The sequence below is a fragment of the Muntiacus reevesi genome, chromosome 2 (assembly GCF_963930625.1).
Source record: "Muntiacus reevesi chromosome 2, mMunRee1.1, whole genome shotgun sequence".
NCBI lineage: Eukaryota > Metazoa > Chordata > Mammalia > Artiodactyla > Cervidae > Muntiacus > Muntiacus reevesi.
Window position 1 is genome coordinate 122,328,489 of NC_089250.1, and position 144,179 is coordinate 122,472,667.

Below are 144,179 nucleotides of genomic sequence, written 5' to 3' on the forward strand. Positions count from 1 at the left end.
GATTTACAAAAAGAAAAATCTGCCTAAGCTTAGCCTTGTCATGAAAGAAAAAGATATTTAAATGCTCCCTTCAGCAGATTACTTTCAGTTACAGAAGAATTCACCACCATTAGTTATGGTGGTGATAATTATACAATGCATAAAATATACTATGTAGTTAAAGTATATAATTAAATAATTATCATTTTTCATGATCTCTAATGGATCATTCCAGGATAATGAGCAGAGTTAATAATGTCAAATTAAACTTACCTTGTTTCCATGCCCATTGCCCAGGCGTTTACCTTCCTGGACCCCGGTATCCTCATCTGTAAGATGAGAGGTTTGAGCGAGAGGCTCAAGCATCTGACAGCTGAAGGGTGTCTGTTCTGAGCCCTGGGAGAGAGCAAGTCATTTTCTTTGGGCCATGGGATTTGACTTAGAAAACTGGGGAAGATCCTTACTACAATGCATAGCACTTTTTGCTTCCAATATTCAATGTGGTTTAAATGTCACATCTCACCCTTTTCTAGATTACGGCACACATGTGTTACATGGAAGTAAAGAAAAGAGGCTGCTTGTGGTTGGAGGTGATCAGTTGCCTCTCCCCCATGCCTGCCTGCTGCCCCCAGGGCCAAGCAAACAAGATGCTGTCACTTTTGTAACCCACTCCTGGCACACCAGAAGTGCTGAATCCAAGGACTGGAAAATCAAGAAACGTAAACATTTTTAGTATATTTAGTTATCAAATTTACTCTTTGCTCTGGTTTTGCCTACAATGCAAGCACAGAGGCTGAGACCTTGTAACAGTCTCTCCAAAAGCAGCTCAAGGCAAGCTGCCTGAAACTCTCCGCCTTTGTATCCATGTGTTCTGTCCTCTTTGCTTGTACCCCAGAACCAAGTAGCACCTTGGGCTAGCCAAAGTTGTCAAGCCATAGAGTGGACGGCAGGGTCCAGCTTTCATTCTGGGAGTCCTCAAACTCAAGGCCAGGTTAATTTGATCTGCTGGAAAAGCCTCTGTCCTTCCTCTTGAGACCCAGTGACAAGATTCCCTAGTGACAATCTTCCACTCAAAGGCAGGGCTAGGAAAAGGCTTGAAAGAGAGTAAACCTAGTTATCTTCTTTGGACGTTGAAAGATGAAGCTGATTTTGTTTTTACAAAATCAGGGGCCAGATGCTCATCACCCAATGACCTCATTTGTGGACTTCATTGTTCATGAGTAGAGATAAGAGAGAATGACCAGGGCTGGTATTCCGGAGTCAGAGGGACCTTTGTTCTAACTCTAGTTCCTCCATTTACTTCACTTGCCAAGTCTTGGTTTTTTCTGTGTGAAAGGGAAATATTCCATCTACATTAATAAATATTTATTAAAAACCTATGATGTGTATATCCTGAGAAAGCCATAATTGAAAAAGATGCATGTACCCCAATGTTCATTGCAGCACTATTTACAATAGCCAGGACATAGAAGCAACCTAAATGTCCATTGACAAATGAATGGGTAAGAAAGTTGTGGTACATATACCATGGGATATTACTTGCCCATAAAAAAGAACACATTTGGGTTAGTCCTAAAGAGGTGGATGAACCTAGAACCTGTTATTCAGAGTGAAATAAGTCAGAAAGAGAAAGACAAATATCACATACTAATGCATATATATGGAATCTAGAAAGGTGGTACTGATGGACCTGTTTGCAGGGGAGCAATGGAGACACAGACATAGAGGACAGATTGTGTACACGGTGGGGGAAGAAGAGAGTGGGATGAATTGAGAGAGTAGCATGGAAACATATGCATTCAGTTCAGTTCAGTTCAGTCGCTCAGTCGTGTCCGACTCTTTGTGACCCCATGAACTGCAGCACGCCAGGCCTCCTTGTCCATCACCAACTCCTGGAGTTTACTCAAACCCATGTCCATTGAGTCAGTGATGCCATCCAACCATCTCATCCTCTGTCGTCCCCTTCTCCTCCTGCCCTCAATCTTTCCCGGCATCAGAGTCTTTTCAAATGAGTCAGTTCTTCGCATCAGGTGGCCAAAGTACTGGAGTTTCAGCTTCAACATCAGTCCTTCCAATGAACACCCAGGGCTGATTTCCTTTAGGATGGACTGGTTGAATCTCCTTGCAGTCCAAGGGACTCTGAAGAGTATTCTCCGACACCACAGTTGAAAAGCATCAATTCTTCTGTGCTCAGCTTTCTTTATAGTCCAACTCTCACATCCATACATGACCACTGGAAAAACCATAGCCTCGACTAGACGGATCTTTGTTGACAAAGTAATGTCTCTGCTTTTTAATATGCTGTCTAGGTTGGTCATAACTTTCCTTCCAAGAAGCAAGCGTCTTTCAATTTCATGGCTGCAATCACCATCTGCAGTGATTTTAGAGCCCAGAAAAATAAAGTCAGCCACTGTTTCCACTTTTTCCCCATCTATTTGCCATGAAGTGATGGAACCGGATGCCATGACCTTAGTTTTAAGAATGTTGAACTTTAAGCCAACTTTTTCACTCTCCTCTTTCACTTTCATCAAGAGGCTGTTTAGTTCTTCTTCACTTTCTGCAATAAGGGTGGTGTCATCTGCGTATCTGAGGTTATTGATATTTCTCTCGGCAATCTTGATTCCAGCTTGTGCTTCTTCAAGCCCAGCATTTCTCATGACGTACTCTGCATGAAACTTAAATAAGCAGGGTGACAATAGACAGCCTTGACGTACTCCTTTTCCTATTTGGAACCAGTCTGTTGACATATGCATTACCATATGTAAAATAGATAGCCAGTGGGAATTTGCTGTATGAGGCAGGGAGCTCAGCGCTGTGCCTCTGACAACCTAGAGGAGTGAGATAGGGAGGGAGATGGGACAGAAGGTCAAGGTGGGGGACATCTGTACACCTAAGACTTATTCATGCTGACGTATGGCAGAAACCAACACAATATTGTAAAACAATTATTCTCCAATTAAAAATAAAAAAATGTTTTTTTAAATCCTATGATATGCCAGGTATGCCAGGTACTATTCTGGAGTCAAAAGAAATTATGATAAACAAAATAGCAGAGGATGTTGCTGCACACTGCCAAGAAGCCCCAGGGAGGAAGGACTTGCTGCCCCAGCTGCTGGGCGTGCTGTGAGCAGGGGTCCCTTCACAACTCATGTCAGCACAGAGCTACCAGGCACTAGGTCCCACCTTTCCCAGGGTGGCCACCATGCAATGACTGATCAAAGCCAAAGGATGAAGACCTGGCCATCTCTACGCAAATCAGGACAGCTCTAGAGGGCCACTCCAGCCCCAAACCTCCCAGAAGTGTCAGACAAGATCAAAGTTTGATTCTCCCTCCACCCATACCTTCTGCTAACCCCTCTGTTCTACAGGGTTGGTCCCAAGAGCCCTCCTTAACAGACATCCTGCCAGCTAAACCCCATCTCAGAGTCTGGTGCCTGACAAACCCAACCTGCGACAGAAATAACCTCCCCTCTCTCAGGAAACCAACTTGGAGAAAGAAATGATAAAGTGATTCTACGAGGACTATTGAGAAAAGCAAGTGAGAGGTGTGTGAAAGCACTTTAGTAGTCCAAAACCAGCATTGAAGACATGGGTTTCTTTCTTTTTTTTTTTTAAATGGGTTGAAGTGAGTTGAGTTGCAATGTGAAAACCTGTCTCATTTCTTAGAAAGAAAGCCTCCCAATTCCCCTCCACTTTGCCATCTTCAAAGGCTCGCTTCTCTATCCTCAAAGGCTCATTCTCAGTAGCCTGCAAGGGATGACCCGCCCCCCTCCCACTCCCCCACCCCGCCCCCCTTGCCGCCCCAGACAGGTGTGACATCACCCAGAGTGGCACTTCCGGTACTCCAGGGAAATTTCTTGGCTCATGTCTGCCAAGTGCCTATCATTAGTGAAGCCCAATTTCAGAAGCTACAAAAAGGAGAGGACCGCTTGACCCTGCGCCCAGCTGACAACTTTCCAAGTTCCCCAGTGCTACAACCAACTCTGCAGAAGCAGAATCTTTGGCTCCAAACCACTAATGAACTCCTTCTAGCTCCAGGTTTAATTAGTTTTCATTGCAATATTAATGATCCTAACAAACCATTTCAACTTTCCTGTTGCACAGCTGGAATTCTTTTATTTGGCATTTGGTCTCTTTATAAGAATATCCCTCACGCATCCTCCTCCCGGCCGGCCCCATCAAAAGGGAATAAGATCACATTCTTACTTTCCTTATCACTTTGGCCAACCCAGGGACAGTAGCTTTAATAATTTTGAAACTGGGAGCATTAAACACATCACAAACTGCCATACAAATAACATATAATATAACTCCAGGATTTTAATTACAGTGACTAATATATGTACCAATCTTAAAATCTCTATAGTACCATTAGGCCACATGCATGGACATTATTGGGAGGTTTAAAATTTGCACAAGGTATGTCATTAGTTGATCCAAGACCTTCCAGATCTAGAGTTCTCGCCTGGGACTCAGAATTCATTTGTTGGGCACTTTGAACTACTCAGCCAGAAGCAGCACTGTTTTCATTAGTGACTATGAAAAATGATTAAACATTGCTACCAGTTCATATTGGCTTGTGTTGAAAGTAGCCTTGCTGCATGGCTGAACAACTAGGCATTTGCTACTGGATTCCAATGGTTCTTTATTTTCTCTGCCTTTCCAAAGAAGAGAGAAGCAACAGTAAATCAACACGTGATAGAACTGTTTTCTGCCTGCTCCCAGAAATTCTCCAGGCCAGCCTTAATGGAATTTGATCTGGATTTATATGAGAATGCACTGGATTTTTGCTATAGTGTTCTTCTAGCCAGAGATTTGGATTTGGGTGGACCTGCTGGGTGATGACTGATAGAAACTGAATGAAGACTCCTAGTGGGCCTCTCCATAGAAAGGCTAGCAGCCTGTGCTTTAAGTTCAAGGACACATGATGAACTCAAGTTCAGCTCAGCCAGCATCAACCACCCAGTGGCTTTGCTACATGGGGCAGCAGTGCTGATCTTGTGGTGAGGGTCCAAGTTCATAAATGTAGTCAGTGTGACTTGGTCCCAGTGGGCTCCAGGGAGGGAATAAAGAACAGGCAGGTAAACTGACCAGAAATATGGAGCATAAGTAAGTGGAATTTATTCCAAGTATACAAAAGTTTATTTAACATTCAAAAATTAATCAATATAATTCACCATATCAATAGGCTAAAGAAGAAAAATCATATGATCATACTAATTGACACAGGAAAAAATTTGACAAGATGTAACACCTATGTATGACAATTAGAAAAGGGAAAATCTCCCAGTAAGCTAGGAATAGGGGGTTTCCCAGGTGGCTCAGTGGTAAAGAATTTGCCTGCCAGTGCGGGAAACACAAGAGACGTGTGTTTGATCCCTGGGTCAGAAAGATCCCCTAAGGAAATGGCAATCCACTCCAGTACTCTTGCCTGGGGAATCCCATGGACCAAGGAGCCTGGCAGCTTACAGTCCATGGAATCGCAGTCAGACAGACTGAGCTATTGAACATGCGTACACACAAGCTAGGACTAGAAAGGGGCCACTTCACACAATAAAGAGCATTTACAAAAGCCTACGACTGCATACTTAATAGTGAAAAATCAAGCAAAGAAAGGCTATCTGCTCTGACCACTCCTCTTCAACATAGTTGAAGTTCTAGCCACTACAATAAGGTAAGAAAAAGAAACAGCTTACAGATTGAAAATGAAGAAATAGAACTGTTCTTATTTGCAGATGGCTTGGTTGTTTGCATAGAAAATCCCAAGAAATTCACATACACAAAAAAATTAGAAAGAATAAATGGGTTCAGCAAGATTGCAAAATATAAGATCAACATTTGCATTTCTACATATACAAATGAACACCTTGAAACCAAAATTTAAAACACAATACCATTGGTTATTACTCCAAAGAAAATGAAACATTTAGGTATAAATTTTACAGAACATGTATAGGATCGGTATGCCAAAATTATAAAATGCTGAGGAAAGAAATCAAAGATCTAAATAAGAGTAACATATTATGTTTAGGGGTTGGAAGCCTCAACACAGCAACCTGGATTCTAGCCTCAGCTAGATCCATCTTGGTTGGACCCAGTGCCTGATCTCTCTCTCCCTGCATGCATGCGTGCTAAGTTGCTCAGTCGTGTCCGACTCTTTGCAACCCAAAGGACTGTAGCCCGCCAGGTTCCTCTGTCCATGGGATTCTCCAGGCAAGAATACTGGAGTGGGTTGTCATGCCCTTCTCCAATCTCCATGCCTGATCCTTATTTCTTTACTTTGGTACCAATGTCGTAAAGGGGACTCATCTACTAAGAAGCTTTGGAGGATATGGCAGGCTTCCCTGCCCAAGGCATTCAGTCAGCCCAAGGGAAACCTTTGCTAGGGGTTTTAGGTTAAGTGGTCCCAGTAGAGACCAAGTTAAAGAAAGGGCTGATGTAGGTAGTTGTATTGGGGAGGGATCCCAGGGATGTGAAGTGTAGGATCAGAGAAGATGGCAGAGAAAACATGAGAGGTAACTCAAGGATGCATTATGGGTTACCCCCTGCTAAGGAGGACTGGTTCTCCACCTAACCAGAAACTTCTGAAGAACATTTTGAAATGCCTTTCAGAATTGTCCTCCTGGGACTCAGGTGGAGAATAGCTCGTCTCCCTCCACAGGTCAAGGATGGTCCTGGGTTCACAGACTCCTACACTTTGGGACCACACCTGTGTGAGTGTTCGGTGGATCCCCACGGGTGTCGCCACATGTGCTGGTCTCAGGAAGTCTGAAACAAGAAGTGAGAGGCATGTGTGTGGAGTCCAGGAGAAGGGATAGGGGTGGTTCTTATAGAGCGTGTTTGTCACCTGTGGAGGTGGCAGTAACTAGAATGGGAATTGTGGACAAACAGATTGGTGTGGGGCTCAAAAGGTGTCCAGCAGTGTGGAAGGTGGAGGCATATGGCCTGGAAGTTGTCGACAGCCAAGCGCTCGTCCTTGCACAGCCCAAGGCCTCTGGAGGGCAGCCAGTGGCAGACCTGTGTCTCTGGCTAGTGAAGCACCCTTCTGTCCTCTTGAGGCACCCACACTTCCCTTATCTCATGGCAGCATGATTGCTCATCTTATCTGACATCCCCCAGGCTGTTAACTCTGTGACAGAAAGAGCTCCCACTTAGACTAGAACACATAGCCATCCTCTGTGCTCTGCATGGAGTCACTCACAAAAGCTTCACAGCTGAGAAAGCAAGGCCCAGAGAAGTGCAGTGATCTACCCAAGGTCACACAGGCAGTTCAATCCCAAACACTGGCTCCAGAGCTTGGGCTCTGGACCATGACCTTTCTCTTCCCATGGGAGTGCAGTCTGAGGATGCGATGTCCACTGCAAGATTCCAGAAGAGGCTCAGTGCAGTATGGTGTGGCTGTGGGAAGTTCAAGCTGCCAGAGGAACACAGAGAAGGACAATGGGGGTCATGGGGAGGTTAAGGGAAGAGAGGGGGGGGAGGGAAGAGATAAAGAGAAGAGGGAGAGTAAAAAGTGATGCAGAGAAAGGAGAGATTCTGAGGGACAGGAGGCGGGGAGGGGCCTGCAGCTTGAGCAGGGCTCATGGGCGCTAGAACAGGGCGTGAAAGAGGAGCGGTGATCCCTGAGGCTGTCATGTGGGCAGGGCTGATGCGGAGGGGCTCCGATCCAGGCTCCAGCGTGGGTGAGAAATCATCAACACGTTGCGGCTGGGAATGTGACAAAATCAGAGCTTCCCTGGCGTCAGCAGCTGTGTGAAGTAGGCCTGGAGCAGGCAGCCTGGGGCAGCGAGGGCGCTCAGGAAACTGCTGCAGGGACCCAGGGGAGCAAAGGTATGGCCCAAGCCTGGGCACACAAGGTCAAGACAGCATAGGACTAGGAGCCAGGGAGAGAGGAGGCAGGGGGTAGTGGAAGGGCCCAGCCTCTGCACACAGTGGGTGGTGCGCTTCCCAACCCCAAATCCGAAGAAACATTTAATGGATGCCTACTGTGTGCCAGGCCCCTGAGATAGAATCTAGGTTTGTAATTACAACCGTGTTTCCAGATGGGTTTGTCCCTCCTCATTTTACCCAGGAGAAAGCCTTGAGAGGTTCCCGAGGGTGGTAAGCAATGGCCGGGCCAGACCCAAGGGGTCTGTGGGACTCCAGAGTCCGTGTTCTTTCCATGCACCTTGAAATTACACTCAGGTCATTTCACTCAGCAAAGAGCATGAAACCGTGACAGCTGACCAGGCTCTGTGAATGTCATAGTGGCCGAGAGCCAAGCTACAAATCACGCCACGTCACCACAAAAGCCAAAATAACCAGCGCCTATGTGTGGTCTGCTTACTCCAGCTGTCTTAGCTCGACCGGATCTATTGACGATTCACTAATCCAGCCAATAGCTGGGTGCTGACCCACACACTCAGCCGAGCCGGAGACAACACGAATCTGTTCCTGAGCCCTCAGCTTTGCCGGGGAGAGTCCATCATTAAAGTCTCCTTCAGAAGCAGCAGGATTTACCTGGCCTGGCCACGGGGGAGCCCTGGACAGCAGAGCCAAAGACACCCCAAAAGTCTGCATCTCTCTGTAACAAGTCCCTTTTCTCAGGCTTCCTCGTTTGACCCACCTGTCAATAGCCATCTCAGTAAATTTCATTCGTGACAATGAGCTGTAGTGGCTGAATGCTGGCCCCTAAAAGATACGTCTGTGTCTTAATCCTGAAATCTATGAATGTGGCCTTACTTAGAAAACTGGTTCCTACAGGTGGAATTAAGAATTTTGTGCTAAGTAGAAATTTCGATAGCCCCTAAATCCAATGACAAATGTCCTTTATAAGAGAAATAGACATTTGAGACAGAGAGAAGAGGGCAATGCAACCACACGGGTTGAAGAGACGTGTCCACAAACCAAGGAATGAATGGGGCACTAGAAGCTAGAAGAGACAGGGAAGAACCCTCCCCTAGAGCCTTCAGATAGAGCTACCCTGCCGACCCCTTGATTTCAGACTTCTGGCCTCCAGAACTGTGAGACAATGAATGTCTGTTGTTTAAGCCACCCTGTATGTGGTCATTTGTTTGGGCAGCCACAGGAAAGTAGCCTCTGACTGTCCGCTGTGTGTTGCTATTTGCAGGAAAATCTGTGATCTCATCCTTCAGGCCCATGAGCCCGCCGGGTCCTGCTCTGCCCTTGGCTGGAAAGGGAATCCCGAGGTTGCATCTGCCTCTTGGGTGTGGAGCTCTGGGCTGGAGCAGGATGAGAAATGGGCCTATTTATAAACGAACAGAGCCAGAGGGCGGGAGCCGGGTCAGCCGAGGGCTTCACCAAGGTCACAGACCCAGTCCCTTGGGATGGGGGCATTGCAGAGAAAGGCCAGGCTCCAGAGGAAGCAGGGGGCGGGAGCGCTCGGGCCTCTCTGAGCGGTGGGGCCGTGGTCCATTTCTGAACAGCCTAACAGGAATGTCCAGCTGGCTTCCAAGTCAGATCTGGTGTCTCGGGCGAAGGGCAGGCCCAGCTGGGTGGGAGTGGATTCTTTCCCACTGCCTCATTGCCGCTCCGAGAAAGGAAGTGTGAGTGCCCGGGGCAGGCGCCCTGCACGCAGCCCATGACTGTCTGTGGGCGGTTGTGTCCTCCACGCTCCTGCCGCTCAAGGAGGATGCTGCCATGGTGAGTAAGCCTCCGTGTTCCCCTTGCTTCTCGCTGTAAAGAGCACTCTTTCAGCAGGGCCAGGTTGGAGGGACTTAACCGGGTGATATTTCAGCCCTAGGCTGTCTCATGGAGGGCAGGAAGTTGGGCAGTAGTGCCAAGGATGTGGGTGGATAGGGACTCTGCTGATTAGTGGCTGAGTGGGACCAGGGTCTATTCCCAGCGTGATTGGTGCTGGGCAGAGTTGTCCAGAGGAAGTCATAGCACACAGGCTGCCTTACCCGGCCCCTCCCACAGGCCTGGGCCTGAGAGATGCTCAGCTCCATAGCACCAGGAGTTTTAAAAGCTAGCAGAAGGCTTTCCTCTACAGCAGGAACAGCTTCTGATCTAGCCAGGATGCCTAGCTCAGTCACATCTGTGACCCTATCATGTCTCTTGAGTCTTGCATATCTTTAAGCACTTCTCCCTGTAAGAGTAAATTTCTGAGTAGCTATCGCAGGAAGACGAATGGGGCCAGATTTTTCACCTGCTTATGTTCTGAGCCACAAGCTTCAGGAAGTATTGAATCTCAGCTGCATCTTCTTCTTGCTGTGTTATCCTGGACAAGTCACTTAACCTCTCTGAGCCTCACCTCCTAGTCTGTAATGTGGAGATAGCCCAGCCTACTTTGCTGAACTGCTGGGGAGGTTAGATGAGACAGTATGTGTGACACTCCCATCTCCATCCACAGAGCCTGGGCTCACTTCCCAGGACTCTGGATATCTTTTCTGTTTAACATTTCCCCTTGAGAAGGTCTGTTAGAGCTTCAGAGTCCCCATCCACTCCAGCTGGGCACCCGGTCACATGGAGTGAGCAGTACAGACCCATGCTGTCATGGGGACATTCATGCAACCCACCAGCGACTTACAGGGCTCAGGTACCTGCAGCCCACAGCCTCCTCCTCTACCCTCCTCCTCTGACTCTGGGCTCTGGCCCCACTGCTCATGGTCAGAACATTCAGATTCCAAGCCTGAAACCAAACCTGTATCCTTGTCATTCACTTGTCAAGCCCTGTCTTTCCTGCAGAAGCCTGCCTATGACCTTCTCAGGGTTAAGCTTATACTAAAGTAGAAACAGAACAAGCATGTGGTAGGGATTGTCTGTGGAAAAGGTCTCACTGCCTCCACTGTGGAGGCAAGGGGTGCTGGTCCCTGCTGCTGATGTGACCTTGGACAAGTCATTTTTTCCTTTCAGTTTCCTCTTCTTTAAAATGGGTCTGTGCTGTGCTTAGTCACTCAGTTGTGTCCAAGTGTTTGCCAACCCGTGGACTGTAGCCCACCAGGCTCCTCTATCCATGGGGATTCTCCAGGCAAGAATACTGGAGTGGGTTACCATGCCCTCCTCCAGGGGATCTTCCCAACCCAGGGATCGAACCCAGGTCTCCCGCACTGCAGGTGAATTCTTTACTGTCTGAGCCACCAGGGAAGCCCTAAAATGGGTGTAATTTTATCTAAGTCTCAGAATGACTGTAGGTTGATCGTCAACCACCTGGCCTTGGCTCCTGTCACGTATGAGGTGCTCCCCCTCCTCTTACCCTGAGCCTCAGTTTGCATGGGTGCAGCAGCTGTCTCAGTCCCCAGATACAGAAGCAGGCTGGCTCAGGGGGGGCCCAAGACTCAGGAGACCCAAGGAATAAGGGGCATGACCTCCCCTTCCTGGGTGCTGAGAGTCCTCGCAGAGGCTCACCAGAGGGATCTTGCCCCCAAGAGGGGGATTACTAGGGCGAATACTCAGGCCCACAGCAGGAAATGGGGATGAGACAACTCAGGACCCCTGAGAGGAGCCTTCTCTGACTTCATATCCATTCCCAGGAAACCCACAAACCGTTCTTTTGTGTTAATCAGATTTGCAAAGCCGAGGACAAGGCAACATCACCCTTAGGAAACTCACTTGAGCCTCTTAGCTGCTCTGGCCACAAGGGGAGGTCAAGGGTGCTGTGGGAGGTTGTGTCCCCCAGACTCCAGTGAGGGGGCAGGGCAGACCTGCTTGAGGGTCTTCTCAGGAAAGGCGAGAAGCTGAGGGTTGTTGCCTGGATCCACCAGTGCTGTTGAAACCTGTAGCATCTGATGGAGTGGACGCTGGGTTCAGACAGCAGGAGACCCTGAGGGCAGAGGGCCGACACCTGCCATGATGCGGTGTCGGCTCCCTTCTCTCCCACCCGACTGGTAGGGACGGGTCGGAGGATGGGGTCTTCGGGGCCTGTCTTCAACAGTGACTGGGCCTGGAAAATACAGACAGGATAAAGCCATTGTCATCAGATAAAGAGGTCATTAAAACCAAAAGTTTAAAATATGACTCATATGTATATAAAAAGATGTTCAGATGAATTAAATGTATTTAGGCCAAATGCCTGGGACAGAATCCCAGCTCCACTACCTGGGGGTCCTGTGACCCTGGGCCAAGAGCTGGACTTCTTTAAGCCCTGGTTCCCTGGCTGCTGTGGACTGAATGGTGGCCCCCAAAAGATATGTCAACATCCTAACCCCAGAACTTGTGAATGTTACTTTAGTTGGGAAGAATCTCTGCAGATATAATGAAGTTAAGAATCTAGAGATGAAGAGATCATCTTAATTATCCAGGGGAGCCCTAAATCCAGTGACAAAGTCTCTGACAAGTCTCCTTTGAGAAACACTCAGAGGAGACAGACAGACATACAGAAAAGAGAAGGCCATGTGAAGACAGAAGCAGAGATTGGAGGGATGCGGCCACAAGCCCAGAAACATATGGAGCCGCCAGAGGCTGGACAGGCACTTGAAGGCAGCTCAGCCCTGCCAGCACCTTGAGCTCAGATTTCTGTCCTCCAGAACTGTGAGAGAATAAATATCTATTAACCCTCTGTCACTGCTAGCTTGTTACAGTGACCACAGGAAGTATTCTTCAAAGAAAGAATGTAAAGATCTAACAGAGGATCAATATAGATCATGTGCAGTTTTACATACAATAAGAATTGTGAAATAAGCCAGAAAGATAAAGAACATTACAGCATACTAACACATATGTATATGGAATTTAGAAAGATGGTAATGATAACCCTATATGCAAAACAGAAAAAGAGACACAGATGTACAGAACAGACTTTTGGACTCTGTGGGAGAAGGCGAGGGTAGGATGTTTCAAGAGAACAGCATCGAAACATGTATATTTTCTATGGTAAAACAGATCACCAGCCCAGGTTGAATGCATGAGACAAGTGCTCGGGCCTGGTGCACTGGGAAGACCCAGAGGGATCAGGTAGAGAGGGAGGTGGGAGGGGGGATCGGGATGGGGAATACATGTAAATCCATGGCTGATTCATGTTGTTGTATGACAAAACCCACTACAATATTGTAAAGTAATTAGCCTCCAACTAATAAAAATAAATGAAAAAAAAAAAAAAAAAGAATTGTATGCAGTCATGCAAAAAAGTTGTGGACAGTCGTTAAGGGTGAAGCTGGTGTTGGGAATGTCAAGCCAGAGAAACAGAATACCTGAATATTAATTTGTAAATGTTTAGGAATCGAATTTTGTTTTTAAAAGTATGCCAAAAAAGGGAAAATAGCGTTGATCATCTCCAGGCCATATTATACCATTTCCTTTCTTTTCTTCTTTGCTATTTTCTGTATTTTCCAAATTTCCTCTCAATGAGTACATGCAGGGTGCTGTGCTGAGTCACTTCAGTCGTATCTGACTCTTTGCCACACTGTGAACTGTAGCCCGCCATGATCCTCTGTCCATGGGCTTCTCCAGGCAAGAATACTGGAGTGGGTTGCCATTTCCTTCTCCAGGGGATCTTCCCAGCCCAGGGTTGGAACCCACATCCCTTAAGTCTCCTGCCTTGAAAAGCAGTTTCTTTACCATTAGTGCCACCTGGAAAGCCCCTCAATGAGGATAGCTTTTACTGTCAGAAAATAAAGAGCCATTCTAAAATTTTCTTCTGCAAATGTTACTTAGTTGTGCAAGAGCCCCCAAAGGCTCACTTTCTTTCCACCAATAATCTCATGAAAACCTTACAACAGCCCCACCATAAACTCACCTGTGATTCTGTTTTGTAGGTGAGAAAACTATCCTTCAAGAGGTAAATAGTGACTGCAGAGCCAGCCTATGGCCAGAGTTGGGAAAGGAACACAGTCTACCTGTCTTCTGAGCCTTGTGTGAGAAGCCACACTTCCCTAACCCATAGACACAGCCACTGCTCTGCCCTCATCTCCCTCTGGTGACCACAACCAGGATCTGGCCTGTCCTTCAAGTCAGAATGACTGATCAAAGTCTCAAGTGCCCTCCAGGCAGAGATAAATAACAGAGAGCTAGATCCTGGGATTCCGGTTTTGTATTTTTAAATGGAAGGAGAGATAAATCATTTCTGCTAACTGTTTTTACCTGGCTGCAGGAAATGATGCATCACCATCTTTTAAAAGAAAATTAAGCCTTTAATTCCATGGCACATGTAATAAAATGATACTTCAGCTCTCTGCCTTGAATATATGGCCCGTCGTGTCCTAATTTACTATTTCAATGCTGCCTGAAATGTTCTGAAGTTATTAATGTGGCAATATATTCAAGCACCAAACCTGGCCTTCAAATGCTGTTCAAGCTCTCAATTAACACAATGGATGGCCAGGCGGGAGCCAAAGGGTTCATATCAAGAGGTAGGCCATGCGGGTGGGGTGCACAGCTGACCCTGCCATAGAGGGCTACTGTGAGCCAGAGCCCCATTTTCTTCCTCTGGAAGGTGGAGATTATGGTACATCATTCACAGGTGCAAGATGCCAGGTACAGATCCGTACCAGGGTCTGCAGCTGCACCCAATGCCCCCAATGCCTCTCTCTTTATTCTGATTCTCTCGTGGTCCACAGGAGAGCTGTGATGCTTCCACAAGCATACCAATGCTTAGCATGTGTGCACAAGTTCACACGTGGGGCAATTCATCCCAAGACTGAGCAGGCACCTCCCATTGTACTTAGAAGAGCAGGACTTTATGACCAGGGAATTGCCCAATGATCCATGCAAAGATATACTGGGGTGAAGTTTCAATGTAAGATAAAGGACAGGGGCCTGGGGGCCTCGAGGCCCATGCTCTTCACCTTGTACACCTCTCTCCTCTCCTGTGAGCATGTGATGCTGACAGGGAGACCATGGGCTAATGTCAGCTGCCCTCACGAGCCCTCCCCACTGGCACATGGAACAGCCACTGCACACAAACATCTAGATGGGACCACTTGAATGAGAGCTCTCTTGTCCTGCAGAAACTCCCAGATGGGCTCAAAGACGCTGCTGGGGTCTCTGGGGTCAGGGACTTCAGGTCTTTCAGTGGGCCTCTCAGCAGGAGCACCGGGTCCCCTGGGAAGTTCAATGCAGCCCCACATCCTCTCCAGGGTAAATCTCATCTGTTTCAAAGACAGAGAGTTAGGACAGTTTATTCAGCTTTTAGCAAACTCCTAAGGGGAATAATTGCAACCCTATGTCTAGAGGGGAAAATATACATGAAATTCTCCAGTGTGGACCAGATCCCTCAGCAGTGGGCAAAAACCAAGCTCCCTCTGATACCCAGAGCTGAAGGCCTGAGGGAGAGATGACAGCTATAGCTGAGACTAATTTTCTGGAGGAATCAGGATGCTGAAGCACTCAGACAAGTGAGTTGAGCAAATTATTTAGACAACAGTAGCACCTCTCTTGGGCTTCCCTGGTGGCTCAGACAGTAAAGAATCCACCTGCAATGCGGGAGACCTGGGTTCAATCCCTGGGTTGGGAAGATCCCCTGGAGGAGGCCATGGCAACCCATTCCAGTATTCTTGCCTGGAGAATCCCCATGGACAGAGGAGCCTGACAGGCTACAGTCCATGGAGTCGCAGAGTCGGACACAACTGAATGACTAAGAACACCACAGCACAGTACCTCTGTCTTGTAAGACTGCTGTGATTGTTAAAATGATCCAATAATGCGATCAGTCACACAACGCGCCCGCTACCTGTTAGCTGCGGAAACCAGCCCACCACATACTGGCTGCCTAAAACTTAAGCTGCTCCATTTGTGGCAGACAGCGTGAATGAGCATTTGATTCCGGGAGTCCTGCCGGGGTCTCCTCTTCCTCATCACTCATATCCAAGTGCCCAGAGCCAAATTCTACCCCAAATAACCTCCCCACTCTCCTCTCTTCTCTGACCGTCTAGGCCACCTACTCCCCTCTGAACACCTACAATGTCCTACCACGGGCCCTGCCCCCATCACATCCTACAACATTCCATTTTCCACGCTGCAGTCAGAGAAATCTTTTTTAAATGTATTTATTTTTTCATTGAAGTATAGCTGATGTATAATATTACATAAGTTAAATGTGTACAATAAAATAATTCACAATTTTTAAAGGTTATACTCTATTTGTAGTTACTATAAAATACTGGCTGCATTCCCCATGCCATACTATACATTCTTACAGCTTATTTTACACCTCCGTTTGTACCTCTTAATCCCCTACCCCTACGTTGCCCCGCCTCCCTTCCCTCTCACCACTGTAACCACTAGTCTATTCTCTATGCCTGTGAGTCTCCTTTTTTTGTTATATTCACCAGTTTATTGTATTTTTTAGACCCTACATATAAGTGGTACCATACAGTGTTTGTCTTTTTCTGTCTGACTTACCTCACTTAGCATAGTACCCTCCAAGTCCATTCATGTTGCTGCAAATGGCAAGATTTCACTTTTTATTGCTGAGTAGTATTCCATTGTATGTATGTATGTGTGTGTGTATACATATACATATGCCACTTCTTCTTTATCCATTCATCTGTTGATGGACACTTACCTTGCTTCCATATCTTAGCAATTGTAAATACTGATGTTATGAAAGCTTCATCAAATGTTTATCAGATCCTGTTGGCCCTGTGACTAAACCCACCATTAGCTTTCTAGAACACTGAATAAAATGCAAACTCCATGTCCCCGGCCATCAAGGCTCCACATGGCCTGGTCCTGTCTGTTCTCTACTCTCATCTAGAAATCCCCACCCACAAGCCCCAAGTGTAAGTTCCATGAAAGCAGAGATCCTATCTGTTCACAGCTGTATCCCATTGCCTGGCCCATGGTATCTACAAAACAAATGCTTCTAGAAAAAATGAAGGATTAAAAGTCAGACAAACTAACTATAGTGCATTGTACCAGTGGACAGGGGGAAATAGACACTAATAAAAATAAACCCCTTCAGTTAAGCAGACTTCAATCCCTCCTCCTAAACTGGGAGACTGTGGAGCTCAGAAGGCTGGAGAAAAAGTTTGAACACACCCAGCCTGTATCTTCAACGGGCCAAGACAGCCTTGGAAGAAAGTGACCCTACAGGGACCACTGTATTCAGCTGCACAGGCTAAGGATGGCACAGATCCAGGGATGACACTGACATAGAATGATGCTCCTAGGGTTTTCAGATGGATCAGTGCAGCAGTCCTGGACCCCCTAACCTGCTCCATCAGGACTGAGCGCCCTTTGAGCTCCCTCCCTCAGCCCTGCCCCTCTGTCCTCAGTTGGCTTCCTCCTTAAGAATTCGCAGACCTATAAACCAGAGAACAATACAAATGATGTCCCTGGGTGAAAAGGGAGGATGGAATATCAGATGTGTATCTTCCTGTCTCTGCTGCATCCTGTCTGTGTGTCCTTGAACTCATCATTTTTTGGAGCTTCAAGCTCCCGGCACACAGAGATGCTCAGAACAATTTGTCTGGGCCGAACCAGATACCTGCATGGCAGGGCTGATGGAGAGATGGCAAAGCCCGTATCGTGTGGCAGAGTCTAGTTCCACCAGTGTGAGGAGCTTCAACAGAGAGCACTTTCTTGTTTTCCTTTATTTGCTATAACAGCGAGCATAAGGTTACCGTGATTCATTTCTTACGCATGAGACCACTGTGGCTCAGAGGTTCAGTGGTTGCCCAAGTGCCCCCACTGCTGGTGATGAGACAGTGACTTACCCTGGCCCTAAGGACGGGCCCGAGAACTCCTGTGAGGCAGCCGTGTTCCCAAGGCTACTGGGCATAAGAGCCCAAGACTCTGATCTTGAGGACTCAGCTTGCTGTCATGCTCAGGTCTGCAGGTCCAGGCTCTCTCTACCCCCATCCTACTTCCCTTGCCTTCTGGTCGGCCCTATGTGGTCTGTCCCTGGGTCTACAATTCAAGGGGAGGAGGATAAGACTGCTGAAAACAAAATCCCTGCCCCCTATAACTAAGTTTAACTGAGAAGTTCCAGTCTGAAAACTTTGGACACACTGCTGACAGTCCCGATGACAGCCCAGCTGGGAGGGCAGCTATATTTAGCCACATGCTTGACCTACCGTGTTATCGGGAGCAGAACCAAAAGGTTGGGGAGGGAGGTAGCAGAGAGAGCCTCCACCTCGTACCACCCCAGCCATGCAGTCTTAATGACCTGCTCAGCAAAGTTTTCTCTTTCTGAACACATGTTCTCCCCAATGTTGGGGAGATTTGTGACTTGCCCAGTGCTTTGGGCCTAGAGGTAGAGGCCGAAAGCAATCAGCTCTGTTGGTAGCAGGAGTAATTTCTGCACAAGGTAGTTAAGAAGCATGTTGGTTGTGGGTTACAAAGCCAACCTTTCCTCCTGAATCCCTGGCTGCCTGCAACGATAGGAGGAAGTCCATGCAAACAGTGCATGGGCACTGGGAAGGGGAACTGAACCGTCAGCAGGTGAATCTTCATTCCAGATAATGATGCTCCCCACCTCATAGAGCTTTTGAAAAGAGCAAATGAAGCAAAACATGAAAAGTATACAGCACAATAAGCACTATGCCTCTCTCCCCTCTTCCCTTGATCCTCACAACCCAACAAGGTAAGATTTAGCCGATGTAACCCCATTCTACAGATGAAGAAACTGAATGCAACACTCAGAGAAGGTGATTTGCCTAAATGCTCAACGGGGGATTCGTCAGTAGTTGTGTTGCAGACACATTGCTATTTTCCATCTCTGACTTTGACCTGTGTGTTCAATGGTCCAGGGAAATCAAGGTTGGGGGCAGGTGTGATGGTGCTAATTTCCCAGAAGCAGTCTTACCTCTGCTCTTTGAAGTGTCAAAAAATTGGCTGGACGCTGCTCCCGTCAGCAGTGCTGCACGAGGCTGCTGAAAGCACTTTTAGCACCTGATTAAAATGGAGCCTTACTTTCCTGAGCCATTACCAGGCTCGACTCTCGTGATCTCATCCCAAAGACGAGGAAGGAAAATGATGGAAGGCTGGCTTCAAGACACGCACCCCACAGAACACTAAATGGCCTGGCCTCGCCCATGTGTGGGGTATGCCAGGCCCAGCCTGGGCAGCAACGGCCAGAGCTGCAGGGCGGCAAGCAGGGCTCGCCACAGTGGTGGGCGCTGTCCTTTCCAGCTCCCGTGGAGACACTGCACTGGCCTGCATCCGGCTGTGACCTGACTCCTGGGAGATCTGGGAATGAAGAAGAAAGAAGAAAGGAACCAGCCTTTCTTCAAGGTTATCCCTTTTATATCTCCAAACAGCTGTTCCTGGGAGCCTTCTAGTCTCCAGATATATATTAAAGAAAGCAGAGACGTGGGAGGTAACTTCATGCCCAAAAGCACACAGCCACTAGTTTAGAGAAAAAATGGATTCAAACCCATGCAGAGCTCTAAACAGCCCCCTGCATTTTACCGTCCGTCTCGTAGCATCACTGGGCTGCCTTAAAGAGTAGCTTAGGCCCTGCGCCACCTGGGCTTTCTCCCTCTGGTCCCAGTGCGGGTAATGGGAAGGTTGTGCCTCACCCTATGCGTGGCTGAAAACTCTTGCCCCATTTGTCCTGTAATTGTGTCATCCCAAGGGCACTGTACACTTGGTCTAAGGTATAACCAAGGTCGTCTCTTACAGCCCATAGTAGGAAGGAGCCATAAAAAGGAAATACCCAGTGCTGCCAAAGATGTGGTCAAACAGGCAGGCTTACTCATCACTGGTAAAAGTGGAAAGCAATTTGGCAAGATGTATGCGTCCAGGGCTTGATAATGTGAATCTCTTCAATCTAATAATCACACATCTGCAAATACATCTTGAGACAATAAATCCAAATAAAAAATCTTACCTATAAACATCTTCATTGTAGCATTTCCTAAGGAGCCAAATACATTGAAATTCCATAATTTGGAATATTAAACCATTTAAAATAATATTTCATCTTGGATTGCAAGGACTGCATTGTCAAAATGGCCATACAACCCAAAGCAATCTATAGGTTTTATGTAGTTTCTATCAAACTACCCATGACATCTTTCACAGAACTGGAATAAATAACTCTAAAAACTATATGGAGTCACAAAAGATCCCGAATTGCCAAAGCAATCGGGAGGAAAATGAACAAAGCCGGAGACATAATCTTCCCAGATTTCAGAAAATACTGCAAATCTATAGTAATCAAAACAATGTGCTATTGACACAAAAACAGGCATATGGATCAATGGAACAGAATAGAAAGCCCAAAAATAAACCCACATACCTATGGTCAATTAATCTTCAACAGAGGAGGCAAAAATAAAAAATGGAGAAAAGACAATATTTTCGCCAAGTGGCTTGGGAAGGCTGGATATCTACATGTACATCAATGAAGTCAGAACACCATACACAGCACACACAAAAATAAACTCAAAATGGCTTAAAGACTCAAATATAAGACAGGACCTTATAAAACTCCAGAAGAGAACTTAGGTCAACATTCTCTGACATAAATAATAGCAATGCTTTCTTAAGTAGGTCACCCAAAGCAATAGAAATAAAAAGCAAAAAGAAATAAGTGGGGCCTAATCAAACATAAACGTTTGTACAGTAAAGGAAACCATTAATAAGATGAAAAAACAATCTATGGACTGAGAGAAGATATTCACAAATGATGTGACTGAACAAATATACAAACAGCTCATACAACTCAAATACAAATAAACCAACAAATAAAAAATCAAATTGAAAAAAAGGGCAGAAGACTTAAATAGACTTTTTTCCAAAGAAGACATACAGATGGCAAACATGCACATGAAAAGATGCTCAACATCACTAATTATTAGAGAAATGCAAATTAAAACTACAGTGAGGTATCACCTTACACACCAGTCAGAATGGCCCTCATTAAAAAGTCCACAAGCAATAAATGCTGGAGAGGATGTGGTGAAAAGGGAGCCCTCCGACACTGATGGTGGGAATGTGAATTGGTGCAGCCACTATGGAAAACAGTATGGATGTTCCTTAAAAAATTAGAGTTGCCATATGATCCAGCAATCCCCCTTCTGGGCACACATCTGGGGAAAAACTCTAATTTGAAAAGATACATGCACCCCAACTGTATGGGCAGCACTCTTTACAGTAGCCAAGAAACGGAAGCAACCTAAATGTCCATCAACAGATAAATGCATAAAGAAGATTGTGGTACATATATTCAATGGAATCCTACTCAGCCATAAAAAAAAGAATGAAATAATGCCATTTCAGCAACATGGACAGACCTAGAGATTATCATGTGAAGGGAAGTAAGTCAAACAAAGACAAGTATCAAATGATACCACTTGTAGTTGGAATCTAAAATATGATACAAATGGTCTTATTTTCAAAACAGAAACAGACTCACAGACATAGAAAAAAAAACTGTGGTTACCAAAGGGAGAAGGGGAGGAAGGAAAAATTAAGAGTTTGGGATTAGCTGATACAAACTACTATTTATAAAATATAATATACAAGCAACAATGTCCTACCATATAACACAGGTAACTATATTCAGTATCTTGCAATAACATAAATCAAATATAATCTGAGAAAGGACTCATATGTATAACATAATCACTTTGCTGTACACCAGAATCTAACACAATATTGTGAATCAACTATGCTTCAGTAAAAAATGTTTCAGAAAAATTCATAATATGGAAATAAATGTTTTCGTTACAAAGTTTAATCGCAAAAGAAAGTTAAGACATTGTCCAGATGGTGTGATCACAACTATGTAAAAAGAAAAAAGTGAATGAATAAATAGTACATGGGACTTATGGGTAGAAGGTGGTTTTGGCTTTTGTTGTTAACAGACTTTATTTTTAAGAACAGTTTTCTTTCAGTTCATACCAAGATTGAGTAAAAGGTCTAGGAATCTCCCATATACCCCTACCCAACAGAGGCACAGCTCCCCCAAGTCAACCTCCCTGGGTGGGTTTCTTTTCCTACTTTCTTTCCCCGACTCCTAAATTGTCAGATTGTCTCTAATGAGAAAAATAAATTCTATTAGGAATGAAGAAAATACTAGAGGAAGTGAAGGCAGGAGGAAAGGCAAGAAGGAGGAGCCCTCATCCCAAAGGGAGAAGGCTGACGACTTCTTGGCCCTTTCAATTTCCAATACACCTTTTAATTGCACCGGCTGTTGGAATTCCTCACCATTTTAAGTTTGTGACATCATTTCCCCTTTCCACATACTGCTCACAGACCATTTTAATGCTTTCTCATCCCCGAAACCATCCCTCAAACACATCCCTCAAACAAATTCAAGCCAGCCTCTGATGGATGCCTCCTCAGCTCATTCTCTGCCTCCTTGCACCTTAGGCAACTTTTCCTGTAGAAGCTGAGCACCCCATGACCAGCAGCCTGGGAGCCTGGGCAAAGATTCTCTGGCTTTACCACATACACACACACTCCTTCCTGGTAATGGGGAAAATAAACTTGCAATTCCCATTTCCTGCCAGCAAGGGGCAAAATGCTGAGCCTGGGTGGGGGTCAGGCCCAAGTGTGCATCTCAGCGTCTCCAGTACCCAGAACTATAGAGGCACAGGCATTGAAGAGTGAGCGGATGCCTCTGTAAGCCCATTTTCTGGCACTCTTTGAACTTTAAATTGAGACTAGATTTTTCCAGGCAGTGATGGTGGAGTTTGTTAGTCACTCAGTTGTGTTCAACTCTTTGCAACCCCTTGAACTGTAACCCACCAAGCTTCTCTGTCCATGGAATTTTCCAGGCAAGAACAATGGTGTGGGCATCCATTCCCTTCTCCAGAGGATCTTCCTGACCCAGGGATCAAACCCAGGTCTCCTGTATTGCAGGCAGATTCTTCACCATCTGAGCCACCAGGGAAGCCCTTGGTCATAGAAGTTCATGTATCAATGCCAGGCATACATTTACAGTGGTGTTTCATTCATTGACCCCTTAGTGCTTTTATTCATTTATTTACTCTTTCACTCTGCAAATAATGCTCAGGCACAGAGTCCAGGTAGAAGCCAGAGAGCCCAGCCTACAAGCTCTATCTTGGCCAGCTCACAACCTAGCAGGTCCTTTTAGGGAGAAGTGGCCCAGTGTGGGGAAAGACAGAAGAAGATGGAAAGGGGGAGCCAGGGAGACGAGAAGCCCGGACTTTTCATAGGCTGTTCTGGAGCAGTGGGACTGCACAGATGGAGAAAGCTCCCTGTGGGACCTTGTCCGGGGACTGACTTCCAGGAGGCCTGAGGCTGTGTTTGCTTCCCTTGGCGGCCCCCGTGCTGGCACAGAGACCCAGCCTCAGGTGGCTTGTGACCTGTCAGTGCGTGTGTGTGAGCGCTCAGTCGCTTCAGTTGTGTCCAGCCCTTTGTGTCTCCATGGACTATAGCCTGCCAGGCTCCTCTGTCCATGAAATGCTCCAGTCAAGAATACTGGAGTGGGTTGCCGTGCTCTCATCCAGGGGATCTTCCTGACCCAGGGATTGAACCAGCGTCCCCTGCATTGCAGTCAGATTCTTTACCCTGTGAGCCACCTGGGAAGCCCAGACCTAACCAGGGGCTAATTTTTACAGGAAGTACAGAGGAACAAGAGTCTGGGCCTGGGGGTGAGTTACAAATGCAGAGGAAGTTGCCCACACCTATTGCCCCAGGGGCACCTCCTCTAGGCCACAGCCCTGCTTACTGCTGGGTTCTGAGATGCCTCGTTTGGGGTGGACAGCTCCTCTGCACGCACACCCATCTCTTTTCTAAGCCAGCGATGGATTGTTTTCATTTCATTCCAATTGAACTGCGGGACTATACTGGGCCCAATTTCTGATCAGCATCATTTCTCTCAGGCTTGCTCAGGGAAGACAAAATCCATTAAACTCCCGCCTGCTCCCCTATGAGAAGCGCTGAGCTCCCCATGGCAGCAAGATGGCAGCTCTGGAGGAGAGAGACTCATTTTATGTGGATCAGTGACTGGCTTATTGTAGGTGCTTAATAAATATTCAATCATAACAATCTTAATTACTGGATTACATCATGTCTGTCTTAGGGTAGGATATAAATAAATAATGCCACAATAATAATGAGGCTCTAAAGGAGGGCTGCTCGGTTTGAGTTCCCACTTAGACGCAGGCGGTTTTAATAAATTTGGGTGGATTTCATATTTCAGGAAGACATATCTGCTCACAGCAGGTAAATGTTTCTGAAGATAAGCCTTATTTAGTATTAATGCTGGCAGAACACTTCCGAGTTTACGTGTTCTTCAAGGTTTAATTCAGCTCAATGTGACACTCAGTTCTCTGAGTGTTTGAGGGTGTCCAGTGGCAAGGAGGTGGATGGGCAGGGTGTTCAGGGTCCGGCCCCCCAGCTGGCTTTTGGGGAAACATTGAGATGTGTTAGCCATCCTTCTCCAGCACACCCTAAGCCATCCCCTGCTCAGAAGGGAATTACAAACAGTCCTGGCAGGTATGACAATGATGAAGTTAGCTAGCGGCCAGCAAAAAGGCACATGCCTCGTCTGAAGGGGCAGCTCTGCAAATCCTGCCGTCCAGTGGTGCCTGACCTTCCATTTTAAAAAGAGTCAGAAATGCCACCATCACACCTGGCATCCCAAATCTCCCAGTCTTTAAAGGCTGCTAACCAATCCAAATTACTTTAGAACAAAAGCTTCCTGCAGCCTTTTGGGTCCCCTCTGGCCATAGATTGCACTAGGTGACCCTGAGGTCTGGAGCTGAGAGTAATGGGTGTGCAAGGAAGGGTGTGTGCTGGTTCCTCCAAGGCCAGGAGAGAACCAGAAAGCCCCTAGCAGACTTTTTGGGTGCCCTAGATCTGACCCCAGCTCTGTTATCTGCTGGACTCACCATATGCCTTCCACAAGTCCCCAAGACCCTGCTCCCTCTGCAGGAAAGTGGGAGATGATGAGGCTGCACCCGGAGCCCTGCTCTAAGGGCTGCACGGAGAGCCAACACCCCGTAAAACAGTGGGATAGCCCTCTGCATGCCATTCGTGCCAACAGAAGTCCAACTAGTAGATTTCCGGGTGTGTGTGTGTGCACGCTTAGTCGCTCAGTCATGTCCAACTCTTTGCAACCTCATGGGCTGCCAGGCACCTCTGTCCATGGAGATTCTCCAAGCAAGAATACCCATGAAGTTGTGCAAAATCCTCACAGCTCTCTGAATTTGGGCTGCTGGAAGCTTCTGGAAGCAGTAATAGTCTTGGAGGGTTGAGACCCAAATGTCAGATAGTGAACCTGGAGCGGACATGGTGACTTGCAGAACTGCTCATCTCAGAGTGTACAGTCTGGCTCAGTCCCAGCCTCCCAAGGCACCTGAGCCAGCTCTGGTCCCACCATGGGTATCTGCTTCCCTGACTCCTCTCTAAAACTGGACAGGAGGATGTGAGAGAACCACCTGTGGAGGAGCCAAGGGCGGGGCGGGGTCTTGACACCTTGCGTTCCCCAAAATGAAGCCAGAGCTCTAATGGGATTACAGGTACAAGAGCTGGGCAGCCCCCATGGTTGTGAGCATGCCCTCCTCAGTCTGAGGGCCCGAGGTAACCCTCTGCAGCAAAAGCAACGCCTAGACGGGGTTCTTAACACGTGCAAGGGCCCAGAAGCAGATTTTACCCCAGACATGATTATCACATCATAGCACTGGCCATCGGAGAGTGACCTCCCCAGCCCTTGGGAGAAAGTAGACAGTTCTGGACTTTCTAGAGAAACTGCCCCTGCACTGGGATATTTTTAGCTCCACCATCCCATACATCCACTCCAGGGGTGTTAACATCACCAGTGAAATTAACCACCCACCTTGGCCAATCGAAGGTGGCTCCAGCCGGGGGTGTGGGGCAGGGGAACGGAAAGTGTCTCACTAAAACTCTGGGCTCGGATTTCCCTGCAAGTTGGTCCAACCATAATCTCTTGTCAAAAGTAGTAACAGGTTTTCTTCACCCTGTGGCAAATCATCTCAATGAAAATTACACCATCATTTAAAAGAAAATAAAAGGAAAAATCAACACATGCACATATTCTGCTGACAAAGCAATATTTGTTGGTTTTAGGTATCATTTTACCTATCGTTTGGCTGTATATTATTTGAGAACTTTTTCCCCTGTAACTACATTTTTACAGTTTTAAAGTTTTTTCCCATGAACATATACACATTTTTACATTAATTATATAAACTCCATCTTTACTTGATTACTTAATGGAAACATGGAATCAAGTGAAGTTGCTCAGTTGTGTCCAACTCTTTGCTACTCCATGGACTGTAACCTACCAGGATCCTCTGTCCATGAGATTTTACAGGCAAGAGTACTGGAGTGGGTTACCATTTCCTTCTCTAGGGGATCTTGCTAACCAGGGATCGAACCTACGTCTCCGGAATTGCAGGCAGACGCTTTACCATCTGAGCCACCAGGGAAGCCACTGATTACTTAATACTCTTCCATAAATATTTTCTTCTATTTTAATGTGTTAATTTTAAAGTCTAGCCTTAGTCAATCAAACTCTAAAATTGGGCGTTTAGCTGTTTCTGATGCTTTGTGTACCTGCCAATATTTGTAGAGCTGTTGGCCTCGCTAAAGCCACTTTATATCAGATAACCCTAAGTGAGGTTACCAGACAGACTGGAGTCTGAGGGACGGGCCAGGCAGGCCCAGGTGCCACCTCCTCGGCCACGTGGTTCTAGGGACAGTCTCAGGTCTCGCCCTGCTCCCGCAGAGCCTGCCAGTGTCCTCCGGCTCCCTGCTGCGTCTCTCCTCTTCCCAGGAGCTCCCACCTCCCCCTCGGCTCACTGTGACCCTCTCATTCGCTCCTTCCTGCCCCAGGGAATTCTCTATTTTCTTAAAATTATGGAATATTTCAAATGTATACACAAGTTCAGAAGACAGTGTAACAAATGCCCAACTTCAAAAATCTTGTTTCATATACTCCAACTCATTTCTCCATACACTGCATTACTCAGAAATAAGTCCCAGATGTCATATCATTTCATTCTTAAATATTAGCATGCATGCATGCTAAGTCACTTCAGTCATATCCAACTCTTTGCAGCCCTTTGGACTGTAGCCTGCCAGGCTCCTCGGTCCATGGGATTCTCTAGGCAAGAATACTGGAATGGGTTGCCACACCCTCCTCCAGGGGATCTTCATGATCCAGGGATCAAACCGGCATCTCTTATGTCTTCTGCATTGGCAGGCAAGTACTTTACCACTAGTGCTACCTGGGAAGTATTAATGTAGATCTTACTAAATAATAAAGCTGCTTTTATCAAATACCATTTTCGTGTCTAAAATATTAGCAGTAATTCCTGAATAACATCAAATACCCAGGAAGCATTCAGATTACCCAAGGGTCTTATAAATGTTTGTTATGGAGGGTTTATTAGAACCAAGATCCAAAGAGCGTCTGAGTATGGTACTTAATCCCTGTGTCTCTCAGGTGTCTTATAATCAATGACTTCCACCTACTTTGATTTCAATGGCTTATTTGTTAAAGAAATTGGTTGCATGTCCTATAGAGTTTTCCATACCCTGGATTTTGCTGATTACTTCTTCACGGTGTCATTTAACAGTTTCCTCTGTCCCTGTTATTCCTATAATCAGGTAGTTAAATCCAGAGGTAGAGACTTGTTCTGATTTAGGTTTGTTTTTGTTTGGCAAGAGCATATCCTGGGTGTTGTGTGTTTATATAGGAATCCCTCAGGGACCATTGTCTTGATCATTATTTGTCAGGGGTTTGAAAAATGACAATCTTCTAGTTCTACCCTTCCTTCTTTATTGGGGCTTCCCAGGTGGCACTAGTGGTAAAGAATCTGCCTGCCAGTGCAGGAGATGCAAGAGGCAAGGGTTCAATCCCTGGGTCGGGAGGATCCCCTGGAGTAGGAAATGGCAACCCACTCTTCTTTGCTCATCACTTGGCTTTTTGGATTATTGGGTATAGTTCACACAGGAAAGTCGGGTGAGGCACCTGACCCTGTTCAACTTTTCAGAAGGATGAACCTGCTCCCTCCATCCTCCAAGAGGACCGTGGAGGGTTGTTTGAGTTATTCGGGTTTTGATTTGGGATTTTTTTAAGTATCATTATGAGTTCATGAGTTCAACCATACTCAGCGTTTCAATCTACCCAGGCTTTTATTTGTACTAGTGTAACCTGTTCTATCTGTTGCTGTGGGAACCTCTTCAGTTGACTCCTTGATTATTTTGATATCATCCCAGTCATCTTTCTCAGCCTGCCTGCCTTTGGTGTGACCAGAGGTTTCAGACTCTTCTTACACATTTTCTGTTAAGAGAATGTGTGTCCTTTTTAATGAGCTATCTTCAGAGACAGAAATGTTGGTAAAGATGAGAGTCATTGGTATGATGTTGGTTATTACTTTTAGGCCTTTTAAGAAATGTTTTTCTTTTTTTAAGGGAAACTGTATCTTGATTTCACACTTTTGCATATTTGATTTTATATAATTTATATTGATATCAAATAAATGTTACCAACTAACATACTTCCTAATTTGCTTTATCTATATCTATTTATATTTCTGAGAATGATTTAAGATTTTACTTTACAGTTAATTTTATGTTCAGGTACACCTGAATGTTCAGGTCCTTACGAATGTTAAAACAAACTAATGTATAAAACCATTTGAAATAATTCCCCTTAGTGAAATTATGCCCCCTACACATTAGATTCATTTGTTTCATTTTGCTCTTAATTTTTCAAGACAGCCTTTTTTAACTTTTTGGTTTAGTTTTGTTTGGTCATTAGGTAAGGTGTGCACATGGCTGCACATTGAATCTACCAAACAAGGCAGACTCTGAGACATCTAGCTCCTCCTCTCATTTGCACACCTGTGCCCTCCTGTCCCCAGAGGTAACCATTTCAGTTTAGGGTTTATTCTTAAGTTGTTTTCCTTTAATATAAGAAAATACGTATGAATGCACACACATATTCTCTCCTGTTTGGATAAATGGTAGCGACTTTCTTTTAAATTATTTAATTGGAGGCTAATTACAATATTGTAGTGATTTTTGCCATATATTGACATGAATCAGCCATGGGTGTACATGTGTTTCCCATCCTGAACCCCCCTCCCTCCCACCTCCCTCCCCATCCTATCCCTCAGGGTCATCCCAGTGCACCAGCCCCGAGCACCCTGTCTCATGCATTGAACCTGGACTGGCAATTTGTTTCACATATGATAATATGCATGTTTCAATGCTATTTTCTCTAATCATCTCACCCTCGTCTTCTCCCACAGAGTCCAAAAGACTGTTCTATACATCTGTGTCTCTTTTTCTGTTTTGCATATAGGGTTATCATTACCATCTTTCTAAATTCCATATATATGTATTAGTATACTGTATTGGTGTTTTACTTTCTGACTTACTTCACTCTGTGTAATAGGCACCAATTTCATCCACCTCATTAGAACTGATTCAAATACATTCTTCTTAATGGCTGAGTAATATTCCATTGTGTATATGTACCAGAGCTTTCTTATCCATTCGTCTGCCAATGGACATCTAGGTTGCTTCCATGTCCTAGCTATTGTAAACAGTGCTGGTAGCAGACATTTGAATGGGGAGAAAGAAGGAACCATGTAAAGTCAGAGATGAAGTGCTTCAAACAGAGTCAGCAGTTGCAAAGGTCCTGGGGCAGGATAGAATGGGAAATATAAAGCCGAGCAAGGAAGCAGGTGTGGCTGCAGCCAGAGTAAGTAGTGATCCTTACCTCACTCCTGCTCTGAGGTCAACAATTGTACTCCCCCTGTGCCAGAAGCAGATATAGGAGAAGAGCCTTCTTCTCCAGCTGCTGCTCAGAGAGAGGGGAGCAGGCAATGCCTGGGGGTGTAGGACAACAAGAGGGCTCCCTGGAGCTTTGCACTCCAACCCTGCCTTCAGATCCTCCTCCCCCACAGTCAGGCTGCTCTGTGAAACCCAGCCATCACCTCTCTGTATTATAGGGAGCAGCAGTTCTTCCAGGAAGGCCCTGCTTCCACAGCATCTTAATAATTAAGGCACCAGGGGAAAACAATGCAGTCTGGGAAGACAGGGACACCTGATTCTGAGACCGACTCTACAACCAATTACATAACTTGGGGCAAGGGATCTCTCCTCTTTGACCTTGTTCTTCATCTGGAAATAGAGATAGGCATGGCTTCCTCCCAGGGTGGTTGTGAGGATCAAAATACACACAGTATACAACACAGCTAACAAGCTTAACAGTATATTCTATTAAAACCAAAATATACAAAGTATCACCATTTCAGCACTGGTTCAATACAACAGTCAATACAGAATACTACTAAGAAGTTATTTTGTGGGGTTTTTTGGTACCGAGTCATTGAAATCCAGTGTATATTTTACACTTACAGCATTTCTCAGTTCAGACCAGCTAGGTTTCAAGCGCTCATTAGCCACATGTGGTTGGTGGCGACTAAAGCAGATGGAGTGGCTCAGGTTTGGCACACCAAGGCCAAATCCATCGGCCCCTGTTTTTGCACTGCCCTGTGAGCTAAGAATGGGCTTCCCAGGTGGTGCTAGTGGTAAAGAACCCACCATGGACAAAGGAGCCTGGTGGGCTGCAGTTCATAGGGTCTAGTAGTGGTAGTGAACTAAGAGTGGATTTTATATATCTAAAGAGGAGAGAGAATCAAAAACAGAATATTTTGTGATATGTGAAAATGACATGAAATTCAAATCTCCATGTCCATAAATAATGTTTGATTGGAATGCAACCCCACCTCCTCATCTACAAAGCATCTCTAACTGCTTTTCATGGCTGAGTAGAGCAGCCCTGACAAAGGCAGTCTGATCCACAAAACTAAAAACATACACTCTCTAGCCTTTTACAGAAAAAGTTTGCCAGCATGTGCACCAGAAGCACAGCTCCTGACCCCTCACACTCCTCCTAACTCATTTCCAGTTCTCTCCTAGCGGCTAACTTCTCAGCTGGTCACCATGATTTTATTTTAAAATCATGGTAGTATTTTAATAAAGTGGATTTACTTCATTTCACAGGAAAGGTTCTGTTTTTTTCATTTAAATCTTTCATTGCAAAGTCCTAAGCCAAGAGTCCTGAAGGAAAGGCCTCAAAGAAAGCTCCCAGACCACATAGCCCTCAACTGATTTTGATAGCCACTAATCTGGCACCCAGTTTGTCAGACAGGGGGAGCATCTCTAAGGAAGGGTCCTCAGTGACCTGGGCCAGTGGCCTGTTTCCCAGCCACGAGTTGAAAACAGGCCCTCCCAAATAAATCCAGCCCTTCTGAGCTGGGCACCATTATCACGCACCATCCCTTCACAAAGCCACTAACTCTGAGTTCCTGGTAAGGAGATCCATCTGATGAAAGGGTCTGAAGGTGAGAAGTGTCCTGCTGCAGTAACACCCCATTCTGCCATCAGCTCTGAGGACACCCATTCACTGTGCTGATACTCAGGTACAGAATCCCACAGTTAACAAATCAGTAGCCAAGGAGATGCCCTGGCCGGACTTTACTCTCTCCCCCAGAGGGAGGCAAGCAGAACAGGTGGATGGAAGGAAGTCTGTGTGTTCCCCGCACTTAGGCTTAAAGAGTGATTCGCTAGAGCAGCTAGGGTGGCTGCAAGAGACCTATTGTCTAGACAGGTCAGAGGACAAACCCTCTTCTGCATCCCCAGAGCCAACCTTAGTCATGTGGAATCCAGGACCTCTGCAAGCCTCAGTTTTCTCATCCGTAAAGAGGGCACATGAACAGTCATCACATAGGGAGAAAAGAAATCAGACAGTGCCTGCCACATAATGGGTGCTCAGCAAGTAGTGGGTCCCCCTGTCTTATCTTTCCCTAACTCTCCAGCAGGGAGCAATTCATGGTGAAAGAACAAAATGGTGCTGGGCCCTAAGACAGAGTACAGTGGGTAGTTTCATTTACATAAGGACTCAGAACGGTGCAGGCCACAGAGTAAAGGTTTTCCATGTGCACACCAACATTACTATTTTGTTGTTATACATATTGTTATTAAGCCTTGGGAAAGCACCAACTTCCTGAAGACATTTATGGAAACAACTCATAAAGAAGGCTGAGCACTGGTGAAGAGAGCTCGGACAAGCTGCTCAGCACAACCACATCTCGAGAGCAGAAGGATCAGGGGAGCTGCCTCACATTATGTGCGGAGATGTGAGCTTCAAACACCCAGAAGTGGAAACTGGCCTGAAGGACCCATTCCACACTGCCCTCCTTACCAGCTTCTCAATGTTTCTAATTAGTACAGATGAAGAACAGAGCAGATCTGTCCCCAAATTAAGTTAGCAGCATCACGCACGCCCAGACAGGAGCGAGGCCATTTTCACCCATGCTGTCAGGCAGCCAGGCAGCTCCCACGATGCTGCAGAGGTTCTGTGGAGAGTCGGAGCCAGTGACGTCACCGCAAGGAGTGGACGCACTGCACGCCGCCTGAGGACAGCTTTATTTTTGCTCTTGCAGAATGTCCAAGCAGGTCTTGTTTTTCTGGACGATGAGGGAGCCGGCTCACATAGCGTTCGTGATTCTACATTTAGAATTGTGTCTTCATTCACATTCTTTCCACGCAGCTCACAGCTCCTGGACTGGGAGAGAGTGGTCACTCTGCCTGGGCCCGTCCCCCGGAAAGATGCCAGCTCCGGCTCACGCAGACCCTGAGCTTTTGGTGGTGGAGCTTGGGCTGAGGCCTCTGGCTGCGTTTTGTGCCTGGGGTGGTCCACGCTGCTGCCCCACCAAGAGTGAGCCAGACATGGGGTCTCTGGGACAGGACAGCTGGAGGCACATTCGGAGGGAAATCAGATTCTACAGTGGTCAGCTGTGGTCGGCCTAGCTGGATGGGGTCCCAGGCCAAACTCTGAGCGCTCCTGCTCCCAGGACAGGCTTTTGCCGGGTCAACTGCGTTTTATTGTTCTGTCTCGACCCCTCCTGCTGACGTCATTGACAGAGCTGCCAGCCACTGCCCTGCCCCCAAATGTTCCCTGAACCATCCTTACGGTTCTCTTTTCCCAATCAGCCACTTCAAGCAAACACCAGCAGCACCTGCCACACAGCAAAGCTCACCACTTCTAGGATCCTAAACCAGACATGAGGTCATGTTCTCCACCTGTGAAGAATTAAAAGTAAGCTGGGCAAGAAACGTTCGGAGGAGCGGGAGGAAAGTAAGGGGCCCTGTTGAATGGTTTCAGCTCAGGTTACTAGTTCCTCAAAACAAACTCCTCCTTAAAATGGGATTTAGAAATACAACTTGTCCTAAAATCCAGAACAAAATGATTTGGGGCAAAAGCAGATAGCATACAAACTGGCTGTATATTTGTTCCAATGTCTAATTGGGGGGGGGGGGGGGGGGGTTTTAAAAACTAGAGCATCAAATCCAGGATTTCTCAGGTATTGCTGTTTTTTAAAAGCTTTTAAAAGCTCTGTTTTTTAAAAACTAAGTCAATTTGAATGCTCTTTACCGAAAGATAAGTAAACCATGGTACAGATGGTTGAAGAAGTGGCAAAAATCAGGGAAAGAAATAACAAATGAATGCCTACCATTTGAGAAGCTTTTTAATATAGAAGCATATCTGTACATGAGCTTATTTGATCTTCAACCCCACAGAGCACAGGCAATCTGTCCATCTTAGAGATGAGTAAATTGAGGCACAGGTTTTCCTAAGTGAGGCAACGGCTAAGTGATTTTTGAGGCTAAGTGATTTGGCGGAAATACAAGGGGCTAGGGCTCTAAATCCTATTTATTGTTTTGTTTGTTTTGTTTTGTTTAATGCTGGTTGATCTCTCAAATCAATTCTTTTTATCTGCCAGGTTGGCTAGCATTGATTTTGACACTCAGGGGAGGTAAGTGGGGTGGGTAGAATCAAGGGGTTCACTTTGGGTGTCCCTCAAACGATCTCTGAGTGCTGATCAGTGAGCAGGTGTCCCCACAGACACATCCTCAAAAGATAAGTTTAGAGGCTCCCAGGAGGAGGAAGGATGGGCTGGATCGTCCTGTTGGTTGGAGGTCTTGACCACTCCATCTGCAGGGCCACAAGGAGCTATTATTTGTGACTCGTTTGAACTGAAGTGCATAGACCTGTCTCCCTGGGATCCTGTCACTGGTGGGTTCGAGTCTGGAGGTGGTGCCAGGCCTTGAGTTAGGGCTGAGACTGAGGTCGCTGGCTGTGAGTAATCCACAGGGGCAGGCAGGGCAGTCCACAAATAGATTCAGAGGTACAGTGCAACACAGACTTCCAAAGAGCAGGACACCTGTCTGGGACCAGGCACTTCTGCCTCCCCAGGCCCCAGGGCAGGGGAGTGTGAGAAGGGATCTTGAAAATAAGAAAGAAATTCCTGCATTAAAACTCTTGTGCCCTCCGAGGGTCAGCTTGGGGGAAGGTAAATAGAACACCCAGGAACTGGCATGGTGTGAACAAAGGCAGGGGGGTTGGAAAAGATCTGGGGGGTCTGTGGGCAGTTTGGAGAGTAGGTGACCCCAAGTCAAGATAGGAAGTGGCCATGGGAAGTCAGACATAAGCACACCTCAGGGCTGTGGAGGGGCCTGCCCTCCAGAGATGGGGAGGGGAGCTCTAACCTGGCACCTGGGTCTTGCCAACAACCACATCTGCCATGGCCAAGCTCACCCAGTGGGTACTTACCTTACCTCTTCTTTGATTATTTCATATCCTTCAGCAACTCTCACCCTGAAACCCCAGGCTAGCCTTCCCCCAGCCTGCAGCCAGGCATGTTATTTTGCTCCAAAAGCACAGCCCAGGACGGTTCCTTACTCGAGGAATGCAGGCTGCGGTCCTCCGAGCCGATGATGAAACAGGCTATTTCTGCCCTGGGGCATCAGCAGGCCTCTGGGCGCTGGTTCCAAGGCACACACTATGGTGTTTATAGTGTTTCCCTAAACAAATGTTTTCCTTTGCATCTTGGGAGGTTTTTATTCGAATCTCAGCAGTAGAATAGTATTAAAAATCAATCTGAACAGAAGTTGGAATCCTGGGTTAGGATCCGGCTAAGAGGCAAGCAATTTCTCACTCCCCAAGTTATCTATTACCCGTGGCCGATCTGGATGTAAAAATAGCTGCTGAGGCTGTTTGTTTAATCTGACTGTTACTTGACACCACGCGGGTGTTGCAGTGGGGACTGTTTGCCTCTTCCCCACCAAGAACACCATTTGGTTTCCCCCGGCTGGGTCTCTATTTAGGTACGCTTCCCCAACTTCCAGTGTCTGGCCAGCTTCTGGTCACTGATTTTCCTCAGGTGGGCAGGTTTGTGAACATTAAGAGGTCTGGGTCTTGCATCCATTCCCCTCTATCTCTGGGCAGTTTGGCTGACAAGGGAAGAAATTTTGGCTGCTGGGCAAAGCCAGGCTGCTGGAAGAGTCAGGGTCCTGTCCGGTTCCTGGGAGGCCTGGAGAACAAGCAGCTGGGACTTGCGGAGAGCGGAAGGTAGGGTCAGATGCCGGTCTGGTTCCCTCGCAGAGGCTGGGAGGCACAAGCTCCCACGGGCCGCAAGGATGTGCGCTCTGGGCCGGCGGGGCTGGGAGGTTGCCCGCCCTGTCTCAGGGCGCTGTGCAGGGCGCTGTGAGTGGCCAGGGGCATGTCGGGGCTGAGTTCCTCTGTGTGCTGGGTGTGCTGTGGGGAGGAAGTGCTGTGTGGACCATGAGGAAACAGAGGATGTGGTATAGACGGATGTGACTTTGTCCTTCCGTGCATCTGTCAGGACACGCTGCTCCCACATGGCTGAGTGGGCACAAGTCTTGGGTGTGTCCAGGGCGCTATGTTGTCAAATGGGTGCAACCTTAAAGGTTCTAGGGTGGGAGACTGGCTCTCTTGTGTCCCCCACTGCTGGGTCAGGCAGGACCCTACTAGTTGTAACAAAGAGGACAATTGGGCATCAGGACATCTTGGCCCATGGACTCTGAGAGCATGTGTGGCTTCAACAGGGAAAGCCCCCCAGACTGTGTGTTCTTCCACACCCAGAGGTCTCCAGCCAGACTCGCACAGGTGGGCCTGCCTGAGTCTATCATCGTATCTTTTTTTCCCTCATGGAGAATTGATCCTTAAAAAGAGCAATACTGTAAAGTTAAATAGACCTTAGGAAGTTATTAAGAAGGATTTTTAACACCCCCCCCATGGATATATTGATAATGCAGAGGGCTATGCATGGGGGGTGAGGGAGGGACTATTTGAGAAATCTCTGTACTTTTCACTTAGTTGCTCAGTTTTGCTGAGAACCTAAAACTGCTCTAGAAAATAAAGGCTATTTTTAAAAAGACTGAATTATGAATCATTTCTTTCAACTTATCTAGCCCAATTATAACAAACAATATTTAGAGTAATATTTTTTAAATATAAAACCCAAAATATAGGAGTCCTGGAGAGTAGATTAACAAATATTTGTATTAAATGTGGTCTAATTTTCCAGTATTTGTGTTCCCTTTACTGCAGTGGTTGGTAAACCAAGGCTGTGGGCTGGGCACCTGGTTTTATAAATAAAGTTTTATTGGCACGCAGCCATACTCGTTCATTTACATAATGTCTTTGGCTGATTCTCACAACTGCCCCAGGCTGTGTGGCCAGAAAAAACTAAACATGTACTCTGCAGCCCTTTACAGAAAGTGTTTGCTGACCCCTCTTGTACCACTCCTTAAGATGGGCTGTTTTCGTGTGCATACAAAGAGCAGTGAACATTCTAGCTTGCCTGTGAGCTGGATCCTTCAGAAATAACGGCTGGCTCTGCAGCTCCTTGCCCCTCCACTGGGCTCGTCCTTCCCGTCTAGCTGGAACAGGAAACGTTCAGCTTGCCCCTGGGAGAATTAGCTTTGCTGTGGAATAAGGACTAGGTTGAGCAGGGCAGATTGTGCTTATCGGGATGGTTTATAAATAGACATCTCTGGGTGACCCAAGTCCAACCTGCATCTGCCCCTTGGTCTTTGAGAGGGGAACAATTGTGCCTGCTCGCTGGTGACCAGAAGCTCACTGGGATGGGAGTAACCATAGCCTGCTGGGAGGACAGGGGCTGATGGAATGCTGGGTCCTAAAAGTATAGGAACTTGGATCCCCTGGGAACCCAGGAGACAAAGGTGTGCAGAGGAGACGCGGGAAGGCCAGGTGGCCCCGAGGTCCGTGATGAAGAGTGTGTCCACCCCGATGTCTTGTCCCTGAGACTCCAACAAGTGACTTGGTGCTTTTTGCTTTTTGCTCCTGACCCTAAGGAAGACCCTTACAGAAAGGGGAAGCCCCACGTCTGGAAATAGCCCTATTCCTCCAGCCCATGCCAGAAATCTCAGTAATTGAAACCTGCCAGCCAACGGAGCCAGGCCTGGGCCATCTTCCTCCTTGGCTTTCAGGCCTTCGCTCCATCCGCCTGGGGTTACTGGAGAGATGCAAAGGGCTTTCAGAGAAGACAGCCTTATGGAGACACAAGTGCTGACATTTCCCAACAGGCTGCAATGGTCTTGGTTTTATCTCCATCTGAGGGTTTAAATCACATTTCACCAGACCCAGCCAATCTGTAGCCCTATAATGCAATCTCAAGTCTCATTTCGTCAGTTGGGAAAACCCAAAACACCTCTTAGTTTCTACTTGATCCCAGGGATTGCAGGATATGAGCTGGGGGTATGGGGAAGGAGAGGATAAGGCTCATTATAAATGCACAGATCAAGGCCCCAAAATGAAATGTGTGGAGCACTGCTGAGATATGTCACCCCCAATGTAGGTCCTACTTATCATTCTGGAACATTTCATAAAGGGGGCTGCATGAGTGAGTAATGCATGACAGCAATGTCAAGGCTGAGGCAGAGTGGGCTCTTGGCTGCCCTCGGTTCCCAGGGCTGAAGAAGGCTTGGTGCGAAGTACATTCCCTTCCAAGGTGCGGCTGTCAAGAGTGTTCACAAATGTGACTCCAAGAGGAGCCAATGGATCACGAATGGCTTTCTCCCCGGGACTTGACAGACTTCCCTTTCTCATCAAAGGAGAAAGCAACCCTTCTGGACCACAGGCCATGAAAGCAGGGAGAGAACCTTCCCCATATCCTCCATTCTCAGCTTGCCTGACACCTGGAGGCTCTAACCGAGAGAAGACTCTGCACAGTGAAGGGCTTCTGAATCCATGAAGATGCCTATGCCTGGCGTCGGTAGGAATCCATGGTTCCTTTGGGCCTCTGCACCTGGACACTGTTCCCCTGGCCTCAGTGGGTCCCTTTTGTCCCTGAGTGGTCCCTTCCCAGGTGGACTTGAGCTGCTAAGGACTTCAAGTTTGAGTTAAAAGAAGGATTTCATCTTAGCCACGTCCCATCTTAAAGCCTTTACCTGAAGCTTGACGAAGGAAGAGCAGAGGGGAAACCGAGCTTCGCTTGAACAACCAGTGCTTTCCCCACTCTCTGACCAGTCTGGTGGCCAGTTTCATGTCTCTGAGCCCTGCCTGCAATGGCTAGGTCATCTTAGAGCTTCCCCTGGGCTTGCCCTGGCCTGGGGTGGCCTGGTCACATGCAGCACTGCCAGCAATCACGGGTAGGAACTCAGACCCACTTCTAAACCCACTGGCTCATAGCTGCTTCTTGCCCACAGTGTCCCACCAAGTTCACCATAGGAATCTAGCTGTGTTACTCTGTATGCAAAATACTTACATAAATCGCCTGTTTTTTTTTTTTTTTTTTTTCCTGACTCATCTAGCATGCAAGGTTTCCTCAGATTGGTTCCAGTGATGGCTTAGGAGACACAGGCATGGCTTTCAGGGAAAACAACCGCCATACAAACACTGATGCTCTGAACGGTCAGCTGATAAGCATTCAGATGAGGGAACTGAGCAGTTGGCTCAGGCAGAGGAACCAGTCAGAGGGCAAAGGTGTGAGCTGGTTCCAAGGACAGGCAAGCTTTGGGGGCTCTGGGCAGTCACTGGCTTGCTTCTCTCTCACTTTCATGCTGGGGAAAGGCATTGTCCTCGCGACCTCGAGCCCCTAGCCCTGGCTTGGCGTAGATTGTATGGTGAGGATGGTAACGAGACGTTGACAGTTACCAGGTGTCAGCCACCTCACAGACACGAATTCATTGGGTCCTCACAAGGACCCTGGGAGGCAGGTATTACTTTCGTCTCATTTTGCAGATGAGGAAACTGAAGCAGAAAGAGGTTTTGTAATTTCCCTAGGGCCACTCACAACCAGCACAGCCAAGAACCATGCCCTAGGAGGTCTGGCCTGAGTCCACGCCCTTCGCACTGTGTTATAGCGCCCCCGTCTGGAAGGTTAGAAGTGTGGCAAGCGGCATTTACTGAGCACCTACTGGAGTCTTCACATGCCAGAGCTCACCCTGCAATCCTGCTGGCGGGTGTTTGCACCACAATGATAGATATTAATTCCTTCTGAGGGAGGTCTGTTGCAAAAAACCCAAGCTCTCTAGTGCTGTAAGCTTCCATTTACTGAATCATTATTCTGTGTAGGTCTCTTCTGGGCCCTTGACGCTTTTCCATCTCTACCCTTCACCATCACCCACAGAGGTGAGGACAGCTGCAGAGAATGAAGGGAGGCTCAGAGAGGTGGAGGGAACTTGCCCAGGTTGCACAGACCTAGGAAATGGGACATAGTCTGACTCTAATATTTCCACTCCCCTCTGCTGCGTGCTGAGGCTGGAGCCAGCTGGGTGCCTGCACACAGACTGGCAGCATATCTCCTTCCAAGCTGCCTTCAAGCAAGCACTGCCTGGAGAGACCACCCTCTTCCCACATCCTGAACCCTGCAGCTGGCACTGATCTCTGCCTGTTCTCCCCCCAAAGGCAACTGTCCCTTGGAGAGGGAAGCATTTCTGATTCATCTCTATACCCTGCATATGCACAGCCTGCCCAGAGCCAAGCCTAGAGCCAGGCAGACACAAGCCGAACCAGTCATTGACCCCCAGGCACCCCAAGTGGCCCAAGAGCATATGACTCATCAGTACAACCTCCCAAAAAGAGGTCCAACCTCCAATAGCTCAAGGCTTAGGGCAGCGGTGTTCCAAGTGTGATCCCAAGTGTCCCTGGATGCTCTAGCCCTGCCCCAACATCTTGAGAGAGCATCTCTGTGGTGGGCCCAGAAATCTGTTTAACAAGCCCTACAGGGCATTCTGAGAAGTGAGGACCACTGTCTCATGAAAGAGAAAGAGAAAAGATTCCTTGTTGATCTCAACAAGGAGAACTCCAAGAAACTGACTTTTTCCACTTCAACTCAAGTCATTGTTTTAAATAATCCTGTCGGTGTAAAGAGCACTGTTCAATTGTTTCAGAAGGATCGCCTGGATGGCAAATTCTTCGTCTCATCACTCTGAGCACTTCATAAGGAATTCTGTGAAGAAGGAGGGATGCTTGTCAGTTCCATGACTGTGTCCCCAAAGCAGACAAGTTCTCTTTCTTTCCCTGGAAGAGCTGGTCTCACAGCTGTCACTTACCAACCAGCCATTTCCCTTCTGTGTCCTAGCCTCCAGCAGGAAGTGAGGAGAAGGCCAGGGACAGTGGGGCTCTGATGTGTCTATGGGGTTGGGGAGGGGTTAGAGATTCCCAAGGGCTCTGTGGGACACCCCTCCCCCAGTCCCAATACTCATATCTTCCTGACAGTTCAGGGACCAGGAAGAGGGCACCCTGCTGGCTGCTCCTACGGGACGGCCATGTCCAGCAGTTGCCTTCTCTAGCTTTAGTAAAGCAAATGCTCTCTGGTGGGAAGAGGAGGGCATGGGAAGAGAAAGTGCTACAAGAAAGACCTCCACCCTTTCTTACCCTGGGGGGACACCATGGCAGAGGGAGACACCCACCCCATAACCTTCTCTACATTGGCTGCTCAAGGAGGGCAAAACCGCTTGGCACAGAGATTTGGGTCTGAATCCCAGCTCCGCCACTGCCTGGCTGTGTGATCTTGGGCAAGTTGCTCAACCTCTCTGATTCTTGGCTTCTTCACCTCAGATTCCTTTGACACAGGTCCAGTCTAAGTTGGCCAGTGGTTGTGACCCCTGAGAAAGATGGCAGATGTGAACTTCTTGGCAGTTAGGAGGAGCTGGGTAAGCTGTGGTGGCTCTTGCAGCTCTGCTTCTCTGCCTTTGCCACCCAGCCTGTGGCACCAATTTATAGATGGGGAAATGAAGTCTGCAGATGGTGAGGAGAACCCTGTGCCCCTCTGTCCTCTTTGTGGTTCCAGGAGCTCTTCCTGGAATTTCTCTCTGCCCAAGCCTGAGACTCCTCTCAGGGCTACTTTCCAGGGGTGTCCTCTCATATGGCCTGGCTCTCTTCCCAGGGGCTGGAGAGAGGGTGGTTGCCTGAGGGACACCCCAATCCCAGCAAACCCACACGCCTCTTCCTCTGAGAGTCTCTGAAGCAGCCTCCTCTCTGGACAAGGTTCTCCAGAGTGGAGTTACAATTACCCCTGTAACACCCACTTCATAGTCCATAGAGGCTTCCTCAAGGACCAGGCTATACCTTCCCATCAGCCCCAGGTTACAAAAACAAGGCTGAGGCTCAGATTGAGGGACGTGTTCAAAGTCTGATTCCGCAGCTCTTAAGTGAACAGTCACTTGTCCATCTACTGAAAGCCTTGCTGGGTGGCCTGCCAAAGCTGGACTCCCAGGTGGAAAGGGGTACACAGGATAGAAGACAGGGGATAGGGTGGCTGTGGGTCTTGAGATGAGCTCCAGGGAACCCTGAGGGTGAGAACCATGAGTGGGGAACTAGAGGGTGCCCAGGGGTGGGGTGGGGTGATGCCAAGCACAGTTTATCAGCCTGCATCAGAAGCTCCTGGAGGTGCCTCTTTAAATGTAGGATGCAGAGATCCTCTCCCTCTCCAGCAGCCCCAGGTTCAAGATCTGCACCACCAAGTATTAAACATCTCTGGTTTCAAGGTCTTCCTCTGTAAAAAGCAGTAATTTCTATCTCACAGAACTGCTTCCTAATTACATAATAAGTAGTAAGCAACAATATAGTATATAAAGTGCCTAGCTCATGCCAGGTGCTCTGTATATGGGGATTTCTTTTACTCATTTATTCATTTGCTTAACAAATGAATGACCCTCTGTTAGACTCAGGTGCTGTACAGAACTGGGGAGGCAGCAGTGAAGCAGAAAGGCAAGGCCTGGCTCATGGACCTACTACCCGGATGGTCTTCTCCTCTCCCCAACAGCATGAATCTGGTCAGACCCTAACAGTCACTGTGTTTGGGCCTTGGATCTCTATTTCTCCATCCAAATGAGAACCTAGCATCACGATAAGCTGGGCAACTCCAAACAGAGCCTCATCAGGAATGATCAGATTCTGGTCTAGGACAGCTTAAAAGAAAAAAAACACTACAGACTATAACTCGTTATTGAGCCCTCAAATCACTTACCAAAATTGCATGTAGTTTTTTTTTTTTTTTTTTAATGAAAGACTACTATGGAATAGGATGAAAAAAGCAGAGTGGTCCACGTAAGCAAAGTAAGTTTTGCTTGATGAATTTTCCTTGTTTTGTATAATTATATGTCTCTGAGCTGATTGTATGCTGTAACGTATATGTATTTCTTGCTGTGTGTTGAGGGAAAAACGAGTGGGAAACCTCTGCTCCTGGAACATACGCAGAGAAAGACTGTGCACATATTCCCTGTTGCCCAGTAGCCTGCATGTGGGTGAAGTTCACGGACAGGACGGCTGGGACTCACAGGACTCAGTAGGTCTTCTTCCATGTAGGTAGCGCCCGGGCTGGTGGAGGACCAGGACCTGGTGAGTCTGGTGGCTCTGAGCATCTGGAGACTCTCAAGCAGTGGCTGCCTCGGGGGCTACTTTCATAACCATTCCTTTCCTCAGCCTGCTCCAGCATACGAAGCTGCACCCCGCTGACCAGGGTGGGGGGGTGGGCAGAACTGAAGTTTTTTATTGTCCCAGTTTCACAAGTGTAGGCAGAGGTGAAGTGACTTGCCCGAAATGACACTGCTTTGGAATAGGACCTCGCCCTGGCCTCCAGCTCCTTCTGCTGCCCAGAAGAGCCTAGTCTATTCCTATCTTATGTCACTTCCTACCGTTTCCAGAATACAGGACAGGATGTTCCTGGGAAAGGTGGAAGGAAGGAAGGAATGAACGAATGAACTAACAAAGGATGCTCCAAAGGCTTTACTAATGTTCTTCTCCTTTCTTCTGTAAAGCAGTTCTCTCTCAGCCGGCAGTGATCTTGCCCCAGGGGCCTTGGCAAAGTCAGTGGTACAGAGGCTGAGAAACCCTATTTTTAATACACAGGACAGTTCATTAGCTCCATTTTACAGACAAGAAGGCTGAGGCTCACAGACTCGCTGTTAAAAAAAAAAAAAAGCCAAAGTAGTCAGCAAATGCAGAGTAGCATTGGGATCTGGCCCAGATGCCAGGTGGCCTCAGCATTTCGGTGGTCCCTGTATTTCTGGAAGAGCTGTATGCCCCCTTCTGGCAGCTGCCCTGCCCTGGCCTGGCAGTGGTGTGGCCCCTGGACTTTGGGTTGCATCTAACAAGGAGGCCAAACGGTCACTGGGCTCAGCATCAAAACCATTTCTACCAGTTTGGCCCTTTCTCATTTCTTAGCCTTTTACAGATCCATCAACCCCCCTACGCCCCCCTCTGGCAGTGGCACGTGGCTGGCATTGATCCCCCTCTCTGGGAAGGCACGAAGGAGGCAAGGGCAGTTGTTTAGGCTCAGGTCTCTTCTGCCCCTACTTTTACCTTTGATGGCAGCATAGTCACTCCTATAAAGGTAAACTGGGGCACCTCTGAGCTCACAAGAGAGCCCAGTACCCCTCACCCAAGGAGCATCTGGTCACCAAGGCTGGTCCCCCAGTGTCTGCCGAGAGCTCTCAGGGGAGCCATGCCAAAAAACGAGCCAGTGCTGGACTTGAGCTCCTTCCGGTGGAGGGGAGGGTCCAAAGACTGCACTGACTGAGTCAACCCATCTGGCCACCAAGAGCTTTAAGGAGTGATCCTCAGCAATGCCAGCCATTAGGAACGATCAGAAACAGTGCTTCTGTTAGCCTTTGTGGAGTGAGAGCCCTGCCCAAGGATATAACAGCAACTGCAAATCCGATGGGAGCCTGCAGGATTCAGAGGCTCCACAAGACCATGTTCATGCCTCGCCCCAACTCTGCCTCAGACGCCAGGTCATAGCAGAAATCAGCCATGGAAAATCAGTCAGCGTTACAAAGCAGGGCTTTTGCCCCAGAGAGCAAAACATTGCTCTGCCCGCCCTGGTCACGCAATCAGGAAACAGAAACAGAACTGAAAAGCAGGTTGCTGGAACCCAGCCCATCTCTTCGTCTTTCTCCTCCTCTCCCTGCCTCTGTGTCTTGCTTCTCTGCTTATCTCCTGCAACTGGATGCCCCCGGGTGTGTGATGCCAGGTGCTGGCACCCTCCTTTCGTGGGGAGCGCTGGTTGGATCAGACCCAATCTTCCTTGTGCCTCCAACTCCAGACATGGCCCCAGGTCTGAGCAATGCTCAGAGGCTCCTGAGGAAGCATCCCATCCAGACACAGTGGACCAGTGGCCGGAAGTGGGAGTCAGGCGCTGAGTCCCAGACAGAAAGCATCTCTGCTCCCCAGCTCTCTCCCAAGGGCAGGAGAACACCCACAGTGGCCTGTGATCTGTGGTCACAGCCAGCTCCTTGCACCTGGCAAGCCCAGGTGAGCTGGTTTCTTCAGTTACATCCATAGGATTCCCTGGACTTCTACATGCTGCAGAACTTTTAGGCCCCCTGTACACGTGATGGATTCAGGAAGGATTTAGATGCATGCCAAATAGGCACTGCTGCTGGGACCCCCAGTGCCAACCAACCATGTTCCTGGGGTTGGATGAAGCTGGCCCTGTCCTCTCCCAACACACAGAAGCCTCAGTGTTCATGTGAGAACCCTTGGTTTTCCCAGTCTAGCCCCTAGGTTGGGGTTTTATTTAAGGCAGGCTGGGCCAGGATGCAAGCAGAACCCCCTACCCTGGAGTGCCAAGAGCCACACCAGTGGACCCAAATTGTCAAATCAGGTGTGCGATGACCTGTGTGCAAATCAAAGGTGCATTTTACATGGTTAAGAGGCACTGCCCAATGGAAACCAGTCTAAAGCCGTCTAAGTGCAGCCTAGCGCCATCCCTCGGTTCATCCCAGCTCTGCAAGGAGATGGCACAGGTCAGCCCTGCCTCGGCTGGATCTTCAGCACTAGAACCCAGAGGAGTGAACAAGTACTGAGTGAATGGAAGTGGGAATAAGCTTCAAATGTGGCTTCTGAGAGTCCATGTCGACCTCTATTAGAATATAAATGATCTTGAAGTTTCTGATTTCCAAAAGTAGAAAGGAGTTATAAGGAGAGAGCGATCATTGCATTGGGAACTAGCTAGGGAGGAATCACCAAAGGCCAGACTGCAGGGCCCTGGAGCCAAAGGCAGGTGTGATCCAGCTCCAGCAATCTGTATGGGACAAGCTACCCAGGGAGCCTCAGTTTCCTGGCCATAAGGAATAAAAGAAGGCAGGAAGATGGGAGCAGTGGGCCTGTCACCCTATAGACACTTGACACATATCTACACTCCTTTCCAGCTGAGGAAGTTGATTTTACCATGTAAAACCTAGGACATAGGCAAGGACATTCCTCTGAAACAGGAAGACTGCTGGAAAATACACAGAGAGGTCAAGAGCTTGCCCCAAGAATGACCAGCAGGGCACCTGCCCAGTGTGAAGTGGTGGAGGCTGTGTGTACAACATCTGTGCATTCACAAGCTGGAAAAAGTCAACTGTCATGGTTCACTACACCGAACTGCTCCTCAAGGCAACCCCAAGTCAGTGTCTCAAAAAACCACCCAGAAAGATCGAGAAGAATCAATTCCTATCTGTTAGGGCCTTCTGGGTGTGATAAAGCCAACCCCTGTCATTTCCACTGGCTTCCTGCTTCCTCCTTTACTGAAAAGCGAAAACACCATTCAATTAAGGTAATTAAATCCACCCAAAGAGCTCAAGCTCAAAAACCACACTACAGGCAAGTGGTCAAACCCAGCAGCCAAGCAAACCCCAGCGGCTTCCTGTGCAAACACGGGAGGAACACAAGGAGAAGGGAAGGGCCTGCCTAGCAGCCAGAGAGCATCCCTCCCAGCTCTCAAGGACCAGCCACCAGAGCCTCCCCAGACAGGAGGGACCGTGTGCCAACTGGCCGAATCGTCACTTCTGCTTCTGTTGTTGTCATGAGAAACGGAGCTGTGAAGTTCTTAGGAGGTGAACAGAATGATAAACCATCCTTTTCTCCATGGAGCCTCAATTCTCCCTTGAGCTCCAGTCCAGGAGCTGGGACACACCCTTCTATGCCTGAGCGCAGTGATCAGAGGGGTCAGGGCTTCATGCTGGAGAAAGTGTGGGGTGGTCAAGTGGTGAAGCCGAGCTGAATCCCAACCCCAGTTCTCTTTTTTACATGCTGGGTGACACTGAGCAATACTCTGTGCCTCTCCGCGCCTTTCTTTCTCTACCTAGAAAATGGTGCTAATAAAGACCTGCTGAACCCACTCCATCAGGGTCACAAGAATCAAACGTGATAATGGATCCCAGAGTGTGTCCTGAACTGCAGAGTAACACGCAGCTATGAGTCATCCCAGGATTGACTCACAGGACTGGCTTCCTCTGACTGTGATCCACTTTGGGTCCTAAAAGCTGGTGAGGACCTCAGGTTGCCAGATGAAAAAACAAGACGTGCAGTGCAATCTGAATTTCAGATAAACACTGGGTACCTATTTTTAACATAAACATGGGATGATTAATTTTATAGAGAAATTTGACTAATATAAAGAATGGCCCAAATATAGGACATACTTATACTAAAATATGTTCGTTGTTTGATCTGAAATTCTGATTTCTCTGAGTGTCCTGTATTTTTAATTTGCTCAATCTGGCAACCCAGCCATGCCAGACCACCGACTGCAACCTCCCTTGCTGCTTCTCGACTCCAAGACCAGCCAGGCTGGGGTCCCAAGCCCACCTCTGTCACTCAGCAACGATGCAACACGGAGTATCCCGAGGTTCTGTTATCTCCTCTCAGAACTGACAGTGTGCAGCCACATGAAGGAGTAAGGAGCTGGGGTCTCCCAGGGGCACAAGTCTGCTCAGGTTCTATGGACCCGCCACACTGGATCAGGGTCTGCAGGGGGCGCCAGCAGGTCCCCTTCTCCGGACACTTCCTGTCCTCAGAGCCTGGTGGGGTGTAGGGTGGGACTGCCTGACCTGTCAGGCCTGGGCGGGCAGCTGGCCAGGAGTCCCGCGAGAGACCAGGAGAACGTGAGGCACCAAAGCTTTCGTCTCTGCCTTCCCAGGCCGCACACTCGCCGCAAACCTCTGTCATCACATCCTTATGGCCCAAGAAGCGTACTCAGCAATGGCAGCTGAAAGCCTTGACGAATGGCCACCGTGCCATAGGCATCCTGTCAGTCAGAGATGAACCAGCCGGAGACCTCACCCCCAAGGAGCTCAAAGCTTTGTTGGGAAGATGGATTCATAGCAGCTAAAGTGGAATTTTTTTTTTTTAATTTTTTTTAGAATTCTATAAGGAATAGGTGAAGAGAGGAGGAAGTGGTCAGGAACTGGTGACTGGGGAACAGAGAGACACATTCCAGGCAGAGAGACTACCACCCCAAGGAAGTAAGCCAGGACCCACCCCAAGGAAGTAAGTCCAGGGCCCCGCAGGCCAAGCAGGAACGGGTGTGAGGGAACTGCTGCTCCCCCAACTAGAGAGCCTTGAACGTGAGACATTCGAGAAAGAACAAAAGAGAAAAAAAAATACCTGCACAAAATAACTTATTCCAGTCCACAGTAGTTCAACTGCATTGTTCAGGATGATATGGGGAAAAGCATCATGTGAGAAAACATTTTGGAAGAGTCAGAATTTAGTAACAACCATGCAAAGGCTATGTCATTGCTCATGGTGAGAAAAAGCTGACTCATGGGGATGCTCCCACAGATCTGGCTTGTTTGACATATTTTAATTCAAAAAGATGATCCTGATAATGAAAAAAAGACAAAACACTTCTTCAAGTATAATTCTCCCTGCCTCTGGCTACAGCAGCAGTGCATGCATGCCCCAGTGTGCCCCATGCATGTCTTCTCTATGGTTGTATCACCTTTGGCCCCTCCCTGAAGGCTGAATTGGAAAACCCTGTCTATGCATTCCTGCTGGGGACCCCATTTCCCCTTGTGCACTCTGGTGCTTTGCAGGACCCTTGCCCAGCGTCCAGCATCTGCAGATGGAGTGTTGGGAGAGCAGTTCTCAGAAGTCTGTCTAGGCTCCAGGGTTGTCTGTATAAGGGCAGATGCCAACACTTCACCTGCTGACACCCATAATTTAGGTATCATCTCAGCTAATGACCATTTGCAATGTGTCTGTAATCAACACCACAGTTAACATATGCAGCAATTATTTTCTGGACACTAGCCCTCCAGAGAGATTCAAAACCATTCCCCAACATGGAGTCCTGAGTGCCGTTAGAGAGACAAACAGGAAAATGGCAAAGTCGTGAAGTCACTTATTTCTCCCTGATGTAAATGCTAGCATATATTCAGCCTAAAACTCAACCCTAACTTAACTGGTATATGCCATGGTGTGAGTGAACACCTTCTGCCAGCCAGCCTGTGGGCCAGCATAAGGATGATCTGTTCAACCTGCTTCCAGCTCCCACCACAGGCAGATTTTATATCTTTTAGGGCTTGGAATCAAAAGGAAAAATTAAAGTCACCTGGGTTCAAATTCACTAATTTGAAATTTGTGATAATTCTAGAACTACTGGATTATAAGTCACTTAAATAAAGTCCCACTAAGCTAGTCAATAGTGTGAATAATATCATGACAGAAGTTGAGGGGTTTGCTAGTTTGTAAACAGCTATTTCTTGTGCTATGCACCATGCCACAAGGGGAGATGGCCTGGAGAGCCAGATAGACATGGGCCCCTGCCACAGGGAGGAATCCAGCCTGGCAGGAAAGACAAGCATTCCACAGTAATCCAGTTAAACACTTAATTACAATTAAAGTAAGTACTTCAAAGGAAACAGGTATAGCATGGTGTGAAAGCAGACAACAGAGAAACTTAGCCTGAGGAATCTGCCTTATTGAAGGGGCTTGTGAACTGGGTTCTGAAGTATACATAGGAGTTAAGCAGTTAACAGGAGAAAGGTAGAGTCAAAGAACTCTAAGCAGAGGGAACAACCTGTGCAAAGACCCTGAGGCAGGAGGTAGCATGGCATATCGAAGAAGCTGGTAAAAGTCCAGGGTGGCTGGAAAGCCAAGCATGAAGAGAAAAATAGTCCAAGATAAGGATGGAAAGGGAGACTTGTTTAAGGAGATTGATTTTCATTCTTTCAAACTGGGAAGTTATTAGGCAATTCTAAACAAGAGGTTGACATGAACAGATTTGTTCTTTAAAAGCTGCTTCTGGGTATGGTGCAGAGAATGACAATGGGCTCCTGCCATCACCCAAGAGAGACATGACAGCAGCTGGGGCCACACAGTGACCGTGGAGATGGAAATAGTGTACAGGGGGGTAAGAGACCTTTCAAAGATGATACTTGTGGGACCTGGAAATGGTTTGGTTTAGGGAAGGCATGGAAGAGGGAGAGGGAGCAGTCACAGTGAGTCAGATTTCTGGGACCCTCAAAGGAAAAACTGGCCTATGGGAAGGTCATGGGTTCCACATTAAATGTGTGAGTTTGTGGAACTGTTCAGGGGACAGATGGAGACAGAGGCTGGGACAAAACAAGTGACCTGGCCTGGACATGTCATCAGTGCATGGAAGCTCGAGTGTGGGTAAAATCTCCTGGGGAGCCCATCAAGGGAGAGGAGAAGAGGTCCCAGGACCAGGTGCAGAGGAAATCCAACCGTCCAAGAGAGGAAGATAAGGGATGAACCATTAGGCTGAGATGTAAAGTGTGTACATCTCCCAAATCAAGATGGGAGAGCTTTCCAGGAAGATAGTGGCCACCAGTCTTGATTGCACCTTAGAAGTTAAGTCAGATGAGGAGCCAAGCTCCCCCTTGGGCAATCCCCTGGGGGAGGGGAGACTAAAGGCAGAGTAAATGAGTCAAGGGTATAATAGAGGGCGAGGAGTCAGGAAGCATTTAAAAGAACGAATTGATTTTGAAGGCATAGACATAAATAGGAACTTACCACACCATGAATAAATATTCATTCTTGTTTCTAAATTTTCATCAAGGCAGATTCCAAGGTCTTGTTTACAGCATGACTTGACAGTATGCTGTTTTGCCTCATTCGTGTTGCCTGAGGGAAACTGCACTCTTTCACCTGAAAAATGCTCTTATGAGGCAGACTTTTCAGTCATTGAGGTTGGCTTCCTTCAAACAATAGAAAGCATGGAGCAGGAGGGTTTTGTGCTGGCCTCTGAAAAACATGCTTCAGCAGCAATGACAGTGAGTCTGTGACCCCCAGCACAGAGTGATGACTCCCTAAATGTCCACAGCATAAATGGCAGCATGGCCTTCTGCACCTCTGTCTTGTCCATATGTGACAGGCACTGATTTCACCCTCATCCCGAAGTTGTACCCAGGGGAAGCTGCAGACAGAGGAGTGTGCTCTCTCGTTAGTGACACAAATCTGAACTTTCTAAGTCACCTTAAGACCCAAGGTCAGGGGTCCTGCTCAATAGAACTTCTCTCTCTTGCTTCTTTTCTGTATCTGTTAGCCTTCCATTAAAATTCAAATTGAAGACACCCAATTCAGAGTGTTGCCACAAACATTTATCCGGCTTCTGTGTTGGTATGTTTGGTATATGAGGGCAAATAAGACTCCCTTCCTGAACTCGTGGAATTTTCTAATTGAGGAGCGAATGAAGCAACCATCAGTTCCTATGACACCTGGATTATGATGTGTGACAATATGGCATGAGCCATGGAAAAGGTGAACCCAGCTCATGGTCAGGACACAAAGGATAGCCTCAGGTGTCAGGGAGGCGGCTAGCCAAATAGTGAGCAGCACAAAGTGCCTCTGGGCATCTCCAAAGAAATGCAGTCTACAAATTTGAGCTATTGTGATTATTGATATTATTAATAAGCTACTGTGGACTGAATTAATATCCAGGAGCTACAAGATGAAGACAGTCTTCTGGAAGCTCCAGTGGTCTGCATTTATAGTGTGCACAGTGAATTTATTTTAACTAGTTCACACTTCATTCTGAATACTCTTAAAATTCTCCTGGGCTGCTTTTGGGTTCTTTTAGCTGTCCAAACAGATACCCAAGGCTTCTGCCAACAATAAATTGAACACTTCTTCCTTGTGAGTGGATTCAAGTTCAACCACTCTAGTTCTCTTTACTGCAAAACCTGAGTAGTTATTTCACACGGGAAAAGGGCCTTTGGGCCAAAGGCCCAAAGCAAATCACTAGCAAAAAGTGATTTCACAACTAAGCCAATCATAGTAAAAATCCCAAAGGCTTGAAACAGGTTTCTTAAGGTTTCTTGGGCCAGACACAAATTCATAAACATTGGAAGGGATATAAAACTACCTTGCCTATATTTGGAATTTTGTTGAGTTCAAATGTGAAATTAAAACAAAATTGAAAACCAATTGTATTGCTGACATTTAAAGGTATCTTTTGCATTGAATGCCTGCTTGGTTTTTTGGCCTGAGGGGTTCTAACAAGATTACTTTTCTTCTTCTCTCTAGATGGGCAGCAATGTCAGCAAATGTCAGCGTGAAAAGAAGTTTTAAAACTACAGATCCTAAAACCCAACAAGGCAGGCACCTGCAGCCCCCACTCCTGTAACAGGTATGGAACTAATTCAAGAGCCAGGCCCTGGAAACCCCTTCAGTTTGAGTTACTCTGCTGAAGGTTCCACCGAGTATCTGGGAGATTAGGGGGTGGGAGTGGGGAAGCTGAAGCCAACTTTATGATCATCCCATTGAACCCAAGTCAGTCAAGTAAGAGTGGAAGAATGTATCTGAATGAAGCCAGCAAGAGGGAGGTCTCTCTTCTTCCTGGTTATTTTCTGAATAATCTAAATACCAGTGATCAGCTTTTGTTAACTGTTTGGAATTCTGACATAAATCCTAGATCAGTTTGGGTTTTTTGGTCCATGCAACAGAAACAGAAACTAGACAAATAAATCAGAAACAGATAAGTATTAAAAGGAAATGGGAACTCTTGTAGACTCAAGGTGAAGCCTGAAGTTCCAAGCCGAGAAAGGAAACAAAAAGAAGGTGCTGCTGCTGACAAAGATGGGCAGGGAGGCTTCATCCTCACATCGCTCCAGGAGAAACAGTGCCATAGGCTTCTCTGGGTCTCATATGTACCCTTGGCCCTGAGAGGTCTCTGCAGGCTCCTTGACTTTCAGCCCCATGAAGACTGAAGGCCAAGAGGGGAGGAAACTTCCCCAAAGGTATCAAGTGTTCTTACTCAAATGAGGGGATGGAAGATGAGTGTTTAAAAAATAATAAATATCTGCTAGTAGTAGGTGGTATTTAATTGACTGGGGGTATATACTTAACTCTAAGATTCTAATTTAGATCCCCAAGTATCCTATTTCCGTGTCATTGTGGAAGTAGAGAAGCCCCAGTGTTACTGAGTTCAGTCATTGTTGAGGTCAAAACCCCAGCATTCAGGATACCAGAAGACTCCCTGACTCTATCGTTAAGACCTCAAGATACAGAAAGCTTGACTTACAGTGGCTGAAGCTACGGAGGGCCCCCAAATTACCCCAATAACACAGATACCAGAGGAGGGGGTGGTTCTGGCCCAGGCTCACAGCCCTGCAGGGTCATCAAGGACTCAGGAATGTTCTTCTGTCCGCCAGGCGGTCCTCAGCAAATTGACCTTGAGTCAGCATTGTTTCTCCCTCAGGGCTGCAAAGTGAACACCTCAGTGTTACAAGTTGAATTGTGTGTGTGTGCGTGCATGTGTGTATGTGTGTGCACTCAGTCGCTCAGTGCTGTCCAACACTCTGCAATCCCATGGACTGTAACCTATCAGGCTCGTCTGTCCATGAAATCCTCCAGTCAAGAATACTGGAGTGGGCTGCTCTTTCCTACTCCAGGGGAGCAAACAAATACAGACAGTTTCAGGCTTCTTGAGTGCAATAAAGCATGAAGAAGGGGCACTAAGAGAGTGGAGACAATGGGGATTGTTCCTTTGATCAGAAAGGCAATCATTTCCCCAGACATCTGAATGCTTCCACCCCTGTGGTCAGAACTAGTTGTGTGGGGGTCTGAGATCATGAGCATTAGCCTCTGCAGGTTTTTGAGCCAAAGCAGAAGAGGGAAGAGGGGGTGGCGATGGGGTGAGGTGGGCCAGGTGCGGGGGCTAGGCGGCTGCTCTTCCCTTTCATGTGCCTTCTAAATGGTACTTACTGTTCTTTCTGGAGAGCAAGAGCACCAATTTTCAAGGCACGTAAAGACAGTCTTTTCCAGGGCCAGTCAGTGGTGCCTCATCAGTTCATCCAGTTTACTAGAACTTGAGGTCCTTTGCTTTCTCTGGCAGCCCCAACTCAGCCCTTTCATTCATAAAAAGAAGTCAACCTGCCAACAAATCAGCAGAAGCCTCCCAGAGTGCTGTGGTCAAGAGACAGGAAGCAGAAAACTCTGAGGAAGGCTGACCTCTGGGATTAGATCAGTGCTGCTAGCATGGTGGCATCGGGCCATTGTGGGACACCTTTAGGTGACCTTCTATGAGGAGCCAGGATGGGATTTGGGACTCCCGACATGTGGCCCTACCACCCTGGTGGAGCATCTTTATTCTCCATCCCTAGCAGACCAGTTCAGGCCCCTATGCTTACTGTGCAGGCAAGCCAGCCTAGCAGGGGCATGCCGCCTCTCCAGCTTCTTCTGATAACATGAATGGGAAGGCTGTGTGAGTGTTTCAAATGGCAGCTGAGGCTCACAACACCCTGCTAGAAGTTCACTGTCCCAAATGCCCCCCACTTGAGCCAAGTCTAGGGTCTATACCTGCTATTTTATCTAACTTTTCACATGCTTATCCCCAGCCCTGGCCAGGCCTGCTCTAGACATCAGAGGTATGTACCCACTAGTAGTGATCAGGCTCCCAGTCAGGAAGCAGCATCCTCAGAAAGAATCCAGAAGGGAATGCAATGAACCACCTCACACATCAGTAGTTATGATGGCTACTGTAAAAAAATCGACGACATCATCGATTCAGTGGACATGAGTTTGAGCAAACTCCAGGAGAGAGTGAAGGACAGGGAAGCCTGACGTGCTATATCCATGGAGTTGCAAAGAGTGGGACATAACTGAGTGGCTGAACAACCACAGCCACAACTGTCGGAAAAAAACCAAAAACAGAAATTGGAACTCGTGTGCACTGTTGGCAGGTGTATAAAATGACACAGCTGGTGTGGAAAATAGTATACTGACTCCTCAAAAAATTAAAACTAGAACGACCATGCAACCCATCAATTCCATCTCTGAGTATGTGCCCCCCAAAATTGAAAGCAGGATCTTGAGCAGATATTCAGACACCCATGTTCATAGCAGCATTATTCACAATAGCCAAAAAGTGGAAGTGACCTCAGTGTCGACTGACAGATGAATGGATAAACAAACTGTGACATATACATACAATGCAACGTTATCTTGAAAAGGAAGGAAATTCTGACACTTGTTACAGCATGGGTGATCCTGACATGATGCTAAGTGAATAAATTGGTCACAAAAAGACAAATACTATCTGAGTCCACGCAAATAAGGTACCTCAGAGTAGTCAAATTCATAGATATAGAAAGAAGAATGGTAGTTTCTAGGGTCTTGGGGAGGAGAGGATGGGGGTTATTATTCAATGGGTACAGAGTTCAGTTTTGCAAGATGAAAAAGTTCTGGAGATGGATGGTGGTGATGACTGCACAACAGTATGAATGCACTTAATGCTATTGAAACATATACTTAAAATGGTGAAGAGTAAATTTTGTGTCCTGTGTATGTCACCACAATTTTAAAAGGAAGAAGAAAAGAATGTAATGAAGGGGCTATAACAGAAGTATAGGCAGAAATGGGGAGACCGCAGGAGGTGGAGTCACTCAGGAAGTGACAGCCAGGGTAAGGGCAGCAGGGAGAATCAGAGCCCAGGGCAGGGGCCATGGTTAGAGAAGACTGCAGTCTTGCCCAGACCCCACCCACAGTCAGAGCAGGAAGCAAGCAGAGGGACAGAAATGCCTGGCATGCTGGGTCCCCCTCAGTCCAGGCTCCTACCAGCACCTCCCGCTGGCCACACCCAAGGGCAAGTCAGAGAGTGAAAGATCGCAGGCGAGGCAGGCTGTAGCATCTGTGTCCTCTTGGGGTGGCTCTGGGACCAGGGCAGTCAGCAAGCAGACAGTCTAGTGGCTCCTGAGCACCTGGTTCTTATAGGCTAAGGAGAGGCTAGTCAAGAAAGAAGTACATTTTATTTTAGATTGTGCTCAGGACCACAAAGGAAATGAACCAGGCACTGTGACAGACAATAAGGACGAAACACCCCCATGGAATGCCGGAGAAGTTCTCTCTGCAAAAATGACACATCTGGACTTGAGGCACTGTATTAGTCAGGGTTCTCCAGAGGAACAGAATCAATATATACACACATATACACATACATATACACACACATATACACACACACACAGAGATATATCCTATTGTTATATATATATATATACACCCGTGTGTGTGTGTGTGTGTGTGTGTGTGTGTGTGTGTGTGTGTGTGTGTGTATGTATATGTACATGGAGGGAGAAGGAGATTATTGTAAGGAACTGGCTCATGTCACAATGGGGCTGGCAAGTCTAATATCTTCAGGCAGGCCAACACGCTGGACACCCAAGTGGGAGATGATGGTGCAAGTCCAGTCCAAAGACTAGAAGTAGGATTGCCTATTGCTCAGGGTTTCTGAGCCTTGTGGACAAGGCCCACTCACACTGTGGAGTATAAACTGCTTTACTGGCATTTGGCCAAAACCTGGGCACTGTGGTCCAGCCAGGCTGACACGTAAAATCAACCATCACAGGCACCCTTACCCATCCACAGCAGCATGTTACCTTATATGATGCCGCTAAGTTGGATATCATATTCATACTCTGCACTTCTTCCCTTTACAGAGAAAAAGAAATTCCCACTTTGCAATTGCATCTGATCATCAGGAAGCTCTAGTTTTGTGGGAAGAGAGTTGCATCCAACCCTTCTGAAACCATTACCCAGAGGCACCCACTGGCTGACAGGGACAGGCTTCCTGGCTGACAGACGATGCAGGGGAGTAAGAAGTGCACGGATGGCTTCAGTGACTCCTCAAGCATTGGCAGTGTGCTGGATGATGCAGACAAGGAGGTGAGCAGCCTCACGGACCGCGCGTTCCGGAGCTTGTGCATCTCAGAGGACGCATCCTTCCATGACTCCGACCTGGCCCTGTCCCCAGATATCACCCGCCAGGTGTTCGGGAATTTTCACCAGGGAACGGTGAGCCACACACACAGGAAAAGCGGCATCTGGAGTCAGTTACCATCCCAAGGTACTGAGCATGCAGGCTGGGCAGCCACATTCCAACAGCTGCCCAAGTACGTTCAAGGGGAGGAGAAGTACCCCAAAAGCAGCCCCCCACTGACACCAGCCCAGAGGAGACTAGAAGTGCCAGTTTCTGGCCTGAGGAGCAGCAACAAGCCTATTTCCAAAGTGTCGTCTCTGATAAAATCTTTCGACAGGACCGAGAGCCAGCGCTGCGACAGCAGGCCTCCTGCCAGCAAGCCTCCAGCTCTCAAAAATCCCCCCAAATTTGCTCCTCTTCCGGAAAGCGGCGTCAACTTCTGTTTCGATTCTGCCTTTTTGACTGTCAGGAGGGTGCCTGCCGAAGTCTCCAGCACCCATCAGACCAGCCATCAGTCTGGCCGGAAGCACGGAGAGCAGGAAGCCCCCAAGAACCCCGAAATGGCCAGTCACGGCCCCAGCAGCTTCCTCCCAACACCTGAACATGCAGCCAATTCATTCGAGCCGAAGTTTCCCTCTCCTGCCCACAAGGCAGCCACTGGTGAGCCTGGAAGGAGCCAGGAGTGGACTCGCAAAGGGACCTTTCTCCATAGTGAGAACAGTGCTTTTGAGTCATGGAATGCCCACCAGCCAAGGCTACCCGAGAGGAAGGACGCCGCTGACGCTGTCCCAGAAAGCAAGGCTCTCAAGCATTATGAGGACACAACCTTGTTAAGAGAGCCCCCGGCCCCTGAGCACAAAACCTCCCCCTGCCATGTCCGGGCCAACTGCGGTCAGGAAGAGAACAAGATGGCTGCAGGGACGCTCTCCACATCTGGAACCTGGGTGTCGAGGGATTTGGGAGCCCAGGTATTTGCTATAGAAGAAAAAACTTCCAGCTCACAGCCTGACCCTCCTCCATTGAAACCGACCCATGCCCCCTGGAGGAAACCAAAGTCTGGCAGGGGAGGGAAAGACAGTCTACAAGATGCTTCGGAAGAGAAGAAACAGACCAACTGGAGAGGCCCAGCCTTGTATACAAAGCACAATCCCCAGGCACAGTTTCCAGAACAGGATGCTCTTGACGTGCCTGTGGAGCCCCACGAGCATTACGATCCTCCTTTCAACATCAGTAAGCTTCTGACCCCCGTCATACCCACCAAACAGGTCCTGGAGTCATCTGACAGCCAGCCAGCGGAGATAACCCCTTCACCCCCAGGACAGCTAAATGGATACCAAGAGAAGGAGCCCAGTGAATGTCAGTCCCGGGACAGCTACAAATCCAAAGCCCCCAGCCTGCTGTTTAACCTCAAAGATGTGCGGAAGCGTGTAAAAAGCACATACAGTCCCTCGCCTCTCGTGAAAGGCCTGGATGAGAAAATCAGAGACAAGCAAGAATCCCTGAGCAACGGCGGACTCCTTCCCAACGGGCTCGAGGAAAGCCCTCCGGATGAGCTCTCTAAGGAGACCCCAGATGACGACCCTTCTGTGCCACTCATCAGTACCCAGAAGGACCCCAAAGCTGACCCTGATACAGCCTCTGCAGACAACTACCTAACTCCCACCTCACCATCAACTATCACCAAAGCCCCCTTCTGTGTCAACGGGGAGGCTGCCAATGGGAACAACTATGAGAAGGACGATACCAATGGAGAATCGGAGATGGGTGACGCCAGGCCTGGCTGGCGTCCGGACTCCAGGCAACGCCGCCGCAGGAAGCATCTGTCTCTGAAGATTTGCAGCGACGATCCTGAGGCAGGGAGGGCTGCAGAGACCCCAAAGACCCCCGGCCTAGAGAATGGATTCTTGAGATCCATCTCTCAAGAGACAGAACCCGAGAGAGAGGCAGGACTTCAGAATCCAAACTTCAATCCGAAATTCTCCCCAGGGCCCCTTTCTCCCGAGGAAGAAGATGTGTTTTATAGCGACAGCCAGTCTGATTTTATGCCAGGCCTCAAAAGTAAGGCCAAATTCAGCACCAGCTCTTCAGATCAGTCCTTTGCCTCGTTCGAGGATCAGCAGAAGACGTGGTTCACGGAGACCCAGCAGGAAGATGGCAGGAACGACATGAGTGCAGGTGGCGGTCGGAAGGATGAGCAGGAGAAAGTGATGGAGGAAGATGAGCTAGAGTACGGTGTCGTGAGTAACGGGAACGCATGCGTGGAGGAGCACAGCAAGCGGGAATCCTTGCCAGAAGAAAGTTTGCCGGGAGGTAGCCCCAGGAAGGCGCCAAGGGAGGAAGCTAATTTCAGAGGCACTGGGACCGGGGGAAGTAAGTCAGATAAAGCTCTTTCACATGCCAAAGGCCTAGCCCCTTCACCAGCTTCCACTTCAAACAAGCACATACTCTTCGCAATTAAAGACAACACCCTGAGGGCCACCCCCGTGATCAAACCCATCATGCTGCCCCTCCTGAGGTCCATGTCCTCGGAGTCCCCACTGGGCAGTGGCTACAAAGAGGAAGAGCTGCCAAGGCCAGGCTGGGGCGGGGATGCTGGTCCCTGTGCTCCTGAGAGCCAGGAAATGCCCAGCACGCTGACACCCACCAGTGCACGGCGCACACACGTGAAGGGCGTGGCCAGTGAGGGGCTGGAGGGCCATGAGTGGGAGCCCAGCGCCGCCAGGTCGGAGACCTCCCAGGCAGCCCCAAAGTGGTATGTTCCATCTTCTCCGCTCACAGGAGAGGGCCAGGGGCTGAAGCCACCCCAAGAGGCCACACAGAAAGTTATGGTGAACAATGGCAAGAGCGGTTCAACAGACCCGGTGAAGCTGGATGCTCCAAGGTGCATCCCTACCATAACTTTGCCGGAAGATGACCCAGAAGACCAGCTACCCCCACAGCAGCTGGGAACCTTTTGGGAAGAGCAGGTGCAAGGCTTCAATAGTCACTTTTTGTCTGCCCCCAGAGCAGGGCCCCCAGGGAGAAGATGGGTCACCGGTGAGGTGGCGGGTTCCCCCAATGCCAGCTCGCTGGAGGAGAGCAGTGCATGTTCCCCGACTGCCAGCAGCATTTGGGACGATGCTTCCCAGGCCCCTAGTGAGCCTGGCCTGCTGCCAGGGGAGCCTCCCCGCAGCAGCCCCTGGGTCAGCCCCAGCCCTGGTAGGGTGGCCCGGAGGGAGGACCTGACACACGCCCTCACGTGGGAACCTGGCTCTGACCCCCAGCTGGAGCTGTCAGCGGGAGACCTCAGGACGCTTTCTCCGAGAGGCTCTCTGCTGGACGTGGCCACCAGCTCAGCCGGCCTCCTGGAGAAGCCAGAGCCTCCTGCTCAGCTGGAGAGGGCGGCTGGCAAGCCACCTGCCGTTCCACCCAAAACAGAGAAGGCCCTACGGCGGGCAAAGAAGCTGGCAAGCAAGAGGAGAAAGATCGACCAGCCACAGGAAAAGCATGGGGAATGCCGGGAAGAAAAGCTGAATCCCGAGGACTCAGAGCACAGGCCACTGTCCCCCAGAGAGAGGCCCCGTCCCAGGTTCCCCGTGGTCCGCTCCTTGCCCCCTCCCCTGCATCGCCACTCGGTGTCCGCCTTTTCAGAGTCAGTCCAGAGGAGGCCTGTGGGGTCCCAGTCCCTGACACCCCAGCCCCCTTACCCTGCCACCCAGAAGGTCCTCCAAGACCCCCAGTCTGGAGAGTACTTCGTCTTCGATCTGCCACTCCAGGTGAAAATCAAGACCTTCTATGACCCAGAGACAGGCAAATACGTCAAGGTCTCCATCCCATCCTCTGAGGGGGGTTCCCCTGAGCCAACCCCGCCGGACGCCCTTGCTGCTCCCTACGTGCTGTACCCTGGCTTCCGGCCCCTGCCCGTGACGGCTCTGATGCCCCTGCGCTGCTCCTCTCAGCTCTCTGCCCCCACCTTCCTAAGGCAGCGCCCTCACACCGCCGAGGCGGCCGGCCTCAGGCCCCAGAGCGTCCACGATGTGGTCCTGCAGCTGCCCTCTGAGGCTCCTGGCAACCCCACCCAGCCCTCTGCAGGCCAGCGCCCCGAGGGGCCTTCCCAGAGTGCAGGGCAGGAGGGGGGTGATGCTCCAAGCCTGGGCATCATCTCCACCAATGACCTAGAGGACTTTGCCACAGAAGGCATTTCTTGAGAATCATAGTGGGCAAACCGGCCCCTGACCCCACAACAAACCCAGAAAAGCTACTTCCCTCTCCCCCTGAACAATCACACACACACATACACACATCAACTCATACTCAGCCGTTTGAGATCCCTAAAATTTGTGAGGAAGCCAGGATCCTGAGGGGCTCGTCTCCCTGGGAGGGCGCTGCTCTGCTCACATAAACAGAATCCCTTCAGAGCTCCTGGATCCCGGACCCACTCCTCTTCCTTACTCCTTCCCTCCCTGCCTCCCTGTCCTTCTCCCCTGACCCTGGAACCCATGTGTGTCCAGCCTGATTCCTAACAAGCCTTCCCCTCAGCATCCCACCCACTCCTCCTCAAGGGCTGGCTCACACCCTGAGCACAACTAAGGCCCCAGAAAAGCTGTGCCCTGCTGAGCCCTGGCTGGCAAGCATACCACCCAGCACATCCCCTTCTAGGTCAGGTCACACAGGGGCCACCCCACCTTCGCTCAGACCCAGCAGCCCTTCCGGCTCACCTTAGGGGGGAAACGGCTGAGGAGCAACCCAAGGCAATCTTGCAGAAATATTTATTTGAATAGAATGGGTTTTCTTTACTGATGAAAGTTTCCTCTGAAGGCTATTTTCTGATCACCTTGTAAAAAGTGAAACAAGTTTGCAGATGAGGTGTTGTCCCTGGACTCTTATCTTCTGTGGGCAGTGACGGGTCTGTGCTGGTGAGTAAAGAGTTGTACCCTCCAGGTCTGCCATCACGATTGGGCGGCTACCCACGGTCTCCACTCAGAGCAGAGTGGCCTCGGCACTCACCCACCACAATCCCAGTGTCCCTGCCTTCTCAGGCCAGGCTCTCTACTAGCACTGGGGCAGCAAAGATGAGGGAGACCCTAGCCGTCATCAAGGATGACTGGGACCCAAGTCAGGCCCTGACAGTCCCGATGTAATCACTGGTACCTGTGCCGTGTGCTCAAAAGGAAATCACACTTCTCCCAAGTCCCTCTGGGATGTGGAGGAAAGAATCTGAATCAATTCAGGGCAACAGGGTGCAGTGACCACCTCTGCACCGCTGAGAGCAGTGAGGGTCTGTGAGCTGATGCCCACTGTGGACAACGTGTTGGGAAAGAAGCAGGCCAGCTTCTCGGGCCTCTACCCGGGGCTTCCGTGGAAGCTTCTTAATTTTTGCACTGTGGGAAAGACGGGGGCTAGAGTGCATTCGTCCTCGTTTAGAAGGGGCAGCTGTCGAGACAGCTGTCAGGACTGCGCTGCTCACGTCCCAGGGGACCACACAGACTGCATTGCCCTGGACCTTTTAGCAAACATGCCATTTCTAGGCTGGGAAGACGGGGAGGCCCCCAGCTCACCGTGTCCCAGACTCACACAGAAACTGGGGCTTTAAACATATTCTGAGTTATGATTTAGATTCAGAGTTTTATATACCTGCTTGTTTTCCACAAAAGTGCAACTGCACCTGAATTTCACTGTGAAAATGCTCCACAAGGCCCCCGGCCCCAGCCCAATGCCAGGAGCCTTGTCTACACCTGGTGAGTCAGCGGGTTGGTTAGCCAGGAACTCAGGCGGGCCATTGTCTGAGAAATCCGGTTCCCAAGAGTCACTGGATGCCAATGAAGAGAACAAAGTTGTAATCTTGGCTCTGCCAACAAATCACCAAGCATCCTCTCACTTGTTATCATCTTACTTAAATAGGAAAGATAGTATCTCATTTCAAAATTCTTAGGACCCAGGAAAAGAATTACCTAACAAGAGTCCCCCAGTTAAAATATAACCATAGTTACAGTAACCATGTCCCCACAAGGAAAAATATACTTTATATAAGGAGAGTTCAAGTTTGGGCACCAGGCTTCCCCAGTGGCTCAGTGGTAAAGAATCCACCTGCCATGCAGGAGATGTAGGAGATGCTGGTTTGATCCCTGGGTTGAGAAGATCCTCTAGAGGAGGGCATGGCAACCCACTCCAGTATTCTTGCCTGAAGAATCCCATGCACAGAGGAGGCTTGTGGGCTACAGTCTGTAGGGTCAAAGGGGTTGAACACAACTAAAGCAACTGAACACAAACACATGTTTGGACACCAGTCACCTTCTGTTTGAGGAGCAATGTGAGCAGGGCCATTGATGGAGCCAAAAACATAAAGATAGATACTTGGAGATCAAGATCAGCTCCCCAGTCCTCTGCCCCTGTGGATGTAAAAGAGGAAAGGGTATCTGGCAGAATGCAGCATCCATTCACAAGTCTAGAGTGAGGATTCCTTCCTTGGACATCTAGCCCCCCAGCAAGTCAGCCGGATGAAAGGCCTTCATCACTCACAGCAAAGTACCTAAGTTCCTTAGAAGCAGATAATGCCTCCAGAGACAGAAGTCACTGAAGACCAACTCATTTGCAAATAGATTTCTTTCTGTGTCTGTTTGGGGTTGGGGGCAGTTATTAATGCCTCCTTCCTTCCTCCCCCCATTCCTCCCTCTTACCCTTTTTTTTTTCTTTTCTTTCCTCCCTCTCTTTACATTTCCAGAGTTCCTGCTCTGTGCCAGGTGATTCACTGGGCACCAAAGATACCGTGATAATGAGATCTGATCTCTGTGCCCAGGGAATTCAAATCTGACAGAGAAGAAAGACAAGCCCACATAATAAGGGATTTAGTATGGTGGTCTGGAGGGCATCTGGCTCAGCCTGGAGGGAAAAGGGGACTTCTGTGGGAATGACACCTGATCTGAGCCAGGAAGTACAAAGTGGTGTATCAGCTTATGAGGAAGCAAGAATTTCCCCATCTTTGATCTATCAAAGATGACATGTATTAAATACTAATCCATCTGTCTTGCCATATCAAAATGTACTGGCTTAGCTATTTGTTCACTAGCATTTCTAATCAGCATGAGCATCGAACCAAGTGTAGCCTGGTAGAATAGACCTTTGCTGATATGTCTAGCATATCCTGAGATAGTTGGATGGCATTGCTGACTTGATGGACATGAGTTTGAGTAAACTCCAGGAGTTGGTGATGGACAGGGAAGCCTGCTGTGGTGCAGTCCATGGGATCACAAAGAGTAGGACATGACTGAGCAACTGAACTGAACTGATATGTTCATCAGCTTCTGAGTTGATGTTTCACTCACCTGAGTTGCCCAGAAAACCCACTATTTCTACCATCATGTTTAATAGAATAGTGGAGAGAATGGTGAGCATAGTGTTTATGAAAGCTGCAGGTAAAGGCCATGCCTGCATCTTCAGTTTAGTGAGTTGCCCCTTTACTACGACTGACAGCTCTTCCAGGTCTCTCCAGGGGAGGAATAAGAGTGCAGAGCAGCTTGAGGGAAAGATCGAAGGTCCTAGGGCTCTTCAGTGGAGAATGACCAAGAGCTCACAATGTCCGTCACACAGGCTATGCCAGCCCCCGACAGAGGAGACTGGAGCCTGGCCTCAGACCTCACCACAAACCTACGGAAGCACCTTCACTAGCTTCATGTGAGTGAAAAGGAAGCAGAGCACTGAGATGAGGAGTAACTTCCCACAGTCAGCAGTCACTGAGTGAGGAGCCCACTCACAAGGTCAAGTCTCTCGCTTCGGGCTGGGCACTCAAACCCTCAGTCACGTGTCTCTAAGTGTGGTCCCTGGACCAGGAGCCTCCACATGACCAGGGAACTTGTTAGAAATCCAGAATCTCCATCTGCATCTTCAAAAGGTTCCCTAGGAATTTGTTTGCACGTCAGACTTTGAGAAGTGCTAGCAGCCCCTGTTTGGCCTGGAAAGGAGAAGATTTAGGGGAAACAAGTTGATATCTTCTTGTCTTTCAATACAACTATGGGTGAGGGAAGAGAAAGTTACCTGTCTGGGTGGGAGTTGTGGGGGTGCTGATTCACAGTGACTGTGAGAAAGGCGTCTCTAATGACGACAGCTGTCTCCACATTTGGCATGAGTGGCTTGGGGAGAACTAAGCTCTCTGCTACTAGAGATGTGCAGTAGAAGCTGATGATCCCTCTCCCAAGACTGGGATGGATGCAGAAGTCAAAAGGGACCTAATGCCAGCTTTTGAGACCCCCAATTATATGTGGGGCTGCAGCATGCCAGTGTCATGAATCCAAAGTCTACGCAGAGGTTGGCCACATGAAAGGATTCTTTCACTCATATGAATTCTTTCAAATGAGTGAAATAATTGCATATAAATGAGGGGAGCTCAAGGCAAAATCTGAACTCTATGCACATGGAAAATCTTTTGACCCATATAACAAACACCCTCTCACCGGACACAATTGTCTCATGTGGTCCTTCCATATCACTGGCATCAGTGAAGCTCCGTCTCTGGTTTTCCTTGCACTGATATCCTGTCATGTATCTATGTTAGGAATATATCTGAGAGCCCTCCATCCAGCAAGGTGACCCACTACACAGGGAAGTGTGATTTCAAAAGGTCTCCGCATCTGTCCTGATCCACACATGTTAACCACACTTCCACTGCCAATGCTGCTAACTTCCCAGAGGATGGATCCTTTTGGTTGAAAACCTTTTGACCAATGTTTGATATCACTAATCATTCAGTTCAGTTCAGTCGCTCAGTCATGTCCGACTCTTTGCGACCCCATGAACCGCAGCACGCCAGGCCTCCCTGTCCATCACCAACCCCCGGAGTCCACCTAGAATCATGTCCATTGTGACAGTGATGCCATCCAACCATCTCATCCTCTGTCGTCCCCTTCTCCTCCCGCCTTCAATCTTTCCCAGCATCAGGGTCTTCTCAAATGAATCAGCTCTTCGCATCAGGTGGCTAAAGTATTGGAGTTTCAGCTTCAACATCAGTCCTTCCAATGAACACCCAGGACTGATCTCTTTTAGGATGGACTGGTTGAATCTCCTTGCAGTCCAACGGACTCTCAAGAGTCTTCTCCAACACCACAGTTCAAGGGCATCAATTCTTCTGCACTCAACTTTCTTTATAGTCCAACTCTCACATACATAAATGACTACTGGGAAACCATAGCCTTGACTAGATGGATCTTTGTTGGTAAAGTAATGGCTCTGCTTTTTAATATGCTGTCTAGGTTGGTCATAATTTTCCTTCCAAGGATCAAGCATCTTTTAATTTCATGGCTGCAATCACCATCTGCAGTGATTTTGGAGCCCAGAAAAATAAAGTCAGCCACTGGTTCCACTGTTTCCCCATCTATTTGCCATGAAGTGGTGGGACCAGATGCCATGATCTTAGTTTTCTGAATGTTGAGCTTTAAGCCAACTTTTTCACTCTCCTCTTTCATCAAGAGGCTCTTTAATTCTTCTTCACTTTCTGCCATAAAGGTGGTGTCATCTGCATATCTGAGGTTATTAATATTACTTCTGGCAATCTTGATTCCAGCTTGTGCTTCCTCCAGCCCAGCATTTCTCATGATGTACTCTGCATATAAGTTAAATAAGCAGGGTGACAATATACAGCCTTGATGTTCTCCTTTTCCTATGTGGAACCAGTCTGTTTTTCCATGTCCAGTTCTAACTGTTGATTCCTGACCTGTATACAGCTTTCTCAAGAGGCACTAATCACTGGGGACATTCAAACCAAAGCCATAATGTGGTGTCACTTTAGACCTATTAGGAGAGTGACTATAAAATTAAAAGTTGAAAAAAAACAGAAAACAAGTGTTGATGAGGATGTGGAAAAATTCAAAACTTTATGTGTCACTGGTGGCAATGTAAAATTGTGCAGCTGATGTGAAAAAAAGTTAAGGCAAGTCCTCAAAAAGTTAAACAGAATTACTATGTCATCTGAAAATTTCATTCCCCTATACAAAAGAATTGAAAGTATACAGATCTCAAAGAGATATTTGTATACCTGGATTCATAGCAGCATTATTCACATTGTCCAAAAAGTGAATATTAGTCAAATGTTAGTCACCAGATGCACAAACAAAATGTGGTATATACATACAACTGAGTATTATTCAGCCTTTAAAAGGAGGGAAATCCTGACACATGCTACAACTTGGATAAACCTTGAGGACATTAAGCTGAGTGCAATGATCCAGTAAGACAAACTCTTCATGATCACACCTTTATGAGGCACCTGAGTAGTCAAACTCATAGAGACAGAAAGTAGAATGCCGGTTGCCAGGGACTGGGGAGAGGGTGGGATGGGTGGGGAGCTGATGTTTAATGGGTACAGAGTTCTGGTTGGAAAAGGTCAAAAATGGCTAGAGTTGAATGGTGGTGAGTATACTTAATGTACACTTAAAAGTGGTTAAAACAGTAAATCTTATGGTATGTAAATTTTGGAAAACAAAACCAAAAAAATGCTATTGACCAGCACAAACATCCCACTAACCCTGAGGCCCCAGCGCGGGGTTGGAGTTGGCGGAGCCACTTACACGTGACTCCACTGAAGAAGATGGAGGAAGAGGAAGCTCCTGGGTCCTGCCTCCCAAACCAGGTCCTCATCTTCCTGGCTCCCACTCTCAGCAGCCCACGTGTCCCCTGGTGGCTAAGCCACAGTTCTGGTCACCATCCCTGCTGCTCTCAATCTCCTGTTCCCAATTCAGCCAGATCCCAGATCTGTTGATTCTATCTCCAGATATCTATCAGTGCATCAGCCATCTGCACCCCACCACCCATCACCCCCACTCAGAGTCCCCTCACTGCCCCCACTCCCAACACGACTCCCTTCCAAACCACCACTCCCCTCAGGTAGTCCAAGATCCCCCCTAATACCCCAGGGCTCCCTGCTCACCCCAATAAAGAGTCAGGCTCCAGAGGAGGGTGTGCAAGGCTACCCCATGCTGCAGGACCCCAGTCCTTCCCGGTTTCATCTCCTGCCTGTTCCTACCTCTCCCTTGGACTCCCACTACCTTGAGCTTCTTTGAGTTGGCCATATGGGCCATTTCCAGCCCCTCTGCACACTCTTTGACCCCACCCACCGACCTCTGCCCAGCAGAGTGGAATTGGTGTGTAAGTTCAAGGCCAACTCAGAGGGTGCCATGCCACGTCCATAGCTCCCCTGGAACGAGCGCTCTGTGCGTCCCCAGCTGCCACAGAGCAGTCCACATACTGGGTCACTCTGCTATCGAAAAGCCCACCCTGGCCCACATCGAGATGGCTTAGAAAGACCCTGAGATGATATAGGAAGAGAGAGAGAGACACCCACCCTCCTGTTTCAGCTCCAGCCTCTGGGTGTCCAAGCCAGAACCACCTTACGAAGTCATTCCCAGATTCCCGACAGACAAAACTGGGAAAGATACTGAAATAGTGAGTGCTGCCGTTTGGAGCCTCTAAGTTTCAGAGTAGCTTATTACACAGCAACAGACAGCTGGAGCCCTCTCTCCCAGCCTCCCTTCCCTCTCCCTCTCCCTGGGCCCGCTGGACCCTCAGCCCCTCCCCACCAACCTGCCCTTGTCCACTCCTGCCCTAAGGTCTGCCCCTAGACCCCTTCTTCTCTAGAAGGACACTCTTGGTGCCCCAGCTCCTGGCCATGCACCTCATTTTCCAAGTTCATGAGCATGTTGTACTTCCCCACCACAGCCCATATTATAATTGCCTGTCTGACTGTCTTCCTTGCCCACCCAACCACCAGGTTTAGAGGGAGGGATCTTGCCTATCCATATTCTCACTGCATCCCCAGCAGCTAGCTAGCATGGTGCCAGGTCCAAGGTAGGCCACAGGTAAACATCACTGAAACTCCTTGGAATTCTTCTTCAAAATTCTATTAAGAATATTTTGGGAGATGCAATCAATGCCATTTTGATCTTCTTTCCTCACTTTCCAAATTGTTAATACCATCTAGATGAGTTAAGCCACTACCACACCAGAGCAGGCATTCTGCGGCCCCTCTCCTGTGATATGGGCAGCCAAGGAAGGAGGCTGTGGCCCCACAAATGGGGTCTCAGGCCCCCAAGGCCCAGGAACAGATGCTCCACAATGTAATACATAAGTTGGCATTCACAATTAGCTAATGTTCTTTGATGAGAAATTCCAGGCCAGCCAACAAAAGGAGGCCAAAAGGCTTGTCCAGGACTGACAACAACATCCAAAGCCCAAGTCAGAACCAAGTTATTCTCTGGTCTCGTGACACTAAAGTGATGAGGACATTAGAGAAACCTCATTAACTAAAAGTGGTGAGTGTTCCTGAATTCTATTTTTTTGACACAGGGAGGACTCGGCATCAGACCACAGTCTTCTGAAGTATTTCATCATGTCTGACTGCCAAGTGGTAAGGCCAGGTTAGTACAGATGTGGGTTTAACCCATAAGTCACCTAAAAAAAAAAAAAGGTGCTCTCCTTCAAGACAAGAAGGATAGTTTCAGCTGGTTATCTTTCTTCTTATTTCCCCTCAATCCAATGAAACTAACTGTAGTTCCATAGACAGAGAAAGTAATACTATTACAAGAAAATAAAATGGCTCCAAAAGATAAACAGCATCACCACCTAAGGTGTCCACACATCCGTTTTAACTCTGTAAGTAGAATTTGAAAATTACCAAGCATGGAAGAGCTTTAGAAAATTCTGGAGGAGACATTGTTTGACATCGTCACTTCTCGGTGAATTTCTCTATGAGTTTTTGAAACAAGGTAACTCTGAAGGTTGATAGGAAGTCAAAGCAGCCAGGAAGAGATTTTTCATATTCCCAAGAGTTCCAGCAGCTTCCTTTTGAGCATGTTCTTGGGGCTTCAAAAAGTTAATACTAGCTGATCCCAGTGAAGCACATTTGCTAAAGGAACCCTGACCACATTATCTTTGCTGACGGGGAATCCACCCCTGGGGGAGACCTTTAGGTCTTATTCTTGGCATGGCAGATGGAGAGGGGGACAGGGCAAAATCCACCAGAAGCCAGGAGGGAAAGAGAAGTCATATTCAATCCTCTCCAAAAATGTCTGCAGCATACTTGAATCTAATCTGAATCCTCCAGGCTATTGGCAGGAGATGCTAAGAGAAAGGGTTTTTCTGAGTAAATCTGAGCTCATATTGGTGGCCTTGGTCTAAAGTAACTCTCAGTGCAACTCCCTTCTCTTTACTGCTTGAGCAGGGAAACCAGCAAATCAGAAAATATGTGTCCCTCCAAGGACATTGGAGACCTCTGTCTTCTCTTAGTACCAAAAAAAAGGTCTTCATAGAGGCAAAAATTAGGGTAAAATAAAATAAATTATAAACCAATAGAGTTATAATAGAGTTCAATATATCAACTGAACTAAATTAAAGTTCAATCAATTGAACAATAAAATGTGAAATATTCCTATAACTGAATATCATATAGAAAGAAGTATGAATAAACTTAAACTACACATAGAAACACAGAAGACTCTTACTGACTAAATATTCACAGCAATAAAATCAAGCCATAGAAGAAAAATATTTAAATGAAACTGAATTGGTTATTATCAATCAAATTAGAATAAGGAGTAAATAGAGACACTTCATAATGATGAAGGGGCCAATTTATCAAGAAGACATAATGATCCTAACTCTATGAGTCTAATAACAGAGCCACAGTGAAATGGGTAATGGGTCGCATTACCCAACAGATGGACAAAATTAAACATTCTGACAATCCCAAGTGTTACCAAGGATACAGTGCAATGAGAATCCACACACACTGCTTGTGAGACTAGAACTCAGTACAAACACAGTATTAGTTATCCATTATTGTATAATAAAATAACACAAAACAAAGCTTTTTAGAAAATTAACAGTTTAAAACAATAAACCTTTATTTTTTTGTGATATTGTGGGTCAGGAATGTGGGAGTGGCTCAATGTCCCCCTTGACACTGAGTCAAGATGTCCCATGAGCTGTATGCATCTGGCCTTCCTCAGTCAAGTAGTCTGAGGGAAGATGGAAGATACCTGCTCCCACTCCCTTCCCAGGAAAGGGGGCCCTTACAGACCTGCCACCCACACAAGCAGAGGAGCAAACCACCTCCTGTCCCCACCCCACAGAGGCACCTCCCAGGCACTGCTGAGAAGAGGCCCCCATCTGTCCAGAGCTAAGGCCCAGGCCTGGAATCAGCGTTCACACGCCCACTGGCCCACTTGTAATCTGGGAAGTGGGCTCATAACAGAAAGACCAAACACCGAAACAACCGTCTTTTGTAGAGACGAAAGCCTTTGTTACAGGGAGACCAAGCAAGGAGACAGGAGGCAAAGCTTAGCTCTGTCTTTCCCATCAGCTTTTTGAGGAGGGTATTTATCGCGGGAATAGGAGGGAGTCGGAGCTAAGCAATGCCTCTTGGAGGGGTAAAGGGAAGTTGCAAGAGTCCTCTGTGCAGGCATGACTGTTTTTCCTGTCTCTTCATGGGACACAGTACACATTCAGGAGGGTTCTGTGCGTTACATGTGGCAGATTTTTAGCCTGTGACATCCAAAGTTCACTGGTGGGTTATTCTGGTCCCTCAAAGCATCTGCACAGGTGGACAGCAAGAAAGTCATTAGCAGGCTGCTTCCTCATCTGAGGTTTCTTAGGTATGCTGATAACAAGAGATCATGGTTAATCATCTCTCTTTTATGTTGTGACCACGGAGGTGCTACTTCATTTTTCCCTTTTTTCACATTTAGTCACTGAGCAGTCCACTCTGACCCTCAGTATCTTTATCTGTAAAGTGGAGACCATTCTAATTCCAGATTCCTATGATGGTAATGAAGATTGGGTACTTTAGTATGCAGAAAGCACTTAGCCCATTGCCCAACACCCACTAAGTGCTCATCAGCCTGGTTCCCTGGGCCACAGCCCCTCACTGCTTAGTAGAGGTCTGTGAGTGGACTTACAGACTCAGGGCTTGGCAGTAGCCAGTTCCAGGCTGGGTAAGGGCTCTTCCTCACCACACCACATCTCCCATTCCTGAATGCTGAGGATGTCATTGTTTGTGGGTTTCCTCTCACCAAGCAGGCCTGAAAAAGCTGCAAGAGGAAAACCTCCAGGAACGCAGGGCCTCGTGGTACCTGGGGGACGGCTCCTGATTTTGCTGCAGCTGCAGTTCAGGCCCAAGTTTAATAAAGGATAATTCCTAGACTGAGGGACTAAAGGGGAATTGGATTCAGTTGACAAAGCAAATACAGCTTAATTGGAAAAAAGTTGCTCCTCCCTCCTTGTGCCAAGTCCAAGTTCAGAATCCTAGAAGCAAGCCTGGTAGGAATTGTCATGGCCTCTGGGAATGAAGGAGGAAAGTGAAGGCTTGTCTGCTTGGAGTCCTGGCCTGGGCCCATGGGCACAATCAGGATGACCCTCTCCCTGAGAACAGAGACCTGTCAGAGCCTGTCCAAAGCCCCCACACCAAGAGGGACAGGACTGAGGGAAGTGACAAAGCTCCCAAAAGCACACAGGAAGTAACAGACAGGAGTATGGATATGAACATCAGGAGGTAGACCTCCAACCACAAAGCAAAGTCCAAGGCGCCTTGCAGTCCAAAATAGAGATCAGGGCAGCTTAACAGGCCAGCAGGGCTTGCAGCCAGCCAGCCCTGGGCAGGATGGGACGGTCACAGTCACAGCCGGGTGGAAAAAGAAAGGCTGGGACCTCCGCAGGGTCTGTGGAGGAACTGTCAGAAGGACAAAGGAATGAGAACTTCCTGTCACTGCTCTTGCCCATGGACTGGTCAGACAGGAGGTTCAGCACCCTCTGTGGGGCCTCAGGATGAAGCTGCATCCCTGCTGGACCACCGCCCCCTGGCTGGCCAGTGGGGGAGGCCACAGAGTCAGTCTGAATGCCTATGATGACAACAGATATTTCTAAGTCGAGGCGCTTTCCTGATGTCAATCATGGGGGAAAATGCGGGTCTTTCCAGCCACAGCCCCTGTCCCAGGGAAACCACATGAAAAATCCAGAGCCAGAGCCACCAGTCAAGCTGTTCTCAATTTACTGACCCACTGAACCCATGAGATGTAATAAAGCATCAGTATCTTAAGTCACTAATTTTAAGGTGATTTGTCACTCAGCAAGAGATCACCAAAACAATGGAAACTTCCAGCTGGGATCCTCTGTGCTCCATTGTGCTAGAGAGAACAGGAAGATGGAATGCTCTGCTTGGGTTAAAGGAGACAGACCCCTCGGGCCCAGCGTGGAGGAGGTGGCTGGTCAGGAAAAGAGCAGAAAGGAAGCCTGGCAGGGTACAAGCTCTGGCCAGCCAGTCCTCCTTACTTCAAAGGGCTGGGCTCACTTTTTAGGAGCCTGGTGAGTGCCTTTCAGGTAGGATATTATGTTCACCATTGCACTGAAGAAAAACCCGAAGCCAGACAGCTCAGGACACACACACACACACAGAGCAGAGCTGGGATCCAAACCCCAGGTCTGTGCTCCTGCAAAGCCCACTACAAAGAGCTGCTTTGCCAACACCATGGATCCCCAAGGGAGAGCCCAACCACACTGTCCAGCCTGCAAGGGTACGGGAGGGGTGGGGAAGGGTCCTGAAAGCAGAGCACCCCAACCTGGCTCCTCCACTCCCTCTCCTAAGCAGAAGTAACTCCATCCATCCACAGAAACATGCTCCTCCCCACAAACCTATCCCTGCCCACCAGCCTCATCCCTGCAGCCCTACACAGACCTTCAAAGGAACAAGAGGGGCTCACTTTACGGTCTGTTTAGCTCTCAGCAGTCAGACAGAGAACAGGCACAGAGATGCCCTGTGCCTCAGCAGGCTATACTGCAGATGAGAGTCCCACAGCTTGGGGCTTAGTCTTGGGATCTGTAGGCTTCGGGCAAGGCCCAGAGGCAGAGCTGTCATCTAGGGACACTGCAACAGAAGGTCAGGCTCACCCAAAGTTAGAAAGCTCCACTCCTGGGACCTGAGTTGGGTGGGCAGCAATAACGAGACAGGCAATGAGGAGCCTTAGACTGTGGGGCTGCCTATGCAGCCAATGACCCTTACCCCCAGGTCTGCTACAGGGCCTCTCCCCAGCTTCCAAAGCCTCCTAAGAATGTGGGGCTTGAAGATGGTGCTGGGATTAGGCAGAGAGGGATGCTCAGAGGGTGACAGGATGCTAAGTTTCCCTAAGTGGGATAGGGGGAGAGGAAAGCGTGAAGAGATTCCCATATTCCCTTCTCCAGAGTCCCTGGTATCGATGAGGCTGAGCTGAGCCTGTAGGAGTGTCTGAGCTAGGAAGGGTGGCAACCCAAGGTGGTGGAGGCACCAGGGGACCTGGCCTGCTGGGTGAGGCGGGCCAAGGAGCGGAGAGGCTCCTATACCCAGAAACCTCCTCTTTCCAAATTCATCCCACCAGTAAACAGAGAGGAATCATCCCCATAAAGAGGGACTCCAACTGCTGCCATTACTAATCACTGGCAATAAAACTGCTAAATAAAGACGAAAGACAATGATAAATCTACAAGAGGGCTGCCCAACAGAACAATTAGGCTTGGGAGACAAGCATTCATTCACAGACATCACCACGAGGCATGTATTATTAATAAAATAGACATTGAGCTCAGTAGATAATGAAAGGAAAGGAGACCCCAGCCTCCCCCACCCCAGTAAAGTCTCCCACCACCCCTCAACCTTAGCAACGAGCTCTAAGTATCATGAGCTCCCTGAGTCTGGTGAGGCTGTCAGACGATGCCCCAGCCTGGGGAAGGCGTGCTCTGTGCTTCTTCCTGTCCTGGGCACAGACACGGCTCCCTCAGTTTCTACTGCCGACTTATACCTGGATCCAGCTCCTCCATTCCATGTTTCAATATCTCCCCTCCTATATGGGCTTCCCTGGTGGCTCAACGGTAAAGAATCCACCTACAATGCAGGAGACCTGGGTTCGATCCCTGGGTTGGGAAGAGCCCCTGGAGAAGGAAATGGCAACCCACTCCAGTAATCTTGCCTGGGAAATCCCATGACAGAGGAGCCTGACAGGTTACAGATCATGGGGTGGCAAAAAGTCAGACACGAGAGAGTAACTAACACTTTTAAGACTTTCACTTGTTACATAACAAATTAAGCAACTTAAAACATTTACTATTTCAAAATTCCGTGAGTTAAGAATTGGCCCGGCTTGACTGGCATCTGGCTCAAGGTTGCCATCAAGCTTCGGCCAGGGCAGCAGTCTCATCTGATGACTGCTGGGGACAGGTTTCTCCAAACTCGTCCGGGGGTGGGGGTGGGGGCCTCTGGTCCTCCCAGCTGTTGGCCTCTCCTGGTTTCTCACCACATGGCCCTCTTCACAGGGTGGCCCACCATTCCCTCCCTGGCATTCCCAAGGCCCCACAGTCAGCAGCCCCCGAGATGGGAGCTGCCGTCTTTTCACAGCCTAACCTGGGAAGCCACACCCCACAACTTCTCTTATTCTTTTGAAACGAGTTAGTGTATGCAGTCCACACCCCAAGGAAGGGGATTACACAGGAGGCAGGGATCACTGGGCTTCCCTGGTGGCTCAGATGGTAAAGAATCTGCCTGCAACGCAGGAGACCCAGGTTTGATACCGGGGTTGAGAAGCTCCTCTGGAAAAGGGAATGGCAACTGACTCCAGTATTCTTGCCTAGAGAATCCCATGGATGGAGGAGCCTGGTGGGCTGCGGTCCATAGGGTCACAAACAGTCAGACAAAACTGAGTGACTAACACTTTCACTTTCACAGGTCACTAGGGGGCATTCATAAAGTGCTTGCCATATCTCATCCATGTGGGTGAGTGGTTGTGAGAGGATGGTGACAAGATGGAACTGAGGGGCAGAGGGGCCTGTCAGTTCAGAGGAAGTCAGAGCCAAAGAAGGTGAAACGAAGGAAGGAGGGAAGGAAGGAAGGAAAGGAGGGAGGGAGGGAGGGAGGAAGGAGGGGAAATGGTTTCCTCCAAGCTATGTTTGCATCTCCTCCAGCAGTACAAAATGCTGAGAAAGTGACAAGGAATTTGGGGATTCATGTCAACCCCACACTGGCTCCTTATTTCCCCCATTAAACATAGTGATGCAGATACAAAAAATAGGGAAGGTGAAGAGGATCCTTGCAGAAAGTGGGGCAGTGGTGTGTGGCAGCAGTCCTGTTCTGGCTGTCCTGCACCCACTCTCTTCTCTCTCAGCACTCCTCCACCCATGCCCAGCACCCCTGCCCCCACGAGAAGGGGTGGCCCATGGAGAAACAGGAACCCAGCAAGAGAGAATCTTTTCAGGACAGGAACAAGCCAGCCCAGTGTGATGGCCAAGGGCCCCCTCTGCCCTCAGGGCTCCATCACACTGTTGCTCTGCCTGGTTCCTGGGAGGAAGGAGCTCAGAAGGACAAGCACTGGGGACAGCTCAGAATAGACCTCTAGAGAAGGAGATACGGACATTATTGGAAGCAAGAGAATGGATGCACTACCCATTTCCATGAGTAATTGATGACCACTTAATCTGTGAAGGAAGGGCAGAGCCGGGGCTCCAGAAACTAGCAGAGCCAGGATGGCACACTGCTCAGTGGACCCCAAAGATGGGATGGAAGGATCCCGAAAGCCCTGGTAACTGCTCACACTTCCTTCCACATCTTATCCTCCTTTCACCACCTGCCCACACACCTCCAAGGACGTTTTCCTCACCGTGCTGGAATAGCAGGAGAACCAGCTCAGGCAGGCGGCAAGACTGGATCAGACCCAAGTGCCAAAGGCCCCAGCGGGGTGGTATGCTGTCTGCTTCCCAGCCAGCCTCCAGCATCCTGCTCCATGTCCTCCAGCCCGCTCTGCTCTGCTGACGGTCTCCCCTGCCCTCTGCCTTCCGCCCAGGCGATGGAGAACAGGCAGGCAACCGGGAAGCAAGAGGAAGTGGGGGAGGAATAACTATTCCCCTGGCTCTCTTTCCAGGAGACTGCGGGGTGCCAGTGGCTGGATCCCTCCCCCGAGGACCAGTGCTCCTGTTCATCAGGCCCCTGTAGGTGAAAACAGAGCCCATTAGTTGCAGCTCCCTCTCATCAGGCCCAGGGGTGGGAATGGCTCTTCACTGTTACCAGCCCTTGAGGTCTTTCACCACCTCTTGTTGGCCTTCTTTTATCACACCTACATGCTTGAAAACAGCCCCTCTCCTCAGGTCTCCTCCATCACCCATGGAAGGATGCCAGCTGGGCCCTGACTAATGGAGATGGGCTGGAATCAGACAAAATATGGGAGCTGATGGAGATCAGGCGGGGTTATAACCAGACAGAATAGGAGGAAGGCCCTGGAATGGGGGCCATGGGCTGAGCCACATGGGGTATTTGATGGCTGTGTGGGAGTGTCTAGTTACCTCGGTGGGCAGCGAAAATTCCAGGGAACTCTCTGTAGCTCCATGCTTGGAATACCAGTCTGCTCACAGGGAGGGGCATGATGCCTGCAGAGGCCTTGAAGAAATGGGAAGTGGGGTGCCTGGTTCCCATGTCACCACACAGGGAATCAAGTTGTCTGCCTTGGAGTGGGCAGGGCTGAGGAAGCCTAGAGAAGGCGCAGTGTCCAATCTGCTGACCCATACTGCTTCAGCAGGACGCTCTTCCTGCTTCCTGCTTCCTGCTTCCACCAAACGTACTGCTTCCTGCTTCCTGCTTCCTTGTTGGACACTTCCAACAAGGCAGGAGGGTTCACAACACTTTGGAGGTCACCAGAGGACATACCTCTACTTGGAGACCATAGTAGTAGGGAAGGAAGTGTAGCAAAAGGCAGAGCCAGGGCTTTGCCATCAGAGGACCCCACGTAAAAATTCCAGCCCCACCAATCACTAGCCGTTTCACTCTGGTTGTTACTTAAATCTCTGAGCCTCACTTTTTTCTGATGGAAAATTAGAAAAACAATAGTAAATTTACATAAGCATCAGAAATAATAAGTGAGAAGCATCTGATGGAATGCCTGGCACATGGACAATATCCATTAATTATCACTATTTTTATAATAAAAGATAAAGTCAACCCAACAGCCCTTCATATTCTGGTACCACGGTGCATCTCCTAGAGGGTGGAGCTGACCCTGGCTCACATGGGCCCTCCTGCCTGTCCTCAACCTATGTTCCCCACTCCTCTCCCTCCACCCCAGTCCTCCAAGGCTTTGCTCTTCTCACTTGGGTCTGCACTGACTCTTGACGTGAAGACATCAACTTTCCCACAGGCAGAATTTCCATCCATTATACTAAAGCCTCTAAATCAAATTTCTCATGCTAAGACATTGGAACATCAACTGATGAATGGACAGTTTAAGTTAGTCAAGGGTTTAGTATCCACATATTTATCCATACAGCAGTGTTTGTGTTATACAGACTATTGGCTTTTATTATCTTAAAAAAAAAAGTGTAATGGAGACCAAGTTGTAATGGAGATCAAGTAGAATTAAAGCAGGAAATGATCAAAATCATTAGGCATACTGCCACCAACAATGCTGTGCTTTCACACTGGGGTTCATTGGGCCAATCTGGACATTGGGTGCTCATGTGTGTAAGGAATAAACCAGTTGAAGTGCATTTGCTAAATACTGAGAGGAACCATGGAGAGAAGCTTCTAGAGGCTAAGTGCCTCAGTGGAGGAAACGCAGGCATGTGGATTGAGAATTAGCTTCAGAAGAATATTCCAGAAGCAGAACCATATATCCTAATATGGAATGTTCCCCAAAATATATACTTAAGAGAAAAAAGCAAATATCAAACAGTATGTATGGTATGCTGCTACTTATATGACAAGAGGATACATACATATTAATATCTCTGGACAGATATAAAGAATCTGATAGCAGAGGGCATCTCTACATAGAGAAACCAGAGGGAAGAAGATATAATTTACCCCATTTATTTTTTTTTGTTACCATGTGATTGTAGGTTATAATGATTCATATGCATAGAAAATTCATGCATTCATATGTTCTGTTTATAGCTGGCCATAGATTTCTTAGCCAAGACAAACAGGCTGGCATTCCATCTCCTCTTGACAAATTACTTCAAAAAGTGATTAAGACATCACCAAAGTCAACTTCACTTCTACTCATCCCTTTCCAGAATCCCTATCAGCAAGACTTTTTCACATTAAAAGATGTTCAGCAGACTCATGAAAAAATGTTCAACACCACTAATCATTCAGTTCAGTTCAGTTCAGTCGCTCAGTCGTGTCCGACTCTTTGCGACCCCATGAATCGCAGCACGCCAGGATTCCCTGTCCATCACCAACTCCCGGAGTTTACTCAAACTCATGCCCATCGGGTCAGTGATGCCATCCAGCCATCTCATCCTCTGTCGTCCCCTTCTCCTCCTGCCCCCAATCCCTCCCAGCATCAGGGTCTTTTCCAATGAGTCAACTCTTCGAATGAGGTGGCCAAAGTACTGGAGTTTCAGCTTCAGCATCAGTCCTTCCAATGAACACCCAGGACTGATTTCCTTTAGGATGGACTGGTTGGCTCTCCTTGCAGTCCAAGGGACTCTCAAAAGTCTTCTCCAACACCAAAGTTCTAAAGCATCAATTTTTCGGCGCTCAGCTTTCTTCACAGTCCAACTCTCACATCCATACATGACCACTGGAAAAACCATAGCCTTGACCAGACGGACCTTTGTTGGCAAAGTAATGTCTCTGCTTTTTAATATGCTATCTAGGTTGGTCATAACTTTCCTTCCAAGGAGTAAGCATCTTTTAATTTCATGACTGCAGCCACCATCTGCAGTGATTTTGGAGCCCAAAAAAATAAAAGTCTGACACTGCTTCCACTATCTCCCCATCTATATCCCATGAGGTGATGGGACCAGATGCCATGATCTTAGTTTTCTAAATGTTAAGTTTTAGGCCAACTTTTTCACTCTCCTCTTTCACTTTCATCAAGAGGCTTTTTAGTTCCTCTTCACTTTCTGCCATAGGGTGGTGTCATCTGCTATCTGAGGTTATTGATACTTCTAGGGAAATGTAAATATTGAGTATGTACTCAAAAGAATTGAAAGAAGGGTCTAAAAAAGACATTTTCACACCCGTATTCATAGCAGCCATATTCATAGTAGCCAAAAAGTGGAAGCAACTCAAGTGTCCATTGGGATAAGTAAGACATGGTCTATACATACAGTGGAACAATGTTCAGCCTTAAAAAGGAAATAAACTCTGACACTACAACATGGATGAACTTTGAAGAAATTATGCTAGGTGAAATAAGCCAGTTACAAAAGGATAAATACTGCATGATTCCACTTACATGAGATACTTTGAGTAGTCAAACTCATAGAAACAGAAGATAGAATGGTGGTCTAGGGGGAGAGAGAAATGGGGGGTTGTTGAATGGGTAGAGTCTCAGTCATGCAAAATGAAAAACTTCTGCAGACAGTTTGCACAAGTATTATGTTAAGAATATGTGAATTTACTTAACATTACTGAACTGTACATTTAAAAAGTTTAAGATAATAAATTTCATGTTGTGTGTACTTAACTACAATCGAAAATAAAATAAATTTCCTCTGTCTTATAAACATCAAAGTGATTATCTGACAGAGCCCCTTAAAAGTTACATTACATATAGTTAATGTTTATTGTTTAGTAGCTAAGTCGTGTCCGACACTTTCATGACCCCGTGGACTGTAGTCTGCCAGGCTCCTCTATCCATGGGATTTCACAGGCAAGAAAACTGGAGCGGGTTGCCATTTCCTCCTCCAGAGGATTTTCCCGACCCAGGAATAGAACCCAAGTCTCCTGCTTTGCCAGGAAGATTCTTTACCGCTGAGCCATCAGGGAAACCCAGTTAATGTTTACTCACTTCCTCTAGTTAATGTTTTAAATCATGATGACTAGCACATCATGTGGAACGCTCGATTTTTAAAAAACATATAGCCACTCTATGATCCCAGATATAGAACAGCCTGAAATGACAGTGAACAGAAGTATAAGGATGGTGAACAGACAGTGGTTGCCAGGTTAGGGTTGAGGGAGAGTCTTTTAGAGGTGATGGTGAGTTCTGTATTCTGATTGTAGGAGATGTTTACACAAAAATATACATGCGATAAAATGCCAATATCCTTCCCCATAAGTCAGCATATGTAGAAACATGTAAAACCCAAATCAGGTCTGTATTTTCGAGTATTATCCCAATGTCAATGTCCTGGCTTTGATCACTGTACAAGGGTTATATCAACATTTTCTCTGGCAGAAACGGTGACAGGGACAAGAAAGCTCTGTACTGTGTTTGCAACATGCACGTGAGTCTAAAATTATTTAATACTATAAAGACTTTTTTTTTTCCTCATGATTTTAAAGCAATTTTTTTGGAGTATCGTTGCTTTGCAATGTTGTGTCATTTTCTGCTGTACGGCAAAGCGAATCAGCCTTACATATCCTAATATCCCCTCCTTTTGGATTTCCTTCCCTTTTAGGTCACCAGAGAGCATTAGGTAGAGTTCCCTGTGCTATGTAGTAGGTTCTCATTAGCTATCTATTTTATACAAAGTAGTATATACATATATATATTTCAGTCCCAATCTCCCAATTCATCCCACTCCCTGTGACCCCCCTTGGTGTCCATAAGTTTCTTCTCTATATCTGTGTCTCTTTTTCTACTTTGCAAACAAGCTCCATCCGTACAAAAAGAAAAGGGTTTTTTTTAAATTATGTATCCGGTATTTGGAGAATGGGTGATATTTTGTAGCTCTCCAGAGACAGAACCTACTTTCTAAGAGGTAAGTTGCAGCTGGACCTCTGTCCACAGGACTTGCATGTGACTCAGGGAGAAACAAAGCCTGTCTACCCCGCATGTTGGATGTCCTGGTTCATTGCGCTCTTGCGTCCCTTGTCCCTTCCACCTATAGGGCCTTCTCCCTCGGCCCGTAGGGTTGTCCCGCCCTCTTTGTCAGCATTTTCTGGGAGATCTCACAGCCCTCCTGGGCAGCAGTAACCCCCGTGTGCCAGGCACAGTGCCCCCACAGCTAAGCCCCATTGTCTCCATTGTACAGATGAGGCCACTGAGGCTTAGAGATGACAAGAGGCTTTGCCAAGGTCCCTCAGGCAGTGGGTGGATTCAAAGCCATCCCCTAACTGGCCTCCTGTACCCCCTTACGGGCCACCTCAGCTGCCACCTGCAGACTGGCCTCTGGCAGCAGGTGCGAGGCAACCCGATGGGGACAGGGTGCTAATTCAAGGATGTGGGCAGAGCAGCTGTTCTCTGAGTCCTGGTGGCCTGGGGCCATGTAGCTCTTATGTTCCCAGTTAAATAAAGTGCTCCACTTAGGAGAAGCTCTCTCCCGGCTGTGGGGCCATTAGCTCGCTGACTCCTGGAAAAACCATTTGGCCAGGACTGACAGATGTGGCCATTACACAATCACTTAGCCCCTCTCCCTGCCCCATCCAGACCTTTGCAGGGGAGGGGGCCTTGAAGCAGGCAAAGCCCAGGGGAGGGTCCACAGGATTCACTTTCTGGCCACCCACCTCCCTTGCTGCTCTTAGGCTGCATTTTGCCCAGCCCACGTTGCTGCAGCAAGAGACAGCTTCAGACAGCATGGTTTCAATGTGCTGCAAATGACCTTGCTATCCTGAGAGTTGTTCACAAACCGCCTTCATGTGCATCATCTCCCTTGATCCTCACCAGAACCCTATGAAGTCAAAATTAGGATAATTATTCCCACTGTACAGTTAAGAAATGAGGCACAGAAAAGTTAAACAGCTTGCCCAAGGTCATCAAGCTAATAGAAGGGCTTGACCTCAGGCCTCTGACTCCAAGATCTGTGGTGCTTCGTCCACCACACATTGCCGTGATCCTGTGGGGGTGTTCCCATGGATGGGGAGCTTAAACAGCCTCAAAGCAGGGTCTCCAGGGCCAGGGGATAGGACAAGGGTTCTGTCTGCCAAGCAGAGGAATCAGGCTGCCAGAGTCACAGCTTTGCCCCCGAGCAGCAACTTCCCCATTGGCAGAACCCGGGCAGCCCTTGCCCTGGAGGTCCCCTGGCTTGGTCATTTCATCCTATACCTCCCACACTCTCTGAACCTTTTGTTCAAGCTGGATGAGTGCCCCCACCACCCGCATGGTGCAGTCATTTGACAGCTGGCAAACCTCCTCTTCCCTCCAGCAGCACAAGCTTCCCTGCACCGAGGTTGCTGTGACATCTGAGGCCCCCAGCTGATCCAGACCAGGGCTCCACAGCCAGAGCCGCAGCCTCGGCACTGTCTGACAGTGCCTCTGGGCCCCTGACCCTGCACTACAGCCAGGATGCACCCAGCAGAGTCAAGCAACCAGTGACCAGTGGGAGGAGGGAGTGCCCACGTCCAAAGGAAGAGCTCTAAAGAGCAATGGCCCATCTAGTGCACAGAGCAGGCTCAGAAAACAAGGAGCTTTGCTCTGCTGAGACCGTCCTCCCAGCCCAGAGGCCCGAGAGCAGATGGCAGACAGCGGCAGCAAGAGAAGGCTCAATCCTGAGGCCCAGCCTCCAGTGACCCCTCTGACAGAGTGCAAAGAGAACACCCTAGGGTGTTGGGTATGTATGCTCTTGGATGATGCTGCCCTCCACTAAAATGCCTCGCTTTGCCCTGAAGGGACTCAGAAAAAGGTGGCTTATAAATACCCGTCCAGGTTGGGTATAGAACTTTTCTCTAAAATGCGCTTCCTGGTGAGTAAGAGGAAAGATTCTGGTTTATCCAAACATGTCACCCTGCCTCCTGCCACAGGACTAAGGAAGCATGTGGGCCTGGCTTGTTCAGGAGGAACAGCTCCTGCTAGGGAAAAGATGCTGCTCTTCAGACAGACAGAAGAAGAACCCCGGGACCCCACCAGCACTTAGCTCACTACCCTCCTTAGACAGCAGTAAGTGGTGCTGGGACCATGAAGTGAAAGTCGCTTAGTCGTGTCCAACTCTTTGTGCCCCCCACCGGCCAAGGACCACCAGGTTCCTCTGTCCATGGAATTCTCCCGGCAAGAATACTCGAGTGGGTTGCCATGCCCTTCTCCTGAGGATCTTCCCAACCCAGGGATGGAACCTGGGTCTCCTGCATTGCAGGCAAATTCTTTACCATCTATACTACCAGGGAGTCTAAATTCTGAATCAACTCTGAGCTTTATTATCATCAGGAGGGGGTTCTAGACAAGGACAGGCAGTGAGGATGGCTCAAGGGGACACCTAACATGCCACAACCCCAGGATCCATGACCTCCTTGGGAGCAGGGCTGGGCACACCTCCATCTTTATGTTTGTACACAAGTTCACCAACAAGGTGCTTAGCCAAGTCCCAGAGAAAACTCATCAAATGTTGGATTCTCTGAAGTCTGGCTATGTCCAGGAGTGGAGCCCAGAAATGGAGCTATCATTTTTTTAAAGAATATTATAAGTCCTTTATAGCACCTCTCTCTAAAGAGCATAAATATCCTCCTTGAGTTTAAAGTGCCTAAATGAGTTGGTTTTTTCATATCTGAACCCTGCTATACCACTGGTGTGGTCTCCAAGGAGTGGGCATATTTCCAGTGTCCACCCAGATGGCATGTCCCAGGGCAAGGCCAGGACCACGACAATTGATATCTGATAGGACCAGAGGTGGACACCCAAGCCATTCTCTTTTCCTCTCCCCTAAACCCCCCACACCTGACTCTCAGCAGCCCAGCTCTTACTCCAGGCTCCCATTCAAGCTCTGGGATCCCAAGATCCAGATGGCAAGATACCAGGCTCTCAGCCATGGATGTGAGCCTGCAGAGGAGTTGGGGTTTGCCACCCCCACTTCCTAGGAAAATTATGTGAGCTGTGGGAGGGCATGACCTCTAGGAGAAGGCACGTCCTCAGGCTCTGAGAGCCAACCAACCAGGTTTCCTTCTTGAGAACATGAGGTTTTTACCCCCAAAAGGTCTTCAAACCCTTGAAACATGTGAGGCTTGGTCAAAGAAGAACTGGTGTTTACCCTGCGCTTCTGTGCCAGGCAGCACTTAGCAGTCGACGCATGTAAACTTCAAAGAACCCTACGACGTTGGTACCATAATTTTCCCCACTTTACAGGAGAGAACCAAAGCACAGAGAAGTTAAGTGACTTGTTTAGAGTCACACAGTCAGTAAGAGCTGGGATTTTGAACAGGTAAAACAAGCTCTTAACCACGTCAGTCAGGTTCTGAATTCATCAGAGTTCCACTTTTCCTGGTGAAGCCAGGAAACTAAGAAGAGAGAGTGAGGGTCTGTGATGTGGAGTGGTGGGCCCCTTCTAGGTGTTCCTCTCCCTGGAAAAGCCACTGGAGGGGTCCAGTGGCTCCAGGCACCATCAACAGCCGCAATCCCTGCTGGGCGGGCGGGCCCTTGGACAGGTAGACATGATGCAAAGGCCAAGTGTGCTAGCCAAGGGTCAGATAAAATGGGTTCAGGCTCACCTCTGCCTTGCCAGACTGGACCCAGGAGGGGGAGAAACTGGGATGGCATGTCCTCCTCTCCACAGGCTAGTCCCACCTGGACAGAGTCCATAAATGGTGAAAAATGCAAAGTAGTTACCCCAACTCTCCACCTGTCACCTGCTTCCCTGGTGTCTCAGAAGGTAAAGAATCCACCTGCAGTGCAGGAGACCTGGGTTCAATCCCTGGGTTGGGAAGATCCCCTGGAGAAGGGAACAGCTACCCACTCCAGTATTCTGGCCTGGAGAATTCCATGGACTGTATAGTCCATGGGGTTGCAAAGAGTTGGACACGAATGAGCGACTTTCACTTCACTCACTCACTCCACCTGTCAAACTGGCCCTCATTACACCTTCATTGTCCTCTTGGGGTCCAAAGACTAAGCCCAGTTATTCTCATGAACTCATGTATTCAGCCCTCTCTGGGTGACAGGCAATGAGGCCAAGCTCTCCCTCTTCCCACTGAAGGCTACCATCCATGCAACTTTGCAGAAGTTGCCCAACCTCGCTGTTCCCCAGTTTCCCTATCTGTGAAATGGAGTAGTAATGCTTACCTTGTGAGTTGTGAGATTAAATGAACTAGCCTCTGTAAAGTTCCCAGACAATGAGAGAGTGGCAGAGTCTTAATAAAGGGAATTATTTATTAAGAGACATCCTTCTACCCAACGGAGAGACCAAACACTGGGTATTCCTAAATCAAGTACTAAATCTAAAAGATGGAGAAGGGAGCCCTGAGTTCCATAGAAGCCAATGTCCTATGCCTGGGCCACCTGCCTCTGATTCCTTGTCACTCCTACTGGTGCTGGGTCCCCACAGGTCATCATCCCCAACAAGACTGGGCCACCGACCCCATCATGACTCCAGATTCCTTTCCCATAACCTAGAGTGCATTAAGGAAAACTCTTCAGAGGGCTTCAACCAATAGATGGATAATAATAATTATCAGTCACTCAACCCCAGGGGCCTGCACCTCCTTCCCAGCATGAGCCCAGCTGCCTTTTTAGAGTGACATTATGAAACCCTGCAGATTAGACAACCTACAGGGGCTCCAGTTTTACTGGGTGGCTTAGTGGTGAAGAACCCATTTGCAATGCAGACCCGCTCCAGTGGGGTATTCTTGCCTGGAAAATCTCATGGACTGAGGAGTCTGGCAGGCTACAGTACATGGGGTCGCAAAAGTTGGACACAACTTAGTGACTAAAGAACAACAGGGGCTCCATCAACGGCTGTTCTCACTGCCCCAAAGGACAGTTCTCACCAAGGATGGCCAGCGAGGGTATCCAGTGAGACCATGTCCGTCCAACCATCCATCCACAAGAGCTGACTCCTACGTGCACCGGCACCAGGGAGGTTCTGACTATACAGAGGCCTGTCTTGTCCCAGAATCTGCTAAAAGTTTCCTGAGCCAAGGCCTCTAAGCCCTCCCCTGGGAGTTTCGAAAGGACTCCATTTGCAAGCTGGCCAAAGTGGAGAAGCTCGCCCTGCACAGGCCTGCAGCCAGGAAGGCCAGGAGAAACAAAGAGAGAACCTGAGCTCTTTACATCTTTCTTTTTAACTCTTCTAAATTTATTCAGGTATTTAAACAAACAGAAACGACAACATGCAAGGTGATTTTCGCCTTTGTACAACAAAACTAAGTACTCCATATCTCTGCAGAGGCTTGGTGCTTTTTTTTTTCCTTTCTTTCAGTAATATCAGGCAGACTTTTCGATGTTATCCAGTTTTGCACAGTCACTAGAGTGTCGCATCATGAATTATTAAATCAGTGCTTCGTGGTAATACATAATTTCTTATCAATTATTCATGCTAATGTGTGTGTAGTTTACTTAATTGTGTTATTGACGATCAAAAGTAATTTCCTGAAAGTCCTCAAGGACACAAAATTTAATCAGCGTAACTACTTTTCAGAAGCAATGCTGTTAAGTATTCTTAATTTGCTCAACAGTTCACTTATTTATGTACCTTTCTGGAGGAAATACGAGTTTAATCAAACAATTAGATTGAAGAGTTAGTGTACATAAGGGCTTGAGCTTACATCGTTCAACAGAACATTCGTAATTACAGAGAAACGGAAGCGACTTTGCCGCTTTTTGGCAAATCGTTTCATCTTTGTACTCAACAAGCAAAATACAGCAGGAAGGACTTGATTTTTTTTTTTTTAAGGAGACAGTGTATTTTATCAAACTCTTTGTGGTAATCGGAGAACGAGGCACAATACATTAAGAGTATTATTTGGGGGGGCTTCTGGGGGGAAGGTAAAAAAGGGGGCAGGGTGATCTGAAGGTAGAACCTTTGATTATAATCACTGAAAGGAAAACAATCATAAAAGCAATAACGGTTTGCATGGAAACACCATCAGCAAGCCATCAGAGACTGCAACCTTTCTGGGAACAGATATCCCTGCCAGGGAGCGACAGAACCCACGCTATTGCACATTTCCCCTTTGATCTCTTCAAGTTCACGAACCACACAAGAAAAAACAGACACGCCCAACCAAAATTGAAAGTTCTAGGAAATTTGGCCCTTTGGAATTAATTCTCTGCACACCAAAAGGAAGCCCTCTTCCCCATGCTCCACTTCTGCATATACGCCATTCTTGTTTCGTTTCCTACTCGTTTTCCCTTCCATTTAAAAAAAGAAGAAGCAACTAGGGAGCCCCTTCTATGTGCCAGAGACCTGCAGACAGGTAGTTCATCCAGACTCGTACTTTTTCAGAGGCATTCCTGGGGACTCTTCCTCCTCTGAGGACTCTTAATATCTCCTGGACCAGAGCACTGCTTTCCAGTTGGTCAACGTCCCACCAACCTAGAGATCTAGTCCAGAGAGGCAGGGGCTGTAGGTGGGTGCTGCTGTTATGGGGACCACACACGCTCTGGACCTTCAGTGTCAAGATAGCAGCCCCAGTTCTTGGAGTTGACGGCCAAGATTGTGTGATTGACCAGCAGTGCCCAGTGGCAGAGCCACCATGTACCCCCCAGGACAGGCTCTGTCCTGCTGACCCCTCCCTGCTCCACATCTTCTCACCTTCTAACCCAACCAAGCCCACAACCAGCGTGGGACAAGAGGGCATTGCTGCCAGTCTTGCTGGAAGGAACAGAGTTGGTTGGGATTTCACCAATTTCCTGGTTCTTAATGTCAGGCGGACGGTCCCATTTCATAACATAAGACTGAGCCCTGGGCATCTCCCATAGATGGCCCATGCCACAGTTCTTTGGGTTGACAAGACCTCCAAAAGCGGTCCAGGAGAGGGACAGGTAAATGAAGAGGTGAACAACTCGCCTTCTCTCCAGACTTCTGGGCCAAGATGGAAACCCCAGGGGTCTCACCACAAAGCAGACTCTGGTACCCACGAGTACCATCGAGACCCGGCACCAAAGAGGCCGGGACAGAACGGCCCCATGGAGGGGACTCCAGAGGCACTCTCCATTCACTGGGGGAGCTGTGGTTCTCGCTTCCTTTCCTGAGTCTGAGAGGAGGCGCAGGGCAGCAGGCTTCTTCCTCACTCTTTGGAGAGTTTTCCGTGGGGGACGAGGCTGGGAGAAGCAAGGGGGGAGGGCACGGCGGGCTTGGGCACTCGGGCCCCTCATACGCTCTTCTCGCCCTCGCTCTGTTCCTTGCTGGGAGGGGTCTTGTCCTGGCTGCTGTCGGTGAGTGCCGGCTTGGCCACGGGGCTGGGGCTGCTGCTGGTGGATGGCAGGAGGTTGGCCGACTGCAGGACGGCCTCCGAGTGCTCACGGGCCTTCATGCGCAGGGCAGCCACGCTGGCCGTGCGGTTAGTCTGGCAGCCATAGGTGGGGAGGAAGGAAAGTCCCATGGGGTCGGGGACACAGCACGAGCACAAGGGGCCCCCTGGAAGAAGGAAGAACAACAGGCTGCCATCACTGTCCACATTTCAGTCTCTCAGACCTAGGGTTGGGGGCAAGGGGTTGATTGATGCTGTTTCTTTCCAAACACTTTAGGGAAAGCTGACAAGAGCTCAGGACCCCAAAGATGCACAAGTCAAGAGATCCAATTGATAGTACAAGGGATTACCACCAGAGCGTCAGGGAGAACCGACCAGTCTTGGTTTCCTTACCAACAGGCTGTGTGGCCTTAGGCTAGTATCTTGACTTCTCTGAGCCTGGGCCTGTCCTTCTATGAAATGAAATGATCCCCACCTCACAGGATCATTATGAGGATCCAATAAAGTAATGCCACACTCTCCAAACGATGTGCCAAAGCATCTGCAAGAACTCACAAGGGCCCTGCAGGGATATTTTAAATTTTCAAGGGCAGGCGGAAGCCAGCCACATCTATCAGATGCCATGTGAGCTGCTGCACAAGGGAGCTCACAGCTTCAACAGGAGATCTTGCTGCACTCCTTTTAAGGATGTCGTATTTCCATGAAGTCAGATTTTGCAAACACCGCACAAATAATCCACACAGAACATGAAATGAGAAGCGATGGCATCCAATGTGATTCCAAGTTTAGAGAAGTCATGCAGAGCTCACTGATGTACTTCTAATTAGAAAGTAATGGTAACTCTTTAAGAATAAAAGAAAACTATTATCTTTCATTCAATTTACATGTGTTATTTTCAAATGACTACTAAGCTTTTGGGACAGAAACACTTACTGAGTTGCTTGGACCTAACCATCTAATGAACAGAACCGTAGGTATTTTTTATAGCCCAAGAGAGACATGAAACATTAACCTGAGGTTCAAGGGGCACTCAGGGCACCGTGAGCTAAAGTTCGAGAAGTTCTGAAGGTCTTGGTTTGGAAAGGACTCATACAGGTTCAAAGTGTGGAATGGGGCTTAGGAACAATTGTCTGGCCCCAAGGCTGCTGGCCAGCACTGCATGAACCTCTCCAGGCCCAGGGCTGGAGGAGACCTTTCTTTTCACGTGTCACCCTCAACTGTGCACTTATCCAATGGCTGTCTCATGAGCACCTGGCACTGTTCTTGACCCTAGTGACCACTCAGCAGGAATAAGGCAGCAAGATCCCTGGCATCATGGAGCACAGTTCCAGTGCAGAGGTACGGTGTAGTCTAGGCATGCTTCATGTGAAGGCAGGCAGTGGTGAGTGCTATTTGAGTGAATGGAGTGTGATGGAGTGAATGGAGTGTGATGCTTGGTAGATAGCTGAGTGCAATGTCAAAGAAACAGGGACAGGAACACCCAGGAGAGAAGACCAGAGCAATGGCACTGAAGTGGCGACAGAAGTCACCTGCAACAGGTATTCAGAGTGACCAAAGCCAGGGGCTGCAGGGGAGGAGGACAGTCAAGGAGTCAAGGAGTCACCAGGGCCAGGCAGGACGCAGGGAGAGGAAGCTTCAGCAGACTTGAGTCAAGTGTCTGGAGCGTAACTTCCTTGAGGAGAGGATGGGGAGGCTGCTGCGATGATGCAGTCCCAGCTGATGGCGGTCTTAGCTCAAGGTGGCTAGAGGGGAGGTGGTGAGAGATGGCCAGATTCTGGATTTATGCTCAAGGCGAGCACCGATGCACATTGCTCACAGCCTTTAGGTGGAGGGTGATGGAAAAAAGAATTCACAGATGACCCCTGGGTTTGAATGAATGAATGGAGGTGCCATTTCCAAGATGGGGACCAACAGAGAGAAAGGGGTGTTCGTGTGTGTGTGTGTGAGTGTGTGTGTGTGTGTGTGTGTGTGTGTGTGTGTGTGTGAGGACATGGAGAGTGTAGCTATGGAATCCTGAGGTCCTAATGTCCATCCAAGCTCTGTGAACACAGCTGAACCATGCTGGCACCTCCACGAGGGCAGGTGTGCGGGCAGGAGACACACAGACCTGCATCCAGACTGGGTGGGTGGACTCCGCTGCCGGCATAACATGATTTGAGAGATTTCCTGAGCCTCTGGACAGGTCAGATGATGCCCCCTCCCCCCCCCCCACCCACCACATTTGTTTCTTGCAGGAGATGAGCATCGAGTATCGCCACAGCCTCTGCCCCAGCCAGTCTGGGCCAGCTCCAGAGACTATCCCACCAGGGGAGCAGGAGATGGGGCACTGAGGCCCTGCCAAGGACATGGGAGTCAGAGCCTGTCCCTGAGGCCTGAGACCTAGGAGGGGGCAGCAAAGCCAGCCCCTCTGGCTCTTCTAAAAGGGCTCACCAGCTTTGGAAGAAGTAGCATTGCAAATAGGGAGTAGCTTTGGACCAAAATCCTTATCTGTTGAATGTAATCGAAATTCCTCCCTGTGGTCTTTAAGACCTTGAGTGCTGGGGCCCCCACTGCCCTCTCCTCGTCCTTGTCATATGCTATCCAGGCTTCCTTACAGATGTTCAAACCACCGTCATAGTGAAGCCCTACACGGGAGCTGCGCTCACTGGAGCAAGCCCTTGTATGTACCAGCACCACAGTTCTAAGCACAGTGACTTTGCGCATCTCAGCTTTGGAACAATCCTAGGCAGCAGGCTCTATCCCCTTTGGCAGATGAGGGAGCTGAGGTGAAATAACAAGTGGCAGAGCTGGACCTCACACTAGGCAGAGGACTGGCTCCTTAACAACTATGTCCCTCTGTCTGGAGAGAGGACACACTCTTTCCTCCACCTTGGACCCTTCATCAGGCTCTGCCTGGGAGTGAAGAGATTTTTCCTCCTGACTCGGGGCTCTTGTCTCTTTTCAGGGCTCCATTTGACCACCATGTCCTCGGGGAGCCCCTTGGGACCTCCCATCCAAAGCAGGTTCCCGGGTTATACGCTCCATCAGAGCCTCATGCTCATGTCTTCACGGCACTGGCCACAAATAGTAGGTGGGTCGTTAATGGTTTGTGACTGGTTTGCTGTCCATCTGCCCCACACACCCCCAAGGGGGCCTAAATCACTACTCTGTCCCCAACCCTCAGCACAGCACCTGGAAAGGGCCAGGCCCTTGAGAAATAGCTGTGGCAGGCAGGAGGGAGACAGGGAGGGGCACCCAGGCCTGACACCCACTTGTGGGATCAGCCTTCAGGAAGCAGCCTCAGCAGCACCAACTATGCCCACAGCTGGGGCATCCCCAGCCTCCTTTCCCGGGGACAGGCTTCCCTGTATGGGAGTCAGGCTCCTTTCTCTCCCCGGAAGCACATTTGGGCATCTTTCTCTTCCTCTCCAAGCCTGCTCAGAAGCAAAAGGAAACTCACCCTTACCAGCACCCACTGTGGTCTCTTGTCATCATGCTGGCCGCCCTGAGGGGAGGGCATCACTCAGCCCCACATTCCAGACAAGGAAACAAGGCTCCAGAAACTGCCCAGGTCCACACAGTTTATTACAGAAGGGGGCCTTCTCCTGCAGGTCGTCCCCTGCTCCTCGAGTATAATAGGAGGTTAAAATGCAGCCATCACTTCCTGCCTCAATTCTGATGGAGGGGCCGATACAGCAGGCAGCAGAAGGCAGGATGAGCGTGAGAGGAATCACAAGTGCCCAGTTTACACACAGAACTCGGAGAGCCCGTTCCACAACTCGCACCCCTAGCTGGCTTTCGCCTGGTCGCGTTTCCAGTGACAGCAGGAAGCAAATGAAAAGTTAAAGGGTTCAAATTCCACATCCCGCTGGTTCCGCTTCTCCCGCGTGCTCGCAGCCAGCCACATACTGACAGCAGTCCGGCCTCTCTGAGACCCGTCGCGATCTTGGGTGGGAACAGCGCCTGTGCCCTGAGCCCAGGAGCCACCCCGAGGGCCAGAACTCACCCAGGACTCACCCAGGACTCACCCAGGGGAGGTCTTCCTCCCCTGCAGATCCCTCCCCTGGGGAGGGAAGCGGGAAGCCAAGCGAACAGAAGACAGAACACAGTGAACCCTCTCAGCAATGGAAATCCCGATGATTTTCCTTTCTGTGCCTGCTTAGAGCTTTTCTCATTTTGCTACAATATCTGTGCATTTCTTTTAAACACATAAGTTTGATTTTAAACGAATGCTCAAAAGAAGGAAGACTGATATTAGACCCCTATCCTCAGCACATTTGGGGAGGGGCCACGAGGGGCTGGGGGTCTGAGGGGAGCTGGGCTGGGGCTGTGGGCTGCGGGGGACCCTGAAGGGGCCACAGTCCCCAGACCCAGGCCTGGGCAGCCAATCCCATGTCAGACAAGTCCCAGAGGGGCAGGCTCAGCATATGTGTCTTGGGCTGGTTCTCATCCCCGGCAAGGCCTTACTCTGATAAAGCATCAGAGAGGGCGTTAATTAGGCTGTGACTCGGTGATGAACACATCACCTGCAAGATGAAGAAGTGCCACTTGGACAAGACACAACCTCCTGGATCCACAGTCTACTCCTGCTAGTTCACACCTGCAACAGGCAAGTCCCCATTAAAGTCGCCAGTAACTACATTCCTGGCCCACAAAACCCAGATTCAGAGGTGGAAGATATAAGTTAATTCATGGAATGGAGGGAGGGAGAGAGTCTATATGGCTTACCTACTTCACCCCCTACACTAGACATGGGGAAACTGAGGACCAGATGAACCCAACGACTCTGGGAAACTCTGCTTTATAAACTGTAAGGGCTATGCCTACGGCCTTTTAAAAAAAAGGAAATACCAACATAGGCTACAACATGGATGAACCTCAAGGACATTATCTTAAGTGAACTAGGACAGTCAGAAGAAACAGAAATTCTGTTTGATTCCATTTGTATGAGGTACCTAGTATAGTCACATTCATAGAGACAGGAAGTAGAATGGTGGTTGCCAGAGGCTGAGGGGATGAGAGTCAGGGGTGAGGTGTAATAGGTACACAGTTCAGTTTGGAAAGATAACAGGGTTCTGTAGATGGATGGTGATGATGGTTGTACAATAATAAGCACATATTTAAACACTCCTGAACTACACACTTAGACATGGTTAAGATAGAAATTTTATCATATGTGTATTTCACCATAATTAAAAATAAATTCTTCAAAAAAAAACTGTAAGAGCCGAGGGAAAGTGAGGTCAAGGTCCTCAAGAAGATGAAGACCGCTCAAGACTGGGACTCCTTATTGCTTCTCCAGTGGGTGAGGACCCCCAGAGTGTCTCAGGCCACCCCCACACATATATCCATGAGCAGCACCCTCAACCCACCCAACCCACCACATCTCTGGCCAAGGAAGCATCACGAGGTGTGCACACCTCCCTTGAGCCCTTTCTCTGGCCCTTGACTATACAGTACCGGTCAGGTGGGGATTCCCAAAGCAGGACAGCAGACCCTGAGAGATGTACCCAGACCAACAAAAGTCTTTGGCATGAAGCCTGTCACAGATGTCTCCCTCTTTCCTCACCAACACCCCAAGTCTGAACAGCAACTGAGTGTCTATCAAAGGGGGGCGATGCTCTTTGTGAAGTGAAAGTCGCTCAGTCTTGTCTGACTCTTTGTGACCCCATAGACTATATAGTCCATGGAATTCTCCAGGCCAGAATACCAGAGTGGATAGCCTTTCCCTTCTCCAGGGGATCTTCCCAATCCAGGGATCAAACCCAGGTCTCCCGCATTGCAGGCGGAGTCTTTACCAGCTGAGCCACAAGGGTGGCTCTTTGGTGAAGACATAAATGTCTGAAAGCCACATGGAGGAATGCTAAAAAAATAAACCACTGGGAATCGCCTCCTCTCTGCTCTGCCCTGCCCTCCCTGGATGAGAACACGGAAGACATACCGATACACAAGGCAGATACAGACAAGACCAAGAGAGGCCATCTGAACAACAGACAAGCTCAAAGGCAAACACAGAAACAAATCTAATGCAATGATATTTATCAGGGAAATGGGTAAAGTCTGTGATCTGTGCCCAAAGATCCAACTATCGAGAGGGGGATGGATCTCAGCAGTAGAGCATGTGGTCGGTATGACTTCACAGTAAGTTCACTGTGACACCACATGGTTGTGGGTTGCCTTAACAGAGGCAGAACCTGCAGAAAAAAGGGAGGGTAAAGTCACAGTCAGACCATCAGGCCAGAGGGAGGGAGTTGTGGGGAGGAGTGAAAAGTAAAGGAACGAGGGCCATTTAGGCACAGTGGATACTAGGTAACTACCTCTCCCTGGTTTAGGGTATAGCAGAATCAGTAGATGGAGGGAGAGAAAGAGGGGTTTTCTTTTCTTTACCATCATGTATATGGTGGTCTCTCTCTGGGGGTGATGGGTTTCTGGTCATGGGACACTGAAGACCCCTTGACAGGATGTTGTAGAGAATCTTCAGGCACATTATGGGTTAACAGACACATTTTTAAATCCCTTTCAACAAAAAATGACTGGTTTTAGAATGGGATGTGAATTATAAAGCTATGTCTTCCTTCCAACTTAAACATGCTTTCAGAATTTCAACTGATTTCAATTGAACTTAAATTGTCCAAAAACCAGCATCTCCCTTAATTCCCATAACCACTTTTTAACACAGGGGGAAAATGATTTCTACAAATAGGATCCTTTTAGACCTAACTCTTGATTTCTCCATGATTTCACAGTACCAATAGTAATATGAGATTTCTCCAAGTGTTCTCCCGCCCGAACAACTTCATCAACCTGGAGCACTGTTGACAACAGAAATAGCAAAATATGAATGCACCCTTTGCAATGCTCAAGGCAGCAGATAAACCCATGGTTAAACCAAGTGAAAACCCAGATTCCAAAACACATGCATTTTGCCCACAAAAAGTAGGCTCAAGGCCCTCACCACATACTTGAAGACTTCCAAATGCACGGCTAACATAACTTTTCTGTCTTACAAGGTTTCCACAAACTAGAAAGCAATGAGGCTGTTAATAGCAGAAACACTGATGGGTAATACTGAGATAAAAGACAAAAAATTTATAAAACAGCCAAAAAATTCAACACACATAGTAACCTGAAGCCATTTAGTACAAGGCAAGCAAAGTGGCAAGCTTTAGAATGGCCTGAAGCTGCCGGTCCCTGGCCACAGGAACCACCGCAAGAGAAAATGTTTGAAAGGGCTTTGAAAACCACACCAAGTCTGTGTCTGCTAGTGATGGGGTGACGAGGAGTCGGCCATGAAAGAGACTGTCCTCCTCTTTACTATGTCAGGGTGGTAGCAGATACTTTCGCAAATATCTACGCCCAAACCGAGTCATATTTATCAACATTCTATAAAATGAGAATGGTGACAGGACACCTCTGGGGTCTGAAAGCCAGATGCAGCCTGCAAAGGAGGAGGAAATGGCCTTTGAAGTTTGATTCCTGGTTCCACCGTTAACTGGTCATGGGACTTCACACCATCTTTCCAAGCTCCAGCTTCTTCATCTATAAGAAGAGATAATATATCTACCTCTATAAAGCACCCAGTACTAAGTCCTCCAACAATTATTATTTCCACGACCACATACAAAATAAAGGGCAAGAGTAAGTTCCAGTGCACAGCTTGTTCTAGTTACCAGTTCAATTCAGTGACCAGCAAAAATCTAGACTTGCTCTGAGCATCCCCGGGAGGACACACAGAATGAACAGTGAGATCCTCCTCCAGATGCGCGGCTGTGTTGTGAGCATCCTTCCCCCTGCCTTACACAGGCCCTCCGTGGTTTGCACAGCTGTGTGGCTTCCTTGATGAGCCCGTTCCCATCAGATCGAAAAGCAGAATAATTAATTCTGCCAATAGAATCTTGAGGAGTAAGCCAACAAACTTTAAAAGTCTCATCTTTTCATGTCTGGATTTCCATACTTGGGGCTCTAGTTTTCTTTTGTTTTTATATCTGTCAAAAAGCTAAAATCATGAGCGGTCTAGAAATTAAATTAGGTACAAAGGAAGTCATTCCCGTGTGGCAGATAGCAACAAAAAATTATGAAGAAACTAACCACCCAATTCTAGAGAATTGACTGAATAAATTATAATCACCTTATTGAATGCACTAAAGCTATGACAAAATTATATTGTAAGAGGATATTTGGTGCAAAAATATAGTAATAGTAAAATACTAAATTTTAAAAGTAGGTTAAAAAAACAGTAAGTCAAAATTATCCCATTTTGTGTGTGTGTGTGTGAATGTATATATATATATATCTGTATACACAATAATACATATATACATAGTACATATGTGTATATGCACACATACAGCTATATACCATATCAATATATGGTCACAGGTATATATAGGAAACAATACTATTTAGAAATAGAAAATATTTATAGATTTAAACATTGATTTTTTAATTCTAAATAAGTTTCAAAATACATAAATTTATTGGAGATACATATTTATAAATGGGAAGGAAACAAATGTACCAGTCACAAATATTCATCATGGTTGATTCTGGATGCTAAGATAAGCTTTATATTTTTCTTTGTGCTTTGTTGTATCTTCCGCTTTTTCTAAACTGACCGAGTATTACTCTCACAATAAGTGTGTCTTTCTCGTGACTCGTGATTTCCCATCTCCTTTCATTCTGATGATGGGAGAGACGCTCTCCTTTAGAAGAGAGATCCACTGAGGTTTCTAAGGAGTAACAACTGTGTCCTCAGCACCCGGCCGAGACTCCATGACTGCTAATGGCCTCAGTCTGCACTGGAGCTATTGACTGGCAAACGTGGACCTAAGGACTGGCCGTGGAGGACCCACCAGGAACATTTCATCGATTTCCTGTTTGGTGGGGATCGAAGTCAGTGATCCCTCGCATGGGATGCAACCCAACCTGCCGGCCAGCAAAGCCCCTACAAGGCCAGGACTTCTTCCCTCTCACCTACCACAAGCGCATCACCCAAGCCCGTGCAAGAGCCTCCCGCTTCCCAAATGCAGGCTGAAAGTTATTTTGTTTGGAGAACTTACTACCTCCTGGACACTAAATTAAAACGCACAATTAGATTTCCATTAAGTTACAGCAAATTCTGCTGAATTGATTTAATCGGCCTACATTCCTATATGACATCATGCTTTAAAGGCTTGGCCTGAACATAAATACTTAATGTAATAAATACAGTCTGAAGTATTTGATCTCCTCGGCAGTTTAATTGATCTACTACAGAGACTGACAGGAAAAATTAAGTTAGTTCTGTCTCGTCTTTGCCAATAGCACATTTTCATCATATAAAGGCACAAGAACAACAATTTCGGTTACAAGTAGAGCTCTTGCACACCGATTTTTTGCTAAATGGTCACGTTAAGGGTAAGAATATTGAGCAAGTAAGTGCATAAGTGAATTTAGAAAACTTTTCATATACATATAGTTCATTTCTTTTTTACTTCATAACAAAATAGAATAAACATGTTCTGTGATTCCTAATACCAGTTCCTTACAGTTTGCAAGGAGTGTGGGGGTAACAATGTTGGCAGACACCTATATTTAAGCAGAGATTATTCAATGCCATGGCTAACTGTGTTCACCTATAAACAAATATACAACAGGGGTCCAATTCACTCCCAGGTGACTTCTATCACAGAACTCCCAAACTGCTTTCTCAGTCTCTGTGTTACAGTTTTTATTGCCTCTTTAACAGGAGTTTTTATACCCACCTCACCTCCCAAATTTGCAGGGTAAAACAGCCCTGATTCTAGAGCTAAAATGTCCATGCTGGATACAAAGAAAACACTTTATTATATTTGGGGGAGGGAGGAAGGAAGGGGAAGTCTATCTTTCCTGATCTAGGGAGCATATTTTGATTCCTCAAAGTTGCCATCTCCCAGGTCCTACTCTTCCTCAATACCCCATGAAAAGAAAACCTATGGTCACCACAAAGCTACCCAACCTGATTAATGCCAAAATCCCCAGGTTCATTTGGCAGGTTGCCCTGGGGTGGTTTAGTTGCTAAGTCGTGTCTGACTCTTGCGACCCCATGGACTGTATCCTGCCAGGCTACTCTGTCCATGGGATTCTCCAGGAAAGAACACTGGAGTGGGTAGCTATTTCCTTCTCCAGGGAATCTTCCTGACCCAGCAATCAAACCCAGGTCTCCTGCACTGCAGGCAGATTCTTTACCAACTGAGCTACAAGGGAAGCCCCTACCCTGGGGGAGTAGACGCTAAATCCCTCCCCGTCAGTCCCACGTGTGCATGCACTGTCCCGATATTTGTTTATTCACTCAGCAAATGCTCTCTGATGGGAGTCAGCTCAACCAACCACTCCTTGTGCTGTGACCCAGTCTGGGGCCAGGATCAATGTCCTGTTTCTGCTTAGATGCCTTTGAGGGGGCAAGCAAATGATGACAGCACCCAGATTCAAGAACCCTGCTCATCAGGGGAGCAACATGGACACACACTCTAGGTGATCTGATGCCAGTGATTGCCACTCTCCCTCCTTCCAGCAGTCCCCTGCTGCCTCTGGGCATAAGCCAGGAGCCCTCTGCTCAGCTCTGCACTCCAGGGCCCCATTGATTAGCAGGAAGGGCAAACCCATCAGCACCCATAGGAAATGGCTTCTGGAAAGTGAGTTGCAGTTTTTAAAGCCAGAGAATGACAGCAGGGGCCTGTAAAAGGAACAGAATCAATATGGGGTATAGGGAACTGGACAATGGGACACTTGGGTCCCTGGCCTGTCTTACCTCTGGCAGACACACTATGTGACCTTGGGCAGTCCTATCCACCTCTGAGCCTCAGTTTCTCCTACAGTATCCTGGAGAAGTGGTGGTAACATACTCATCAAGGAGATTCCTTCCAAATGTTAAGTGCTGGCATTCTTCACCCCTGTCTTCGTGACATCGGCTAGTCACAGAGGATCTAGGGCTGACCCAACCACATCCCCCACGAGGACAGATCATGCTCCAGCCCTCAGGTGCCCTGTTTCCCCAACACCTGCACCTTCGGAAGTAAGCCAGGGTCCTGCAAGGCTGTACTGCTTTCCTGAAGCTGCACACACTGCAGACCTTAGGCCAGGAGCCTCTCCCATTGAGTGGTGAACTCTGCAGGAAGTGGGATCCTCTGCCCTAGTCAGACTTCACTACCTCCTACTCTGCACCAGCCTCTGTGTTAAGGGTAGAGGTGAATGCCTTGGAAGGATCTAGAGGTGATTCAGATAAGGACAGTGCCCTTAAAGCACTTATAGTCAGGACTGGGAAGTTAGGTGAGTTCAAAAACAAACCTCTCAGGACTTCCCTGGTGGTCCACTGGCTAAGACTTTGCACTCCCAATGCAGGGGGCCCAGGTTTGATCCCTGGTCAGAGAACTAGATCCCACATGCCACAACTAAATTCCCACATGCTGCAACTAAAACCTGGTGAGGTCAAATAAATAAATAAATATTTGTTTAAATCCCAACTCACATCACAAGTCCAGAGTATCCTCAATACCTGTGCAGTCAGTCTCCACAGAGGGCCTTCGATGAACCACGCTCCCAGTGTTCACACCTGTGTGCAATTCCCTCCACTTGTATCTGAGCTGGCTCTGTGAGCAGCTTCCATCGATAGAATTCAGCAGAAGTAACACTGTGCCTGTTCTGAATAGAAGTCTTTAACAAGACCTGGCATCTTCTGCATTTATAATCTCAGGATCCAACCACCATCCAACTCCCACCAAAGAGAGAGAGAGAGAAAGACAGGGCACTCTCAGCATCCCTGCCAGGGCACCAGGCACAGAGGCGTTGCCATCCTGCATGTATCAGCCCCAGCCACCATCTGACTGCAACCTCATGAGACACTCTAGGCAAAAGCAGCAACAGAACCACCCGGCTGAGCCCAGCCCGTCCTGGGAATTGGGAGAGACAATAAAACAGCTGGGCAGTCCTGCTGCCGCTTTTATTATAATACTAAGTTGGGGGGTAAGGTAAAACAGTACCGAAAATCAGGATAGAGGCTATCAGGGGAAAAAATTACGAGCCAATTTCTTCATGATCATAGACAAAAAAGCCCTAAACAAAATATCAACCAGTCCATCTATATATAAAAAGAATAACATGTCACCTCTAATTTTGGGTTAATTCCAGGAATGCATAATTGGTTTAACATTAAACAATCAACCAATGCAATTTACTGTATTAATATTTGAGAAAGAAAATTCCTGTGGTTGTCTCAACAGCAGCAGGAAAAAGTATTCCATGAAATTCAACATCCCTTCATATTCATGATTTTTTAAAATAATAATTAAAATAAAACTCTTAGAAAACTAGGGCAAGAGAAAAATATCTTTACTTGATAAAGTATATGTTAAAAATAAAAAGGCAGGCAGCAAACATGATGGTGAAACCTCCATGAGGTTGTGAGAGCTTTCCCCTGAGATCAAGAATAAGGGCATAAAGCCAGTATCAGTCACAAAGACCAGCTATTGTATGATACGATTCCACTCAGTGAAATATCCGCAGTGGCAATAACAGAAAGTCCACAATCTGTAGAGACAGAAATATTAGTGGTAACATGGGGCAGGGAAGGTTGGGAGAAACAGTGACTGACTGCTAATAGGTCTGGGGTGATGAAAACTTTCTAAAGTCGATCGTATGATGGTTTCACAACCCTTGTCTATACAAAAAAATCACTGAGTTGTTCATTTTAATGGGTGCATTGCATGGTATGTGAATTGTATTTCGATAAAGCTGCTACTGAAAAAAAGAACAAGGCAAGGATGCCTATTATCACCACTTCTATTCAATACTGTACTAGAGGTTCTGGCCAGCACAGCTAGACAAGAAAAAGAGAAATAAATGCAGTCTGCCCTTCTGTATCCCCAGGTTTTACATCCTCAGATTCAACCAACCAATTGAAATCAACCCTCCAACTGGTTGAATACAGAGATGTGAAACCCTCAGATATAAAAGACCAACTATACTCATTATATTGCAACATTTTGTATAAGGGATGGGCAGGTTTCAGTATGGCAGGTGGGGAAGGTCACCCTGGAACCAATCCCTGTGGATACCGAGGGGTGACTGTATAAGGTGGAAAGGGAGAGACATATTGTCGTTATCTACAGATGATCTGATCGTGAACAGAGAATATCATAAAAAAATTGACAACTAAACCTAATTACATGGATAAATCCCCCACATATGCTGAGTCAAAGGAACCAAGCATAAAAAACACATCCCATATGATTCTATTTATATGTATACACATGTACCATTCAAAAAAATTCAGACTAGACAGTAGCATTTCAGAATGCCTACTCAGGTGGCTGGCAAAACCGCGTTACCATTACAGTCAGCATAATGGTTTTTTTTAGGGGCAAGAAAAGTGATATGAGAAGAATGGGGCATGGGGATTCAGGGGCTTCTGGGGTCCAGGCAGAGTTCCAGAAGAAGGGTGGCACATGAGTGCTTTAAATTATTCAGTAAGTTCTAAATGCATATTTTCTGAATTTTCCTGATTATCACAGTTCATAACAAAATAATTTTAACTGCTTACTAAGATTGTGATTTTTTCTTTAAAAATCACAACACGGAGGAAAAAGTGATTAAGAGAATTAGGGGGAAAACGTTTCCAGGGGCTTGAAAGAGGAAGAGGCTGCCTCCAGCTCTGAGTTTAACCCTGCTGGGGAAACACTTATTGGCCAGTAAAGCCCTCCCAGTCTTAGACTCTGGACACTTTACCTTGGCTTGGAAGCCCAAGGCCAAGTCGGGAGGGCACATTCTGGGGTAACTATGGGGCTTTGTTCCCAGGAAGGACATGGCCAGACCCTTTCCCAGCACTGGATGCCCTGCCCCTTGCCTCTCGCCTCTCTCCTCATCCTCACACATGTGATGTAGGCTCAGGACGGCTATTCTGATTGCAGCATCAACTGAGCACCCACTGCATGTCAGAAAACCCTCATCTGGAGGGACCTGGAGGGATGGAGCTAGGCTACAGGGTTGGGACCAGTTCTGGCTGCCTCTGGGCTCCTCCCCACCTAGGCCTCACATGGGACCAAGGCCTCACCTGGAGCAGGTGGAGAGGGGAACGTAAGAGGAGGTCAGACCTCCTTCCTCAGCTCTGCTACGGTTCTCTCAACTTAGGCCTGACTCCAGGGGTCCATAGGAGACACCGAGAGTCCCCACAGACCTGCCTTGCCTCGCAGGCTGCTCATCCTCCCTCTGGTCCCCATCTTGTTGAGGACGGTCAGCTGTGATGCCTCGTCTAGCCAGGGAGAGTGGCTCCACAGCTAAGTTATGAAAGCTCTCCCCTGGCAGCTGTAAGGAGTTTCCACCTCACACCCAGCTCTCCGAATCACAGGTTAGATACAGCCAGGCTAAGTACACAAGAGAGAGGGCCTCCACTGACGGTGGCCTGTCCTGCGGCCAGCACTTCCCCGGAACAAACCCAAGCACTTCCCTCGGCCATTAATAACCTCCTCTGCATTAATGAATTGTGAACATAAGGCTGGCCATTAACACAGTGCAAGAAGACTCTTTGTGTTGCAAAGGCTTTTTCTCTAGACACTCACTATTGATATGCAAACCCTGGCTTCATGGGATAGGGTCCTGCTGCCTCTTTCTTTTCCAGTTTCCATAGGACATCCAATACAGAAATACACTGACTGCCTGCCCGGTCAGGATGGGCCCTCTCTGAGCACCCCGGAATACAAAGCACATCACTGGCTGCATGAAACCCCAGGGAAGGAATGAGTGCCCTGACCAGCAAATCTTACCAGGGGTGGGAAGGAGCCACCATCACTGCCAAAAATCAGAACAATGGGGGGTTACAGGAAATAGGTGAATGCCAGCAGTGATAAGGGCTTCCCATGTGGCACTAGTGGTAAAGAACCCACTTGCCAATGCAGGAGACACAAGAGACAAGCGGGTTTGAACCCTGGGTCGGGAAGATCCCCTGGAGGAGGGCATGGCAACCCACTCCAGTATTCTTGCCTGGAGAATCCCATGGACAGAGGAACCTGGCAGGCTACATACAGTCCATAGGGTTGCGGAGTCAGACAGGACTGAAGCGACTTAGCACGTCTGGATGGAAGTCATAAAGTTCACAGAAAGAGTAGAAGCTTGGAAGAAAAGATGTTTTATTGGATCTTAGAAATATGAGTGGGACCCAGTGACTTGGAAATGAGAATGGAAGAATCTAGTTAATAACGATATTGTTAACTCACACCTCCCACTGGTCTAGAAGCCTCAGATATTCTAACTCACGCTCCCCCCATTTATTCCTGTAAATTCAGTCCTATAATGTCCAAGATCCCCAAATTTACAGATGAGGAAGCAGAGGTAGAGATTCCCAGTACTTTACTCAAGATGTGCATGGCTAGGAACTTCCCTGGTGGCCCAGTAGTTAAGAATCTGCCTTCCAGTGCAGGGGACACAGGTTCGATCCCTGGTTGGGAAACAAGATCTCACATGTCACAGGGCGACTAAGCCCATGAGCCACAACTAGAGAGCCTGCATGCCAAAACTAAGAGCCAACCCAGAAAAATAAATCAATTAATTAAAATAAATAAATAAACATCAATAAAAATTAAAAGATTAACATGGCTAAAGAATGCAAGCATGATGATTCTCATCAGGCAGGCCACCCAGAGCCCTTGCTTAAAGCTACTGCGCTTGTCAGCTGCTTGATAATTAAAGCACAAAACTTTCACAAATGTGTGGTTTTCAACTACCTGGCTCTATCACCAGTGGAGAGTCTCCTGGCCCCTGAGACTCAGCCCAGTGCCCATCCAGGGGCCTGCCCAGCAGAGACTACAGGCTAGTCTGCCACACTTACACATATAGGCTCTCTGTTTAACCAGCCCACCCAGAGGGTTCATAATCTCCTGTCCTTCAAGGGAACCAACCCCACCTCTCATGTTTCCTGGGCTCCTGATCGCTTGCGCAGACTTGCTGACCCATCTAGATACATCCCTCCATGAAAACCCCTCCATACACCCCAACGCTGAACCTGCTGAATGGGTGTCCCCAGTGCTCCAACCCCAGAGCTGCCCCCCAGCCTCCTGGGGCCTGGCAGCAAGCAGGGCAGAGTCACCCAGCCCAGGACGTGGCAGGGACAGGACTCCAGGAGGTCTCTGCCCCCAGCCCCTGGCCTGAGGCAAGTCCACCAAGCCAGCCCAGTGTGTGCCACGCCAGTTCTGAGTTGCGCAGATTTTCCAAAGCCAGGGGTCCTTTCCAGCTTCATCTTGGTTTTCCCAGCTCTCCAGCTGCTTCTGAACCCCAGGACCCTACCCCCAACACGTCTCTCCATGCAATGAAAATGAGGGCCTCTAATTTCCTAAGAAAACTATAATCCAGAGTTTTCTGCTACTGACTTCTCAGTCTGGGTACTAAAGCTCTGCAAAGCAGCTGGGAGACCTGTTCCCCTTCATCTTTTCTGGACCACATTCGCCCTTAATAAAAAAATTAAAAGCAGAATCTAGATGCACCCGGCATGTGCTAAGCCACAGTCAAAGAGCTGCCAGCACTCAGCCAGTCCACCCATTCATATTGGAGGCAGGGCTTGGGGACACCCCACAGCTCTGTGCTCTGGCACCCCCACCGAGCACAGTCCCTCTGTAACTGGATCCACTCCTGCTTGTCTTTTTCTCCTCCAGTGCCATCCACTCCGGGTGGAGATAGTCAATTTTTCAAGAACGCTCTTGTTCTCAGAGCACATTCAAAGCCAGTGTTGCCAGGAAAGTGAGTTCAACAGTTACTTAAAGGACCTAAGGACTTCAAGGACCAACTCCTAAAGCAACTCAGCACCCTGTACCTTGCCAACCTCCAAGCTCCCCCACAAACACTCCTGGAAGCTCTCTCAATGTTCCCCAGGCAAAGACTTCACATCTGTCACAACAACACCTAGAATCAGGGGACCAAGACTTCCTACTAAGAGTCCCTCAACTTTATAGAGAATGCTCTGCAGGTAGTCAGTTCTAGAACCACTGGCCGAGGAGGGCTCCATGTGCCTCCAGGGAATTGATCCTGCCCAGGCACTGGGAGCCCACATTCCCCTCACACTTAGGCCAGGCATTTTGGTGCATCTTTGGCTTGGATCCTCAGGCCCTAGCCTGGAGTCTTATGAGTGACACCAAGAGTGCCATCCAGGGCAGGGTCAGCACAGTGCTGTCTTTGGTCCAGGGCTATATGATCCCACCAGGACCACAAAGTCTGGGGAAGGAGACATGAGCACTGGTCTGAGTCAAGAAGCTTAAATTCCCTTTGATTCCTTTCCTGTGGGTCATTTGCAAGTTGTCTCAGGCCTGGAGGAGTGGGCTAGGATCTCTGGGCTGTGGTGCTCAGCTGACAGTGGTCCTGGTCTGTGGGTGAGTCCAGATTCCCCCAGCAGGGCTCATACCCAATGGACTCATAGCTGCTCTCACTTGCCAGGGAGAAGAGGTAGGGGGTGGGGCGGGATGGGGTCCAAAGCCCCTACAAGCAGGTGCACACCCAAAGGAATGAATGAATACATCGTGTCTGGAGGAAAGAGCACATCAGGACCCACGGAGATCAGCCCTGATCTGAAAGGGGAGGCCTTGCTGATATAAATGACATGTGAGCAAGTGGTTTTCCTTCCTGGAACCTCAATTTCTTGTTTATGAAAAGAGAGATGGGCATGGAAGCCCAGATGTATACCTTCTAGCACCCACATGCATCAAGTCCCCAACATGAGGGCGCCCCCTTGTTGGCCAGAAGCCCCTGAGAAGCAGAGATCAGGGCACCAGCCTTGCCAGCACCTGGCTGCCCAGCCACTTGTGCGGGTAAACTCAGGAGAGGGTGGCTGGGTGACATCCCAGAGGTCCTGCCACTGAGCCAGGCCTAGAAAATTGGGATCGCTTCTCTCTTGGGTCCAGACTGGGCCATGCACTTAACTGCTGTAGCTCGAGGAATCCTGATAGAAGGAGACATTGGCTGTAAGAGTCTATGGGTCATAGGCCTCAAACCAATGAACAAACGTTCCACAAAACAATCAAGGGTTGAACCCCATGGCATCCAGAACCTGACCTTCAGGTACACACTTGTTACCCCAGGTCCGGAGGCAGAAGCAAGTCTGCCAAGCACATCTCCAGGGACGGCCAAGCCCACCGGGACTGCAGCAAAGCTGTGCTGATCAGCTGACTTGGTGGAGACTTCTAGCTCAAAAAGCCCCACTGCCGGCAGTGCCACCTCACAGGGTCAGGCACTTTTAGAATGCAAAAGTACCCAGCTAATGCCAGCTGTAATCTCAGAGCCATCCCAGCCCCACTGACCTCTTGTGCAGCTCTAGAGTCTCCCTGATACATCACTGACTCCACAACCCTATGTGAGAATTAAATGGGCCAAATGTGAGACAGTTTTAAACAGTTCATGGGGTTCTCACAGCTAGAATACTGGCGTGGTTTGCCATTCCCTCCTCCAGAAAGAAGAAAACAGACATAGCACAGCAGAATTGATGCTTTCGAACCGTGGTGATGAAGACTCTTTGAGAGTCCCTTGGACAGCAAGGAGATCAAACCAGTCAATCTTAAAGGAAATCAATTCTGAATACTCTTTGGAAGAACTGATGCTGAAGCTGAAGCTCCAGTACTCTGGCCACCTGATGCGAACAGCTGACTGATTGGAAAAGACCCTGATGGTGGGAAAGATTGGAAGCAGGAGGAAAGGGTGACAGAGAATGAGGTGGTTGGATGGTATCACCAATTCATTTGATATGAACTTAGGCAAACTCTGGGAGATAGTGAGAGACAGAGAAGCCTGGCATGCTGCAGTCCATGGGGTTGCAAAGAGTTGAACCTGACTTGGCAACTTAACAACTCCCACCACCAGGCAGAGCACAGAAAAGGTTTTCAATAATCACTCACTTCCTGCCTTTCCGACACAACTTAGCTTGCAGAGACTAACAAGCCAGCTGCTCAGAGAGACCAGATAGTAAGGACCATGATGGGTAAGGGGTAAGGATGAGCAGCAAGAGGGGAACTTTGCCAGGGAGGGCAGAACTGAGGAGGAGCCACGACCACAGGGAGAATTCAGAAAGCAGAGATGGGAGGGGTGGAGTAAAATTGTCCCCCATAGGAAGGCAGGCCATAGGCTGGTCTGACCAAGGATGTGCCCATTTGGCCCAAAGAATTGGAAACCACATTTAAAAGATGGGGTTATTCTAAATAGAAATCTGGATTTCTAGCTTCTCCTGAAATTTTAGTCGTTCTGGCAATGTTGGTTCCATATATCCATTTGCCTACCAGGGGTTGACTTGAATGGCAGTTGACACTTCAGTGGGAAAATGCTCCCCAGCCCACCCTCCACCCCCACCCGGTTCTGCTGAATCGCAAGGGGCCCCTTAGCATGATCCTTGCAGAACTGCTGACGGTAGAGAAGCGTGCCTTTTGCCCACCCCTTGCTCAAAAGTGGGAGAAAGACGCACAGACTGAGAAGGTTGCGAATTTCAAATGATCAAGAAAAGCTCATTTGTATCTGGGGGAGCGAAGGCAAAGCCTCACACACTCACTTCGCTTACTGCCTGCCTCTCTCTGTAAACGTGGAGGGTGCCGCCTGCCCCAGCACACCTTGTGTCCCTGACTGTAGCCAGGAAGGCCTTCCAGTGAGGATGCCCAGGCTTCCCAAGCAAGTGTCACCGCAAGGCACAAGGATGTGCCCTGGTTTTGTATGCACACTGTGATTCCCATCACCTCTGCAGAGCTCTGCACACCTCAAGCCTTCCCCTCCACCAAAGGAAAGTCTGTTTCCAGCAAGACAAGTTCAGGGCAGGCCCCAAGGGTGTACTGGGGTTGGAGGGAGTACCTAAAAGCAGAGGAAGAAGAGGATGACGATTCGCCTGTCCCTCCTCCCAGCCCTGCCTCCTCCTGATCCGTCCTGTGTCCCCCTCTCACCACTGCCTTCGGCCTCTCAGTGACAGGCAGGCAGTCTCCCCTGCTCCCTGCCAGCAGTCCGGGCCTCTCTCCCCTCCTTCAGCCACCACAGGCCTCCTCCAGGACCTCAGCTTGCCACAGATCCCCCAAAGGCTGTCCCAGCAAAGAAATGTGGGATTCACCTTCCACTCATGAGGCTGGAGTGGGGCAAGCAGAGAATGTTTATAAAATAGACAGTCACTCCCAGGAGCTGAGTTGGCCCTCACTGAAGCAGAGATGATTCAACAGACAGACACAGGATTGCTCCTCTGTCTGGACAAGCTCCCTGAATGATACCTACATCCCACTGGTAATCTCTTTCCGGAACCTCCTTGTAATTGAGATCCCCACCTTCATTCTCAGCACCCTGTCAGTCTATTAGTCTGTGACTGTGTCCCAAGGCCACTCTGTAGAGGGCCTCTACGTGGCCCCTGGAGCTGAAGGAAGCACCAGGAGGGCATGGGATCCAGAGATGGATGGAGCTGAGTCTCAGCCCCCCACACCAGGATTTACCCAGCTGCCTGGACCACTCAGAAGTGGCTCCAGGCCTCAGGCCCCCACTTCCGACAGTGAAAAATCCCACTGTGAGAGTGCGGTATTCAGGGCCTGCAAGCTCTGGCCCTGCACCTTATCTCTTGACCCCATCCCGTGAGCACCCAACATACGGGCCATTCTCCAGACAAGCCTGGATCTCCTCCCTGCTGCTCTGCACGCCTGTTCCCTGTGCCTAGAACACCCTTCTCCCCTTCTCGCCCTTTAGGAGATTCTCCAGGGAGGCTCCATCATGCCCTCATTCAGACTCCAGAAACTACATGTGCAATGCAGATTGCCATGATATGTGTGTGTGTGTGTGTGAGTGTGTGTGAAGAACTTGCTGGAGGGAGACCCCCCTTGAGGCCAGGAGACCCCAGACCAAAAGAGAACACAGGAAACACGCTAGGGGGGAATCTCCCACTACTAAAGGACATAGCCCACACCTGCACCTCCACCTCCCAGACCCACTGTGACAGACAATCCCCAACACTAACACTTGCTGCCCCACACCCACTCTGGGCCCAGCCCTGCTCCCGGCCAGTACAGCTGCCTGGCTTCCTCACAGAGTGGGTTTGGGGCCAAGAACTAAAAGACACTGGATGGACCCATTCATCCAGTGGGTTGCCCCAGAATCCCCCGACGGACAGTCCCATCAGAGCCCCTCTCTGTTGGCCTGACAAAAATGGCCCAGATGGTTTCCACCCTTCAAACAATAGCAGCCTTTAAAAAGAGAGCAAATCTGAGAAGACCACAAGCTCTAACAGTTCAGACCGCTGACCTGGAGTAGGAAATAGCAACCCACTCCAGTATTCTTGCCTGGAAAATCCCAAGGGCAGAGGAGTCTGGCGGGCTACAGTCCACGGGGTCGCAAAGAGTCAGATACAACTGGGCAGGCATGGTGATCTCTGACATCAGGAGGCCCCGGGGAAGGCTGGTGGGTGAGCTGCACGCATGGAGACGGTCCTCTCAAGGTGGGACAACTGTCCACTGCAGGCCTCACCCATGAGCTGCAGGCTAGCACCTAACACTGGTCAACTTGTAGCGGGGAAAGATAGGGTGGGATGAATTGAGAAAGTAGCATTGACATATATACACTGATACTGCTGCTGCTAAGTCACTTCAGTCATGTCCGACTCTGTGCGACCCCATAGACGGCAGCCCACCAGGTAAAATAGATACCTGGTGGGAAGCTGCTATGCAGCCCAGGCAGCTCAGCCTGGTGCTCTGTGATAACCTAGAAGGGTAGGGTATGAGGAGGGGAGGAGGCTCAAGAAGGAGGGGATATATGTATATATATATAATTATGACTGTTTCGAATTGTTGTATGGCAAAAACCAACACAGCACTGTAAAACAATTTTCCTCCAATTAAAAAAAGTTTTTTTTCAATTAAAAAATAAAATAAAATCAGTACCAATGCAGTGGCCCCTTCTGAAACAGCCACCTCTCGGCCAGTCCTTTGGCCAGTGCACTTAAACTTAATGACATTCACCTGTATTCTCAAGACATATAGAAATCAAACAAGACAGCATGTGTGCAAGAGAATGCTGTTTGCAACCCTGGCTGAGCCTGAAAGAAGGAGAAAAGGAGCTGCACCCGCCCCAGGTGCAAGGAAGGGCCAGACCAAGAACAGTCTCCACAATCCCCGGGGGAGGAGGTGCAGACCTGCAGAGTCCAGACTCACCTTTCAGGGAGGCGACGTGTGACAGGGCCTGGGCATAGGTGGCCGTATTCAGGAGGGTTCCCGGCAAGCACGAGGGGAAGAACGGCCCTGTGGGACCCACAGTGCGTCCCAGGCTGGCAGAGAAAGAAAATCACAGGGTGAGTTCTCAACCCGGCATTCCCACCAGCCCCCGCCCCCCAGGCCCGAGTTCAGCCAGCCTCACCTCTGCTGGGCCTCCAGGGCCTCCTTCTTGCTCCGGGCCTGGTCCCCCGGGGGCGGGGAGTTGAGGTTTCTCACCGGTGGAGGTGTCACCTCTGCCATGGGTTCCTTGGCTCCTGGCTCCTGGTCAGAGGCCCCTCTCTCCGTTTTCCTCCATTTGGCTCTTCGGTTCTGGAACCAAACCTGAGTCCGTGAAGGAAACACACATACACCCAGAGAAGGCAGAAAATCAGACAGAAGAAAGCAACCAGAACCTAAACCCAAATGCCTGCTCCCCATGCCTGGGCCCATAGGCACCTAACAGCAGGCGTGTGGGAGCACAGCCTCCTCTCTCCAGAGATTTAGCAAAGCGATGCTCCCTGAATTACAGTTTCAGACCTACAGGTGGGTCAGAAAACCAGTGTAGAAAATGTGACAGGCATTTTTAAGATTTTTTTTTTAATGTGGACCATTTTTAAAGTCTCTATTGAATTTGTTATAATATTGCTTCTGCTTTATGTTTTGGTTTTTTGGCCTAGAGGCATGTGGGATCTTAGCTTACTGATTAGGGATCAAATCCACATCCCCTTGCACTGGAAGACTAAGTCTTAACCACTGGACCACCAGGGAAGGCATTTTTAAATGAGTATCAAATCACAGCAAGTATCCAAATGCACTGCCCAGAGTAAGGGTAAATGTACCCTCTTGTGGAAATTCTCAGTGCATGCAAGTTCATTTATTTGATGTGAAATGTGTTTCCTATGGGGAGAAGGGGGGATTCATCATCAAAGCAATTTGTAAAACACTGCCCTGCGGTTTCCTCATGCAAAATACTCATTCTCTCTTCTAGCAGGTTTGGCCTGAGTGTGTCTGGACTCATGCATGTGATTTAATCCCTACACATCATCACATCATGACAAGTACATCACTTGTGCACCCAGTAGGAACACTGACTCTGGAGTCGGCTCCGGCTTAGAATCCTGGATCCCAGTGACTCTAATTCAGAATCCACTGCCATCTTTTCAGGCAGGTGGCTCTTCTACCCCCATTTTACAGATAAGAAAACTAAACACAAAGTGTTTAACTTGTCCAAGATGATTCAAGTGCTATGTGGCAGATCCACAATTCTAAGCCCAGTGGCTTAGCTGCAGACCATGATCCAAATTGTTTGGGAGTAATAATAGTGTGCCCCCAACCCCACAGGCATTGTCAGGAAAATGAACAGAGACGGATGAAGAACACCGAGCACAGTGCCTGGCACAGAGCAATTAATCACGCAGGGAACGTGGGCCAGTGTTATTATCTGCACCATCTTCAGGTTAGGAGGCAGCTTATGATTCACCTGCTCTGAGTGCCTTCTTAGAGACGGGTGTGAAGTTCTTTAACGCCTGGGAACTAAGCCTGTGTTTGTAGGACAGCCTCAGGGCAGCCAGGCAGACCGGGCCCAAGGTAGCCCCAGAGGTCAGTGAAATCCTGCAGTTCTTAACTCTATGCAGCTAAACCTCTTTCCCATCTTTCCTGGGATATTAGTCCTGGTTTGAAAAAAAAAAAAAACAGGCTTGGCTAGACCCCGCTCCTATTCCCCTGGGCATCCTCTCATCCTCCTGTCGACAGACTGGCCCAGGAGACAGCCTGGGAGTTGAGGCTCACCCCACCTCCAAATTTTCATTCTCTTTTAACTGGGTTTCTTTCTTTTTTAATCTAGTTGGTTTTTAATTGCACATATCAGCAACCATTGAATAATGATTTTATCTATATTCTAAATTTAGGGCAGTTAAATGCAAAGCAAAATGCAGACACTTTCTGGCGTCTTAATTGAATGAAGGTCACAGCTATAACAACATTTAATTGAGCTATTTTTCATTATCATATTTTAATGACTTTGCACTGACAGTTCGCCTGCTTCTGAGGAAAGAGCATGATGGAGTCGTTTATTTCCCTATTTAGTTATTGTTTGACAACATCAGCTTCGATTAAGACCCTGCTTTATAGAACATTAATCATATTTGAATGAGCAAGGGGTATAAATGTAAACACATCTCCCTTCCCGCCAGCAAACCCATGTCCCCACACGGAGGCTCACTAAACAAATGCTTCACAACCATTGTCTGTTTGCATAATAGCCAACAATAGCCCGAACAACAATCCCCAGCTTTAATTGTCACCACCCCTATCTCACCCTTGCACCTTTCAGGGAGAAGTTATGATCTTCCACTTCTGAATGCTCAATAATTGTGTCATTTATCTCAATTTGCAGTTCAGTCTTTAGGCAGCTATTGGCAAGCTGGCATTAAAAAAAGAAAGGATAAACAGCATCCTGGCCAAAGGAGATTTTCATTTCCAAATAATAATCAGTTTAATTTGCCCGCATATGACCAATGATTCATGTTCAGATTTAATAATCAGGATCACATAATCTGATTATAGGGGAAATAATTTGTTTACAACCCCCAATTTACTGCTCAGAATTCCATTATCTCTCTTCAGCCATTGGTTTTTAAGAGATACTAACATGACCCAGGGGAACCAAAAGCAAACTATTATATTTCCTACAATTAGATCTTTGCATAGTCTTAACCCCAAGCCCCTACATAAAAAAGAACAGAAACAGCATGGAGGAAACCCCATAAATAAAATGAATATATAATTGTGCTCAAAGAATAGCTCTCCCAGAGAGGCGGTGCTGAGAATCTATTCCTCCTGCATTCGGGCACATCTGCTGGGCTCGACGGGCTTCTGCACTTAAATGTAATCACCATGGAGCTTCTAAAAAGAAATCCTGCTTAGAGACGGTCACCGCGGGCCACGCTCAGCTCAGAGGCAGCCCTTCGATGCTGCCGTTTAAAGATTTTTAAATTGCCCATGTTCTTCATATCCACTTCGCTGAAAGAGTCCACACACTGGAGAAAAGTTGGACATGATGCAATTTCTGGAAAGCAGATTTTACCCTGTTCCCATATGAAAACATAGTTCTCTGCAATTGACCGGCCTTACCCCAGAGCGGTCAGAACTGCTTTGAGAATAGCATCTCAGCTCTTTTTTTTTTTTTCCAAAGCAAGGAAATGGATGTGCATTGATGTAATTTAGTACCTTAGAGACGCGGACAAATTAGTGTAGAACATTATCACTAGTTAATTATGAATGACCGATTAATCAACCTAATCTAATATTCCACATTATGTTGATGTTATTAAAGTGCATCATGAAAATGACAGATAGTCTTCATTTGCTTTCTTTGGCCAAATGTGCACTATGCAGTCATGATGTCAAAAAAAAAAAAAAAAGTTTGCCAGTTTTAATATTAGAGAGTTAAATAATTAAAAAGAAGGTTTACCTGCACTCTGGCTTCTGTGAGGTTGATTTTCATGGCTAGCTCTTCTCTGGTAAAGACATCGGGATAGTGTGTTTGGGCAAAAACTGCCTCCAGAGCTTCTAGCTGGTAAAAGGAAAAAATATTTACTGGTGAGAGGTTGCGGCTAGGTGAGAGGAAACAGATGCATATTTCAAATTTTCTATGAGTGGTGAGGAAGTCATTTCACAGATCAAATAGGGGAGGAAGAGAAAGAAGAGAGCTCTTAGAAAAGATCCCACAGAATTAAAATTTCAACCGCGAATGACTTAGGAGCGAAGACTCACTAACAACCTCAGGGCTATGCCAAGAGGTAGAAGGAGAGAGGAACTAAAATGTATATGCCTTTACATTTAAAGTGCAGCCCAAGTGGCTGTCACTGTAGGGCTTGGAAGGATAGAAGCAACTTGCACAAGCCCTCACTGTGTCAGTTCCACGGAAACCGCCTAGGCTTTCTGCTCCAGGGCGCTCTGGGAGAATGACAGGTTTAAGGGCCCTGGAAACACACTATCAAGGTTCCAGTTGTAGTCCTTCCACCGATGGACAACAATACCTTCTACAATTCCCTCAACCTCTTGGGCTTTCTAATCTATCTGCTGGAGATGAGAATACCTGACCTTCCTTCCTCAGAAGGTTATTTCAAGGTTGAAACGATATTGCTACATCACTGATGTGAACCTGTCTCCGAGATTATCAACCTGACACAAATGGGCGCCAGCATCACTGCCTCTTCATTTACTATCTGGGATCACAACAAGGTCACCATCCTCTGCCCTCTCTCCAAACAGATTCCTTGACACACAAATTGTTCAAGAAAGCAGAAAGAGCGGTTTAACATAATTAGTCAGCAGCCTTATTTTATTTTATTTTTTCAAGTAGCCTTATTTTAAAAGACAAAGAAGAGCTGCTCAAACTCTGAGTTTTTTGGAGGCAGGAAGTGGCTGGCTTTCAAAGGGGGACGTCATCACCTGCTGAAGAGTGAATGTGGTCCGGTTACGGCGCTGTTTTCTCCGCAGAAATCCATCGTCGAAATCTCCCGTAGAATGGTTGCCGAAGGGTGCAGTGCCTGCGATGAGCAAACTGGATCAGTCTGAACACAGCCCCACCCCACAGTCCTCACGCAGAGCCCCTGCTATGCACCCTCCTGGGAGGCAGCGGCCTGTCCCCTCCAGACAGAACCTTGTCTGGCCAAAAGTGTTTTTCTTTGCTCCTATTGTCAAGGTTCCCTCTTTTCCACTCTCTCACGCGCGCTCTCTCTCTTTCTGTCCCAGTAATCTCTGACTTTAAGCTCAACTATGCCTATTTCATAGGATGATGGCAACCTTGCTCCCCCAGACAGCCGAGTCCACTTGTGAAATTCTGGACCCTCTGAGTCAGGAAGGGTCACTGACTTGAGATGGAGCCTTCATCAGCTTTCTGGCTCCAGCTGCATCTCTACACCTTCAGCTCATCCCTTCTATTTCTGATCTTTTAATAGAAGCCTTAAAGTTTCCCTTTTGGTCACCTGTTACTTTACTTTTCCTTGTTTCTATAAACAATAAGGATTAAAGGCTGGAAAAGGGAAAAGAAAGACATCTCCAACAGATGTCCCCAGTACTCTTCTCCTAGAACTTCAGGGCATGAGCAAGTAAGAAGTTTATAAGTGAATATTAATACCATGGGTCACAGCTCATCGGCACCACAGTGGATCTGTTACATAGATGTCAATTAACAAGAAATCTGCTCTAATAGTGACTGTCCTGAATTGCAAGCAGACTTCAACAGAACCATTCTCAAAGGGCATCCCAGCCTCTGGCCAGGCTCATAAAAGACCTACTGCTCCTGATTCTCTGAAAAGAAAGGCATTCTTTCCACAGTCCTCCCTGGCAGCCTTCAAAGCTCGTATTAAGCCGGAACAGAGTTTGGCCCCAAACGTGCACTCAGATCATTTTCCAAATGTGCGTCATTTACTTGACAGTCCACAAAGACTTCTTAACAAAACAAATGAGCAAGTTCCCATTAGCCAATGAATGCTGTACCTGCCACGGACTCTGGTCTCAGAATCACTGCATGATCGGCATTAGGAGCTGACAAGTCACACTGCCCAGGCATTATCCCGCTGAAGGACCTCAGGCCCAAAGTAGCAAGGTCCTTTGGGCTTTTTAAAATTCTGTGTACTAAAATTCTATGTACTACTCATTACGCTACTCCCCTCATCCTATGCCACAAGACCTCCACTCCCTGGTGAAGACTTCTCCTTCCATTGTCTCATCCAAATTGCTTTCTTCCCTGAAATCCTCAAAATATTTTTCTCTAGCTCATTGGAAACTTCAAAGAGACAGACTCTAAACAGTCTTATTCCCACTATTTTGTGAGAAACCAAATTGTCTCCTTTTAAAACAAAACATCTGACTGGTGAAGATGAAATGCAACTTCTAAGACTCTCCAATCACAATCAGCTTCACAAATTTCTGCTTGCTTGTCCCAAATTGTATCACAAAGTGTACATATAATATCTTTAAATGAAACCCTTTATGTCATACTGGATCCTAAAAAAGGCTGACAGTTGATCAAATTAATAAGAACAAAGACTGACAATCTAATAGAAAAGAGGAAAATATGAGAACATGTTTTTTACTTAAAAATAAATAGAATGGTTGATAATGTTATGAAATTTTAAATCTTTAAATAATTAACAAAACATTTTTGCAAAAAAAAATAAGATGCACAATTATAACCAGTACAGATAAAAACATAATGAGTTGTACACACTCTTCACCATTTGTAAGAGCACGAATTGGTGAAGACTTATTAGAGGATAATTTGACAATATCTGCCCAAAATTTTAAGTGTATGTACAGGTATTTAGTCTATAAATATACTTTAAAAGTGTGCCAAAATAGAGAGAGAATATTGTTCCTGGTAACATGATAACAGAAAAAAATAGAAACAACCAAAGTCCCCAGTGGTGAATATTTTCTGTAAGACATATAATGGAATACTACACAGCTGTTTAAAATAAGCCAGTAGATCTGCATACATTAACACAGAAAAATCACCAAAATCTGTATTATGAAGAGGAAAAACCAAGTACTGAACGATGTGGCAGTACAATCTCGGTACAAAGAAGGCATAACATATACAGGAAAAAAATACATAAATGAGGGTAAAAGCAGGTAAAAACACATTTTTCTTGAAGGAATCACAAGAAACCAACAATAGTGAATATCTTTAGAAAAAGAGATAGAGGAGGATCTCACTTTTCAGTGTACAAGTTTCTGTTCTATTAGAATTTTCTGAGCAGGTAGATGTAGTACTTTTTAATTTAACTTCAGCAAAATTAACTGAGAAGTAAGATTTTGAGCCATGTTTGCTTTCTCCTGTATGACTTTCTAGATTAATAAAAATTAAAAAGCCAGTAGGCAATAGCGAGATGTCAGATTCCAAAGATCTGTCCTCAGCCTTTCCATCCGCAGCAGTCACCTCCTCCCCAGCAAGACTAAACTAAAATAAAACACCCCTTTCTGTAAAGCTGGCTTTGAAACACATCTGCAAAAGTTCTTAAAATTCCATCTCCTTTTCTTCTGGTCACAGAAATCATGATCACCATCGAGGTGGGATGTGCCCAGATGCAGGAAAGAAAGATGAGTTGAGCTGAGGGTAGCAGCAGCTCAGTGCTCTGGGGCCACAACAGGCTGGCCAAGGCTCTCCCCAGGTGACTTCTGCAACCCACTCTGCAGACTGGACTTTCCCCTTCAGCCACCCTGGCAGCCCACCATGTGCTAAATGCCCAAACCTCAACCATCCCATTTTAACTGGAGAGGTGGGCTGCCGAATACCAATCAGTCCAAACCCGAGATTCAGATATGCAGAAAAGGTGTATCTAGTGCAAAAGCAGAGGCTCTCCCTGCAGTCCTAGGTCAGGGGATGAACCTCTCAGACCTTTATAAAGCCCATCAGCACGGGTCCTTGGGAGCAAAAGGAGGTAAAATGCAGTCACGTGTCTGTCCTTCCCTTCTTAGGAATGCTGATCAAGCTGGCAGGGCTTAAACACTGGTCTTCCTTAGCCTGCTTTAGAAAATCTTACTGAACTCTTAAAAGCTTCTATGGAAAAAAACAAAACAAACTTTCTGAAATCCCTTGTGCATGGCCCAGCTGAAGCCAGCTACTGCTCCAGGTAACCAGGGCAAGGTGAAGGAGCATGCTCTGATATTTCAGGTTCTCCAGGGTCTCACTACCTTTTGCCCTGCCCCATGCCTTTGATTTCTTTATGTCCAAAATTCACTCACCTCCCCCATCCCCAAATAGAGGCGTAGGTTGCCAAAACCAAGTCTTGGTATTGCTCCCAGTATGATAGGCTACATTCCATGGGGTCGCAAAGAGTCGGACACGACTGAGCAACTTCACTTCACTTCACATACGTCCTGATAGCCCAAGGCTGAGACTACTGGTCTGAGGAAGGCGCTGTTAAAGGGCCAGAGTGTGTGGCTTTGCATTTGCCTGAGGCATTAGTAATCTCCTCTGTTTGTGGCGGGCCCACCCCTGGGGAGTCCTCAAGACCAGTGATCCAAGCTCTCCCCTCTCACCAACTTATCCCCACCTAACAATCCACTGCAGGGACCATGCCAAGGATCCTGAAAGGAAATTTATTCTAAGAACTGGAGACCCTCAAAGACCCAAACCCTGGCCATGGAATGCCCCGGGAGTGGGAACTGGTTAGCATTTGGGTTCAGAAAACCAGTGAATCACAGAGGAGGAGCCATGCCAGGGCACTTGGTGGGCAAGGCCACCGGACTCCTGAGGGCCACGTTGTCCTGGAGCAGACCTTGAGGACCCTGTGCAAGACTGCCTTGGGCAGGGAGTGAGAGCAGCCTGGCAGAGGGTGGCTCCCGCTCCTTTCGGGCCCAGGGCCATGCAAGCCACCTAGTCCACCGTGAAAGATTGATGCAGCCCCCTGGGCAGGGGAGTCTCGATTAGAGGCGTGACACCAGCATCTGTGCTAGGAGGGTCCGCTGGTACCGGCAGCGCACATTGCCTGGGGCCGACCAGCCCAGGCAGGGATGGGGGAGGTAGGAGCAGGTGGTGACGGGGGCGGAAGGCTGGAGCGCGATGTGGGGAGGGGTCTAGGGGGCCTCTACCCAACTGCCGGTGGCTGCGCCCTTCTCCGAGCTGGGACCTAACCTAACCAGCCCCAGCTGCCGCTAGGGTCCTTTCTGGCCGGCACCGGCCTTTTGGAGCAGCTTCGGCTCGGCGCTTACTCACCCTCTAGCTGTGGTGGACAGTGGAAGTAAAACATCGCCGACGGCCCGATCGACTGCACGGCCAGGACTCGGGAGGGTGACCGCTGGATCGCCAAGGCACGCGTACGCGTCGATCTGGCCCGGCTGAAGAGCAAACAGCGACAGAGTCTAAGTCTCCCTCTGCCTTAGCCTCCACCCGGCCCGGGAGCGCACTGGGCGCTCCCCTCCGGGAAAATCCCTCCCAACGCCTTCAACCCACTATGGGGACTGGAGGGGAGGCGGAGTGCCGTCGTAAGCCGGGGACCCTGCGGGCAGCCCTTCCGTTCGGGTCCACCACCCGGACAGACGTCCCCCAGCCTCGGCCCCAACACCAAGCCTACGCAGTCTGGTTCCCGGCTCTCAGGGGTCCCCACCGCAATCCCTGCTCCCAAGCCACCTCCGCCGAGTCGGCGAGCGCGCCAGGGCATCAGCGCCAAAGCCAGCCGCCGCCAGGAAGGCAGCCCCAAGGCCGGCGCACCGGGCTCGGGGTGTGGGTGGGGAGCCCCGCGTACCTCGGCGGGAGGCGGGAGAGGAAGGCCAGAGCGCGACCGCCTCTGGTTCGCTCGCCGGGCTCGACTGGCAGCGGGCGGGGCTCCGCGCGGCTGGCGCCCGCAGGACCAGAAAAGTGACTCGGGAAGTGGCCAGATGTCTTGCTGTCTGTCTACAGCGCGCGCCGCCGCTCAGCACTCGCCTTTATAATCTCACGCATAATTGGCCTTAATCTGATTATTTCCAGCGCTGTCTACAGCGAGTAACTTGGATAGGTCTACTGGGCCTTACAAATGGCCCACGTGGTGTAGAAAAAAAAAATCCGTCATTTCTTAGCAAACATCAGGAATGTCTTTCCTCTTTTCTTTTAGAAGGTTGAAACATCACCACTACCACCACCCCTAAAGGCATTATCCTCTGACCACTCCACCCCACCCCCACTCCGAGTTCCCTCTGCCTCAAACCTTTTTTCTCCGCCGGAGCTTGACTTTAGTCTCCCCTTGTCAGAGGCCTGGTGACTCCCGGGCTGCGAATTGACAAAGAGCTGCTAATTGTCGCCACCGGATGGGTTTTGGGGGGACTCTTTGCACACGGCTTCCCTTTCCAAGCGATCGTACAAAAGGAAAGTTTGATTTTGTTCTCAGCAAGGGGTCCCTGAATTTATGTTCGCTTCTCCATGCAAATGATATGCGGTGGGACCCTTCGCAATTACTTTTAAAATGCATCCGAGGCAGACACTCAGCAGAGAGAGACCGCCCTTCCCTCTGCCTGGGTGAAAATTAAACTCTAAAGTACCGGGCTGAAATTTTCAAGTCAGGGGCGCGGGATTGGATCAAATCACATAAACTGCAAAAAAAGCAAGTCTAATGGCGCATAATTGGTTCTGTAATAGCATTACACTAGGATAATAGCCCGTTACGGCCCCCTGCACTATTAAGTGCTTCCCTGGCGGAAAGCCTTTATGATATTAAAGGGGGAATATAATGATATTTTGGTTATTAAATGCGTGTAATTAATTTATGCACCACTGAAAATAAAGTTGGTATTATGACCCACTCAAGATGCATCAGAAGATGCAAGTCAGACAACTGTTGATAAGTTCTGGTGTCTGTTCCGTCTAGACTGCTGATTTTATTTTGGGACGATGGCTTCTTGGACAGACTGCATAAATTGAATATTTTATAAACATTCTAATGCTGCGTTCAGGATCCCTGGCGAGGCAGTAGGTCGGGTCCCTGCATCGCCTGGGATCCAGCCTTGATCTTAAAGACACAGTGAGTGGAAAACAAAAGGCCTGGCGGCCCACACGTGGACATCCACCGCAAGGAAGGTGCATCGAGCGGGAGGGCAGAGTGCCTGCCAGGGCCTTTGACCACTCGTGGATGACCCTCTGAAAACCGCTAGGAGGAAGAAGCAGGACCACTTTGGCAGAGACAAATCGGGGCCGCTACACTTCAGCGGCCCCTCCTGGGCTCAGCCCGCCCAGGCGCAGAAAGCCGACCCCGTCTCAAAGAAGAAACCACTGGAAACGATGACTGGATTCTGAGCGGAGAGAGCCCGCGGCGCCAGCTTCGCCAGGGCCACCGACTCCAGGAGTCCAGGCGACCCGCCGGCGGGGAGCATGCCTGCAGGTCTGGGCGGCGGGTGCAATAGCAAGCTGGGCTGGCGGGGCAGTGAGAGAGCCATTTCCACTCCATCCGGAAAGAGCTAGAGCCCTGAGAACCGACCCTATTTCAGCCCAGGCCAGGAAGCTCAGCGCGCTCTCTCTCCTTGTCTCCCTCAGAGCACCCGTGCTCTCTGGAGTTCTTTTCAAGAGCCAGGGTCTTCCCTTGAGTGCCTGAGTCTGCCAAAAGCCCCCTCAAACTCCTACCTACCCTAGGCGGCCTCCTGCAAGCACCCTGCGCGCTCCGGAGCCGAGTACCTATGAAGCGAGGTGAGGAAAACATCTGGGCTGGCTCCACAAGATGTTCCAAGGAGTACCTGAGTATCTGTGTAGGAACCCTAGGAACCAGGCGCCCAGCGCCGCGTTGGCCCCAAAAACCAACGAGGTCCAAGCCCGTCTCAGGTCCCCTTTTCTGACATCGGCCGAAGCAGTTCCCTGTCAAGGCCCAGAGACGTCCTGGGCACTGGACGGGTTTGTCCTGGGTCTGCGGGCAGGGCGCTCCCCGAGCCTCCCTGTAGGTCAGAACCCTGGACAGCGGCACCTAATTCTGCCCGGATGCTAAGGGAAGCGACCAGTCACAAGGTCCCCTCTGCGGCCCTGTGCTCCGCGGCGGCGGGACGCATCCCGCCAGATTCTGGGTGTTGGGAGCCGATCCCAATCCTCTTCTTGTCCAAAACGAGAAAGTTATTCGGGACGCTCGCTCAGTGCTCGCAGCAGGGGCTGAACCCTCCGTTCCTCAGCCCAACGCCCAACTTCTGTCCCGCGGCCCCAGCCGGGAAGCGTCCCACTGCCGCTCTCCGTAGTCCCGGCCTTCCCAGCGTCCCGCTCCCGAGCCTGGCTGTCTCCCCGGTGGGACACTTAGCCCGGCTCCCGCAAAACACTCACCCAGAGCGGGGCTCAGAGCCAGCGGGACCCTCGGTCTCGTTTCCCCGAAGTTCCTCTCCCCCAGCCTCGAGGCCGGGCTCGTTCCTGTTGGCAAAACAGTGAATAAACAACTAACCAAGCAATCACGGAAAGGAAAGGCTACAGCAAACTTTGATGACGACGCGGGCCCTCTTTTTTTCCTCGGATTGTCTCCGACCCTCCGGGCCAGGACCGGAAAGAGGTGACTCACGCCTATTGCTACCATTTCCCTCCCCTCTAAAAAAGAGCTTCGGTAACGAAAAGGTTATTTTTTTTTTCTTAATTCCTGTGCGGTAAAATGTATTTTCCAATTAACCAAATTCACCGATCTGTCCCGCTTGGACACTCTGATAATTTACAACCTAAAAGTGTACTTTCTTTATCTAAAGACCAAGGTGACTGCTTTTAATTTTCTCTAACCTCTTTACACTTGATGTTCACCAGACTCATAATGTTAATTGGCTTCATATACGGATCATCAGTTTAATGAAGAAATAAATCCTGTGTTGCTTTATGTTTTAACAGTGATTGCTTTAATGAGGAATGTGACGTGTTCCAAAATCAAAGCTGCAGGAGACATTAGAGGGGGCTTCTATTAGGACGGAAATGCTTATTTAAAGTTAAAACCACCACGGGTCATATTTCAACAGTTTCTATCAGCGCCAGCCTTCCCCTCTCCCACCTGGGTTGCTTCCAGGCTCTAGAAGGATGCAACTGTGTGGTTGGTCCTCAAAGGCTCCTTCTCCGTATTCAATACCCAGCAGCCACAGACTTCATTCTCTCGAAGAATCATTTTCTAGCTACTAAACAGGCATGCTACCTTACCTCCTGTCCAGCAGAGCAGAGAGAAGCTGGAAGAGAGTAGTGAGTTCAACGTTCAAGGTTGTTCACTTAAAAAAATAAAATCAAGTGGGAAGACAGTACCACACACCCTAAGATTTGTGTGCAGCTGTTACAGAGCGGTGCCCCTAGTGCAGCGCATCCCTACCACTGAAAATTCAAGCCTCCGCTCTTAAAAGACAGACAACTTCGGCTTGGGCCGAGTGGGCAGTTGCTGACCCAGGCTCTGGCCCCTGAGAATGTCTGCAGGGGATGCGCTGGGCTCCCCGTCTGGGTGAGGGTAGTTTTCCATCTCCATATCAATTAACAGGAGAGTAAATCTGCTTTCTCTAATGGGTGCTTGATTTTTCTAATTTTAAGCTTGTTCTCTGTGAAGAGAGAACTATCATTGCAAAAATACTGAGAGCAGCAATAAAATGCTGGAAATTGGAACATCTATACTTTGAAGTCCTAAATTGTCCTTCTGTTGAATTATGAGTTATTTTTAATTGATTCCTGAAAAGAATTCCAAATCCTTAAAAAATGTAGGGGGTTGAAATGCCAGGTCAGTGTCTCCAACATCACACATGGTATTTATTTCTTACCATTTGCTCTGTTTTAGGAAAATGGAAAAACATTTGGAGACACCACTGTCAACATCTTTTGAGTCCGAATGCACTGTGTTGGATTTGACTTTTCAGCTGTACTCAGAAGAGATTTTTCCAACCTCCCTTTCAAAACTTTCTTTTGCAGAAAAAAATTTCAGTAAACACAGTTTAAAACCATAACAATGGGATCAAGCAGATAAAAATATTTCAGTTTTCAGGGAAGAAAAAAGAACACACTGAATTCCTGTTTACAAGTTTTCAAAGTGTCCAGATGATCTGTAATATTGTTTCACTGTTTAAATTTTTTAAAGCCTCTCAGGTGGAGCTCCCTGTGGCCACACAGCTTTCCCAAGACAGAAAGTGCAGCACATGTGTGCTCAGTAGGGACCCCATACATCCTCTGCAAATCTATTGTCATTTGTAGTTTTGGAAATGGCCAGTCAAGAAAGTTTGGTTTGCCAAACATGATGGAATATGTGGGGGAAATAGCAGCTAATTGAAATTCCAGGTGAACAGGGTACTATGAACAGGATACACACACACACACACACACACACACACACACACACACACGCCAAGTAAAAGATAGGCATTTTGTTATCTTGGAAATTTCCTATCATTCATTAGTTTTATTGTCATGTAAAAGTAAGAGCAGCGACTTAAATACAAACCAGCTTCCAATAACTTCACCTGCAATGACTGCAGGACAAAGGTTCTTGGGGGCTCTCAAAGCTGGCTCTAGTCTGTCTAATCCTCACAAGGTGAGAAAGCATTGCCCGCTGCCTGAAGAGTCTGGGCATACTTGTCATTCAAGCAAGCTCCAGTCCTCATGAGCAAGGTGAGCTTGAGCAGGTCACATGCCCTTTCAAGACCCCCATGACTTTCTACACAAAGAGGTAATAAAAACACCTATTTCAAGTTCTGGTGGGAAGATTAAAAACAGTACTAAAGGGCTTAGGGCACTGAAAATATCCTGCATATTACAGTGATGGATACATGTCACTATACTTTTGTTACAACCCAAAGACTGTACAACACCAAGAATGAACCCTAATATAAACTCCTAGCTCTGGGTGATTATGATGTATGTGTAGATTCACTGACTGTAACATCTGATGGGGGTGCTGATAATGGGGAGGCTATGCATAAAAAATTGCTCTAAAAAAATAAAGTCTATCTTTTTCAATTAAGGGGAGGGGAGAAATGCTGAAAACAATGCCCAGCATGTAACAACCACTCATTTGCTACAACTGTTATACTATCATTATTGTTATTGTTTTCTTGCCACTACTATGATCCACTAGGGGGCCACATTTTTGGAGAGATGCTACTCTGAGCTGCTCTGGATACTTAGAGATGGCACATGCCTCTTCTGGCTGTCTCCAAGAGGAGTCCACCTTGGGCTGAAGCAGCACCGTGGGGAGAGTTCCTCTTTGGCACCTTTTCCTACTCCATCTGCCAGTCTACCAAGCTTGTTTCCTTACATTTTTCCCCTCATGCTTCTTTGCTTGCTTTGTTGAGTATTACTCAGCACACACCTATTTGGCTAGAAAACCTAAACCAAGACCCTTTAAGCTGTATCAGAGGTGTTTTACTTGGCCAACAGAAATCTTTTAGAAATTCAAATTGAGTGCCTTTAGACTGGGTGTGTCAACTCTACTTGCCTACAACCCCCACTATTCCACTCTACTTTCCTCCAGGTCGCCTCTCATATTTGTGTGACCCACCAGGTTCTTGCAGACATTTGACTTTCCTACCTCTGACATAAATTCTGTGTGAGTCTAGCATAATTTCCAGACTGTTAATGCATTCTTATCAAATACTAGGATGGGAAAGGGGTATATAGAGGAAGACAGAGTTCACAGTCCCTGGAGGTTCAGAGTCTAGTTCAGTCCACTTCTGTAAATATTTATCTAGCAACCCCTCTGTGCTAGGAGCAGGAGACACAGACCTGATGTCTGGCCACAGGAGTCACTCTCTAGAGATTTTGGATAGGAAAGGAAATGGGAGGGAGCAGGGAGAAGGGAAACTGGCACCATCTGGTACCACTCTGAAAGGCACTGGCTTCACTGGTCTTCTCTCTTCTGCCCTAGAGAGCTGTCTAGAAGGGCAGCTTTCGTAATATAGACCACCTCCTGCTGGGGGAGGGGTTCCCAGGATGCTCCTGCATCCTTTTGCAGCTTCAGATGGAGAAGCACCCTCTCTGCCCAGAGCGCACAACCAAGTCTCCCCTCAGTCCTCAGTGTCCTGGCCATCACACCAGAGCCCAAGGGTCTTGACAAGGCTCAGTATCAGCCCTCAGCCTCTTGCTTCCCAATTTCTGCTGCAGGGAAAGTCTCAGGGAGCTGGACCATAGTCTGGGATATGTCCTAAAGCTGAACCTACAGGAATCAATTTCTAAGATCCCAACATCCAGGACTACTCTGCTGGATCTACTGGAGTTACTGACTTGGAGCAAAATCATTTTAGCAACATTTAGTTGTTAATTGTAGCTGGCTATTATTAAAGACATCATAATAAGTTGTTGAAAAGAAAATGAAATCAATCCAAGGAAATCTCAAATAGGATCCAGCCTAAAATAGAAGAAAGATCTATCTCCAAATCTAAATGATCTCACCAATAAACCTCTAGGACAAATAACTTTCAAGGTCAACCCTTCAGTGTAAAACAGTTCTCCCCATAAGAATAAAATAACAGAGTTGCTGAAAGTTAAGGGGGAATGGGGAGGTGACACCTGGACAAACTGGTTGACAATAGAAGCGGGACTGGAGTCCATCTCCCAGCCACAAGCCATGTGCTCTTGACTGGCCCTCTTTAATAAGACATGTTTCTCCTGAAACAAAACACACAGTCAATTGTCCATGCTAAGTGTTCAGTAAATGTGCAGAATTTAATTGAAATGACTATTAAAGAAATGAAATGTTTGCAACATGAATATTAGTAAGCACAATAAAAGCTTTCTAATTTCTAACAGACTCGAATTATGTAAACATCTACGGTGAGATGGGAGTAGGTCTGTAATCACACAGACTTGGGGTTAACTTTCTTAAACCCCTTTCTTGTCTACAAAGCAGGATTGACAATGCCTGCCTTTCAGTAGCTGGCTGGCCATCAGTACATCAGAACATCAGTACCTTATTCTCTCTCTCTGTCTCATACACACACACACACTCACATACACACACCCAGTAGGTGCTTCAGAACTGTGACTTCTCTGTGACATGCTTGCAAACCTGGATTTAGAGGACCTTCCCCCTTCTCTTCTGACCAACCCACTCCTGTCTGTGGTTAGACCCCACCTCTTCCAACCTACTCTCCCTGACCCACACCCAGTTCACAGTTCTGCTCATACTCTCTGGTTCTGCCTTTGTGACTCGGTTCACCATCATCTTGCCCAGCATGGACCGGCCCTGTGTGTATGTAGCAGAACTTCTCAGCACACTCCAAGAGTAGGGTCCATTCTGCCTCCCTCCCACCCTGCTGGCCTCACTCAGTGGGAGCCTCTCAGAACCCATTTAAATCTCAACATAAATATTTATTGAATGAACCTGACTGATTCTGAGCAAGGCTGGTGCAGGCAATTTCCTCCACTCTGCCCCATCACCAATCAGCCCACAGCGCCCCACAGGCCAGCCTGGTGAGTGGCAAGGCTCAGCTTGACATCCTGATACACACTGGGGACATCCTCCATGTACCTTGCTATCCATGTGTTTTTTCATTCATTCCACAAACAGCTGTGGAGTTCCAGTTGTGTGCCAGGTGCATTCAGGGGATGCACATGTACACAAGACCCGCAGGGATCAAGGAGGTTGGTGTGTCAGGAAAGCTTCTCATAACCATTGTAGCAGAGCTCACTAGAGTCCAGGTTCCAGTGACAGGCTGTACCCTGGAAGGGTGGACCCCTGCTCCCCAAGTCTGCCCCCTCCCAAGCCCCCAGCTGCGTGGTCCAGAGTCCCGGCCAGAGAGGCTGAGCCCAGCTGCTGCAGGGGAGCAGCTGAAGCAGCGATGGATAAGGCTCAGCTTTGCTGGGGAGGTGGGGGGCTCCCACAAAACTTCCCTGATGCCATGCTGGAGCTCCAATTTTCCTCTTCTTCACCTCTCACTCCTCCAACAGTTGCTCACCAAGAGCCATGTTATGCAAGAGATGGCTTTTCTTTCACTATGCTTAAAATCTTTTAATTTTGTTTATTTGCGTGATTTTTTTTCTAATATTGTCTCCCCAAGTAGACTAAAAGTCTTGAAGGTAGAGAACAGGTCAGAGTTGGCTCATCATGACATTCTCTGCCCTTAGCCCAATGCCTAGTACCTACTACTAGACATGTAATATAGAACACATAAGAATGAGACAAGATCTACGGGCTCAAGTTCAGGAGGACATGGACATCAGTAGAGCATTTGGCGACCAATGCCTCTCCCTGCAGTGCTGGTCTGTGTCTTTCGTGTTCCCTGGGATAAGCCAGGGCACAAATAAGTACATGAATCAAGGGCTAACCAATAGTCTCCTCTCTCCTGTATCTCTTACTAATTGTTGCAGAGGGCTTTTGAATAGGCACAAGCAGTCACTTCTGAGATAATCGTGAGCAAAGTGGGCACATGGTGCAGTCTTACAGGAGGAAAGCACTTGTCCTAGGCTGTGTTGCCCAACTTGACTCACAAATCATTTGAGAGCTTTCTCTCTCCCCACTTCACAGCCCGCAGTACTAGAATATACGTGGTGTTTCATGTCTGAAATCCCCAGGCTACTCTCCAGCTCCTGAACATCATCTCCTCATCTGCAACAGATAAATGATTCCCATCTCAGAAGAAGTGCTTTATGATATGATAAAAGGCTCCATAGATGTGGTGGTGGAGGTTAGCATGTGTGAGGCCCCATCCCTGAAGAGTGGTGGGTTTGGGGAATGGGTAATAGTCTCTCTGCTTTTGCGTCTTCTCTGTCTCTCTCCCTGTTCCCTCCCTCCCTCCCTCTCCCTCAGTGTCCTCTGTCTGGTCCAGCCCCTAACCTGCAAAGCTTGTGCTAAATTCTGTCCTATCTAAGGGATGCCCTATCTACCTTAGCTCTCCCAAGATTGTCTATGTGGGCTCTGATCTCTCACCACCTTCTCCCCTTTAACCAAGAAATAGAGTTCGGATGGGGGGAGGTACCAGTGAAGAAATGGGGGAGAGGGAGAAGATCCTCAATTTTTAATTTTGGAGGGGTGTCCTGGCTATTGTGGTGAAAGTTTTGTTGCGTTGTTGTTTAACCAAAATCGATATTGGCTTTGTTTTATTACATTTGAAATGTGAAGATGATTGTACAGAACACCACTGACCAAGGTCCACAGCCTGCCTGTTTGTAACACTGGTCTCTACACAAAGATCATTTCTCCCTGACATCTGGGGGCATCTGAACTTATAACAGATTCTAAGATTTTTTAAGTGAATAGATTTTTTTGGAGTGGTAGGTTCCTTTTATTCTGCTCCTCAGAAAAAAGAGTTTAAAGGAAAAATCAATGAATGTGAAGATAATTTTTAAAAAGCACATAGGACAATGAAATTTAAAACATCCACAATGTTACAACCTAAAAGAACCATTATTAACATTTTATTGTCGAGCTTACAGATGTTTTATATGAATTTGTTTTATGTATACTTTTTAAAGAACAAAAGTGGGACCGTAACACTACCTGTGTCTTACTTACTTCACAATATATTGTGAATGTCTTTCTGTGTCATTAAATGTTCTTCCACAATATTCTTAGTGGTTCTACACACAGTTAGGATATATGTTCAGTTGTTGGGATAGAGACCTTTAACAGTGACTTAAACGAGACAGTGAATTTCCCTCTTGTGTGGGTGTCCACTCTGCTTTGATGGCTCTCCTCTCTGAAGTGGCAGGACTCCCTTTAATCTGCTTTCTCCACCATCCCTCAAGTGTGGCCCTTGGCCACCTGGCCCAGAGGACCCTCTGCACATCTGCCTCACAGCCAGCAGGGAGGGTAGAGAAGGAGGGTTGGTAGCACACCCTTCAGTGGAGGACACAGTCCTTCCAGCATCTGGACGGTACACATGCTACCTCGGCTTGCATCCCTGTGGCCGGGAGCATGTCCCCACCCACCTGGTAGGGAGACATCCCTGTGCCCAGATGAATATCACAGGGTCTGTTATCCTGGGAGAAAGGAGATGAACACTGGGGGACAACTGTCAGTATCTGCCACAGTGCTGTTTCACTGAGGGACTGTTGTGGAACATTCGTGCAGCCATTGTTTTTCTCTTAAGATAAATTTTCCAGTAGACAAACTGCTTGAACAAGCAATAAACATATTGAAGATTCCTGAGAGTCATTCATGCCTTTTCAATCACTAAGCTATGTCCAACTCTTTGTGACCCCATGGTCTGTAGCCCACCAGATTTCTCTGTCCATAGGATTTGCCAGGCAAGAATACTGGAGTGGGCTGCCATTTCCTTCTCCAGGGCATCTCCCCAATTCAGGGACCAAACCTGCATCTCCTGCAGTGGCAGGAGGATTCTTTTACCACTGAGCCTCCTGGAAAGCCCGAGTCTTTTGTACTTGTTCCCAAATCTGTGAAAGTCTATGCCCACTTAAATATTTTTCTTTTTGACTTCCCTTCTACCTTGAGCGAGCTTCCTTTGTGACTCAGCTGGTTAAGAATCCGCCTGCAATGCAGGTAACCTGGGTTCCATCCCTGGGTTGGGAAGATCCCCTGGGGAAGGGAAAGGCTACCCACTCCAGTATTATGCCCTGGAGAATTCCATGAACTGTATAGTCCATGGGGTCGCAAAGAGTTGGACATGACTGAGCAGCTTTCACTTTCACTACCTTGAGCACCCTTCAACTCTCCATCCTTTACCAAGGAGACCAGCCCGCATGAATGGTAGACATCAGTGACCACCACCCCAAACTGAAAACTGTAACACAGATCTCACAAGCCTGCATCAGCCCCTCTCTAGTCTTGGGTGGCAACATTGAAACCAGACAGAGTCTCAGGGACAGCCCAGAAAGTCAGATGGAAAGACTCACAGACCAGGGGACAATCTGGATGGAAGACCCTGATCCCCTAAACAGACCCTTGGGAGGCTGACTGCGGACACAGTCAGGAAGCCCAAAGCCAGGGGACACTGGGGTGGGAGCTGGAAGGAGGTGTAGGCAGGTTCTGGGAGAGGCATGAGGTCAGGGCTTTCTTTCCCCGGCTAAGGAGGAAGATAGTCACAGGTCAAATACCAGGGGAGTCGGGACTCTAGCACTCTAGCCTGCTGGCTAACTTCTCCCTAGAGCAGGGGCATAAACCGTGGTCCTCAGGACTCCCCAAATCTCCTCGGCTCCTCCACCACCAGGGCCGCCACCAGCAGATGGGGCCTCTGTTCACACCCCGACAGAATGGCCATACATCCTGGGTCACAGGTCAGCACTGGTGACTTGATGAAAATGTGAGCTCAGATTAAAACGAGAAGAGGGGAAGTGGGAGGAAGGCAGGAAGGAAAACCTTGGGTAACCCCATCTTGGGGACCAGAAAAGGGGAAGGGGGAGGGCTCTCTCTGTCCCCAGTTGGCTCAGCCCAGTTTCCTCAGACTGGGCTGGCGAAGAAGTGTTACCCACTGGCTAAGCTTCTGAGACTGCTGCTGTTATCCTGACGTCCCAAGGCGCTCCCCCAACCCAGAGTCACCCCTATTGATTTAAGCCAGAGCCAATGACTCGCCACTAGGTGGCACCAAACTGCAAAGACACTCGCTCCTTCCTCTTCAGCAGGAAGTCCGGCACAAACAGCTTCCCATAGAAAACTGAAGCCCCCGCTGATTTATCTGGGGTGTTGCCTGCTCCCATCAAAGCCCTGGCACAGAGTGGGGACTCAGAATGTGTGAATGTCTTCTGGTTGCAGGACAGACGGACGGATGGACGAATGGATGAGTGGATAGAGCTGATATCTCCTGCAAGACCTGGGCATGTCTTCTCCTCCAGGTGGGCACTGCAGATGAAGCTGGGGTCAACCCTGGGCCTCACAGGTAGCTCTAGGTCAAGAACGGGCCTTTCCCGATGCTTCTGCCTCTGGCTCCATGTGGGCCCACAGACAGGGCAAAGGGTCTTTATTATACAAATTGGTGGTTTACCTGCTTATAGGGAGGGGTGTGAAGGGGGTGGGAGGTTGAAGAGCAAGAGGTCACTGGGAGTATCCTAATGGTCTCACCCAGGGCGATCAGAGAAACCCTTCCTGTACCCAGTCCCCAGCGCAGCCTTCCCACCTTCAAAGCTCAGGCCTTCCCGTTATTCATTCCCAGCTCAAAGTCATCTCTTCAAGAGAAGACTCCCAGGGCCACCACAGAACTCTCCCCACGTCCCCAACTCTCAGCTCTTCTCCTGCTTTAATTTCCTTCTTAGCCATCAACACTGTCCCACATTTTATTGGTCCACCTCCCAGCTAGCATGCAAGCCCAGTGGAGCATCTTAGTGTCTAGAACTGCCCCTGGCACACAGCATTCTGCTAACCGAACAAACTCAAAGCTCTTCCCCTGGCTGGACCAGCTTCCAGCAGGCTCTGGTCCCCTCCCCCACCCCAGCCAGGACTCCCACCCCCAGGGTGAGCTCATTACCCCTAAGAAGTGCACATTGCACAACAATAGGCAACGTCCCCTTAATTACTCTGCTGATTTTAGGTCCTGCAGTCCTAGCTCTGCACCAGCACCACTGCAAACTTCATTCCCTTACAAAGTCCAGGATACACAAATCTAATATATTTTGTTTTAATTATCACTGTTTAATGAGCCATAGTGAGACTATGGCGAGGGTGCACGAAAGGAGATCATTTAGGGGAGGCCAGTGCGGAGGTGTTGGTGAGTGAGAGCCTTACCTGAAGTTTCATTTGCAGCTGCATGGCTGCCTCTCTGCCTGATGGAGAGCAGTCACAACCCACGGGGACAATGGAAGCTCCCACAGGCCGGGTGCCTGGCTTGCTCCCCATACTCATGGAGGCAGCAGACAACTTTTTAAATACTTTCTGACAGTCTGATAAGCCTCAAACAAAAATGGTATCTTGTTTTATCTTTTTTTTTTTTTTCATTTTTAGGTGGTTAAACAGTTTATTGTACATATATTCTGTTTGTTGTTTAGTGGCTAAGTCATGTCCCACTTTTTGCGATCCTATGGACTGTAGTCCTCAGGGCTCTGCTGTCCCTGGGGTTCTCCAGGCAAGAATACTGGAATGGGTTGTCATTTCCCTCTCCAGGGATTGAACCAGCATCTCCTGCATTGCAAGCTTATTCCTTACTGCCGAGCCCCCAGAGAACCCTATATTGCTTCTACTATAATGTATTTCTTTGGGGTTTTTTTAGGGGGGTCTGAGTATTCCATGCTTACTTTCCTATTGGAAGGTTCATGATTCCTACTGGAGGACTGATGATTTGCAAGAGCTTTAAATACAGTAAGATTTTCCCCTTGTTTGTCATCTGTGTTGTATATATTCTTAGTTTATTGTGCGGCAGTGGCTGTGTGTCTACCCAGGACAATCCCACCTGCTCTGGGCTTTCAACTCAGTGAAGCAAGGTTGTCCTCTCACTGCCCTTGAGATGAGTCGGGGGAGGCAGAGCCCTTGTTCCTCCTTAAGGCATTGGTTCTCTGGCTACTCAGGAAGGGACACCGTCCTCCCCAGCACCCAGGAGGACCTCATTCTCACCATCACCTACATCACTTTCCCTCCACCATGCACACCCGCTTCCCTGCTTTCCCAGACACTCCCTCTATTCTAGTGTTACATTTAGGCTCCTGGACCCATCAAATGTTTGTTTCTGCTTAGGAGGGGACAGGGGAAGGAAAAGACAGCCTTGGAGCACCACTGAGAGAGTTCAGGGGAAAGGAACTATCCAGAAAAACCACACACAGAGGAGCCTGAAGGCTCCCTGCGTGACGGCTTGCCTTGCTTGTCGTGTTCACCTTCTAAAGTCAGGGTCAGTCTAGGAGCAGGATGAGTGAGGACTGCTTTCAGCATCTGCCGCCCCCTCAAAGGAGTGTCTGATGGAGGAATTTGGGCAGGTAGTGTCAGCTGCAGAGAAGGTGGATGGACCTTGGAAACAGCTGAGGCCTCCCTCAGGTGACACTCTGCCTGCAGAGCCACATCTGGTCACTCACAAACTGCCCCTGACCATTGCAAGAGCTGAAGCCCTGGGAGGAAGGTGCAGATACCCACCTTGCATGGGATTTCCTGGCTCAGCCTGACCCTGGTTCTGGTCACATAAAAACATGGAGGGGAACAGAGGCATGAGGGAGGCTTGTCTGCCCGCCGCCAACTACAGACAGGGGATTATTTGAAGAAAGTGGGTATGGGTGTGCTTTCATCTTTTCAGTCAACAAACTGTTGCCAGGCTAGAGGGGCCCAGACACACCCAGAGCTGTCCTGCTGTCAGGGCACGTCCATAGCAAAACAGCAGAAGGCTCTGCAGACCTAAAGAATCCGTTCCCATATGGATCTCCAGACAGCCAGTGTTCCCAAAGACATGGGTCTATGCAGTTGGGTTTTACTGCAAAATGATAAAGCTTCTGTCTGCGATGGGGCTATGGATATTTGGGAGCTGGGGGACTCATGATCCAGGGTCTGTGACTGCCGAGTGGCTCTGCAGGTTCCAGCCCCACAAAAGGTGAGAGAGGAGGATAAAACCTCAGAGCCAGGGAGGGACTGAGCTGGGGCAGAATGAGGCCTTGCCAGTCCCCACACCCCCACCCCAACTCCAACTCCATCACGATGGACTGATGGAAAAACAGCCAGGACTGGAACCTGGGCCACTGGGCTCAGGTCGTTGTGGCAGGAGTGGAGCCTGAGCAGCCTCATGCTGGCCAGCCAGGTAGGACCCTGCGGGGGAAGTGATCAGGAGAGAGGGGAGGGTCAGAGTCCAGCGAAGGCTGGGGAAGGACTCTGCATCAGCTTCTACTCCATCTGGGCCAGTGGCCTGCATACCGATGCTTTGGTCCTGCTCATTCAGGGTTCTGACTAAATTCTCAGCGTGCAAAGGGCTAGTTCCAGACAGCTTTCATCTCTAATGTCCCCCCTGCCTGTCAGAGGGACTGAGACACTCAGTGCACTGTCAACAGAGCCCTCGCTCTCTGGGGCTGAGTGTGAAGCCATCCTCACCATCGGGCAGGGCTGGGTAGTCCCCCGGGGGGGCTCCTTGCCCCTGTTGTTGGTGTAGATGACAAGCAGGGGGTTCGTGTTCTCTTCCCTGGCCACCTCCAGTTGACCTTGCCATAGCTGTCCTTCTGCAACATGCCCACTTTGTTTGCAGTCGGGACCACAAAGAACAGAAAGCTGCCGGCCGAGGCCTTCATCCAGATCCAGACAGACACCTGGAGATGCCAGGATCCAAACAGGAGTCAAACAGGATGGCCCTGCAGCCATACAACCTGGGTCCAAACTCTGGCTCTTATCAGCTGAGTGCTTTTTTCCCCCAGTGGTTAGCATTTATTGGGAACATTCTACATGCCAGACACTTGATATTTTGCATTATCTGAAACCAGTCTTCACAGTAACTCCATAAAGTAGGTGCTGTATTTATTCCTATCTTACATATAAAGAATCTGAGACTTAGAAGTAAGCTGTTGAGATAAGTAAATTTAATACAGACCAGTTCCCTATAAGACAAACCAAATGAGCAAGTTATGGTTTTCTGCCTAAGCAGAGCCAAGCCAGAATGCTTTTAATGCATGGCCCTCTCCCATGAGATACTATATTCCTTGACTGGAACCTGACAGACAGAACCCCATTTTCTTGGATTACAGATTACCTGGATTATAAATCTGTCATCACACTGAGACGGGGAGGAAGCAGGGAAGGAATAGTCTGTCAGGAGTCACAGATTTTAGCTGTTCTCACCAATATTTAGCAGATTTCTTGACTGTCTCTTATTTACAATATACCCTTAGGATTATTTCCAAAAACATTAAATTTTCCAGGGAGGGGAGGGGTGTTTGTCTTCTGGAATTTCATCCAGTTACAGTCCTTTTCTGGTTTGCACTTCTGGAGAGCCCTTCACACTGCCATTCTAGGAGTCTAAAAGATGTTTTAATGTTGGAAAATTACTGTGAACTTTACAACACTAAGAGATTTAAAGGGGAAAGACAACACAATTAAATCAATAGATGCAGAAAAAGCATTTAATAAAATTCAGCACTGGATCCAGAACTGGAAAGAGCATTTCTTTAACTGATAAAAATCATTTGCCAGAAAATAGAAGCAACCACGTGTTTAATGGTAAAACTTTGTAAATTTAATCTTCAGTGTCAGGAATAAGTCAAGGATGCCAATCACTGTCAAATATATTATCATATTGGCAATATGTAGTTTAAGTACTGAAATGAAAGAAATACAATTGTCATTACTTGCAGCTGACAAGATTGTTACATCCAGGACAATTTATAGACTTATTGGATTTAATAAAAGAGTTCAGCAAGGTTGCTAAATACAAGACCAATATGTAAAATTCAACCATACTCCAGTTTATAAACTAAAAAATGGAATATTTAAAGTGTTATGATAGCAACCAAAACTGTGGAATTAGGAATAAATGTAAGATGTGCATGACCTTGTAAGATGTAAGTGAAAGACACAATGGAATTATGTCTTTATAATATGTATCACAAATAGAGTGACGTGTTCTATTCATAGTTGAGAAACTCAGTAAACAATCCTCCGGAAGCAACCTGTACAGTCATTACAATTTCAAAAACAAGATCCAAATGTGACAAGCTGATTCCAAAACTTAGGAACAAAGGTCCAAGAAATTTCTTAGAAGATGAGGGTAATCATTCTACTATATTATGATTGCCAATTATAAAGCTACAATGATTAAAATAGTGGGTTATTGGCAAAATTAAGTAAGTAGACCAATTTAGCATGAGTACAGAGACCAGAAATATTCCCGTAATTACATGGAAATTAGATATAATGATAGATGAAGGCTTATAAATCAGGAGGGAAAGGATGAAATACGGTTTTTAAAGGTGCTAGAAAAAGTAACTATCCACATGGAGTTTACAAGAGAATTTATGAGAATGTAATCATGGCTTTAGTTAGGAAAAGGGTTCTCAAGGAAACAAAATTAAACTGGATTTGACTATATTTAAAAACTTCTGTATAATATCATAAAGTCCTCTGTTCTAATTCTCCATATCTTTATGTAGAAGTTAAAAAATCCCTAACAAAACATCTATAAAATAGTTAGGAACATCTATAAAATAGCTAGGAATCGACCTAATATGAACTGTGCAAAACCTTCATGAAGAAAGTTATTAAAATTACTCTAATAAAATGAAGCCTATCATGATACTAATGGCAAAAATTGTATTATTTAAAATTGACAAACCATTAGCAAGACTCATTAAGAAACAAAGAGAGAAGAACCAAATTAACAAAATAAGAAATGAAAAGGGTGAGATCACAACAGACAACACTGAAATCCAAAGGATCATAAGAGACTACTACCAGCAGCTCTATGCCAATAAAATGGACAACTTGGATGAAATGGACAAATTCTTAGAAAAGTATAACTTTCCAAAACTGAACCAGGAAGAAATAGAAGATCTTAACAGAGTCATCACAAGCAAGGAAATCGAAACTGTAATCAGAAATCTTCCAGCAAACAAAAGCCCAGGACCAGATGGCTTCACAGCTGAATTCTACCAAAAATTTAGAGAAGAGCTAACACCTATCTTACTCAAACTCTTCCAGAAAATTGCAGAAGAAGGTAAACTTCCAAACTCATTCTATGAGGCCACCATCACCCTAATTCCAAAACCAGACAAAGATGCCACAAAAAAAGAAAACTACAGGCCAATATCACTGATGAACATAGATGCAAAAATCCTTAACAAAATTCTAGCAAACAGAATCCAACAACATATTAAAAAAATCATACACCATGACCAAGTGGGCTTTATCCCAGGAATGCAAGGATTCTTTAATATCCGCAAATCAATCAACGTAATACACCACATTAACAAATTGAAAGATAAAAACCATATGATTATCTCAATAGATGCAGAGAAAGCCTTTGACAAAATTCAACACTCATTTATGATTAAAACTCTCCAGAAAGCAGGAATAGAAGGAACATACCTCAACATAATAAAAGCTATATATGACAAACCCACAGCAAGCATCACCCTCAATGGTGAAAAATTGAAAGCATTTCCTCTGAAATCAGGAACAAGACAAGGATGCCCACTCTCACCACTACTATTCAACATAGTGTTGGAAGTTTTGGCCACAGCAATCAGAGCAGAAAAAGACATAAAAGGAATCCAGATAGGAAAAGAAGAAGTGAAACTCTCGCTCTTTGCAGATGACATGATCCTCTACATAGAAAACCCTAAAGACTCTTCCAGAAAATTACTAGAGCTAATCAATGAATATAGTAAAGTTGCAGGATATAAAATTAACACACAGAAATCCCTTGCATTCCTATACACTAACAATGAAAAAACAGAAAGAGGAATTAAGGAAACAATACCATTCACCATTGCAACAAAAAGAATAAAATACTTAGGAGTATATCTACCTAAAGAAACGAAAGACCTATACATAGAAAACTATAAAACACTGATGAAAGAAATCAAAGAGGACACAAACAGATGGAGAAACATACCGTGTTCATGGATTGGAAGAATCAATATTGTCAAAATGGCTATTCTACCCAAAGCAATCTATAGATTCAATGCAATCCCTATCAAGCTACCAACGGTATTTTTCACAGAACTAGAACAAATAATTTCACAATTTGTATGGAAATACAAAAAACCTCGAATAGCCAAAGTAATCTTGAGAAAGAAGAATGGAACTGGAGGAATCAACCTGCCTGACTTCAGACTCTACTACAAAGCCACAGTCATCAAGACAGTATGGTACTGGCACAAAGACAGAAATATAGATCAATGGAATAGAATAGAAAGCCCAGAGATAAATCCACGAACCTATGGACACCTCATCTTTGACAAAGGAGGCAAGGATATACAATGGAAAAAAGACAATCTCTTTAACAAGTGGTGCTGGGAAAACTGGTCAACCACTTGTAAAAGAATGAAACTAGAACACTTTCTAACACCATACACAAAAATAAACTCAAAATGGATTAAAGATCTAAATGTAAGACCAGAAACTATAAAACTCCTAGAGGAGAACATAGGCAAAACACTCTCCGACATAAATCACAGCAAGATCTTCTATGACCCACCTCCCAGAATATTGGAAATAAAAGCAAAAATAAACAAATGGGACCTAATGAAAATTAAAAGCTTTTGCACAACAAAGGAAACTATAAGTAAGGTGAAAAGACAGCCCTCAGATTGGGAGAAAATAATAACAAATGAGGAAACAGACAAAGGATTAATCTCAAAAATATACAAGCAACTCCTGAAGCTCAATTCCAGAAAAATAAACGACCCAATCAAAAAATGGGCCAAAGAACTAAACAGACATTTCTCCAAAGAAGACATACAGATGGCTAACAAACACATGAAAAGATGCTCAACATCACTCATCATCAGAGAAATGCAAATCAAAACCACAATGAGGTACCATTACACGCCAGTCAGGATGGCTGCTATCCAAAAGTCTACAAGCAACAAATGCTGGAGAGGGTGTGGAGAAAAGGGAACCCTCTTACACTGTTGGTGGGAATGCAAACTAGTACAGCCACTATGGAAAACAGTGTGGAGATTTCTTAAAAAACTGGAAATAGAACTGCCATATGACCCAGCAATACCACTTCTAGGCATACACACTGAGGAATCCAGATCTGAAAGAGACACGTGCACCCCAATGTTCATCGCAGCACTGTTTATAATAGCCAGGACATGGAAGCAACCCAGATGCCCATCAGCAGATGAATGGATAAGGAAGCTGTGGTACATATACACCATGGAATATTACTCAGCTGTTAAAAAGAATTCATTTGAATCAGTTCTAATGAGATGGATGAAACTGGAGCCCATTATACAGAGTGAAGTAAGCCAGAAAGATAAAGAACATTACAGTATACTAACACATATATACGGAATTTAGATAGATGGTGGCGATAACCCTATATGCAAAACTGAAAAAGTGACACAGAAGTACAGAACAGACTTTTGAACTCTGGGGGAGAACGTGAGGGTGGGATGTTTTGAAAGAACAGCATGTATATTATCTATGGTGAAACGGACCACCAGCCCAGGTGGGATACGAGTCAGGTGCTCGGGCCTGGTGCACTGGGAGGACCCTGAGGAGTCGGGTGGAGAGGGAGGTGGGAGGGGGGATCGGGATGGGGAATACGTGTAACTGTATGGCTGATTCATGTCAATGTATGACAAAACCCACTGAAATGTTGTAAAGTGATTGGCCTCCAACTAATAAAATAATATTTAAAAAAAAAAAAAAAAGTCTATTATCCTCAAATTAATGTATAAACTAATACAATCTCAATCAAAAGAACAACACAATTTTAGTGGAACTTAATAAACTGATTCTAAGTTTCACAGGAAACAGAAAATGCACAAGAATAAGACAACGGTGGTGGGGAAGGAAAGGAAACTGGCCTACAGATAGCACAACACTGTACGAAGTCAGACACGGAAGTGTGTGGTCATGGGAACAGAATCTAGATCCACTACCCAGAAACAGACAAGTGAGCATATGATAAATCCGGCATTTTTCAAATGGTCGGAGAAAAGATTGGACTATTCAATAATAGTAGGAACAATGGCCTTTCTGTCTTAGAGACACCTCTGAGACAGAAAAGAATCTATAGTAAAACTAGGTAAATATAACATGAACAGGGAACTTGTAAAGGAGGATCTACAAATGGAAATGTTTGTTTTATAAGTAATCAGAAAAATTCAAGGTAAAACAAGGTATTTTCAACCACAACACTGGCTCGGAAAACAAACTCCTGAGATTGACATGGGCTACTGTTTGCAAGAGTGTGGAGAAATTAGTTCTTTTATGGGGTGTGAATTGAAGGAGGTAGTTCCACAACATCCAATAAATTTAAAAATCCACCTAATTTTTAAGTCCAGCAATTCCATGAAGGTTGAATTACACTTAGAAAAATGAAAAAGTGTCTAGCATATATTAAATGAGAAGTTAGTTGCTAAATAACTAGGATGATAATAATTGCATTTTTGTAAAATCACATGTAAAACAAAACAAACTACTGTAACAAAGAGACTCCAAAGATAGTGGTTTAAACAAGTCAGGAATTTATTTTGCTCTTAAGTAACAGGTGAAAAGGAAGCAGTTTGAGACTGGCAGGCCAGAATCTCCATCCTCAGCACACAACTCTGACCCTTTTGTGTCACTGCTTCAGCTCCCAAAGCCACGCTGGCCAGCACGAGAAGGGAATTTTGAGCGAAGTGGATACCCAATTTCTTATTTCAGTGCACAGTCTGGATGTTCTCTTCACATCCCACTGCCTGTCACGTGGTCACAATTAACCATTTAGCAGAGTGTTAAGTGAGCAGCCTGTGTTCAGGTAAAAGGCAGGAGTCTTAGCAGGAAAGGAGAAGGGAAAAATGGACATTATAGCAGCAGTTGCTGCCACATGTATCTGCAAAGGCATAGAAAACAGCTTGGAAGAATATACACCAAATATAGTACTTATCTCTGGAACAGGAGCAAGAGGAGTGGGAGGCAGAGTATTGCTTGAAATGTTTTAAACAGTGATCATGTTTTAACTAAGGAATTTTTCACACTTCACAAAATTTTAAAATCCTTTATTGTAGCTTAATACCAATATAACATGTTAAATACATTAAATCTATTTACATTGTACAAAGATTTAAAGGTCCAAAAATTATTTTTCATCTAAATGAATAAGTTATTCTACGTTGTTAAAACTATGATACTTGGAGCATTTGCCCCTAAGTGTCTCCACCCAGAGGCATGATGACAAAGTTTACCAATATCCAAACTGAGACACGGGCAAGGCAGTGACTACCCAGGGTCTCAGCTGGTAGTAGGGCTGAGACAGGCTGGGAGTGAAGACCATCGCCCTGTGACCGCATCATAACTTTTGCCAGCATTTTCTACTTAAAGAGAAGGCTACAACTTCCCTTGCTTAGTAGACTTTAGATTTCAGACAACAGAGGTACGATGCCCAAGCACTTCATACTCGTGAACAGCATCAGTACTTTAATCTGAGAACAAGAGGGATGCAATTTTCTTATAGGTTTAAGATAACAACAACAAAAAAAGAACTTCCCAGAAACAAAATTCATGAGTTTTGACTCCCTTCTGAGTCAAGTAGTCAAGTCTAGGATGTACTGACCCGTGTAAAAGTCTATTATTTCTAGACAATGGTGGCAGAATGAAGATGATAGGATCCTCTTCCTCTAATAATAAACCACTCTAAAAACTGAATGAAATGAACAAGCCAGAATCCAGAAAAAGAAGCAGAAAATCCTGCTGGAAATTATGACTGCCTATGACATCTCCTGTCTAAAGGGAGGGAGTCACGGGCCAAGCTATTTAACAAAATCTCAGAAAACATAACTAAAACCCAAGTCTTCAATTAAAAGCTTCATGTTGCCTAGTAGAGCCTCTCCTTGACTCTGAAACCCAGAGCGCTCCTCTTTGAGTGGTGGAGAAAAGCACACAAGAGAGCTGGACCCAGCTGCTCACTTTCAGCATGAGCTAGATGGGAGGAAGGCAAACACAATACAGAAAAATCAGAAAGAGGGAAAACAGCAAGCCAGAGAAAACAAATCTAAGAAACAAACAAACTGGACCATAACAGTTCTAGAAGACACTTAAGAAATCCGGTCAATTTAAGAAAACAAGACTTCAGAGCTGAGATGATAAAAATAACAGTGAGAAGGAAAGAAAAACAAGGGTAAGAAAACAAACTAAGGATTGAAACGCCACCGTAACAGAACTCTAAACATATAAACAACCAGAAACAGACGCAGATGAAAACCAAACCTCTAAGAGTCACGGTGAATGCAAAGGGAAAAGAGAGACAAAAATGACTAGACAGAGGAAAGAGAACAGTGAAGCCAGACAGAAAGTTACCAGCATCCTCAGAAAGGAAGACAGTGAGTTAAGGAAAAAATGTTCAAGGTTCCCTCCCAGCATGGAAGCAGAGAAAGGCTGGAATGGTGGTCACCATGTGGTGACAATGGTATATCTGGGTGTGCTCTGGAGTGATGTTTCTATGCATGGGTATGTGTTGGTGGTTTTACCTGTACTTACTTTTGGTTAACCTTGAGCTTTTTGCTTTTTAAAGATAACACATTTCATTTTCCTAAAACCAAGAGTCGGTGTAGGAGGAAAAATGTGCCCTTTGCTTAAAATAAAGCAACTTTAAACTGAGAAAACTATAGCCTTCTGCAAATACACATCTCATCATTTATTACCAAACTATTCCATGCTTTACAAATAAATAACTTGCCAATTTAACAGTACCTTAATGGAAGACTGTTTAAAGGCAATCGATAGGATTCAAAAGGTAACAAATGTGATCTTTTTTTTGAGTGGCAAATGATCAGTTTAAGCATTTAAAAATGAGGTACCCAAATGATACTGTTAATAGCTACTGATGAACTTGATTATCTGAACAGGTCTAACTGAATGTAAGACATGTTTTTAGCACCAATAACAAGAATTTTTGCAAGTTCGAGTCTATAAACTTGCAATGAGCAGTAAGTAATGTCTTCCCTGATAGCATCTTCTGGGTAAAAGAACAAGTGTGTTCCAAGGATTAACGGTTAGGTCCCTGATTTTATAACATAATTCATTTCGGAAAAAAAGAAAAAAAGTCAACCCAGGTATTTTTAAAACTTAAGTTTTGCAGAAGAATGTCTACTTCCCTAAAGTTTTGTTTATGAGGTAGCAATCATTCAAAGTAAACATCAAATACAGCCAACTTCCACTGACAAACATGATAATTAAATAAATAACATTTTCACCAGAAAAAAGTCAACTAGAAGTCCAGAAAGTAATGTTGCTCAGCAGTATTCTGGCTTGAGTTTCCAAATGCCTTCGCCAGCAGAAGTTCTATGAAAAGTGCACAGACTTCTCAAGAGTTCTCTAAAGACACAAGACTGTGATGCTGATAACTTGGACTCAAACTCCTGCAGTATCTCCCGGGTGCTGGCCTGGCCATCAACTTGGGCCTGAAAGGCAATGAAGTTTCTCATTTCCACCAGAAGGTCATCGTGTTCTGTGCTGCAGTGCGACGGAGCAGCAGCTTCTGGGAGGTGCCCGCTTTCACTTTCTAAGCGCTCTGGCAAAATCAGGTGGTTTCTAGCTCTCATTTTAGCCAAGAGTGAGGATGAAGCGAGGACCCCGGATGTAGACTCTGTGTCTTCAGCTTTTCCACTAAAATGCTCTGAAGCGTGATCTTTTCCATCCCTCTTCACAGCACCGTCCTGGAGAAAGAAGACCAGGGCATGGATATATTTAATCCCCTATTTATGCTCCCACTTATTTCTCCAAAGGCTCTAAGGGGCCATAAGATAACACATGTGCCCAGAGTGCTGAGGCTGATGGGGAACGAATGAGACACCGTCTGATGCAAACGGAAAGGAGGGGAATTAAGTGTCTAAATTCACCTGCTCTTAGAGAACATTTCCTAAAAAAGCCCCCAAACTACACTATCTACTTCATCACCATCTTAAGTGGTGAGCATGGAGGGAGGGCCAGGCTTCCAGAGAAGACTTCTAGGAAAACT

General features: G+C 47.6%; 3 protein-coding genes across 6 annotated transcripts in view; 1 reads left to right on the top strand and 2 right to left on the bottom strand.

Annotated features, from left to right (window-relative positions):
• The first annotated feature begins 9,317 nt into the window (after positions 1-9,317).
• Positions 9,318-60,925, top strand: C2H10orf71 (chromosome 2 C10orf71 homolog). 4 transcript variants are annotated; one of them, XM_065922768.1, is made up of 5 exons: positions 9,318-9,621; positions 32,812-32,917; positions 33,603-33,635; positions 51,410-51,512; positions 55,822-60,925. In XM_065922768.1, exon 5 carries the CDS (start codon positions 55,967-55,969, stop codon positions 60,266-60,268), a length of 4,302 nt encoding a protein of 1,433 aa, XP_065778840.1. In that variant the 5' UTR covers positions 9,318-9,621; positions 32,812-32,917; positions 33,603-33,635; positions 51,410-51,512; positions 55,822-55,966; the 3' UTR covers positions 60,269-60,925. The 4 variants fall into 4 exon arrangements, with proteins under 4 accessions (XP_065778840.1, XP_065778839.1, XP_065778838.1 ...); XM_065922767.1 differs by lacking the exon at positions 33,603-33,635; XM_065922766.1 differs by lacking the exons at positions 9,318-9,621; positions 32,812-32,917; positions 33,603-33,635 and adding an exon at positions 34,953-35,230.
• A 27,089-nt stretch (positions 60,926-88,014) lies between these two features.
• DRGX (dorsal root ganglia homeobox) lies at positions 88,015-119,035 on the bottom strand. Its single transcript, XM_065919949.1, has 6 exons — positions 119,002-119,035; positions 114,729-114,826; positions 113,746-113,847; positions 110,437-110,615; positions 110,235-110,347; positions 88,015-88,280 (listed from the first exon to the last, which is right to left on the bottom strand). Exons 1-6 carry the CDS (start codon positions 119,033-119,035, stop codon positions 88,015-88,017), a joined length of 792 nt encoding a protein of 263 aa, XP_065776021.1.
• Positions 119,036-140,768: 21,733 nt separating this feature from the next.
• The window catches only part of ERCC6 (ERCC excision repair 6, chromatin remodeling factor), a 69,615-nt gene continuing 66,204 nt past the window's right edge, over positions 140,769-144,179 (bottom strand). Inside the window, 1 exon segment of the mRNA XM_065922770.1 lies at positions 140,769-143,877. Coding sequence (XP_065778842.1) covers positions 143,455-143,877 — 423 coding nt within the window. The 3' untranslated portion in view covers positions 140,769-143,454.

Coding starts and splice junctions, on each gene's coding strand:
- C2H10orf71 (XM_065922768.1), top strand. CDS start 55,967: ATGCAGGGGAGTAAGAAGTGCACGGATGGCTTCAGTGACTCCTCAAGC.
- DRGX (XM_065919949.1), bottom strand. CDS start 119,035: ATGTTTTACTTCCACTGTCCACCACAGCTAGAGG. Junction 110,616..113,745: donor TCACAGAAGCCAGAGTGCAG/GTAAACCTTCTT, acceptor TCACGGACTCAG/GTTTGGTTCCAGAACCGAAG. Junction 88,281..110,234: donor ACACGTCGCCTCCCTGAAAG/GTGAGTCTGGAC, acceptor TCCTTCTTCCAG/GGGGCCCCTTGTGCTCGTGC.